Consider the following 117,219-nt stretch of genomic DNA (forward strand, 5'->3'; position numbering starts at 1 on the left):
GGGTTGCCATACGTCAGGATTTTCCCGGACATTTGACTGATTTCTGCCCAGACACTGCTGATGAATGCAGTATTCCGTATATGTCTGGCAAATTCTGGACGTAGTGGGCATAGTCCACCAGGATGTTGTCTTGGAAAGTTGAAATGAATAGTTGTTGTTTACGAGTGCAGTAGTGTTCTTGAGCATTGCCCATGCATTCAAAGTAGGCATGTGCATGAAACCTGTTGGATTCATGCACATGCACACTGTGGCATTTCTCTGTGCGCCTGCCTTAGGCACCCCCTGTGACCTCGCAAGTCATCATGGAAAGTCAGGGTGTCTTGGCTGAGGTCAGCCTTCTCTGGATTCCTGGAATCTGCTTTGGAAGTCTGTTGTCAACATGACAAGTCCAATTGAGCCTCAGTGTTCAGGGGAACTCTATCTCTGAGTGACATTTGCTGCGGGGGGGGGGAAGGTTTGTTCTGCAATACTCTCTTTGCTTTTCTATGATTCAGAAGGGGTGGTGTTAGAGCTCTGAATCTTTTCATAGCAAAGAACCGTGAAAAATATGGGGCACACTTTTTTTTTTTTAAAAAAAAGCCTGCCTAGGATGCTGGCCTAGAGGGACCTTTTGTGCAATCTAGAACGAAATTCTTTATGAAAGAGAAATAATGGTGTGTGTTTTTTTTAAAAAAAAATAGGAACGTGCTGTGAAGTTCCCAATACATGAATCTGCCTTACACCTAGACAGACAGTTGGTCCACCATGTTCAGTATTATCTACAGCAGGCAGGGACGTACCTAGAGGTTGGGAGCCAAGGGCGCAAGCCCAAATGGCATAAAAATTGCGCCTCTCCACTCTGGCTCAAGAGTAGCTAGGAGCCTGCCCACTGGTGCATTCCCCCGGCCGCTCTTTGCCAAGGGCGCAAGGAAATCCTCCAACACCAGGAGTTTGGATTTGGATTTGATATCCCGCTTTATCACTACCCGAAGGAGTCTCAAAGCAGCTAACAATCTCCTTTCCCTTCGTCCCCCACAACAAATGCTCTGTGAGGTGAGTGGGGCTGAGAGACTTCATAGAAGTGTGACTGGCCCAAGGTCACCCAGCAGCTGCATGTGGAGGAGCAGGGAAGCGAACCCAGTTCACCAGATTACGAGTCCACCACTCTTAACCACTACACCACACTGGAGTTTCCAGACTGTGGTCCATGACACGCCAGTGGTCCGTGAGCTTCATGCTGGGGGTCTGCAGGATACCAGCATTCAGTATAAGACCCCCTGCTTTTGAATGGCACCTTCTTGCTTCTTTCACTGCTCACGTTGTGCTTTCTTGTGCAACATTCGCAATAAACTAGATGCCATGGTTCCCAACATGGGGTGCACGTCCCACGGGGGGCAATTTGATTTTTAAGGGGGGCAATTCGAGAATGAGTTATTCACAGTTAATGGCCTTTCAGGCTTCCTCCACGTGAATAGGAGCCCACTTTTTAAATAATAAGAATTAAATGGCACAGGCAGAGGAGGAGCTAGCTGCTCCGGCACCCAGAGTGGCACACATGTACACCCGGGGGTGGGGTGAGTGTCCCACGGGGGCGGGTCTGCGAGCACGGGGGCAGTAGCGCCCACAGCGAGCGTCCCGGGGGGCAGGGGGCAATGGCACCCCCCAGGGATGACACTAGGGGCAGACCGCATCCCCCTTCCTCCGACAGTGGTCCGGGGGGGGGGGCACCAGGATTTTAGAGATGCTTAGGTGGTGCATGGCAAAAAAGATTGGAAACCACAGGACTAGACACATGGGTAGACAAACTAAGGCCCAGGGGGCCAGATCCAGCCCAAACGCCTTCTAAATCCGGCCTGCAGTGGCGTAGCGTGGGGGGTGCAGGGGGGGCCGGCCGCACCAGGCACAACATCTGGGGGTTAGGGTTAGGGGGCACAAATCCATGGGTTAGGGGGCGCAAATCCACGGGTTAGGGGGCGCTAATCCACAGGTTAGGGGTGCAAATCCACGGGTTAGGGGGCGCAAATTACTTGCCTTGCCCCGGGTGCTGACAACCCACGCTATGCCACTGCCAGCCTGTGGACGGTCCAAGAATCAGCGTGTTTTTACATAAGTAAAATGCGTCCTTTTATTTAAAATGCATCTCTGGGTTATTTGTGGGGCATAGGAATTCGTTCTTTTCTTCTTCTTCTTCTTCTTCTTCTTCTTCTTCTTCTTCTTCTTCTTCTTCGAAATATAGTCCGGCCCCCCCCCACAAGGTCGGAGGGACAGTGGACCCTGCTGAAAAAGTTTGCTGACCCCTGGACTAGAGGATGCAATAAAAACACAATGAAGTAGCACACAGCATCGGAAGGAAATCATTAAGCGGATGCTTTCCAAACCTTTAGAAATTGGTTTTGGGAGTCTTCCCACGCTGGCAGCGACCCTGCCTGGGATCGAACCCGCGGCTTTCTGTCACTGAGCCACGGCCCCACTTTGCCCAACTCCCACCGCCAGCAGCAGTCGAGGGGAGAGCGCGAGGTCCTTTCCGCTGCCCACATTAGCCGTTCCCATGCCCACACGGATGAAGCCTGAGGGGGGAAATTCAGCCCCCCAACACCCGCCGCGTCCCCGCGCCTGCCCGCCTGGCTCTCCCGGAGGAAAGAGCGGTCCCCGCTCGCGCGCTCTGCCCGGACGGACTCGGGCACGAGCCCCCCGCCGAAGGGGCTTCCTGGCGCCAATGGCTCCTTCAGCCCCGTCGAGGGAAAGCGCCTTTCTCCCCGAGGCGCCTCCCGGCCCCCTCAGTTTCTCGCGCGCACCTTTTGGGGCAGGCGCCTCCGAGCGTGCGCGCGCGGCAGTCCAAAACGGGGTTGAGGGGAGCTGGGGGGGGGAGGCCGCCTCGCGACCCCCGCCGCCCGAGCACCCGTCCCCATTGCACAGAGGCGCACGTCCCCATTCCACCCACCCCTCTCGCCAGCGAATGGTCGCTTCCAACCGGGTGGCCATGTTTGCCGCTTATAATCGCGAGCGCAGGCGAAGCCAGAGGCTGCTTTTCATGCGAGCGGGGAGGGCGCTCGGGAGGAGGGGCAGCGGCAGCAGCAGCAGCAGCCGCGTCAGGCGCCGGGGAAGAAGGCGAGCAGCAGCAGCGGCCGGAGCCTCGTCGTCGTCGCCCCCCTCAGCAGCAGCATGGCCGTGGCTGTGGGGAGACCCTCGGTGAGTGAGGAGGAGGGGAGAGGAGCCCTTCCCGCGGGGTGTGTGGAGCTCCCCGGTTGGGCGGGCGTGCAGCCCATGTGCGCAGCGCCCGGGCTCGGATAACGGGGATGGGGAAGAGCGCGCCCGAGCCTCCCTTCCCGGCGGCTGAGGCGGGAGAGCGAGCGAGCGAGGCGGCGGCCGCTTGTTGCTTCCCGGGAACGCGAGCCAGAGAGACCCCGCCTGGGGTCCGCGGCATTCCCCCCGCCTTCCCGCCCGCCCGCCTTTCTTCCATCTCTCTCCTTCCCCATTCATTGCAAAGGGGATCGCCGGAGGTGGGCGCCTGTGGGGCGAGAGGCTGAGGGTGGGTCGGGTTGGCGGGAGACGGGACGCGTTCAGACGTTACGTGCCAGGAGGAGGGCCCGGACCCCGGTTTCTTTTCCCGTGCACCAAGCTTCTAAAAAAAGAGCGGGGGGAGAGAATGAAAGAAAAGAAAGCAGGGAAAGGGGTGTGTTTGTTTGTGTGTGTGGTAGCAAAATATGGAGCTGGTTGTCTTCCTATCTAAAAATAGGGCACACCAGACGAAAATCGGAGGGAGTGGGTAGTGGAGAGGGAAACACGAATAGGCCGCCCTCCCTGGCGATTCTGAAAAGGTGCCCGGGATCAGCGTCAGTCAATGGAAGGAAGGTGTGTGGCTTCAGGCGAAAGAAATAAAGGAGAGGAAACGTGCCTGAGGTTGCGGGTGGGGAAGGAGGCAAAGTTGTCCTCTAGGGTAGAGGCACAGGCTTGTGTTGTGGGGAAGGCATGGGGAGCATAACGGGATGGCCGCCTCCCCAAACCATTGTGAGATTTTGTTAGCTGGCTGAGCATCCAGGTGATATACAGTTGCAACCCCACAACCTCTCGGAAGCGCCGTGTCTAGGCCAGCGCATCATTCATCTAAGACATGCAAGCATGCACCAGCCCTCGCCAACGTGGTGCCCGGCTCCAGATGTCCTGGACAACAACTCCCGTCAGCCCAAGTCAGCACAACTAGGCAAAGACTAGCATATGCAAATTTGTAAGATTGCAATTCTATACATGTCTGCTTGGGAGGAAATCCTCTTTCAGGGGACTTGGTCTGACGTGGCCGTGTAGGGTTTCAGCTCTGCTGTTGATCTCAGGGTCTTGAGTTTGAGCCCCACTTGGGGCAAAATATCCCTTGTGGTCTCTTCCAACTCTACAGTTCTATGATTCTAAGACTCTCTTTGCTTTTCCATGATGCAGAAGGGGGTGGTGTTAGAGCTGTCACTTTGAATCTTTTCATACGAAAGACCAGAAAAAAAATATGGGCCATCCTTCTCCTCCCCCCCCAAGCCTGCCTTTTTCCTTCTCTATCTTTCTGGCTTTTTGTCTTACCTTCTTTTGCATGTTCTCCCCCACCCCCTCTTTCATTGGGGACAACAGCAACACCCCAGAACAAAAGAGAGTGACACATGTGATTCTATGAAGTTGCAAGCCCTGAATTGGAATCTTACCTTTGCCACGGCAAACCTTTTGGCGTGCGGGGTGCAAGAGCATCTGTGGGGCATGCAGAAGGTCGCAGGACCATAGCTCAGTGCATCTGCATGCTGAAGATCCCGGGTTCAACCCCTGGCTGATCCCAAGTAGGGCTGATGAACACCCCTGTTGGAAACCCTACAGAGCTGCTGCCAACTAGTGTACGCAACACTGCGCTAGATGGAACAGTGGCTTGACTCAGTTTAAGGCAGCTTCCTAATGTTTCATCTTCTGTAAGGGGACAGTAGTCGTGATCTACCTTACAGGGTTGTTGTAAGTGTGCAGAACACCTCCAGCACTTTAAAAGTAAAGCCACAAGTGCGTACGTTGCTAGTATTTATATTAGTAGATTGGGGTGTGACTTTCCTTGCAGATCATGACCCAAGAATAGAAAATTAAAGTGCTATAAAGAATGCAGGCTTGCAACACCCGTGTGTGGTTTCCGATTTAGTGCTTTTTAGAGAACTTCGTCTTTTAGTCAACATTGGAAATGGAAAAAAGCTGTAGGTATATAGGGTTGTATATATTGCATCCTGGTGGCCCGTTAACCGCATTTCAAATGGGCTGCGTATAGTAGGATGTCTGTCTTTCAGGACTGCATTCTTGGGAGGTTTTCAAGCATCCTCTGTTCAGGCAGCAGCAATGGTAATGGGAGTACTGGATGGAGATGCCTTAACCCAGCCTTCTCCTTCCTTTCCCAACTCCCCCCACCCCCAGGAGAAAAAAAATCACTTGGGCGAAGAGTTGCAGTATTCTCTGGGATCAGAAGTAGAGCTGTGTGGAAAAGCAATAGAGGCAACTAGAAGTTTGGCATTCGTATAAACTTTAATTTTCTTAACATCCCCTCTGTCTTCTCTCTCTCTCTCTCTCTCTCTCTCTCTCTCTCTCTCTCTCTTTCCCCAAAGAATAGACACAGAAATGATGTTGGCGACTCAGTTTATTTGTTTGACTCTTAATGCCTTCTCAAGCAGTTTCCCACACGCTGAAGCATCCAGCTGCTGCCCCTCCACTGTACAATTCTGTTTTTTGTTAAGGTGGGGAGTTGAGAAATGTCAACTCGAGCGGACGCAGTCGTTTGCCACAAGAAACCTCTGCAAGGCCTGTAGCACCTTAAGGGTTTCTCATACATCCTGTGGCAAAAGCCCGAAGCAGATAAGAGAAGGTGTCAGTTTGTATACACCTATAGGTGTGCATTGGGGTTGTGGCCGAAAGATTTAAACAAATGGAGGCCAGAAAATATTAAGGGACATATCCTTTCAAGGTTGAAGATTCAGGCTTGAGGATCTTCTTAGCCATTAAAAATAGGAAGAATACCCTGGAGAGATGTTGGGATGAAATTAGATCTCTCATCCCTACTTTTTTGGCAGGGTTTCTTTCCTTTTTGATAAACCAGTAACGTCTGAGAAACTTTGTTTCACAGACTTGCCAGGCAGCTTCACATAAAGAGATCCTTACCGAAAGAGAGACACAGAGATCCTTTTTATTATGTCTATAACTTAGGGAGATGTTGGTGAAAGTAAATGCTGGCCATATGAAAGGGCTCTTATACATCTTGAGGAGGTGGGGAGGGGAGGAAGGTGGGGGGAGGGAGGGAGGGAGAAGGGGACTTGATTGACTTTTTCCTGTTCGCTGTTTTTTTTTTTTAAGTGCATGCCAGTAAAACAGATGTTGCGCGTGAGCAAATGACTTCAGTGTGGCTACTTTCAGAATGTGAAAAATGGTGTCTGCATTCAAGATGTGACCTGGCTCCTTTGCTTAGTTTCTGTTACCGTTTTATAATACAATTTGTGGCTCTAGTAGGGTAACAGACTGCATTGTGATTTGGCAATTGTATCATGCCCCGCCCCGCCCCACTTTATTTTTAAAAAAGCACATTGTTCATGTAAATGGTTTTTTTTTTCATTTATCATTTTAAATGAACAAAAATTACACTCTTCCCACCATTTCCTCAGTGCGACTGGTAACAATTATGTTTCAGTTTGGATTTGGATTTGTTGCTTTCTGAAAGGGTCCAGGGCAAAATGGGTCCAGCCACACGGGAGCCCAAATAAAAGATATTATAGTTGATTCAGTGGGCTACAGCATGAGGCAGTGAGATATATGAGCTGAGGGTAGCTTTGTGAAAAAGCCACTCTCCTATGGTGAGTTGAAATAGTCTCCAGGCAATTTTTCTGTAAGATGGAAGAGAATGATGGTGATTTCCCTTTCCTTTCAAGGTAACAAGAGTGACACATATGACTGACATGTATTTGTGGGCAGACGCATTAGTAAAATTTGTGTACTTGTTTGTGAAGCTGGTGTTGTGGACGGCAATGAGAGTTCTAGCACTAAAATTCCAGCTTCTACATCAAACAATGGTTTAAAGAATCTCAACTATCTTCCCCATAATGGCCCAGTTTGCATGTCATGTATAATGACTAGGATTATACCAAGACAGACCATTGGTCCATCTAGTCTAGTATGGTCTACACCAGGGGTAGTCAACCTTTTTATACCTACCGCCCACTAATGCATCTTTCTTGATGGTAAAATTTCCTTACCATCCACCAGTGCTCGATGGAAGGAGGATTCAACTCGTGCTGTAGAACCCCTTACCACCCACCTGGAATCCTGAAACGCCCACTAGTGGGCGGTAGGGACCAGGTTGACAAGCCCTGGTCTACACTGATGGGCAGAGGCTCTTTGCAGGGTTTCAGTCAGGGTCCTTTTCCGGCTCCACCTGGAGATGCCGAAGTCTGAAACTCTTCATTGATGATTACCTTCTCTCTTGAGTTTTTTTCTCCGTGCGTGCGGAATAGAAAGGGGGGTGGATATCCCTGAGCATGTACAGAGTATAATGTCATTAACTCATCCCAGCAAACCATCACATCTCTGGAAATGGGGACTATTCAAAAAGCACGTCAGACTTTTAAAACTCCTTTTAGCGCGCACATACACCCAAGTCGTACTTTGCCTCCTTGCCAACCTGTCCCAAATCCTTTTCTTGCAGCTGCTCTATTCTTCCCATGAAGAAGTGTGACATAGTTAATGGATGGTCTCTAGAGAGCATGGAGTCTTAGGCACAGAGGCCCCCCCTCCCCTTCTTGTTTTAGCATGACAGCAAACTGCATAGCTGTCAACTTTCCCCTTTTCTTGTGAGGAATCCTATTTGGGATAAGGGAATTTCCCTTTAAAAAAGGGAAACGTTGACAGCTAAGCAACTATGGCCTTGCATAGACTCTGGGGGGGGGGGTCCAGTTTCCTATTACCTAACACTTCCTTTCCATATCTTTGCAGGAATCTGCCTATTGTACTACTGCTCTGATGAGCAGGTTAATTGGGTTAATCATTAATAAAACTGTTGGGCATGGAGAGAGAGAGAGGGCACATTTGGCTTGTGTGTAGGATGTGGGGAGAGGAACTGAAAGAAGGATCAGTCTGGCTTGATTTAACAGAACCAAGATAGCATTATTGAGTCACGGAATTTGCCCACTGAGATGTACTGGGGAAATGACACTGCGCTGATTATAAAATAATGCACATAAAGTAACAAGGGCGAACGTTATCGTGCAAACCACTCTGTTTGGTGGTTTGCTCTAGCTACTTTTATGAGTAACATTATCTAAAGTATAAAGTATATCCACATTTGTAACAGAACAGCTACTGTCAGTCTCCAGCCTGCAGCAGGGATCTGTCTATGAAGACAAAAGTCTTCACTATTTTTAATTAAAGCTTTAGTCTTCTACCTTTACAGACCCAAGACCCGCCTTTAATCTTAGCCTGCAACAGGGCGCCCAGTTAATATTTTTGCCATATTGTCTATCTTTCTCCCTCACACCTGCTATCTGCTTCTTTCATTACTGTTCTCCTAATTTTATTTTTCCCCCTCCTTTCCCCCCTCCTAAGCATTCCTTGGCTTCACATTACTGACCTTGAGAGCTTCAACTTAGATGTTATAAACAAGTTTCTAGATCTCATGTATCTGTTAATTTTCTTGGGAATGCGAGTGCAAAAGGTCCGAACAGATTTCTGTCCCCAGAAGGCAAGTGAGGAGTTTCCCATTTTTATTATAGTTCAATTCATCATCATTTGAATAATTTGGAACTGGCATCAGGATCTTGCTTACCACTGCTGTTTATTCAGACTCCGGTTGTTTGTACCTGATTTGCCCGTTGCCAATAGTTCCTCCTTTAAAAGTGTGCCAGTTCCATGCAAGCTGCTAATTATGTAAAAATAGGCTATGCAAAGCAGCTGCTTCAGCAGTGAGGTGCTTTGCAGAAGCATAAGAGTATAAGAAAAGCTCTCACGCATCAGAGGGGAGGCTTCCATCCAATCCCACATGAAATTTAAACATGAAATTTATTATGGTCAGAGACCAGCTTGAGAAATGGAACTACAATCCCAATAGCAAAACAAACATTTAAAACAATATGCAACAAAGGATTTTAAGTTTAAGAGTGTGATAGGCATATAAACACATAAAAACTTTAAAATAGACTACCTTAGAGAAATGACCCAAAGTCGCCCATGGATCTGGGTTTCGGAATTTTCTTAAGCAAACTAGATTGAATCGGGGGATGGTCTGCGCCTACAGATCTATGCACAGAATCTGGTGACAATCCGGGTCTTCTTATGGTCTTTGCCTAACAGGAGAAGATTGAATTTTTGCTTTACCGGGAGGTCAGCAAGCCTCACCAGCAGGGGGTCAATGGTCTCTCTACGTGCCTCATCTAAAAAATATGTGTTCAGGGCTTCCTATATCCTCCAAAGGACAGGCGCAAATTCTCTGGTCATATGGGACTTTCTTAAAGGATCCTTCCAAGACCGGCGAGGGCAGAGCCGAGCTTCTGGCAAATGTAAAAGCCCTTCTTGCATTACTTATGCACACAGGAAGCTGCCTTATACTGAACCAGACCTTTGGCCCATCTGACTTAGTATTGTCTGCACTGACTGGCAGCAGCCCTCCAGGGTTTCAAGCAGGGAGCACCTCCCAGCCCTTCAGCATGCAAGGCATGTGTTCTGCTGCTGAGCTGTATGCATCAGAGTTATACCACCTGTGAACAAAGAACCATAGAATAGGGAGGCACTTCAGATGTCACGTAGTCCAGCCCTCTGCTGAGGAGGGAGACCCTGCTTGCTCTGTTTAGACGTCATTGCCAATTTTCTCCGGTGGCTCTTTCCTAAGACCCCTCTAATCCAGTGGCAGAGAGTCCCAATGGTTGTTGAAAATGGCACTTTTGCTCGTTGTGAACCGACAGCCTTCTTTGGATTGCAGCTGGTTTCCAGTGTTACATGAGAATGTCTGACCGCTTCTCTCTCTCTCTCTCTCTCTCTCTCTCTCTCTCTCTCTCTCTCTTTGTGTGTGTGTGTGCCATTTGTGGAATTGTTTTGTTGTGTATTTGAGTTAACGTATTTATTTTGTACTTATAAACCGCTTAAGAGCCATTAGTAACTCTGTAGGCTTCTGTTGAGTCCACTTAAAAAAGAAATCCACTAAAAAAGCCACAAGTGTTTTTGTCTTTCCCTGTAGATGCCACGAGTCCCATGGTGGCATCATACATGGTCTGATCCTGAGGAGGAATGGGAGGAACTCTCAACAAGTTGGAGCTGGCGACCCTTGGGAAGGCCCAAGTGAGATGGGGGAAGTTGGTGGGATCCAGGAGGTATCAGAGTCCAGTGGCGTAGCGTGGGTTGTCAGCACCCGGGGCAAGGCAAGTAATTTGCGCCCCCTAACCCGTGGATTTTAGCAGGGGGCAGAGAGCTGCGAGTGCGAGCGTGCCCCTCCCCAGATGTTGCGCCCGGTGCGGCCAGCCCCTCCTGCACCCCCCACGCTACGCCACTGTCAGAGTCCAGGGAAGGGGCTGAGAGCATGGAGGATGGACTACAGGAGGTCTTTGGTCTGCTTTGGATTTCACCATGCTGAATGTCAATGGGGGTTATGGGAAGAAATAGTTTCTGCCCAAGCATCCCTCTCCCATGGCAGCATCAAAACAAACTTATGGGGTAGGTGAGGCTGAGACAGAGCCTAAGGTTCTTCAGTGACCACTCTGGCTGAGTAAGGATTTGAACCTGGGTTTATCTTGGGTAAGAGTCCTCCATTATAATACTCTGCCTTTTTGTAGTTAAAAGGCACAGAAAGAGTCGGCAGCCCTATTCGTGGCAAATTAGCAGTGACAACAGTGTTGGTTCCATGCAGAGAAGGTCCTGATTTTAGTACAGTCATACATCAGCTGCATCAGGTTATGTTTTTTCGGGTTATGGACTGCTGAAACCTGGAAGTACCAGAACAGGTTACTTCCGGATTTCAGCGGCCGCGCATGTGCAGAAGAGCTAAATCGCAGCCCGCGCATGCGCAGACGTGGGTTGCAAATGCTGCGGGTTGTGAATGTGCATCCTGCATGGATCATGTTCACAACCCGAGCGTCCACTGTAGAGTCTCCATTGCCCTTGCTCAGAGCAATTCCACGGGCTGGTTCAGACGTGCATTACTTGGTGGCTTAGTGACTGACTTGGAAAGCTTTCGATGTGACCTGAAGTTCTGCCTTTTGAGGGCATGTTCATACATGCTAGCATTGCTGGATGGACATGCCTACGTGAACCAGTGATATAGGTGCACCCAGATAACCATATTCCCAAGAGCCTTGAGTTCAGTGCTTGTAAGAGGAAATGTCAATGTAGGAATCAAAACTGCACCACCTTTTAGGGAGTGGTGGTCTTGTGGACTCATTCTGAAACCACTGCCTTGCAGATTTTGCAGTCTGATTTTGCTCCCAGAATAGTTGCTCATGCTGGTCTTAGGTGAATTGGTGCAGGATGAGGGGAAGGTGACTGACAGCCTTCTGTCCCCTCTCCCCCAAAGACTAGGAAGCATTGCCATAAGTAAGGAATGCCCTGTGTCATAATCACAAACAGTGAGTATTGCCTTAAGAAACAAAGGGGGGGGCAGAGTTGAAAACTGTTGAACAGCTGCCCTCATGCCCTCCTCATTTGCTTCCCAAAATCATCTGGATGCTAAGGAAAACTGGGGATTTCTATTCTGACAGGTCTTCGTTCTTCATAGTACATCTTCACTAGCACTTTTCAGTAGGGCTGCAAATTGGTGAAATAAATGTTAGTTGACGAAAACTAGCTTAAACATTTATTTTTTTAATTCACATAGTGGTGAAAACAATGGTTTTGAAGCAAGAAGCTTACATGTTGTTGTCTTTAGGTGATGCACACGTGTGTTGTAGTGGTTGAAAGTTATTTTCAGTTCTCCATCAAACCTTGCAGCCTGGCTTTTTTAGATGGAGAATTTTAGTTGGTTCCTGAGTACACAAGTTGCTGCTTCTCCTTCTATCAGACGATATCTTTTTGTGTGGCTATTACCAAAGAGCACAGATTGGGAATATGATATGCTTTGTTCTTACATGCAAAAAAGAAAGGGGGGGGGGAAGACTCTTGCTCTGTAGCAGCTTTCTCCCAATATACACCGGACTTGCAATGTGTGCTGCCCTTTTAGAATAAAATGGCTGGTATCTGGTTTCTAGCAAGCCTGTGGCTTTGCTGATTTCTTTCAGTTGCTAACCCCAGAGAAGCTGTGTGAGTGTCAAGGAGCGTGGGAAGTTCTTGAACATCTTCCTTAGCACAAGCTGGGGGAAATGCCAGAAAGCCTGAATTACTAAGACCCTTTAAATGCTGAGAGTTTCTGAGCTGCTTGGCTCTTCGCAAACAAGCATACTTTTAATTTCAACAGCAATTTAGTCTCTTCCCTGGTTTGTGAACCTTTTCTTCTCCAGAGCAAGATTTTCCTGGCTCAGTGCCTGCACCTGAAGGAATGTGGTGGGTTTTGTTTTCCTGTTTTGTTTTGTTTTTCTTTGCCTCATTCACTGCAATTTCTTTTCCTTTCCTTTTTAGAAGTTGCAGGTTCAGGAGGGTCTCTTTCAGAAGTGGGTAGGCAAAGAACACACAGTCTGAGGACTGCAGGGAACCTGGAACCCTACACTGCCTCTTGTGAATCTGCAAATAATTTGGTAGTACTAGATGATGATGATGATGATGATGATTAGGAATGCTGCTGTTAGCTTTTACTGTTGGGCCAGGCCCTGGGCTCCAATAATTGAGCTCTCGCGCCTCTGACCTACAGAGGCCAGTGGTTCTCAAAGGGTGTGGCAGGAGAAGATGACAAATGTGGCAGGAAGATTCAAGGATAACCAAACGTTTAAACATTTCAGAGCAGTATAGTATAGCATAGTATCGAAATATATACAGCCAGAAAAACAATATCTTCGCCTCTCTTCAAGAACACTGGCTGCAGTTCTGCGCCACATATTGTTTTCAACCGGGATTTTCAATTCTGAGAAATAAGAAAGATCAGAAAAGAGAACGTCTTGTGAGGAAATGAGAATTTGTTTGTCTCAAATCAGACCTAATATAATTGAGATTACCCAGCAAAAGCAAGCTCACACCTCTCATTGAGTTTGTAGGCATACTTAAGGTGCATATGTAACCTTATGATCCCCATGATCATACTATAAAGTACCGTATTTTTTGCTCTATAAGACTCACTTTTCCCGTCCTAAAAAGGAAGGGGAAATGTGTGTGCGTCTTATGGAGCGAATGCAGGCTGTGCAGCTATCACAGAAGCCAGAACAGCAAGAGGGATTGCTGCTTTCACTGCGTAGCGATCCCTCTTGCTGTTCTGGCTTCTGAGATTCAGAATATTTTTTTTCTTGTTTTCCTCCTCCAAAAACTAGATGCATCTTGTGGTCTGGTGCGTCTTATAAAGCGAAAAATATGGTAGTTGTTTTCCGTGTTATGAATCAGGCACTGCTAGGAGTTCTTTCCTTTTGTTTTCCAATGTATTTCTTGTCAATAAAAAAATCGGTTTGGTGCAAGCAACTTTTTATTCTGAAACTGTGGCTCAGAGAAAAAAGTTTGAAGGCCACTGCCTTAGGCTTTCATATAGAGATTGAGTTGATCCTTATCCTTCAACCCACTGAAAGCTCTGCCCAACACATTTTACTAAACTCTTAGAATTTCTCCTAGCTGGTTTCTTTTTCCTCTGCTCTCTCCTAACATGCTTTAATTTTTTTAAAAAAAGCAGACATTTTGGGGACTTCATTTGCTGCACTGTGATTGTGGCAGGCCCCCTTTCACATCATTCTGGCCATTGTGGCTTGAGCTGCCTAGCGGGCTATGGGTTTAAACAATGACAGGGAAGAAGGGAAAATGAATGAAGCAGGAGTGCCTGCACATATTGGCTTGGCTGCTAACTAGCTAGCCATTCTTTGTGATTGCTGCAGGTCCACACCTCGCCTCTTGGGCCCTGTGGCATGTGCAGAGAGCTAGGTGGGATGGAGGGGCATTTTTTTGTCTGGCCTCGCAGAGCGCTTTTGCAGGCAGCGCAGTGGGTGTCTTGGCTTCTCTCACCTCCTGCAAACAAGCACCCAAGAGGAAGGGCGAGAAGCTAGGCTACTTCGCTCTCCCGAGTTCTGCAGACTTGGGGTGCTGTGGCTGTGCGCTCTCCTTTGCCTTCTCTTTCCCTTCCCATGAGTCCAGTGCAGGGCATGAACGCTCAGAAGAGAAGGGATCTTCTATTTATTTCCTCATTTATAAACATTCTCCTTACAGCCCTCTCCTAAACTTGTCAGTGAAGCGTACACCAATGTGTATTCAATAAAACAAGGCCCCATTAAAAACAACAACACACTATAAAACCATCATTAAAATGACTGGATAATCAAGAAAGTTTTGAACAGCCGCATCGGTCTGCCAGCACAAAAACGGGTCCTGGAAGTTGGAAGCGAGAAGGATGTCATGCTGAATCTCTGCTGGAAGAGTGTTCTGCAGCCTGGGACCAGCAGCACTAAATGCCTGACATCTAGCTGTAATATGGTGTGCAACTCACAGGGCTTCTCCGGATCTTTGTCTCCTGGGCAAGGCTGAACCAAGACATTTTGCTGCCTGAGGCAATGAACAAGATGCATCCTTACCCCCTATTCCATGCACAAGGCACCAACTAAACTGGCAATAGACTCTCACTTTGATACTAGCAACAGGATAGCACACATGGCAGAGGCAGCAGCCTTGTTTAGGGGGTCCAGGACAATTCGTGTGGCATACACAGCGATATCCACCAACAGAGGGCAAATGGCTTGGGGCTGAGGAGGATTAGTCAGGGGGCTGTTGCCACTGTCTTCCAGCATTCCACCACCTGAGGCAGTCACCTCACTCTGCCCCATGGTAGGGCCAGCCCCAGTCCTGGGTATGTGACATGAGGCACTCGCCAGCGGTACATGGATATTGGCCAGTGATGAGATTTATAGACTCCTGATCAGATTGCTTGGAAACTTCCCGCCAACTTCTGGTCTGCACACCATGGTCAAAATTCAAAGTTCAAAATTCAGCTGCTGGAAAAAGTGGGGCAGTGATTACTATTGCTGTTCCACTTGGAACACCCAGTGTATTGCCATGGAGTTCCCAGCAGTTGGAGTTATTACAGGGAGACACTATCTGCAAATCCAAATGGATGATGGGATGATTCTGTTTCTGATTCTGTTTTGACCAGCACTCGAGAGTAAACTTGGGAAGCTGCCTCATTCAGAACACTGAGCCATCTAACTGTGCTGTCTGCACTGACTGGCAGCAGCATCTCTCCAGGATTTTAGGCGGGCCTGGAGATACCAGGAGTTGAACCTGGAACTTTATGCATGCAGAGCAGATGCTGAGCATGAGTTTGCTGTGATGGTGCCAGAACACCCCACTGAACTTACCAGTATAATTGTTTTGTATGTGCCAACCACTAACTCCTCATCCTGCTTTCTGCGCTCATGTCCCTTGCTTGCTTAGGGCTGGTGAGAAGGGAAAAGCACCAGGGAGTTCAGCTGGGAGTGGATCCAAACCATTGACCTTTCGCTAAAGCAGTTACTGCAATCTTTCAACTGGGCGGAAGTTGTTTGGTCCTGAGATTTGCTGCGTCTGGTGAACTTGTTTTTAAAAATGAAATAAACCCAAGAGGTTCAGGCCACGATCCCAAAACTGCTGCTGCACCATCTTAAATTACATTCATGTAGTAGAATGCATTATTTAGCAGAATATTTAGGCAGATGTCTTGATTTCTTTTCTGTAGGTTTTCATATTCTGGGACTAGCTGCATGCAAACTTTTATTAATCAAACTTATGGAACTGTTTGCCACAGGAATTTGTGAGGGCCAGCAACCCAGTTGTCTTAAAATGTGGGTTAGAGGGGAATTCTGTTCAGGAGCTGTCAGCTAGGCTGGGTGGGACCTCTGTGTTCAAAGACTGGACGTAGCAGAGGCTGGGGAAAAAGCCAGAGACTTGTCTCCACCGTGCCTGGCTCATAACCTTCCTAGAGGCCTCTGGCTGGCCACTGTGAAGCCTTGGACTGGAGACAGAAATTTGTTCCCGTCCAGTATGGCAATTGCAATGTTTGATTTGATGGAAGAGTTCACTTCAGTTTGCTTTAAAAAAGAAAGAAAGAAAGCTTTTCTCAAGAACTGGAGGGTGAAGATTTAAGAGCTGTGTTTCCCCATTTGGTATCATCCATATGTTGTTGTCATACAAGTTCCACCACCTTGGACCATTGGCTGTGCTGCCTGGGACTGATGGGAGCTGGAGTCCAAACAAATCGGGAGGACACCATGTTTGGGAAGAAAGCTTTATTAGGCAGATCACTGACAGAAGGAACGGGGGTTGTTCTGGACTGAAGAACCTGACTCAGATGCCTCCTGGTTTCAAAGTGTTTAGAGAACTGCTCATGCTCCCAATATTATTATTACTTACTCTAGTGAGAGGAGGCCGTATTTCAAGGATACTTATTGCAGTGCCTTCCAGAGGTTATGGATCAGAACTCCCATTAGACTTAGCCAGCATGGCCAATGGTCAGGGATGATGGGAGCTGTAGTTCAGCAACATCTGAACTAGTGGAACTGTCTACCTTGGAAGGTGGTGAACTCTCCTTCCTTGGAGGTTTTTAAGCAGAGGTTGGACTCTGTCATGGATGCTTTAGCTGAGATTCCTGCATTGCAGGGGGTTGGACTAGATGACCATTGGGTCCCTTCCAACTCTACACTTCTATGATTCTATGGTTCTAAGATGCCATGTTGCCCTCTCACTGGTCCAGTGGGCTTTGTGGTTGTTATATTGAAGAATTGATGCTTTTGAATTATGGTGCTGGAGGAGACTCTTGAGCAACCTTTTTCAGCCATGGGCCGGTCCACCATCCCTCAGACCATGTGGTGGGCCGGACTATATTTTTTTGGGGGGGGAATTGAACGAATTTCTAAGCCCCACAAATAACCCAGAGATGCATTTTAAATGGACACATTCTACTCATACAAAAAACATGCTGATTCCTGGACTGTCCGCAGGCCGGATTGAGAAGGCAATTGGGATGGATCCATCCCCCGGGCCTTCGTTTACCTACCCCTGCTCTTGAGAGTCCCATGGACTGCAAGAAGATCAAACCTATCCATTCTGAAGGAAGTCAGCCCTGAGTGCTCACTGGAAGGACAGATCCTGAAGCTAAGGCTCCAATACTTTGGCCACCTCATGAGAAGAGAAGACTCCCTGGAAAAGACCCTGATGCTGGGAAAGATGGAGGGCACAAGGAGAAGGGGACGACAGAGGACAAGATGGTTGGACAGTGTTCTTGAAGCTACCAACATGAGGCAGTGGAAGATAGGAGTGCCTGGTGTGCTCTGGTCCATGGGGTCACGAAGAGTTGGACATGACTAAACGACAACAAAATACCTTCTTTGAATCATTGAATCATAGAAGAGTTGGAAGTATCTGAGGACGCAACAAAGCGAACTGGACTCCCTGGCAGGTTTTGAATAAACATTCACAAACCTTTTATTGATAATAATCAGCTAAATAGTTTGAGGATCTATACAGCTTTGTAACATGCAGAAAACAGCATTCTTAGAGAAACCAAAGACTGGAACTGAGGGGGGTGGGGGGATGGGAGGTTTGTGGGGGGGAGGGAGGAAAAATGGGGGGAACAAGGATGATATGTTTTTGGATAATATGTCTTGTTATAATTTTGAATATTTTTTTTTTTTTAAAAAGGAAGAGACCATGAGGGTCATTTAGTCCCAACCCCCAGGCAATGCTAGAATAATTCACCCAACCTGGGGCTTGAACCCATGACCATGAGATTAAGAGTCTCCTGCTCTACTGACTGAGCTTCACTGGATGCCTGCAAGTTTTAGTGTTCTGAGAGAGGGAGAAGAAGTTTTCTCTGTCCACTTTATCCATGCCATGTGTAATTTTATATAATTTTATTACCTCGCCTTTTCTCTAAAGTAAAAAGTCTCAAATGCTGCAGCCTTTGCTCCATCCCCTTGGTCACTTTGGTTGCCCTTTTCTGAACCTTCTCCAACTCTACAGTTTTGGAGGTTAGGCAACCAGAACTCTACAAAGTATTCACTTAGAGCAGGCATGGCCAAACTTGGTCATCCAGATGTTTTTGGGACTACAACTCCCATCACCCCTAGCTAACAGGACCAGTGGTCAGGGATGATGGGAATTGTAGTCCCAAAACATCTGGATGGCCAAGTTTGGCCATGCCTGACTTAGAGCACTGGGCGTCTCTCTACACTGGAGCCCAATGTTCCTCCCAACTTAGGGTTGCCAGTGCATATTTGTCCCGCTTCCCCCAATTGAGAATTGGGGTTTTATTTTCAGAATGTGTTAGAATTACACACCTTCAGAAGAGCTCAGCCCACTGCATTTCTATTGTGAGTCTCTTGTGAGTCACAGGTCCTCCAAGGACTGGGAGTTCTGCCTTGGAAGCCATGGAATCATCCCTTGAATCATTGCTGGAATAGCTCAGTCGGTAGAGCATGGGTCTGAGCCCCTCACGTTGGGCAAAAAGATTCCTGCATGACCCTGGTGGGTCGTTCCAACTCTACGATTCTGCGAGTCTACAATTTTAAGGCAGAAATGCCTACTTAACCCCAGCAGAGGCTGAATGAAAGACCAGAACAGGCACTCATGCACAGATGCTGCAAATAGCTTTCTTTTGCCACGCCCCCCCCCCTATATATTCAGCTCTTGGGGACTTTTGAAATACCTTTATTTCTTGTGGCATAGTAACAGTTCTTTCACCCTGGCCCACAATTTGGGCATTGCTGCTGTAGAGGAACTGAACTCCTGGAGGTTCCCAGCACCCTCCCTGCTCTCTCTCTATAAATATGGGCTACTGTGGTCACACCGCATCCCCTCTCTTGCTGCAAAGCGTTGTTATTGCAGCAGAAACAATAGTGTGAGTTTTGAAGCCGGGGTGTGTGTGTGGACGGACGTTGTTCATTCTTGAGCAATGAGCAAACCACATCCTGTGCTGATCTGCAGTGGTCAGTTGCTCTAACCTAGAGATTTCCTTGCTTTGCCTCCTTTACACCAAAAAAAAAAAAAAAAAGGTTGGGGCGTGTCTCCAAGGGCAACTCACTGATAGCAAAAGGAAAGACGAGACTGCTTTAGGCACCTAACAAGCTTCCTCATACTGAGTCAGGCCAATGACACATCCAGCTCAGTATTGTGTATGTCCCACGTCTCAAACTTGGATCCCCAGCTGTTGTTGGACGACTTCTTCTTTGGTGATCACTCGTAGCCGAGTAAGATTGTCTTCCATAAACACGGTTTTAACAATGAGTCCGAGAGTGACTGTGGAGGCCAATTCTGGATCCCCACGTCCTTCCACAGTGGGGACATTGGTTTCCAGGCAGGAGTTGATCACAGTGTGGATTTGACAAGTGTGCCTTCCTCTTAGCACGTTTCTCTCTTGCGTCCTGAGTTCGAGTGTCTTCAAAGCCCATGACACCTTTCGTAAAGGCTGTTCTCCAACTGGAGCGCTCACAGGCCAATGTTTCCCAGTTGTCAGTGTTTATACTACATTTTTTTACATTTGCCTTGAGCTAGTCTTTAATCCTCTTTTGTTGACTACAAAGCCCTGGTCACCCTGGTCACTGGTCCTTCTAGCTAGGGATGATGGGAGTTGTAGTTCAACAACAGCTGGGGACCCAAGTTTGGGAAATCCTATCTATCTACCTGGAGATTCCAGGGATTGAACCTGCGACCTTCTGAATGCAGAACAGATGCTCTACCACTGAGCTACAGCCCGACTCAGAGCAGTGTTATTTGAACTTGACCAATGGAACTTGGCATGAAAGGTCCTCCCTGGCTTAGAACTGATGGGCAATCTTGAGTCAGCAGTTCAACCTGCCCTTTCACAGGATTGCTGTGAGGGCACGATGAATGGAAAACAACCTATGCTGTCCTGAGATCCTTTGAGTCTCTCTCTTTTTTTTTTTTTTTATAAAATTTTTATTGGTTTTACAACATTTTTAAGAAAAACAAACAAACATTAAAAAAGACAAACATACACGTATAATTTCAAACATATTTTCATAAACCTCTTTTCTTGGACTTCCCCATACCCCCCCTCTCTGCATCCCAATGTCCATAATTGAACTAGCAACTCCCAATTGTTACTTTCCAATCTCTATCGTCTTAGTCCTCTTTTATAGTCTAACCTTATATCCCTGTACCCTTTTGCTTCTGGAAACCACAACATTTTAGCATTCATTAAGTTTATAGTAGTCCTTAAGGTAGCTTTTAAATTTTTTCCACTCCTCTTCCACCGTCTCTTTTCGTTGGTCACGGATTCTGCCTGTCATCTCGGCCAATGTCATATAGTCCATGACTTTCATCTGCCATTCTTCCACAGTGGGTAAATCTTGTGTCTTCCAATACTTTGCGATGAGTATTCTTGCTGCTGTTGTGGCATACATAAAAAAAGTTCTATCTTTCTTTGTCACCAATTGGCCGACAATGCCCAAGAGAAAGGCCTCTGGTTTTTTAGGAAAGGTACATTTAAGTACCTTTTTCATTTCATTGTAGATCATTTCCCAGAAGGCCTTAATCTTCGGGCATGTCCACCAAAGGTGATAAAAGGTACCTTCAGTCTCTTTACACTTCCAACATTTATTATCGGGCAAATGATAGATTTTTGCCAGCTTGACTGGGGTCATGTACCACCTGTATACCATTTTCATAATGTTTTCCTTTAAGGCATTACATGCCGTAAATTTAATACCGGTGTTCCATAACCATTCCCAGTCAGCTGACATGATGTTATGTCCAACATCCTGAGCCCACTTGATCATAGCCAATTTAACTGTTTCATCCTGTGTGTTCCATTTCAACAGCAAGTTGTACATTCTAGATAAATTCTTAGTATTGGGTTCTAACAGTTCGGTTTCTAATTTTGATTTTTCCACCTGGAAACCGATTTTCCTGTCCTGTTTAAAAAATTCCATTATTTGACGATATTGGAACCAATTTTCTACTTTATGCTTCAATTTCTCCTGACTTTGTAGTTTGAACTTATCTCCATCCTGTTCTAAGATTTCCCAATACTTCGGCCATCCGACCTCCATATTGAGTTTCTTCACTGCTTTAGCCTCCACTGGTGAGACCCATCTAGGGGTTTTGTTTTCCAATAGATCTTTATATCTTATCCAAACGTTAAACAATGCTTTTCTAACAATGTGATTTTTAAAGGCACTGTTAACCTTATCATACCAAAGATATGCATGCCAACCAAAAGCATTATTGAAACCTTCCAGATCCAAGATGTCCGTGTTCTCGAGGAGCATCCATTCTTTCAGCCAGCAAAAAGCTGCTGCCTCGTAGTACAATTTTAGGTCCGGCAGGGCAAAACCCCCTCTTTCTTTAGCATCTGTCAATATCTTAAATTTAATTCGGGGCTTTTTGCCCTGCCAGACAAATTTCGAAATGTCTTTGTGCCACCTCTTAAAACATTCCATCTTGTCAAGAATCTGCAAGGTCTGAAACAAAAATAGCATTCTAGGCAATACATTCATTTTGATTACTGCAATTCGGCCTATCATTGACAATTTCAAATTTGACCATATTTCTAGATCTTTTTTAATTTCTGACCAACATTTTTCATAGTTGTCCTTATACAAATTCACATTCTTAGATGTTAAGTAAACCCCTAGATATTTCACCTTCTTTACCACAGTCAAACCTGTTTCCTCTTGAAATTTCTCCTTTTCCATATCTGTTAAGTTTTTCCCTAAAACTTTGGTTTTTTGCTTGTTCAACTTAAATCCAGCTACCTGGCCAAACTGTTGTATTATTTCTAAAACCTTTTTCGTACTAGTGTTTGGCTCTTGCAAAGTCAATACTAAGTCATCTGCAAACGCTCTTAACTTATAATGTTTAGCTCCGACCTGCACACCTTTAACCTGCTGGTCATTTCTTATCATGTTCAGCAACACCTCCAGAACTGAAATAAAAAGTAACGGGGAAATCGGGCACCCCTGTCGTGTTCCTTTTTCTATCTTAAGTTCCTCAGTCACAACATTGTTTACAATCAGTTTAGCTTTTTGTTCGGAATATATTGCAGCCATACCATTCTCAAAACCCTGGCCTACCCCCATCCCATGAAGATTCTTCTTCATAAAACTCCAAGAAATATTGTCAAAGGCTTTCTCCGCGTCCACAAAAATCAATACTGCTTTAGTGTTTATATTCACCTCTAGCTTTTCCAGAATGTCTATTACATTCCTTACATTGTCTGCCAGGTGTCTTTTAGGGAGAAAACCTGCTTGGTCCTTATGAATCTTCTCCATCAAGACTCTTTTAAATCTTTTTGCCAAAATGTCTGCAAAAATTTTGTAATCCACATTAAGGAGTGATATTGGGCGGTAGTTCTTGAGTTGGGTCTTTTCAGTCTCTGACTTTGGTATGAGTGAAATATATGCCTCTTTCCACGATTCAGGTGCCCTTTTTCCCTCAAGGATCTCATTACAAACTTCTCTTAGTGGTTGAGTCAGCCATTCCTTCAGCGATTTGTAGTATCTGGAAGTCAGTCCATCTGGTCCCGGAGATTTGCCCAGTTGCATATTCTGAATGGCAGCCTCTATCTCTTGTTCTGAGATTCTCTGGTTCAAATCCATCTTACTTTGGTGAGAGATGTTTTGTAATCCATATTTTCCAAGGAATTTGTCTATATCTTCTTCATTTTGCGGGCCTTGAGTGTAAAGTTTTTTGAAATAACTTAGAAAGCAGTTTCTAATTTCATTGGGTTTAGATATATTCTTTCCGTCCACCTCTAGGCTTGTAACTGTATTTAATTTCTGCCTTTTCTTCAGTTGCCATGCCAAAAGTTTGCCACATTTATTTGCTGATTCAAAAGTCTTTTGCTTCATTTGCTTTATCTTCCATTCAATCTCTTGGTTCATCAATTCCATATATTGTGTTTGATATAACTTGATCTCTCTTAAAATGTCCTGAGATTTTGGTTTTGTTCTTAATTTTCTCTCTCCTTCCTTTATCATTTCCAAAATCCTCTCTTTTTTCTCATTTTGTTTTTTCCTCTTTATTGAATTTTGTTGAATCAAGAATCCTCTCATAACCGCTTTACTTGCGTCCCAGATCACTCTTTTCTCCACGTCGGTCCTCAAATTTATTTCAAAATAGTCTTTTAGGGTCTTTTGGGCCTTCGTGAGAATCTCCTTATCTCGAAAGAGGGTGTCATTCATTTTCCATCTAAATTGACCAGTTATTGTGAGTTTCATCTCCATCTTCACGGCGTTATGGTCGGAGCAAGTTTTTGGGCAGATTTCTACTTTCTTGATTTTTGGAGCCATTCCACTAGTAACCCAGATTTGATCGATTCTGGTCCAGGTCATCATTGCTTGGGAGAAGAAAGTTCCCTCTCTCTCCAGAGGGTTCCTTGTTCTCCATATGTCTATCAAGTCCATATTTTCTGTCATTTCGAAGAAAGTCTTAGGGAGTCTCCCTTCCTTGCTAACTGTTAGTCTTTGTGCCTTGTCCATGTTAGTGGAGACCACGCCATTCATGTCTCCCATGATTATCATATTGTAGTCCAGATAGTCGGTGAGGGTTTCATGAAGTCTCTTAAAGAAGTCAGATTTGCCTTCATTTGGTGCATAAATTCCAACCACTAGAAGTTTTTCTCCTTGTATTTGTATCTCCACTGCCAGATATCTCCCTTGTTCGTCCTTGAATATCATTTTTGGAGCCCATTTCTCCTTCACATATATTACAACTCCTCTCTTCTTAACTTTGTCTGATGAAATAAATTCTTGTCCTAGCCTTTTGTTTATGAGTAATCTCCTGTGGGCTCTGGTTATGTGGGTTTCTTGTAAGCATATCAAGTCCAATTGTTCTCTATTCAATATATGAAATACTTGTCTTCTCTTCAAAGGCCCATTGAGCCCATTGCAATTCCAGCTAAGAAATTGCAGAGCCATCTTGCTATTTTTCTAAGGCTCCTCCAACAGCTCCCAGTTGTTGCTCTTCTTCTGATGGTGGTGGTTTTTGTCCAATCGAGAGATTCAGGAGATCCAGTGCTCTCCTCTGTTCTGCAAGTACGTCCACAGTCCCCTTCTGTAGGTCCTCCTGGTATCTTGCCAAAAATTTGTCTTTGTCTTGAATTGTCTTTATTTTCACCTTGTTTGCCTTGTAGTCAAATGACAGTCCTTGTGGGAATTCCCACCTGAAGCGGATAGAATTTTTCTTTAGTAAAAGGGCTAAGTCCTTGTAGAAGTTTCTTAAATCCAGAATGTATTTTGGGATGTCTTTGAAGATCTGTACAGCTGAGTTTCCAATTTGCAAGGCCTTTTCAAAGTGTAGTCCTAGTATTTTGTCTCTTTCCTCCTTGGATCTGAGTGTGATCAAACAATCTCTCGGAGTCTTTCTGTGTTGCTTTTTACCCAATCTAAAGGCAGTCGTGATTTTGAATTCGTCTTCCTCAAGGTCCCAGCAGTCCACAAACTCCCGTGTCAAATATTCCACAAGATTGTCTCTTTCATTCTCCGGGATCAGTCTTATTTTTAAGTTTCTCTCTTTCCTCTGTAACTCCCACAAGGCCAGGGTTGCGTCATGCTCATAGACCTTCTTGGCAATCGGCTCTAATCTCTCCTGTGTCTCTCCCGCAGTAGCTTTGGCATCTTCCGCAATTTGGCGCGTAGTGGCGTTTTCCTCCACCAGTTTATTTATAGATTCTGTATTCTGGTTCAGTCTTGTTGAAATTTCTGTTAATTTTAGTGTATTCTCTGAAGTCTGTTTTGTCAGAGACTCCAAAGTTTGGTTTATCTTGAGCAGGGCGTCTGTCACAGCTTCCATAGAGACGGCTACTCCTTTGTCTTGTCCTGTTGTTCCTGCTGATCCGGCTGTTGCGCCTGAGATTGAGCCTCTTTTCTTTGCCTGTTGCTGCTGCAGCTGTTGTTGTTGTTGCTTGGTCTTGGCTCTTGTAACTATCTCTTCTTGTGCGCCACTCATGTCAAGGTCAATTCCCACGGGATTTGTTCTCCCTTGGAAAATTCCACTGTCTTAGGCCGTGCCGGACTTCACTTTGTCCTCTAGAGGGAGCAAATCAAAATGGCCATAGGGCAAAATTTCCAAGTACAAAAACAAAGGAGACTGTCCAAAATGTAAAAAAGGAGATTAACACAGTCAAATTCAATGTTCAATGTTGCTAAAAACTTGTAACTTCAAATTGCCACAGTTGCCCAATTTATGCTATTTCTTCTTGTATTATACAGTAGCCAGGCACTGTGGAAACTTTGTGTCAAAGTATCACTTCACAGGGAGAAGTCAGTTCAGTGTGCTAAAAAGGCAGACCGTTTCATGCTTTCAAATGGGTGAGACAGCAGAGGTTTTTTTCTTCGAATAGATCATGCAGTTATTCATCAAATTCACCTCCCCTCTGCCCTGCTAGCTAGGGGGGAGATCAAAGGTCTAAATGTCCGGTTTAGCTGATCAAAGAGCGGATTTAAACGGATGCAGGTTTAAAGCTCCGTTGCTTTCGCTTTCATGCAGTCGGGGGGAGGCAGACTTCCTTTGTTTAATTCTCCCCCGTTTTTAGCCCAATTTTAAGAATTTAAAGGGTCCCGATTATTTTTCAGCTCTTACTCACGGGGATTCAGTCCAAATTTTCTTTTCAGGAAGGAATCGGCGCTCTCCGCTTATGGCGACGCGGCTTCACTTCGCAGGCTGGGTAGCGACTCTCAGCACCGCGCTCACTCCCGATGTCGATCCGTAGCCTTTAAAAAGGCTCTTTCACGGTACCGGGGGGCGCAAAGGTGCCCACCGAGTCTCCTTGTTCTCAGGCTTCAGCGCCTGGGATTTTAGGGGTCCCCCGCTTGCCGTAGCGGGTAAGACCCGAACTTGCGAAGCAGTCCTCCTCCGGAGCTCGGAGCTAGGACCGCCATTAAGCGCTGGCACCGACCGGAAGTCCCTTTGAGTCTCTCTTTTTGACATGGATCCAATATATACACAGCAGTTGCTGACCAGTTTGCGTAGGAACAGGGAAGAGGAATCGTTGGCTCTTCACGTGTAGCTGGACTACATCTCCTATCAACTATTGGCTTGGGATGATGGGAGTTGGAGTGGAAGAACAAGCTTTCCTAGCCCTGGCATACAGGCTACGGCTTGGCCAACAAGACAAGAGTGCTGTATTCATGTATTGAGTGGGAGCCTCCCACATGATAGTGCTGAATTAGAACTTACTGAGAAATGTGATAGCTTTCCTTTAGCATTGCAGGTGTAAATTAACTTTAACGGTGTTAAAACCAATTGTTTTATCGGCAATTACTACAGTTTTGATGGCTCACAAATGCTTCTTCCCCAAGGCCTTTGAATGAGTTGAATCATAGAATCATAGAGTTGGAATAGACCACAAGGGCCATCGGGTCCAACCCCCTGCCAAGCAGGAAACACCATCAGAGCACTCCTGACTTATGGTTGTCAAGCCTCTGCTTAAAGACCTCCAAAGAAGGAGACTCCACCACACTCCTTGGCAGCAAATTCCACTGTCAAACAGCTCTTACTGTCAGGAGTTGAGTTGTCTTGGTTTTAACCAGTGTCAGGTTTTTAGTCTGGAGGTTCCATCTGCTCTTGTTTTCTGTTTGATATTATATTACCTCAACTTACTTTAAACTGTTAGTGTTTTGATGTATTGCAGTTCGCTTTTGTTACATGTTGGAAGCCACTCTGGAATTACAATGTAGTGAAAGGTGGTTTATAGAATCGGCAAATAAATAAAACAAATGCATTTAATTCATCTCTCACAGGCTATCCATTTCTCCACCATTTCATTCTTATTTGACCACACTGTCCTCATCCGTCCTGCCAACCAGTCTTGTCAACCATCCATGGGTAACACTTAACACATTTGATGAACTGGGCTTTAGCCCATAAAGACTTGTGCTATCAGAAAACTTGTTTGTCTGGTGCCACAAAACACTTTAGGCTGGCTAGCCTGTAACATTTAACTATAGTTAAGGAATAACTATGGTTTAATTAAAATGAGCAGCATACTAGTAGCTCAAAAGTCCCAATTTCGACTTGTCTCCGACTCTTGGCTTTGCTGCACCAGGGAGGAAAACAAACCAGAGACGGGCTTTGCAAACCAACCCCTTTTGCTTCTCTTCAAATACCATTCATATTTGAAGCAAAGGTTTGTTCTCTGCTTACCACTTGTGGTTTCTTTTGGGGGAAACTAACCGCTTTGCGCATAATGCAAAGCCAGACTCTGGCTTGCTCCCTCCATGGTGCAGCAAAGTCAGAGTGAGGAAACCGGAGCAATGTTGAACAGTGCACATCAGCACTGTTTGCGTTCTGTCATAGTTTAATTTTAATTTTTAATTTTTTTCAAAAGATATTTATTAAAGTTTTTAAAATGTAACAATGAAAAAAATAAAAAATAAAAAGAAACAAAATACAAAATACAACATAAAAACAGTTAAAAAACAAATCGTTTTCCATAACATATCTTCCTTACGCTTATTTCCCCAGACCTCCTCATACCTCCCTTCTTTGTATTCCACTTCAATTTGTTAGTTCAGCAAATCCTTACCATTAAGCTTTTACCCATTTATAAACCTTTTTTTTTCGTATCTCCTAAAGCATTACAGCTGGAAACCCCTTAGTTTCTATCCAACATCCTTCTAACATTCATTAATTTTACAATATTTCTGTAAATAGTCTTTAAATTTCTTCCAGTCTTCTTTCACCAACTCTTCTCTCTGGTCTCAGATTCTGCCAGTCCATAGTTTAATTTTTAAAATAGGGTTTGGTATTATGTGCGAACGGGGCCTTTGTGTTTCTCATCCTTTGTTTAGTATTTGAAATAGAGGTTCATCTGTATGTCAGGCAAAATGAATTACAGAATTGTAGAGTTGGAAAGGGACCACAAGGGCCATCTAGTCCAACCCCCTGCAATGCAGGGATTTTCTGCCCAATGTGCGGCTTGAACCCACGATCCTGAAATTAGTCCTGATCCTGAAATGGTAGTTGCATGCTCTACCAATTGACCTATCTCTTTTCTTCCCAGCCCAATGATGAGAAGCTTAGTTGTCACTTATTATGGGCTTCCTTACTCAACTTTTTTCTTTAAAACAAACCCAGTGGTGGTATTACTGTTATTATTATCCTATCCTGAGGTCCCAGGGTGGGTTGCAACAATTAAAACAATATTAAAAACAGTTTAAAACAACTCAGAATCACAGAAATAAGGTGGGTCCTAAAAGTACACATTGCAAGTTTCAAAAGCCAGGGCAAAAAAGGGGGGAAACCCCTGTAGACATACCTAGAGCTTTCTTAAGTCTGGATTTGGGCATGCTCATTTGCAAAATCGAAAAATAAGCTATTCAGCCACATAATATTGGAAATGGCTCTTAAAATGCCTTGAGTTAAGAACCATAAATTCCCTACCTACACCAACTCTTTAACAATCCAAAATACCATGGTGTCTTTGAAATTTAGCGTTCTTCACACAACCTTTCCTCTGTTTACGTTTACTTTCAAGATAATTTCCCAAATATTGTATGCAATGTGAAACCAAGAGAAGGCTGCCAACATGTTGTGCATGTTAAAGGATGTCGTGTTTTTGCCACAGAGTGACTTTCTGTATTTTTCCATGTATAAGACGAGGGGGGATTTTAAACCAAAAAATTAGGTTTTAAATTGGTGCTCGTCTTATACATGGGTAGTGCTGAGGGGGTGTTTTCTTAATTTGGAGTCCCCCAAAATAGGGGGCATCTTATATGTGGGGGCATCTTATACACGGAAAAATACGGTATATGATAAGATGCTGGCGAACCCTGCTGTTCTTCTTCAGCCTCATTAATATTAAATACATGTCACTTTCATATGGCAGTTGATGAAAAGCAGGAGTTTTCTGCAAATATCTTGACAACTGTGGGTGTAGAATTACCCGTCATTCTGGAGCAAGCAGGCACCATGTATAAAAATAATTGGCATTTTTTTCTTGCAAGTGACCTGATTTTCTTTTACCTTTCTTCAGCTGTGTGTTGCTATTGTTTTAATCGGAGTCTGGGTTATTAGGACAAACAATGCATGCAGATTTTATTGTCTGGTTTATCAAGATGTAGAAAACCAACACAATCCTAAATATGTTTTAATTGTTCATGGAATCACTGCATTGGTTGCCATTGGTTTTTTGAGCAGGTGTTGTGCACAGGTAAACATCTGCATAACGTTAACAAGCAATTGCACACTTACAATTAACTGGTTTCATTGTATGGTGGCCTGAGGACTGGCAGGAATGGTTTATACTTTCAGTAAATGTAACCTTGGTAACTTGGTATTTACGGTAACTGTATATTTATTTATTTAGCATGATTTATATGTAGCGCTTAAACCAAGAGAAACCTCCAAGCAGGTTACATAAAGCAATATAGAACGGTCAATTTAAAAATAACCGGTAAAATCAAACATTAAAAACAAAATAGATCAAACAAAAATAAATAAATGCAGCAGTTCTAAAATCAATATACACAATACAATTGCATGTCTGAATAGGCTTCAAAAAATGTTTTAGCAGTCTCTGAAAACAGCACAGCTCATGCTTAATATCAATGGGCAGGGAGTTCCAAAGACCAGGTACTGCCATACTGAAGGATTGCCTCCTTCTAAGTGCGTAACACGGAAATACTAGTTGTGCAGATCAAAATGAATGAGTTGGCACCTACAGGGAAAGGCCTGTATGTCTCATGCTGCTGAGGGCTTTATATGCTGATAGTAATACCTGAAATTTGGCTCAGCAGCAAATCAGCAGCTGGAGCAGATCTCTCAACACGAATGTGGATTGATGTGTAATTTTGTTACCTGGATGAAATCCCCTGCCTCCAGCAGTCGAGGTAGACCATGACTTACGGCATATTCTTGAATTTGTCTTATCCTCTTTTACAGCCATCCAGATTGGTGGTCCTCAGAACATCTTGAGGGAGCAAATCCCATAATTTTAACTGTGCGCCATGTGCAAAAGTACTTTATGTTTTTTCAGCCTGTTGTCCCTGATTCCAAGGGCTACACAACTGACTCCAAGGGAGCGTCGGACTTCAGTTTTGCACAGCAGTAGTCCTCTCTCCCACCTATGTCTGAAGCAGAACGTTTTGGAAATGCAGAGCAGTTCCAGAAGCAGTTTGTGATACAGTGTAGTGGCACATTCAAGTGGATAGAAAAACAAAAACAAGATAAGAATCCTACTTTGCATCCTTCAAGCTGTGTTTCAGAACTTGGTCTTTGGTGAATTCTTCTGCTTTTGATTCTAGGTCATTCCCGAAGTATGCGGAGGACCTTAGGGTCCATAAATAGCAACACCCTAGAGGTCCCGGACCCTAAAGAAGTCAGGTTAGCCTCAACCAGGGCCAGGGCCTTTTCAACATTGGCTCCGCACTGTCTCATGAGACCAGTGCCCTGCAGGATCTGATTTCTTTCCGCAGGGCCTGTAAGACAGAGATGTTCCGTCTGGCCTTTGGCTTGGAATCAACTTGATCCCCTCCCCCTCTTTCCTTTTTCCTTTCTCCTTCTGTGATGAAACTCCTATTTGGGGACTTCCCTGGCTTTTTTCTGACCCACGTAGGACCAGTCTAGATAGTTGGCCTTAGTGAAGATTTGACATTTTCATCCCCAAAAAGTTTTTGATTTGAGTTTCTAGTGAATTGAGACTGCATTTTAATGTTGTATTTTAATCTTGTTTTAAAGTTGTATTTTCATCAATTGTTTTATACTTGGTGTTAGCCGCCCTGAGCCTGGCCTTGGCTGGGGAGGGCAGGGTATAAATAAAAATTATTATTATTATTATTAAAGCTTTCAAATGCGGCTTGTATGTTTTCCCAAACTGCTTGCATGGTTCAAGGATTTGGGGACCCTGTTCCTCTCAACTGCTAAGTAACCTTCTATATCCTTTTTAACTGTTGTTCCAAAAGCTACTCTTGATTCCTCCCCAAACCTCTTCCACCCCTTCCCATCTGTTCTCATTGCGGGGAGAAGATGGCAGATCAGATGGTGTGGAGGCAGATCAGAGGTGGCTTTGAAAAACAGAGCTGTTTGTGAGCTGCAACTGCTCTAGAGCAGACAAAACTCCAGTTGCAAACTGAGTCCCAGGTCCCTTGGTTTCTCTCACTCCTACTAGATGTTGGAAATGTTAGCTGCTGGGAAACTTGCTTTTCTCCAGCAACAGTTATAGAATAGAATCATAGAGTTGGAAGATACCACAAGGGCCATCGAGTCCAACCCCCTGCCAAGCAGGAAACACCATCAGAGCACTCCTGACATATGGTTGTCAAGCCTCTGCTTAAAGACCTCCAAAGTAGGAGACTCCACCACACTCCTTGGCAGCAAATTCCACTGTCAAACAGCTCTTACTGTCAGGAAGTTCTTCCTAATGTTTAGGTGGAATCTTCTTTCTTGTAGTTTGGATCCATTGCTCCGTGTCCGCTTCTCTGGAGCAGCAGAAAACAACCTTTCTCCCTTCTCTATGTGACATCCTTTTATATATTTGAACATGGCTATCATATCACCCCTTAACCTCCTCTTCTCCAGGCTAAACATGCCCAGCTCCCTTAGCCGTTCCTCATAAGGCATCGTTTCCAGGCCTTTGACCATTTTGGTTGCCCTCCTCTGGACACGTTCCAGTTTGTCAGTGTCCTTCTTGAACTGTGGTGCCCAGAACCAGGTATCCTACCAAGTATTTTCACATTTTTGTCAACCCAGTCATAAGGTCTAGAAACTTGTTTCTGTTTACTTTTGAAGAGAAAAAATGTTCAGGCTCTTTGACTCTTTAATTCTGTGCCAATACCAATTTCACAGTTCAGTTGTGATGTGTGTACAGCCCTACCTTAGATGGATGCCACGATTAACGGTAACTTTGCAGCCGTTTTGGTATCTAGGCACAATCAGAAATTCCTGTTCTGAAAATGGGCCCTGCATACAGAACACAAATAAACCTTTTCAGTTTGATCCTATCCCAAGGATGAAGACCACTGTGGTTCCTGGGCTTGCTTCCCTGCGGAGCCTTGGGGCTGTTCCAGTAAAGGCTTGAATCTTTGGCTTCAAGTGTGCAGTAGCGATTCAATACCACAGCTGTTCTGAATTCAACAGGAAGCATGGATCGAGGGATGAAATAAAACCATTTCCCCTCAGATAATCAGATGCCTTCCAGGACACATGCTGCTGGCACACACAGGCTGGAGATGAGCGAGGGGCGTGCATACCTCAGCCAAAAAAAGGTACTGCCGCCCACCTCCAGGAATCCAGATATTGTTTTCCCCTTAGAACCTCATGTTCATCTCAGTTGAAGTAACTGCTTACTGAGAGAATGCATTATGGGAACATTTCTTTCTTTCTTTCTTTCCTTCCTTCCTTCCTTCCTTCCTTCCTTCCTTCCTTCCTTTCTTTCTTTCTTTCTTTCTTTCTTTCTTTCTTTCTTTCTCTCTCTCTCTCTCTCTCTGTGTGTGTGTGTTTGTGTATTACTAGACAACATTATTTATCCTTTTGTTGTATTGTACAAAAAAGGACTATTGGCTTAAGGAATAAGCGAACACTAGTTCTATGTATTGAGCCAATTAGAATTAAACTCTGATTTGGCCTTGCTTCTTGACCTGCTGTAAGCAAGTAGGAACAACAGGTTTCAAAGCACTGAAAGGAAGATTTAGGATAAATATTGGTGGTCTGACAGGTGGGGGTGCCATGCTCTACACAGGCTACAGAACATCTGTAGGGGGCACGAGGTTGGGGAAGACTGAACTGGAGGAACAATTCCTAAAAGCCTCGTTTAAATTACCGCAGGAGCGTTATTTGGAGGAAGTCAAACCTGCCAAACGAATTGTGTGGTTTGCTGTTAAACGAATTGTCAGCGTTTTTGGGATGACACTCACATGCCTGCCTATGTTTTGTGTTATGTAACTTTATTCCTAATCTAATTTAAAATAACAATTATTTGAGCACTGGCAAAACCACATGTTTTCTTCTAAACCAAGTCAGCCAGAAACCTGAAGGGTAAATTCAGGAGGACTAAATTTAATTCCCACTTTAAACACTGGCTTGTGCATAGTTCTTTGTCGCAGGAAAAAAAGGTCTCTTTCCTTGCATCATAGTAGAATGCTGCACCTAAACTGCATGGCTTTTTAAAATAGTCCATGAACTGAGAATGCAGTCCTCAGAAGTAGGCTGAACGGGGTTTACTCCAAGGTAATTGTGTAGGGCTGCAGTTGAAACTAAACACAATAGAAGGTGAATCATAGAATCATAGAATCATAGAGTTGGAAGAGACCACAAGGGCCATCGAGTCCAACCCCCTGCCAAGCAGGAAACACCATCAGAGCACTCCTGACATATGGTTGTCAAGCCTCTGCTTAAAGACCTCCAAAAGAGGAGACTCCACCACACTCCTTGGCAGCAAATTCCACTGTCGAACAGCTCTTATTGTCAGGAAGTTCTTCCTAATGTTTAGGTGGAATCTTCTTTCTTGTAGTTTGGCTCCATTTCAGGTGTAGCTTTAACAGGTGCAGTGCTGGCTGTCTTGCAGTCTGAGCCCAAACATTCTTACTCAAAAGTAAGGTGGTTAAGTACGGTAGGATTTGCTTTCCAGTAAGTCTTGGCTGTGCTCTACTTATTCTTTGTACTGTTGTTGTTGTTTAGTCGTTTAGTCGTGTCCGACTCTTCATGACCCCATGGACCAGAGCACGCCAGGCACTCCTGTCTTCCACTGCCTCCTGCAGTTTGGTCAAACTCATGCTGGGAGCTTCGAGAACACTGTCCAACCATCTCGTCCTCTGTCGTCCCCTTCTCCTTGTATTCTTTGTACTAGGCTAGGGCCAATTTAATATGTCGTGTGCATCTGACCTCAACAGAGACAGTTAACAGCATTTCTAATTGAGCAAGAATTACTAATTTACGGGTATTTTCTAGTGAAATGAGAAGGACAGGTTGGTTGTGACTTAAGGCCCATTCCACTGCTTTCAACACAAAGTTGGGACTCCCCCCCCCAACCCAGATTGCATATTTACTCTCCAGTAGATCCAAGGTGCTTTTTTTGGCATAAATTTTGCTATCAATAATAGTTCAGTGTAGTGTGTTTTTGGCACAGTTAAAGTTAACTCCATTAGTGTTACAAACCTGCTTTTGACTCTCCTTTTCAAATACCACCTAGGCAGGCCAAATCAAAGCAGGGAATAGCAGTCATTTGCATGGATGAGGGCTATAATTTAACCTGCACTGTGTAGCAGTAGGCTGTTGGCAGCTGACGGTGGAGGCTGCAGCAGACTTGGGTGGGCAGGAATGATTTGATTCTGGAAAGTTGCTGTTTGATAATGCCACGAATACCCGTGGTCTGTGAACCCTCAGCATATGATTTTTTAAATCTGGCAAACTGTTAACTTCGCAAATAAATTAGTAGGACTAGCAAAGCCTTCTGTGAAGTATTCCCCATGGTCCCAAGCAGTGAGGCATTCCAGGGTGGTTCTGCGGGGTGGAGCCCAGTGCTTCTCTCATATTTGTGTTGTTTCCAAATACACAGGCAGAACACACTTGCGGCAAAAATACGCAGCTTGCTAATCCAGGCATGTCCAAAGTCTGTTTTGGGGGCCTGTGGCAGCATATGTCCTGGGGGTAAAATCCTAAAAAAAGCTGAGCAACTTCAATCCTGAAAAAAGCTCAGCAGCTTTGGGGTTAAATCCTTCATCAGATCTGGTCCTCTTCGGAAAAAGTTTGGGCACCCCTGTGCTAACGCATCCCATATTGGACAAATAGGCCAAACCCTACGCTAAAGGATAGTAAAGGTAAAGGGACCCCTGACCATTAGGTCCAGTCGTGGCCGACTCTGGGGTTGCGGTGCTCATCTCGCTTTATTGGCCGAGGGAGCTGGCGTACAGCTCAGGTCATGTCGCCAGCATAACTAAGCCGCTTCTGGCGAACCAGAGCAGTGCACGGAAATGCCACTTACCTTACCTTACCTATTTATCTACTTGCACTTTGAGGTGCTTTTGAACTGAGAGATTGGCAGGAGCAGGTACCAAGCAATGGGAGCTCATCCCGTCAAGGGGATTCGAAGCGCCGACCTTCTGATCGGCAAGTCCTAGGCTCTGTGGTTTAACCCACAGCGCCACCCGCGTCCCTACGCCAAAGGATAAATGGACATAAATCTGATATCAGGAATCACAAGACAGAGAAACCAGTAGAAGAACACTTTAATCTCCCAGGACATTCTATACAAGATCTCAAAGTAGCTGTCGTATTACAAAAGAATTTCAGAAATAGACTGGAAAGAGAGGTCGCTGAATTGCAACTTATTATCAGACTTAAAACCATGGAGAGACCTGGTCTGAATAGAGACATTGGATTCTTATCTCATTATACATGATATAGCTATTTTTAGCCATCTCACCCTTTGCTTTTTCCTGTAAGACCAATTGCAGTACAGTCGTCAACAGGTTTACCACACCTATTAGCCAATCACCCATTCCCACCACCCTTCTGAGTAATGCCCCTCCCCACCCTCTTACTATATATATTATATTTCAGTGCATAGCTGTCAACTTTCCTCTCTTTTTAAGGGAAATTCCCTTATTCTGAATAGGATTTCCCTTAAAAAAAAGGGAAGTTGACAGCTATGTTTCAGTGTATCTGAAGAAGCGTGCATGCACACGAAAGCTCATGCCAATAACAAACTTAGCTGGTCTCTAAGGTGCTACTGGAAGGAATTTTTTTATTTTGCATCTCATTGGGTTGCCTACAGCTCAGCCAGCCCTATCAGTAGGCAGGGGCTGGCAGATCCTGGGTGGAAGAGCAGCACTGGGAATCCTCTGCCCATTCCCCTCTGCTGGAGATCAGGGCCACGTGTGACACACATTCTAAACTAGAGTGCAGTGGAGGAGACTATCCCACTGCTATTGCTGATGGGAGATGCAACTTCCAGTCAATTTCTGGTCAATTTCTGTAGGTGGATTTGAGGGAGTGCTTATTTGCTTTGGGCAGCAAAAAGTCTTGGGATAGCCCTGCTCATAACTTGTAATTCAAAGTTCTTCCAATTTAAAGTGCAAAAGGCCATCTTTTTCTGCCTTCCCAGCCCCCCACCCTTTGTATAGCACTGGCTTCAGTCCCTACCCCCTGCAGGTAGATTGCTCTGTTAAGGGGAGAAACATCCCCTAAAACCATTAGCCCCCACTATCAGCTTGTCCTTTCTGTCTATTAGCTAGTTAATCAGCATTACAAAGTCTGGCCCAGTGGCGTAGCGTGGGTTGTCAGCACCCGGGGCAAGGCAAGTAATTTGCGCCCCCTAACCCGTGGATTTGCGCCCCTAAACCTTAACCCCCAGATGTTGCGCCCGGTGCAGCCAGCCCCCCCTGCACCCCCCATGCTACGCCACTGGTCTGGCCTCTCCCCCACAGTGATCAAGGCCAAGCAGTGCTTTCCCCAAGGCTTAGAGCTGCTTCTTTGGAGTTGCACAGGGCACAAACGTGGGATGTTGACAACAGCAGGCCCCACTTCCCTTTCTGTTTCCTTGCAGCCTGAGGTGCTGGAGGTTCAGTCACAGAATCTTAGAACCTTAGATTTGGGGAAGGAACCCTTGTCCCTCCAAGGAACTTAACGTGCGGGATGAGAAATCTGCAATTTGAATGCACTTCCTCCTGATCAGTTCGACTTACTGAATGGATCCTGGGATATACCTTCACTAAGATTCCAACCCACCCGCTTGACATCGTTCTCCAGATTACATTTGGATATTCATTCCATGAACTTGTGCTATGAGCACCCTTAACCGCGTGATTTCACGTTGATTGGATTTTTGCATACTTCGAGGTTAAGCTATACAGTGGTGCCTCGCAAGATGAAAAGAATCCGTTCCGCGAGTCTCTTCGTCTTGCGGTTTTTTCGTCTTGCAAAGCAAGCCCATTAGCGGATTAGCGCTATTAGCGGCTTAGCGGGCTTAGCGGATCAGCTGATAAGCGGCTTAGCGGATCAGCTGTTAAGCGGCTTAGCAGATCAGCTGATAAGCGGATTAGCGGCTTGGGGAAAAGGGGGGGGGAGGAAAAAAAACCCGCAGGAACTCGCAAGACATTTTCGTCTTGCGAAGCAAGCCCATAGGAAATTCGTTTTACAAAGCACCTCCAAAACGGAAAACCCTTTCGTCTAGCAGGTTTTCTGTCCTGCGAGGCATTCATCTTGCGGGGCACCACTGTAACCGAGGTATGATTCTGTTTTGCTACATTTCATTGTATGCAGGCTGTGTGTGTGTGCGCATTTAAAAATAAAACCCAATCACACTGTCTTATCTGTAGGGGCACACCTGGCTCCAATTTGTTAAGTGTGGCTGCAGTCCTAGGATCAACCGTCTGAATGCATGGATAGATTTTTCCAAGCAGGGAAGAAATCCTGCTATCTTGTGCATGATGGGGGTCCCGATTCTTTGGCCCACTGGGTGATTGCCCAGTGATGCAGATGCCCAGCCCTCACCTTGCCAGATGAGAAAAAACTCTTAGATGTGTCAGGCAACATCTTCATCTCTGCCTCTTAGCTTTTTGGGCCTTTGTTTTCTTTTACTCGCGCCCCCCCCCCCAATATATCTGAAGCCTGCTATTTTTTGCTGATACTTAGCTACTGGGGCTTTTCACAACACAAGGGTAGTACATTACGTGCAGGATGCAGAATACATAGCACTTGGCTTTCTCTGCAATATATTGAAAAAATAAACATTGCAAACAATAGTAGTTTGGGCTTTTTGTTGCTGCTTGGGCCCTGTACAATGCCACATTAATTGCATAGCTGTCAGGCAAAAGCCTCTGCTAGCTTTCTGACATTTGCAAGGCAGTTCAGCGAGCAGCTGTTTCGAGGCCTCTCGTATTTATGTCACTTGAGGGCATCTGTAAGGTAGTGCTTCGTTGTGTAACGATTTAAAGCATAGTGCTTTGCGTCAACAAACGCCTTTTAGGATAACAGTTCCAGGGTGAGTGGTTGTTTCGGGATTACTGTGTGTGTTTTTAAAGTCTCAAGCCTACTATCTTTAAAGCCATTCATTCCAGATTGCTCCCGTTAAATTCAGGGTGGTGCTGTGGCTTAAACCACAGAGCCTAGGACTTGCCGATCAGAAGGTTGGCGCTTCGAATCCCCGCTACGGGATGAGCTCCCGTTGCTCGGTCTCTGCTCCTGCCAACCTAGCAGTTTGAAAACACGTCAAAGTGCAAGTAGATAAATAGGTACCGCTCTGGCGGAAAGGTAAACAGCGTTTCCATGCGCTGCTCTGGTTCATCAGAAGCGGCTTAGTCATGCTGGCCACATGACCCGGAAGCTGTATTCCGGCTCCTTCGACCAATGAAGCAAGATGAGCGCCGCAACCCCAGAGTCGGCCATGAGTGGACCTAATGGTCAGGAGTCCCTTTACCTTTACCTTTACTCCATAGTAATCACAGCTCCATGGACTCAAAACAACTCTTTTGAATTGCAAGAGGGGTGTCATCAAAACGAGAGGCTGCTGTGCAGGTATCAGGGCTGGAATCAGGCATAGCTCAGCAGCAAAAGCAATAAATCACTAGAGGCCAGTCAAGTTAAATTTTTATTCAAAGAAACAAACCACAGCTCAGGCCTAGTGCTTTCAACAATATTTCCAGGAGGAAAGTGAGGACTAAATTGCAATTAGCTGGCCTTGCCTGTCATTGACTCTGCAGATCATTGGCTCTGGGGCTTCTCTAGTCACCGACCTCTCTTTTTCCCGTCCTGACAGTCCCAAAAGGCACCAGCCCAGGTGGGTCACGTTCATTGGTTGGCAATGCAAGATAAAAGAGCCTTGTCTGTGGTGGCACCCTTTTGAGGCAGCTCCCAGTGCCTATTACAATGTGTCGGGATTCATCTGTAGTTCAGTTTTGTCATTTACTTAAGACATACCTGTTCACCTGGGTGTTCGGAACCTCCTGTGTAAACTTTTTGGGTGAGCAACCCGTGGCGTATACCAAATGTATATCCACTAACTGCTATATTGACCGCAGCTTGCATTGTTTGGGCTTTAATGGATCTGCTTTAAATCGTTTGGTCGTCGTCGTATTTCGCTCATTCGTTGTGTGAACCACTCTTTGATTGTTACTGAAGGACGCAAGACCAAGTATTCACAACTTTGAAATCTACCAAGCTTGTATTGGCATTTGTTCATTGCTCCCAATGATCTGGGTCAAACCGCAAATATTTAGAAACAGGCAATTTTCCATGGAATACAGAAAGCACTGGGATCTTCTCCCACCCCACCCCCCAAAGGAAAATGTTCTGCCCCACCTCACTGTTGCAGGTGTGGGGCAGGTGTTCCAAGATCCTTGAAGCCTGGATTTCACAGACAGTTACCCAGGTTTGAGAGAAGAGTGTTTGTTTATTTGAGGAGCAATGAAAACAAATTCACAGCAAACTGAAGTCTGGGATGAATAGGATTAGAACTAGTAATCCCCATCTAAACCATTCCCACCCAGCTAATCCCTTCCACTCTCAGCTCTCTTCCAACTGCACACAGACCAAATTTCTACCCCACCCCACGAGTGCCATTCCTTCAACCCCCTCCCTTTTACTTACCTGTGTTTTCCATACTCCCGACCTCCCCACATGAGGTCTGCATGATTGAATTCTGGGCTTAAACCAGAGTTTAAACTCCACATCAGCCATGAATTTACTACCTCTGCGTGGAAAAGGAGATAAGAATGCTCACATTTCCTTATGTTTGGCTTTCGTGTGTGTGTGTGTGTGTGTGTGTGAGAGAGAGAGAGAGAGAGAGAGAGAGAGAGAGAGAGAGAATCATAGAATCATAGACTTGGAAGAGACCACAAGGGCCATCGAGTCCAACCCCCTGCCAAGCAGGAAACACCATCAGAGCACTCCTGACATAATAGAGAGAATTGGGATGCACAAATGTATGATAATGAAGGGTAGAAATATCTTTGGATCCCTCCTTTTGTCAATAATAATAATAATAATAATAATAATAATAATAATAATTTGTATTTATACCCCACCCTCTCCAGCCAAGACCGGGCTCAGGGCAGCTAACACCAAGTATAAAAACAATTGATTAAAATACAACTTAAAAACAAGATTAAAATACAACATTAAAATGCAGCCTCATATCAGTAGAAACTCAAATCAAAAACTTTTTGGGGATGAAAACGTCAAATCTTTACAAGGCAAGAGTTTATTGACTTTGGCATGAAAAGTCCCAGTGCTTTTCAAATGCAGAAATTGTTAATGTAGTTTTTTTTTAAAAAAAATACATGTATACGTTTTTAAAAGGCCTAAGTAGCTTAGATGTACAAATTACCTTGTTACTTGGGAGCAGTGAAATTTGAAGCCACTTGTAAGTAGAAATGAGAAGAGGTGGGGGGGGTGAAGACAGTGTTGGGGAGGAGTGGAGGAAGTCTGTAAAACCCACGGACAAAGATGCTATTATTGGACTGCCCCCCCCCACATTAAAAGAAAAACTCCATGCAAGAAGAAAACTAGCATGTCAGGGGGGTAAGATTCAGGAACAGCCCATTCCCTGAGGTGCTCATTTTCTCCATCCAGGGTCTCTTAAAAAAAATGTAGAGGAGCATTAAAATCTGATGTTTCCGTCCTCTCCACCCTGCCTTGCTGCCTGCGCATGCCTTGTTTCTGTGGCATGTGTTGATAAGGCCAAAGGATTCAATTTTGCCTCTGCTGTAGCTGTTTAATTATCAGCCTCATTATAATTCCTTTATGAGCCTCTTAACACTCTGGGGTGTCTCATGAGCTTCTATACAGCTGATTTTGGAAAGTTGTTTATGACCTAAAATATTGATGTGGTACTTAAGAGTAGAATAATCAGATGCATGCATGTTCTAGTCCCCTGTGGGCACAGAATGCGAAGGAACTGTGAGAACATTCCTTTCTCTGTTCGCCTATGTAAAGAATGCTTGGGTTTTATGTTATTTGGTGTGGGGGTTTTCTACGTAGACTTACATTAATGCAGTGGCAAGGGGGAGAGGGGAGGAGTCCCCCCCCCCTCGCCACCACAGCTTAAGTATTTATTATGACTCTGCATCACACATGAGCGAGATCCACAGCTGGGAGAACTCTCTGAGGCACAGCTAATATATTTTTCTCCCTCTGTCTGCAAAAAAAGCAAAAAAAGCTGAGCGTTTTGGCTTCAAAACCTTAAACACAATTTGGTGCCCAATCAAAGATTTTAGCTAAGGCTGACAGATTGCTCCAGAACATAATAGCATTTTGCATATACATACATACATACATACATACATACATACATACATAAGATGTCACTGTGATTATGGCAGGAGTTTTTAAAATAGCCACTCGCCCAGGATGAATATGAAACGCCTGCAGGCGATCAAGCTTCCTTTGTAAGCTGGAAGACGGCTGGAGTTATTTTGTGTGTGTGTGTCTCCCAAGTCACTGAAATAACACAAGAGTCTTATCCGGCAGCCTTTCTCAACCTGTGGGTCCCCCGATGTTGTTGAACTACAACTCCCATCACCCCTAGCTAGCAAGGCCAGGGATCATGGGATTTGTAGTCCAACAACATCTGGGGACCCACAGGTTGAGAACCACTGGTTATGGCAACTTAAAAGATGGACAGGTATGCGTTTTTCATGTCGTCAGCCTAAAATCACTGGCATGGGCATGGTGCCTGCCACACCTGGGCAAAAGAGATTTACCTCCCTTGCACCTGTCCATACACAACCTTGATGTAGTGCAGGCATGCCAAACTCTCACATTTTTGCACTTCGCAGAGTCGCATTCTCTCTCTCTCTCTGCCTTCCTCCTCAGAGTGAAGGAAGCTGGCATGGACTCTGCAGCAGCCTCAAGCTCAAACCTCTCTTCCTGTCAAAGCACAGGTCATGCAGATCGCCTTGCGCCCTGTGGGTGGCGCATGCATGGCAACTGTGGGAAGGTCCATAGCTCAGTGACAGAGCATCTGTTTTGCGTGCCGAAGGTCCCAATTTCAGTCCCCAGCATCTCCAGGTAGGGCTGGGAGAGACTCACAGTGTAGTCCCTCAGTGCAGACAATACTGAACTAGATGGACCAGTGGTCTGTTTCAGTGTAAGGCAGACAGTGTTTGAAATTTGCCAGGTGCATTTTTGCACCTTGAAGAGAAGATTCCCTGGAAAAGACCCAGATGTTGGGAAAGATGGAGGGCAGAAGGAGAAGGGGACGACAGAGGACGAGGTGGTTGGATAGTGTTCTCGAAGCTACCAGCATGAGTTTGACCAAACTGTGGGAGGCAATGGAAGACAGGAGTGCCTGGCGTGCTCTGGTCCATGGGGTCACGAAGAGTCGGACACGACTAAACAACTAAAGAACAACAACAATTTTGCACCTGGCTTTTGACCACTTGCGACCAAGTGTGGATGCCAGGATGGCGCCTGACATTTCCACCACCTGGAGGTGGAATTCTGTTATATTTTATCTGCACAATCAGAACAAATTTCTGGAACCAAACTGCTTTTCCTGTGCAGCCTGAGCAGGAGCAGCCAACCTTAAGAAAAAGAGGTCGGAATAGGCCAATATATATGTGGACCGTCCCTGGATCAAGTGAATTTAATTCTTTTTAAGTTCTCAAGGCTCTTATCCCGGCTCAAGGTTGTCATCTGAACCAGCCAGGTGTTTAACTGAGAATCAATCACAGTCAGCCCATCCTTTGAAAAATAGGACTTGAGAGACATCTAGCCCCAAAATGACAACAGATTTTGACAACTGTAACTTTGATTTAAGGAGCAATTTGGTGACATATCTGAGTTTCTCACTGCCTTTACCCATTCAGCTACATCTGAACTCAATGGACTGTGGGTATGCTATCTGTGCTTTGATTTTTAAACCGGCTTCTAACTTGTTCAGCCAGGGCCCTTAACAGGGTTAACTGGAAGCCTGGGGAATATTTAATATTTCCAAGCACCCCCAGCTCTCTGCTTCCATTCATGCTTTTGAGAGCTTCCAAGGAGGTGGCAAGTGGGACAAGGGACAGGGACTTCTTGGTGGCTTCTCTCTTGTTACGAGACTCATTCCCTGGGGGAACCCACCAAACCCACAGGAGACTGGTTATGGGACCTGGCTTTTAAATGGGCAATTTCTGCTAGGTTGTGCAGCTGAGGAGGCGAAGGAGTGGGTTTCTGCTGTCTTCTTGTTTTGTTTTACTAGGATGGCTGCATGGATGTGATTTCTTTCTTTTTAATTGTCTCCTTCAACCTGTAAGCCGCTTTGGAGCCTTCGCATGATATTTATTATTTGTTTGTTGCATTCATGTCCCACCCTTTCCCCAAAGAAGCTCAAGGTCCATGGCTCCGCACCCTTTCACATTTAACCCTCACAACAACCCTGTGAGGTAGGTTAGGCTAGGAGGTGGTGAGTGGCCGAAGGTCACCCACTGAGCTTTGTGGCTGAGTGAGGATTCAAACCCAGGTCTCCTAGGTCCTAGTCCGACACTCTAACCACTGTGCCACACTGGCTGTCAGTGTGATAAAATGGAGTAGGTTTTAAATGTAGGTGCAGTTCTCGAACGTTTCTTTTTGGGGTTTTTTTAAAGGGGGAAATTATAGCAGTCAAATGACAACGTTTTGGAGGTCCCAAGTCACAAGGTGGTTAGATTGGTCTCAACTAGGGCCAGGGCCTTTTCAGTATTGGCCCTGACTTGGTGGAACACTCTGTCACAAGAGATTAGGGCCCTGCGGGACTTGACATCTTTCCGCAGGGCCTGCAAGACAGAGCTGTTCCGCCTGGCCTTTGGTTTGGACTCAGTCTGACCCTTATGTTTCCCTCCCCTTAGGGTTTTGATCTATGGGCTACTTTTAAAATGAGGCTGCATTTTAACCTGTATTTTAAATTGCCCCCCCCCCCGTGTTATGTTTTTACTGTAATTTTACTGGTGTTAGCCGCCTGGGGAGGGTGGGCTATAAATTAAAAATATTATTATTATTAATATTATTATTAAAATGGGCTTCTAAATAGCTTATAATTCAAGCCGTCCCAATACACATACAAATCAAGGCATCCTTTGCCCTGGAAAAAAAAACCCTTGGCTTTAATTTCCTTATTCCAAAGGGGGTGAAGAAAGCCGGATGTGAGCAGGCCCACAGGCCAAGAGGCACTCATCCAGTTGTGACTCAAGAGATTGTGCTCTGGGCGTCCTCTGGTTTCCTTTGGGAAAGCCACATTGGGTTGTCTCCAGTACCAGCCCTACTCAAGAGCAGACCCATTGAAGTTGATGGGCATGCATGTCTGTGGTTCTGCACCGAGCAGAACCTAGTTGGATGCAGCCCATTGCATTTGCCCTCAATCTTGCTCTCCTTTCTTAGCTGTGTAGTAATGGCAGTAATTGGCGTTTCTACCTAAAAGTCTTGGGAAACAACTGATATACACTCTGCCTTTCCCGGCTTAAATGCAGCAGTTCAGATTGGCAGTTCAAGACTAGGCATGTGGAGAAGCGGGAGGGAAAAGCATCTGTTTTTGATTGGACTTTGTCGTTGGAAATTCTTCATATTTGTTTGTCACATGGTGCTGTGTGTGTGTGTGTGTGTGTGTGTGTGTGTGTGTGTGTGTGTGTGTTTCTTTCTCCCTTTCCCTCCCGCTTCACAAGACTTGCAGGAATGTGCACACATGGTTCTTATCTTCCCCCCACCCCACCCCACCAGGAAAGGGGAAAGAAGGAAGAAAAAAACACCCTTCAGCTTTTTCTGCTGGTTAGTAATTTGTGACATGAGAACTGGTAGATGCATTAGTCACTTCTACTCCAAATAGAAATCTTAGCGGTTTGGAGGAAAAACCCTAAGGAAGGGAAATGGCCTTTTATGTCGTTTCTTGGCAGAAGTGGTGCTGTTACTGCTTGGAGTTTGAACTGACCTTTCTAGCCAAACAGTTCTGCCTCGGAGATCAGAGTTTGCTCTCCCTGCAGTGAGCGAGGTCGGATTGTCATGTTTGTGTCGGGGCTCTTTCGAAAAAACTGAGATATGGGGGCAGGGGGCGGGGAACACATCCACAAAGCTCCAGGCACCAAATGCTAAAGTGGAATCTCCTCTGTAGGATCTTTAAGTGGGAGAAGGGAATTTAAACACGTGGCCTTGTCTTTCTTTTCCCTCTGAAGCTCACCAAGGGTGTTCTGGTAGACTACAAAATAAAATAAAAAGATTCCTTCCAGTAGCACCTTAGAGACCAACTAAGTTTGTTACTGGTATGAGCTTTCGCGCGCATGCACACTTCTTCAGATAGACTAAATACCTCCTTTTTCTGCTGTATTTGGAGATCAAAACGCTTACTTATCTGAACGCAATCCCAGCAAGTTAAGTAAGCATCTTTTGAACCAGGGGGGTTGTTAACGCTGGATTGTAGCCGATGTTATCTCTACTCAGAGTAGACCGATCAAAATTTATGGGCATGGCTAACATAGGTCTATTTGTTTTATATGGGTTTCACGCTGAGCTGGACTTAATTAGGCACAACCCTCTGTTTCCCTTTTGCGGTATTTTCAGGCTGAGTCCTGCCCTCTGTTACAGTGCTTTCTGCCTCCCCACAAACTGGTGTTATGTGTTCAAGGCACTGATTTGGGGGGGGGAGCAGACATATGGTTTCCCCACCCCAACAATTTTTCTGCATTGCATGCGACCAGTATGGCACCTCTTGTTTCCCTTTCAAGATCACAGACAACGGCACAGGTGTGAGTCACTGGGGCACATTTCGTTCAAATAACAAGCTTACCTGTGCATCATGCCCCCCATATAAAAGCACACTCATCTATAGAAACAATTGCATATCTATTCTAAGATGTTCCTCATGCACAGGTTACACAACGTAAGCCTCCTCTGTTGGGGGAACAGCGTTGTCTGACGACGATACTCATAAACACTTACAGTGGTACCTCGGGTTAAGTACTTAATTTGTTCCGGAGGTCTGTTCTTAACCTGAAACTGTTCTTAACCTGAAGCACCACTTTAGCTAATGGGGCCTCCTGCTGCCGCCGCACCGGCGGAGCACGATTTCTGTTCTGATCCTGAAGCAAAGTTCTTAACCTGAAGCACTGTTTCTGGGTTAGCGGCGTATGTAACTTGAAGCGTATGTAACCCGAGGTACCACTGTATTCTGAATTTACTAGTCTACAATAGCCTCCCTAGTGAAAGCACAGCCGCTTTGCTGAAATGTTTTTCTTTTCTTTTTTTATAAGATATTTATTAAGATTTTCAAAGTATTACAAAATAAAAATGAAAAATAAAAAATAAAAAAATAAAAAATAAAAAAATGGTTAAAATCAACTCCATCTTTCCATTACTTATTTTTCATTAGCTTATTTCCCGGACCTCCTCACGCCTCCCTTTTTTGTATTCCAATTCGGTTTGTTGGTTCAGCAAATCCCTACCCTCTTTGTTTATCCTAGTCTTTAATTTTAAAATATTATGACATTAAGTTTTTACCTAAGTAATCCATTTTTCCTTATAATATTACAGCTGAAAACCGCTTAGTTTCTATCCAACATCATTCTAACATTCATCAATTTTACAATATTTCTGTAGATAGTCTTTAAATTTCTTCCAATCTTCTTCCACCGACTCTTCTCCCTGGTCTCGGATTCTGCCAGTCATTTCCGCCAGTTCCATGTAGTCCATCAGAAATGTTTTTCAAAAGCAAGCACACCTCTGAATTCAGATGCAAGAGTGGTTCTATCAGTTACAGATGGGAGGACATCCATACACTGTACAATCCCCACTTCGCTTCCCGCCAACAGCAGTTGGCTCACAACATTTGCCATAAGCGAGTAAATTGTTCTAGCAGGTTTTCTTCAAGCTGCATGTCTTAAAAGGAGAAGAATAAGCCTACAGCTTTCAAGATTTGTTTGGCAGGGGGGAAAGCTTTGGAGGGAGAGAAAAGGGTTCCTTGGAGAGGAGAACTTAAATCAAATCATGAGCTTGCCGTTTTGGTTGTTACTTATTGTGCTCCCTGGCTGGCTTGGTAAACTTTGTCTATGTGGCGTCTTTTAAAATTAGTACAAGCCAGAGAGGGATCCAGGAAAAGCAGCGTTGCTTGACAAGCAGACAAACCCAGCGTGGAGGTCTTTGGGGGTGGAAAAAGAGCCTTGAAAACTGACCAGCACATCTGCCATAAGAACGTAACAGGAGTTTGCAGGATCAGGCCAATGGCCTTTCAAGTTCAGCATCCTATTCTCGCAGTGGCCATGCCGATGCCCCAATGGGAAGCCTGAAAGCAAGATTTGAGTGTTGCAGCTGCCCTCTCCCCTGTCTTCAAGGGTCCACTGCCTCCGACAGATGGCGTAAAACATAACCATTGTGGGTAGTAGCCACTAGTAGCCACAACTGTCTTGCTGAGCCTCAGTGGAGCAAGGAATTCCTGAAGAAGACTGTTACTGAGGAAGCAAGGCTTCCCTGTACGGAAGCCATGCCAAACCTTCCTCAGCAAGGCTTGTTCTTCCGTTAAAGCCTCGAAATGCTTCCCACCTTGAGCAGAAGCAAATTCTCTTACAGTACTGTTTCTTGTTTGATGAAAGCCTGGGATTGGGAAATCCCCTGAGCTTCTTGGCTGTGAACCCAGTATCCTCAAACACATCCAAGATTGATATATTATTTCATCCTGTTTGAAATGCTGCCAGTGATATAAAGGTTTGCTGCAATCGTTCGAATAAGAAATAAAATCTCATTTCAATTCTGGGCCCTGGCTTTGACTAGTCCACAGGAGAATGGTATTTTTCCAAGGGAGGAGCAGTTGATAGGAACACCCATCTGCAAGCACTTGTTGTACTGATACAGTAAACTTGCTTGTAAATAGCCACTTGCCTAGTCATCTGTGATGAGCTGGAATTTCCTCCAGGGGAGTAGGCAAGGGCTAGTTGTGTAAATTGGAAGGCACATGAGTCTTTGGTTTCAAACTGTTTGGTTACTCCACAAATGACTTACGTGTAAATAGTAAAAAAGAAAGAAAGGGAAAAAACGGTTTCTGAGTTGGTAGCTTGTGTAGACATTTTTGGAAGGCAGACCAATAATGTCCTCCTAAGGCTCCATCGTGACCTTTAAGATTGACTTACGTGGAGCTGAGGCCAGAATTTTATTTGTTTATTTGGTTTGATTTCTGTACAACCCAAGGAGCCCCGGGCAATAAACACATCCATAAAATATTTCATTTCATTATTCCTTTCTAAATTCTAAATGTTAGACGTGAAGGGCAGCGTTAACATTTATGGCGGTCATTAACAAGACTAGAGTTTGCACAAGTTGCTCCGAATAATTGTATCTCGCCAGAGAGAAAAATGTGAGTCAAGCTAATGGGTTTCCCCCCTTTACTTTTTCCTGAGACTGGAAATAGTCTTCTGTGTTGCTTCCCTGCCATGGTTTGGATCTGAGCCTTGGGGCTGTGTGGGAAGGGGGGAGAGGAAAAGCCTCTTTTCTCTTTGAGCCAGAAGAATTCTGCGCTCTCCTCCTTCTCCTCCTCCAAGGCCTGCTGAAGGACAGCGGATGACTTAGGGCACAGTTTCGGCGCTTCAATTTTATTAGCTCTGGTTAGCAGAGCCCGGCTTGGTTTATAAATAGCAGCCCACAGTGGAGATGGCAATTCCAGAAGTGGCTGCCCGTCACATGGCAAACTTTCCTTCTGCACTTTTTGGGTGGTTGCGAGGGAAATGCTTATTCCCCTGGCCTCTCACTTTTATCCTCCTGGAATGACGTTCTTTCTGTTGTATTTCTACCCCATGCCCTGTTCATTCCTCTCTATATTTTCTTCTGTGAACCGCCCTGAGACCTCCGGGTATGGGGTGGTATATAAATCCAATTAATAATAATAATATATATGTGTGTGTAATAGATAGGTAGAAAATGCAGTGCCAGATTTAGGGTGTCGTGGAGGGTTTTCCTGTACAGTGGTACCTCTGGTTACGAACGGGATCCATTCCGGAGGCCCGTTCGCAATATGAAAAGAACGCAACCCGCAGGGGTGTGTCTGCGCATGCGCAGGTTGCAATACGCCTCTTCTGCACATGCGTGTGACATCATTTTGTGCGTCTGCACATGTGCGAACGGCAAAACCCGGAAGTAACCCTTTCCGGTACTTCCGGGTCGCCGCGGGACGTAACGTGAAAGAACATAACATGAAGGGGATGTAACATGAGGTATGACTGTACAGGGCACTTGAACCAAAGCGCCACAAAATTGAGAAGATCCATGATAGAGAAGATCCATTTGGGGGTGCCAGTTTTTCACCTCCCCCAGAGCACCATATTACCAAAGATTACCAAAGTCCGCCCCCAAACAAACATATATAGGCACACACACTGTGAATGGGAAAGGAATCCACGCATTGGACTGTAGTGTGCCCTCAATATCAATGGGGCTGCCCCAAATTTCAAAATGGATAGTACAGACCCCTGATAGTTTAGATCAACCTTCTTCAACCTGGGATTAAAGCTCCCTTCAGGCTCCAGGGCAGGGCAAAGTCTGGTTTAAACAGTGCAATGCAGCTAATTACAACTAGTTGTGCCCAAATGGCTACTAGCCATCCCTCCCCGCCCCCGGACAGTCTTTTGTCAAAAGAAGTTGGTATAACATAACATATTATGTGAAGAGTGCTGGAACTTAAGCTTTTACAAGCCCCATATGTGACATGTTCTGCATAAGTTTTATTGATTTTTTAATCTCTGTTTGATTGATTTTAAGCTGTGCTTTATGTGTAGTTGTGTTCTCAGTTTTACCTGTATCTTACTGATAATTTCAGAAATGCACACAGCTTGGAGAATTTGGAGATTTACACAGCTTGCACATCTTTCTAAATAAATAAAATTAAACGTGCCAATTTTGGCCAAACCAGTTGTTTGGAGACCCCTCTCTCATTCGCAGTGTTCCAATTCCCAGAGTGGTTTAACAGTCAATCCTTCCCAGGGAACTCTGGGAATTGTAGCTCTCTGAGGGGAATAGGTGTCTCCTAACAAGTCTCAGCACCCTTAACAAACTACACTTCCCAGAATTCATTGGAGTAAGCCATGGCTGTATAAAGTAGTATGATAGTTATTTAAATGCAAAGAGGAGATGGGGCCCTAGACAGGCCCGTCCATCTCTAGTCTGACTCTGTGTAAGGAAACTTTTTCTCTTTCCGTACAGCTTTATCTTTTTATTCCTGAGAAGCAGGGTGCTAATCAGTATTTTTAAAAGGTGATTATTATTTTTTTAAAAAGAAGATTTACTTATGTTTGAGAGACTTTAATATTGCCCTCTATGAAACAGAGTATTTGGGAACCTAGAAGCTGCCTGTTCTTGCTGTTTATTGCAAACAAATCTCATCTTTCTTCCAAAGAACTCTAGTTTCTGCATCTAAATGTATTTGAAAGAAATGTATTTGAAAGAAAGCTACATATGTTTATTTCAATGGAGGATGCATTTACGTGATGTGACATGATGGTGTGATATCGGTGGCCGTGGTTGCTTCTCATTGATAAGCAATGATAAAGCCAACTCTATAAAAACCTTGACATGTTTCTTCTTTGGCATTTCAGAACGATGATCTCCGAAACCTGTCCCTCTCGGGCCACGTCGGTTTTGACAGCCTCCCCGATCAGCTGGTCAACAAGTCAACCTCGCAGGGTTTCTGCTTCAACATCCTTTGTGTTGGTAAGTGATGATAATGGGCTTCTGAACAAAGAGATTATCTGCATGTCCTTCCCGGATGCAACATGCAGGGCGAACAATATAAAATCCCTCCTGCCTGGTGGTACCTAGCGTGTAAGACACGAAGCATCACAGGGAATCTTTTAAATGGAAATGCTCAGCTTTTTGTGCAGGTTTCTCCACACCCCCCACCAAAAAAAGTCTGAAAACCAGCAAAGCATTTGGAACCTCACGTGTTTAAAATTGAAACTAAACTGGGAAATGATGTTGGATGCTTAGCTGGTGTTTCCTGGATTTTTGGAAACCTGGGCAAAAGTTTGTTCTCCCTCAGTTAAAATTGCAAATGTACCAGATGTCAATGGGAAAATGATGCATAGACACTGGGGAGCTATAGCCTAGTTGCCACTGAGCATTGCACCCTGTACATAAGAACATCCAGTACTGGCATTTAGGTGTCTGCTTAAGCACCTGGTGTCAGGACACAAGAAGAACAGTGTCCTGTTCTTAATTGTTCGGCTGCCAGGTGCCTCTGGGAATTCTGCAAGCAGAACCTGAGTACAACAGCTCTCTCCCCACATCTGAATCCAAGTGACTGGTATACAGAGGCATAACACTTCGAACAGTGGTGGCAATTCATAGCCATCGTGGCTCGTAGCTACTTCTCCATGACAGACCTACACTTTCCCCGGTCATTCAGGGCTAAGGAATGGGGCCATGCCATTCACACGAGGTGTGTAAATGTGGAGCTCCCACACTCTGCCCTGTAAGGAGCAAACGATTGTTGACACGAATGCGAATACACCTTCTGAAGCATGGAGAATTATGTAGCTAGCACTGGGGGAGAATTCGAGTGGGAAGTACAAAATACTCTGCATTGACACAACCGTTTCAAACGCCCAGACTTTATAAGGGAACTCCACTGTATCCTTCCGTTTCCTTGCACTGAATTACGCCATTGCCCATATATTGGCAAAGAAAGTGCAGAAATTTTTTAAAAAATAAATAGTATTTTCTAGTACCTTAGGTAAATGGCTTAGAGATTTATTTATTTCTTTAATTATTAAGTGGTCTATAAATTTTGTAAGAAAAATAAACAAGCCAATGCTGCAAGGCAAGTTGATAGAACTGGAAATATACATATGTCAAATTGTGCTTCTTCCTCACCCCAGTGAATTCCTCACAAACTTTGTTGTTGTTTAGTCGTTTAGTCATGTCCGACTCTTCGTGACCCCATGGACCAGAGCACGCCAGGCACTCCTGTCTTCCACTGCCTCCCGCAGTTTGGTCAGACTCATGTTCGTAGCTTCGAGAACACTGTCCAACCATCTCGTCCTCTGTCGTCCCCTTCTCCTTGTGCCCTCCATCTTTCCCAACATCAGGGTCTTTATCAGGGAGTCTTCTCTTCCCATGAGGTGGCCAAAGTATTGGAGCCTCAGCTTCAGGATCTGTCCTTCCAGTGAGCACTCAGGGCTGATTTCCTTAAGAATGGATACGTTTGATCTTCTTGCAGTCCATGGGACTCTCAAGAGTCGCCTCCAGCACCATAACTCAAAAGCATAAATTCTTTGGCGATCAGCCTTCTTTATGGTCCAGCTCTCACTTCCATACATCACTACTGGGAAAACCATAGCTTTAACTATACGGACCTTTGTTGGTAAGGTGATGTCTCTGCTTTTTAAGATGCTGTCTAGGTTTGCCATTGCCTTTCTCCCAAGGAGCAGGCGTCTTTTAATTTTGTGACTGCTGTCACCAACTTACAAACTTACGTAGCACCAAATTGCAGCCCTAGAGAAACTCTCAAGCAAATGTCCCCAAAGACTGGAAGCCTTGCTCAGCCGCCCCTCTGGCTCCTGAGATTTCAGCAGGGAATTCAGTCACGCTCCCATATTTTTGTAAACATGAGGACTAGAAACTTGAGTTTCTTTTCATTTTTTTTAACAAAAAGGAAGCTCAGCAGGCTGATAGCTGCAGTTTGCATCCCTTCTCATTGCATTGCTTTGCTTTCTCCGCGATCTAGTGGGAATTGTGGCATCCACACATAGCCTCTCTTCTGAGCCTGCGTACAGGGTGAACTGTCCTCAAGGTTACAGCCAAAGTCATCCGGAGTCAAATTTTATCCGTGGAATGCAAAAGGCCGCTGCCTCTTCTTTGCTCTCCCATGAGGATTAGTGTTTTCATATCCATCAAATTAAAACAACGAGGAAAAGAGATGTCGTCAAAACCGCAGCAAGCTGTTGAACAAAGTGGTTTGAGCTTCTAGAGGCTGGAGCGATGTTGTTTCCCTGAGACCTTTCCTATTTGCATCCCCTGAAAGGCATTTCTGTGCGTCCTCAAAACGAAACCATTGATCTCTGCACTTCGCTTGGCAGGGCTGAGCTATTCCCGTTGCTGCCTGTTTATATGAAATCCGGTTTTGTTTTTACAATGAAACTTTAGCAGGCAGCTTCGCTGTTCCTTTTAAAAGAGAAAATATTGACTGGGGGTTTTATTGCACCGCTGTTGTTTTTTTTTAAAAAAGAAAAGGAACGTGACTTGCATCCACAGCTGGTTTAAGAACATAAGGAAAGCCTGCTGGGTCAGGGCAGCATCCTTCTCTCACAGTGGACGACCAGGTGCCTTATGGGAATATCTCAAGCAGCACCTGAATGGAACAGCCCTCCACAAGTGGAAGACGTCAGGCAGAAAAATACAAGAGAAGATGAAGAAATTAGAAAATAATGTACTACGGCACTGACAAAATAGGATTTGTATTTGTACATACTGGACTTGGTGATCACCTGAAAAGCTACTTTTTAATATATCATGTCACCAAGTTGATTTCGACATTATGAGAAGCTCTCCTCAATACCAGCAATTGGCAGTCAAAAGCCCTGGAGATAGTGTATGCTTGGCCGTGATGGCTGGGAGCCACTGGCAGCCTTCTCCTCTATGAGATGTGTGGTCTTACGCAGTTGAACTTTTTGTTTGTTTGTTTTTTAAAATTTTTTATTGATTTTACAATTTTTTATACACAATACAAACAAATAAAAAGACAAACAAACATGTATAATTTCGTAACCTTTTTTTCATAAACCTTGCTTCTCGGACTCCCCCAAACCTCCCCTTTCTGCATCCAAAATTTAAAAATTATTTCAGCAAATCCTAACTTTAATCTTCTCAAATATATTCCTTCATCGTTCTTTTCTTTAACTTAATCTTTTATCGCTGTAATCTCCTTATCTTTCTAAAGAACCTCAACATTTTAACATTCATCAATTTTATAATATTTCTTAAGATAGATTTTAAATTTCTTCCAATCTTCTTCCGCCGTCTCTTTCCCCTGGTCACGGATTCTGCCAGTCATTTCAGCCAATGTCATATAGTCCATCACCTTCATCTGCCATTCTTCCAGAGTGGGTAGATCTTGTGTCTTCCAATACTTTGCAATGAGAATTCTTGCTGCTGTTGTGGCATACAGAAAGAATGTCCTATCTTTCTTTGACACCAATGCAGTTAAACTTTTTGTGCCCTTGCCAAAACCTCTGTGCCGATGCCTTTTTTGCAGGAAATATGCGGCAGTTAATAATTTAACCAGTGGAAGGTCCCACTTGCCACAAAAAGGAAAGGCCAACCCCAGTTGTGTTGCTTCTCTTTGCTTCCTGTTAGAGTAACATACCCAAACCAAAATGACCTTAAAAAATATATGATTAAATGTGCCCATAAACTCCCAGCCCCGCCGATTTAAATTTAGCCTTTCTCTATTAAATTCTGGGCCCTCCCACCCATTTCCAGCTAAACCAATTAAGGTTGAAACCCAGTGCTAATTGGCAGGTGTATATTTTTCCTGCTAAATGAAAATAAGAAATAGCATGCTTCTGGGGTGAGCTTCTGTTGCTGGGTCCCTGCTCTTGCCAACCTAGCAGTTCGAAAGCATGTCAAAGTGCAAATAGATAAATACCGCTCCGGCAGGAAGGTAAACGGCGTTTCCGTGCACTGCTCTGGTTCGCCAGAAGCGGCTTAGTTATGCTGGCCACATGACCCGGAAGCTGTACGCTGGCTCCCTTGGCCAATAAAGTGAGATGAGCGCCGCAACCTCAGAGTTGGCCACAACTGGACCTAATGGTCAGGGGTCCCTTTACCTTTACCTATAATTGCATTAGCTGTTGGCGGGGGCTGTTGCATCACACTGTTGATTCATGTTAAGAATGTGTTCTACTAAGACCCCTAGATCCATTTTAACGTGCTGAGTTTTGTAAGTGCTACAAAAACAATGTTGGCATGTTGTTCTTAATAGATTTCCCAAAGTTCTCTCTCTCTCTCTCTCTCTCTCTCTCTCTCTCTCTCTCTCTCTCTGTGTGTGTGTGTGTGTGTGTCAGTGCTGGTCCAGGACTAGCTTCTAGTAGTTGTAGACTTCTGATCTGATGTAACTTTTGGCTGCAATTTTAATTGAGAACTGATGAAATAGGTCTTGCAGATTTTTGAAGCAATGCAAACCTGTGTATAGCTCACAAATAGCTCAGTCCCAAGGAATTCTGACTCTCACTTGCATTAACAATAGCAGCAATAAAATGCCAGGTCTAGTATTTGAAACAAGCTCCTGAGCTCAGAATCCCGTGAGTGTACATGCTGCCTTCAGTGTTAGCCCAACTCAGAGTAGACCCCAGTGAAGTTCAAAAACATGAATAGCTTCATGTCCATCAATTTCACTGGGTCTGCTCCAATTAGGACTCAAACCTACGACTTTTGCTCTTTACTCCCGTTGGTCAACGTAAGAGTCCTGGTAAAAAAATGAAGTAGCTTCTGCAAGCCTGAAGTTTGCCCAGCTTTGACCTCTTTGCAAAGTTAGGATTTGATCTATAAATTACTTAATCTAGCAGACCATGGAGTCTCATTCCTAAGCAATGCTTGCCTTGCCCCATTCCTGTAACTTTGGAATTCTAATGTCTCATTTAAGCAAAATATCCTTGATTTGGAGGCCAGGAAGAAAGTCATTGGTAGGCTAAAGGTAGTGGCTGTGGGCTTCTCAGACTCCTAACCTGAATGTGGTCCTTTTCAGGGGAAACGGGCATTGGCAAATCGACGCTCATGGACACCCTGTTCAACACAAAGTTTGAAAGTGACCCAGCCACTCACAACGAGCCTGGCGTGCGGTTGAAAGCAAGGAGTTACGAACTTCAGGAGAGCAACGTCCGCCTGAAGCTGACGATCGTTGACACGGTGGGATTTGGAGACCAGATCAACAAAGATGACAGGTTAGCATCAAGGCTGCTCCAGACTATTCTTTGAAGGGCCAAGCGCTTTGCAGAGTAGAGAGAAATCGCACGTGTAAGCTTTCCTCATGCTGGAAGGTTTTGGTGGAAAGTTTACATGTTCAATTTGCCTCTTGATCTGCAGGGTGAAATGTGGTATGCTTTTCAAACATGTGATTTCTCCCCAAGTGCCTTTTGAGGTGGGAAAAGCCCTCTGTGAGAAAGATACTATGACACAGACAACTTTTGACTCATCCATTTGGGGCAGCGGCAGACTCAGATTTAAGTGGAACAATGGATGTGATGTGTCTTACCTTTGCACATTAGTCTTTGAAACTCCCTCCGTAGAGAAGCTGGACTAGCAGGTGAAGCCTTTGTCGTCCAAGCAGGCTTTTGGCCATTGATTGCTTTTTAATTAAAAGGGTTGGTGCTGTGTTTCATTGTAACTGTTGGTATGTTTTAAAACACATCCTATATATGTATATAATTTTGATTCTATCCATTTTGGGTTTTTTGACTGTTGGTTTTTCTATGTTTCCAGCTGTTCTTATCTGTAAGCCAAAGAGTCCTGTCAGGGAAAATGGTGTGCTTTCAGTAAATATATAGTAATATCAGTGCCCCATTCACACTATACATTTAAAAGACAGGCATGACTTTCCCCAGAGAATTATGGGATGTGTAGTTTATTAAGACCACTCCGGCGGGAAGGTAAACGGCGTTTCCGTGCGCTGCTCTGGTTCGCCAGAAGCGGCTTAGTCATGCTGGCCACATGACCTGGAAGCTGCACGCCGGCTCCCTCGGCCAATAAAGCGAGATGAGCACCACAACCCCAGAGTCGGCCACGACTGGACCTAATGGTCAGGGGTCCCTTTACCTTCTACTAGTTTATGAAGGGTGTCGAGACTTATTAGCAGACCCCTCTTTGCCCACTACAACTCCCAGAGCAGTTTAACCAGTGCTATTTTTCTAGAAAAAGAGGGGCCGGAACTCACCACGAATTCCTCCCTTGATCTCCTATAACGGCAATGGTGTCTACCTGAGAGGTGCTGGAACTAAGTTCTGGCTTGGGGAGGGGGAAGCCCTGAGTTTAGCAATCCTCCTTCCCAGGGAACTCTGGGAATTGTAGTTCTCTGAGGGAGAATAAGGGTCCCCTAACAACTCTCTTGCATTTTTAGCAAACCACAGTTCCCAGGATTCTTTGGGAGGAAGCCATGTCTGCTTAAAGTGGTATGATACTGCTTTAAATGTGCAGATGGGGCTTTAGGTTTCAAACCTTGCTGGGAATCTCAGCCCTCCTTGCTGAACTCTCCTCTCCCTTCATCAAGCCTGGATGTGTGTGTAGTGTGTGTGTGTGTGTGTGTGTGTGTGTGTGTGTGTGTGTGTACGTACAGACACACTGAAACAGCTCTTGTTTTTTGAAGTGGCACATATGTGCACAAACCAAGGGGGAAAGGACTTCTAAAATGAAAAGCCCGCCCCCCCCCACCCTCCGAGGAGCAGGTGTTCCATATGGAAATGTGTTGCCACTTTGTCTCCTGAACCGCTTTGCATCTGATTTAATTCAGCCAGAGCCAGAAGCATTGTCTCCCCTCATCTGTCAAGACCTCCTTTGTTCAAGGGTGTACAGCAGGGCTCACGCTATGACCCGCAACGTGAATGGGAGAGCCGTTACCTCTCTGCGCCTTGTCACAATCGGGCGCTTGTCCCAAACGATCGCAAGTTAAGCATCGCGGCTGCAATTAGTCTCCTGCCCTGGCCTGGCTCGTTTTAGTGATTTACAAGGGGGTTCTTCTCTCTAAGCCCAGAGCAGGAAGAGCTCTAAGACGTCAACGCTGATTGCTTACAATGCGCACTGTTGACGGAGACCACTTGTGGAGCATATGCGTTGTCTCCGGTTTCTGAAGAAGGCAGGTCTGGGAGGAAAAGATCAGGATCACAAGACGCATCTCGTTTCAAGACTTTCCTTTGTCTTTTCCAGTTTTATGCATGCTGGTGGGTCTTCTCCGGCCATGCAGCTTGATTACCCAGGGCTGCGTTCGGTACCCGTGTTTGTCACAAGGTCAGCCATCGATGGGTTTCTCTTTCCGGCAGCACGAGACATTCCCATCAGTGATGTCAGGGCTAGCAATATTTTAGAGCGGAACTTTCCAAACTTGTGACACGCTTTTTAGACATGCATCATTTTGCGACACAGTCATTCAGTTTTACTAGCAAATTGGACCTTTAAAGCCCTAAACGGCCTCGGCCCAGTATACCCCACCCATCGTTCAGCCCAGACACTGAGGTCCAGCTCTGAGGGCCTTCTGGCAGTTCCCTCCCTGCGAGAAGTGAGGTTACAGGGAACCAAGCAGAGGGCCTTCTCGGTGGTGGCACCCGCCCTGTGGAACGCCCTCCCTTCAGATGTCAAGGAAATAAACAACTATCTAAGGCTGCATGTTTGGTATGAATCAGGGACTGGATAAAACTGGAAAAGGAAGAAGCATTGGACTTAGAAGGCCATGAAAATAGATTTGAATGGCATGGGAAAGGAAACGTGTTTGATTTTTTTATCGCTTATTATTACTATTATTATTATTATTATTATTATTATTATTATTATTATTATTATTATGTTGGGAGCTGCCCAGAGTGCCTGGGGAAACCCATCCCAATGGGTGGGGTATAAATAAATAAATTATTTATTATTATTTTAAGCTAACTCCTTTCCAGCCCCCGGGAGGAGCGCGGGAAACATTTGCGTGACACACCTACACACTGCAGCCAACACACTTAATGGGTCGTGACACACAGTTTGGAAAGCTCTCTTTTAGAGGATTTGTATTCCAGTTGGAGAATGCTTGAAATGTAAGGTGCTGAGGGGAATCTATGCATAACAAGCTTTCTTAACCTGCATAGATCATAATGCAGCGCTACTGGCCTCCTAATATGTGACCAATACATGATCAAGTATATGGAACCGGTGAAGAGAGGCAAAATAATCAGACTAAACACTGACTTTTGTTTTGTCTTTTGTTCATTTTTACAATTCTGGGGATTTCCCTCCTGGTGTTTGTTATTTATGATGTAGAATCATAGAATCATAGAGTTGGAATAGACCACAAGGGCCATCGAGTCCAACCCCCTGCCAAGCAGGAAACACCATCAGAGCACTCCTGACATATGGTTGTCAAGCCTCTGCTTAAAGACCTCCAAAGAAGGAGACTCCACCACACTCCTTGGCAGCAAATTCCACTGTCAAACAGCTCTCACTGTCAGGAAGTTCTTCCTAATGTTTCTAATGTGTAGCCTTACCTTCTACGAAATCAATATATACATTTTAAAATCATAATCAAGTAAACGAGCAAGGGGATTTTCAGTTGCATAGTAGTCACAAGTGACATGGGTGAGCCACTCCCACAGGTGGTGAGCCTCGCCAAAACATTTCTTGAAACAATTCATTTCAGTGTTTGCATGTTACCTGAAACCCGGAATATGTTGTTTGAATGGCTATGTCTCTTATTATCTCCTTTTAAAAACCAGTTTAGCTGGCAGTTTAGCTATTTCCACACAGGAAACCCAAGAATGCTTAAGTTCGTTTTAAACTAGTTTTGGGAACGCGTGTTGTAGCTGAACTTTAAAAGCCTTCAGTTTGCTGACTGCGCTTTATCTGGCGGCAAAGCTATTTTAATGACTTCATCTAAACTTTCCTAAATAGGAAATAAGCTTTAGCAAGGAATTCTTGGAATGTGTGGCTTGTGAGGAAGAATTTCAAGGATGCCTGCTTTTTAACCCATTCTGAAAGTGAGGCATCTTGGCTTCCATAAAGGCGGGTGAGATACCACAGCTGCCACAGCACATGGAAGGAGAGAAGGGTATAGTGCAGTCCCTGGCACCATTGCCATGGTTGCATATTGAGGCCTCCATTCACCCACACGGTTCCTTATCCTCACAACCATCCCGTGAGGTTGGTTATGCTGAAAACGCAGTGGCTGGCCCAGAGGTCACGCACCTCACCCCACTCGTAATCTGTGAGGAACCTCAGGCCCAAATGTGACCCTCCAGGACTCTGTATCTGGCCTTCAAGACTCGTCTCAGTCCAAAACTCTCCCCAGGCCTGCGCTGTCCCCTCCCTGGGGTTTTCTGCCTGGTTTAATTGCGTCCTTCAACTCCTCTCTTCCCGGGATGCAAGACAGAGTGTGTGTGCATAAAACGGGTCGGCAAAGTTTTTGGGCCGATTCACGGTCCCGCAGACGCCGCGGTGGGCCAGAACGCGCACACATGCGCAAATGCTCCTTCCGGCGCTGAGGAGGTGTGCACAACTTCCAGTTGGCTGCAGGAGCTTCCTGCAGCCAGTGGGAAGCCACCCAAGTTGCGGAAGGCAGTCCCCCGCTCCGCTCCATGCCAGTTTAGTGTGGTGCACGGGAGCCAACCAAGTGGGTGGCAAGGGTCCATGGGCAAGTTAAACGACCCTTGTGGGACACTTGTGGCCCATGGGTCTTCGGTTGCCGACCCCTGGCATAAAACTAGACAACTGTATAAAGGGGTGTGGGTGAGTGTATGTATGTATGTATGTATATATAGATACAGTGGTACCTCAGGTTAAGAACTTAATTCGTCCTGCAGGTCTGTTCTTAACCTGAAACTGTTCTTAACCTGAGGTACCACTTTAGCTAATGGGGCCTCCCACTGCTGCCGCACGATTTCTGTTCTCATCCTGAAGCAAAGTTCTTAACCCCAGGTACTATTTCTGGGTTAGTGGAGTCTGTAACCTGAAGCGTCTGTAACCCGAGGTACCACTGTATAAATATAGATGATGATGATGACGATGACGATGACAATGATAATTTATTTATTATTTATACCCCGCCCACCTGGCTGGGTTTCCCAGCCACTCTGGGCAGCTTCCAACAAAGCATTAAAATACAGTGGTCTGTCAAACATTAAAAGCTTCCCTAAACAGGGCTGCCTTCAGATGTCTTCTAAAAGTCTGGTAGTTGTTGTTCTCTTTGACATCTGGTGGGAGGGCGTTCCACAGGGCGGGTGCCACTACCAAGAAGGCCCTGTGCCTGGTTCCCTGTAACTTGGCTTCTCTCAGTGAGGGAACCGCCAGAAGGCCCTCGGCGCTGGACCTCAGTGTCTGGGCAGAATGATGGGGGTGGAGACGCTCCTTCAGATAGATAGATATTCATTGCTGCACCCATTTATGCCTCTGGCCCCACCACGGGCAAAGTCACCCAGAAGGGAATGTGTCACTTGTTCCGAAAAAGCTCCCCACCCACCCACTTGCTGCAATGACTGCACCATGCATGCTCCCTCTGGAAAGAATATCTGATTGCAGAGCTGGGGAAGAAACCCAGGAGAGTTGCAACGGGCAAACCTAGGCTATGTTCAAGTCTGAGGTGCTGGCGGTAAGAGCACCGACAAGGAGAGCAATTGTGCTCGTGGCTACAGGAACTTTGAAGCACCGCCTTTATGCCATAGAAACAAAGCAATACAGTTATCTCTAGAACATGTGGGCAAAGGGACAAAGAACTGGAGAGTCGGGGAACAAACCGCAGAGTTTCTGAGACGTCATGGCTTCAGCATACCAGTTGCTGCAATTCACAGGTGGGCAGAGGGTTGTTGCGCTCATGTTCAGCTTGCAAGCTTCCCACAGGCATCTGGTCGGCAGTGTCAGAAACTTAGATATGAAGGCTGGGAGCTAAAGGATGCCTTAAACCCAGGTTATGGGCGCAGCAACGGAATGTCTAGGCGTGCTTTTTCTGTAACAAGAATGCAAAGCTGAAAATGAATGGACTGCAGCTAAAATATTACGTTCGTTTTTCATATGGTCTAGTCCTTCCCCTGTCGACCCCCCTAATATTCTTAAAAGGGTCTCTTCTCCAGTCTTCAGAGAGTAGCTGGAAGTGGGGAGGCAGAAAAAGGTCCCACAGTTGTACCTCAGGTTACAGACGCTTCAGGTTGCGTTTTCTCGGGTTGCAGACTGCCGAAACCTGGAAGTACCGGAACGGGTTACTTCCGGGTTTCAGTGGTCGCACATGCGCAGAAGTGCTAATTGCACTTTGCGCATGCGCAGATGTGCCAAATCACAACCCACATGTGCGCAGGTGTGGGTTACGGATGCTTCGGGTTGCGAATGTGCATCCCGCACAGATCACGTTCGCAACCCGAGCGTCCACTGTACTTTCCTCCCACTTTGCAGTTTTAATCTGAAATATTAGGCGCAGTAATCTGAAATATTAGGTCCAGAGCTCAGAAACTGCTCAGAAATTCCCTGTTGCAAAATGCGCCTTAGAACAATGGGAGTTTTGAACACTGCTGGTCAGCCACTGTGAGAACTAGAGAACTGAGAACTAGATGGGATATTGGCAAGATCTAGCAGGCTCACCTTATATTTTACCTGTTATTTGCAGGCCACCTGTCTTCTGTAGGAGAGTGGCTTCCTTTGGCTGCTGTGATTTCTGCAGCAAGCCTTTGTCCGAAGTAGGAATCCTGATGTTGTGTAGAAGTATTTTCTTTTGTGTGTGAACTACTGTCTGTGCCCATGGCTCAGTTCTGTGGAAGTGCAGAAGGGGCGTGGAATGTTATATTCAGTGTTAGAAACTCGGGTATATAAGCTAGGCTCCAAATGACACCTTGAATCCAGGTTCCGATCGCCACAACAGCATGTCTGTTCACCTGGGGATTGGACTAAATAACCCTCTGGGTCCCTTGTAACACTGCAGTTTTATGATTCCATGATCTCAGCTACAATGCTTGACTGTAGCTTGCTCTTACAACAGTTCGCTTGTCCCAGTGCAGAAAAGAGAAACACACACAGCGGAAATGGAAATGGTATTAATGATGGACTAAGGCAGAGGCTTTTAAACTGCAGTCACCCAGAAATCTTCATGCAGTCCCAACTGGCCCTATGCCAGTAGAAAAATGCTCCTGGCGCCTGGCTAATTTCAAACACAGGTTATATTGCGCGCACAATTCAGTTTTTCTTGAGAATCTATTTTCATGTACTGAATTGAGCAAGTTCCTAGTCCCTAACATCTGTAGATAGAGGCTTGAAAGTGCATGTATGGGCAATGCATGCCTTAGGAGCCAGAAGTGTGGCTGAGGAACATCTCCAGTGATGGTGGTTGGGACCTGAGTGCCATACCTCCACAAAGCTCCTTAACCCCTTCTCATGACCAGCATAAATTATATTTAAAAATGCAGGTACATTATGAGTTGAGTTCATTTGCAGTATCAGCACTTCTTGATTCAGGTTTTGGATTGCCTGGCTGCAGAATCTTTAGTTATTAAAAGTGCAGAGGGCCCTCAACCTTCTCTGCCACATTGTGGGTGTTTGGACATAGTCTTGCTTTTCTCTGCCTGCCTCTTTTTATAGTCCTTCTGCTTCGCTCCCCTTTGCTTGCCTCCGGCTTCCCCCAGCCACCAGCTGCTCCTTCACTCTTCCCCCTTCTTTTCCCAGTTTCCCACTCCCCCTTCCATGCTTCTCCTTAGCTCAGTATTCACATTCCACAGCGATGCAAAAGGCCACAGACACAGGCGTTGCAGTCCTCTGCACCATGCCCTCATGCTATGAGGCCCTGTCAGAAATTTGCCTGTGGGTCTTCTGCACAACTGCCCAGCATGAAGTATGGAATCTGGAGCAGAGTTTGGCCTCCTGAGAATCTCCGTTTATGTGGCAGGAAAGGTCAAATTCCTACAACTGCATATCAAAGCCATCTTGGGGCTAACATTTGAAGGGAACCCTGTCCATTAACCCTCTTCACTTTCCCCTACTTTTTACATGTTCACAGCCCTCTGCCCTGTTAACACATTATGGGCTGTCAGCATACATGAGTGTCTTTGGTGCAGGAGAGCACTCTTTCATGTACTACGACTATTATTAATTCTTACTTACTAAATTAGTGTTCTGCCCTTCAACATGAAGGTTCCTACGGTGTTACCTAGCAGTACATTAAAAGGCACACCACAAAACCAACAATATAACACACAATACAAGAACTGTCAACCAACAATACGATACATAAATCAAAACAAAACATCAAAATACCAAGAAACCGGGATTCAAACAATCCAGCATCAAAGTTTATCTGCTCAAGCAATTAACAAGCCCAGACCTCTGACCCTGGAGCTGAAGAATATCTTGCTTTGGCTTACTTGGGGCCAATGGCTTCAGGTTGGTCGTTCATACAATCTTGTCAACCACAGTGTTATCCTACTTGACCTCAAATGTTTTTTGCACTTAATGCCTTAGGCACAAAACTGCAGCTCAGAGCCTTCTCCCCAGAAGGCATTTGGTTGTCTAACTGCCTCTCATTACACTCTAGCAAAAATAAATATATTTTGGCAATCCCAGTAGCACAAGTTTTCCGTTTTTAATCACTAAATCTCTCTTTTTCAGATTGAGATTTGCTGCAGGCTGTCGTTCTCCTTGTATAAAAACCTCCTCTCCCTTTTAAAACCGAGGAACAGGACCTTGGGAACAGCTGTGGGGGGAATTAGCAGGTTTTTAATTTAGCTCCCAGCGTACAAACGGGATGTCCTCCTGATAGCCGGACACTCAATCACAGCAGCTCCCAGCTCATTACGAACTGTTTTGATAAAGAAGGTTCATCTTCAGTTGAACAGCCAGCTGTGGGCAGTATCTCTGTAAAAGCACAGCATTCAGGACTCAAGTCAGCACGTAAGCAGGTTGCCTTGTCCTAAGTTGATCTACTATAAAAGGCTATTCAAAGGTTGTGGGGGGTACACACGTTGCCACATAATTTAGACCCCCCTTGGCTGTGGATGAATTAGGGTTCACCCAGACCTCATTTTGTGCCACATTTCTAGGGACAGATCCGTATTTCAAAGCTCTGTGTCTGAACACTTTCCCCCCTGCAAAACACCACAGAATCATATTTTTAATTGTATTATCTTGTATTTTTATGCTGCAAACCTCCCTGAGAACTTTGGATGAAGGACGGTCGTCTACTACTAGATCAATGGAGGACTGCACCTTAGGGGGATAAAGTCAAACTGTCGGCAGGTTGCAGCAGGCTGTAGAGACCGATATGGGGAAATCATGAGGAATGGGACTCTTTGGAACAAGGGACCCCAAGGGTCATTTAGTCCAACCCCTTGCAATGCAGGGAGAGACATGTTTTGTTGCAGCTGGGGCAGGTTAAGGTGTCTGGTTGTGCTGCTGTCGATGCACCATGGCGTTTCTTCCCTTTCTGCTCCTCCCAGCGGTCATTCCTCCTCTGGTCACTGCTATTGGCGCACGACGTGATTGTCTTGTCTCCAGACAGTCAATAAATAATAAAACAAACCAACAAATAAAATAATAATCAGACCCAACGGCAGTCTGCAGAAAACCCGAATTGCCATTTGTTCCGATTCAGCCGGGTTTTCCTGGGGAAAGCAGTGGCGCAAAAGGGAAGCACTTTGAAGCGTGGACCTAGAAAGCAAAGGGCAAAAGTGGTAAGGCTTGTATTCACAGTGTACCTTTGAAGTACACCATTTCCTTCAAAGAATCCTGGGTGCTGTAGTTTATCCATCAGAGAGTTATGATTCCCAGCAAGCTTTAGAATTCTTTGAAGGGGAAAATGTGCTTCGAAAGTGCTTTATAAAGTTATATATAGAAGAAGAAGAGTTTGGATTTGATATCCCACTTTATCACTACCCTAAGGAGTCTCAAAGCGGCTAACATTCTCCTTTCCCTTCCTCCCCCACAACAAACACCCTGTGAGGTGAGTGGGGCTGAGAGACTTCACAGAAGTGTGACTGGCCCAAGGTCACCCAGCAGCTGCATGTGGAGGAGAAGAGATGCGAACCCGGTTTACCAGATTACGAGTCCACTGCTCTTAACCACTACACCACACTGGCTTCCTATATAGCGTGAGTGCAGTCCAAGTGCGCAGGCTGGGTCACATTTTTCAAACATGGCAATACCTACCTGCCCTGTGTAGTGTGCCAGCCAGCAGCCTACTATGTGAAACTTGAGCAAACTCTTGCCAGCCTTCCCACCATCTTGGGATGTAAAGGTAAAGGGACCCCTGACCATTAGGTCCAGTCGCGGACAACTCTGGGGTTGCGGCGCTCATCTCGCTTTACTAGCCGAGGGAGCCGGTGTACAGCTTCCGGGTCATGTGGCCAGCATGACTAAGCCGCTTCTGGAGAACCAGAGCAGCGCATGGAAACGCGGTTTACCTTCCCGCCAGAGCGGTACCTATTTATCTACTTTCACTTTGACGTGCTTTCAAACTGCTAGGTTGGCAGGAGCGGGGACCGAGCAACGGGAGCTCATCCCGTTGTGGGGATTCGAACTGCTGACCTTCTGATCAGCACGTTCTAGGCTCTGTGGTTTAACCCGCGTCCCTCATCTTGACCTGTACTTGCCATGATTTACACAAGATGGCGGACAGGGGGTGGTTGAAGAACTTCGAAAGAAACCGAATTCTCTTCCTCTCCTGTTGATACCTTGGCTTTTGGTTTCTGTGTGTTTGAGGGGAAGACTGGTCTTATAGCTGCACTGGAAGTCACCTTGACGAAAACCGTATAATGGCAGTTGCATCCGGGTTTGTAATGTGATTCTTCTGTTTTCAGCTACAAGCCCATTGTGGAATACATAGATGCCCAGTTTGAAGCCTACCTGCAGGAGGAGCTGAAAATCAAGCGCTCCCTCTTTAACTACCACGACACCAGGATTCACGCTTGCTTATACTTCATCGCACCTACCGGCCACTCGCTGAAATCTCTTGATCTGGTCACCATGAAGAAGCTCGACAGTAAGGTACTCCACTTCTCACCTTGATGAGACCTTGCCTTGCTTAGTCGCACAGTTATAACAGTGAAGCAGATTTCTGTTGCGGAGAATTGGGGAGCGAAATTAAAATGCCATGCTAATTCACTTAATGGTAAGAAGCTTTGAGAGCGAGAGGTGGCGTTTTGATGGAGGGGCAGGATTCTGAAACTGTGGCTGATGCCACTTAATGTGTTGTTTCACCCTCAATGTGCTTCCTTCCCACCCTCACCCCCAAAATTGTGCTTATTCAAATTCAGGCAGATTTACTTAAAACCTACAGTTAATCAAGTGAAATGCTCCTTTAAAAAGTAATTTCAAAAATGATTCTGAATTCCGCCCCCTGCCAGAATAGACATTTGCTGAAAATAAGGCCTTTAATTTTGGCACAAGTTTGTTGGGTTTTTGTTTTTTTGCTTTTCTTCCAAATAAGGATTAGCGGCACCCACAGGAAGTGAGTTTATATAATATAAGAGGATTGTCAAGCACTGTCTGTAGTTAAAAAGCTCTTGATTTCTGGGTCAATATTAACATCATCTCTACCAGGGTTGGGTTTTTTTATTAAAAAAAATAAATCCTCTGGTTTTATGGAAGGAAATTGCACCGAAGCAGTCCTTAACCTTGTTGCTTATGTGTGGTTCCTTCTTTTCCCTTACAAACGATCGACCTCATAAAGCAAGAGAGAAACCTAGTTTGTGGCCCTGGAAGCCTATTGTGAATCACTTACATAGCACTAAAGAAAGTCCTCAAGTTGCTTTACCTTTTGCACAACCCTGTGTATTTATATAGAAGAAAGTCTCATAGGACCCAGTAGGACTTTCTGCTAAGTAAGTAGGTGTTGCAGCCACAGCCCTGATCTGCTCTTGTTTCCCAGCAACCCTGTGACTATAGTTCCCACTTTATGCATAGGAAACTAATCTGAAAAACAAGTGATATTTCCTAAGACTGTTTAGTGGTCTTGCTTGACTGTCATGGTAAACTGTGGTTTGTTGTGATGCAAACGAGCCTGTGCAAGCCTTCGACTTTCCCCTCCCTTCTTCCAGCACCCTTCTCTTCCATTTTTGGCTGTTCTCATTTTAGCATCATGCCTGAACGCAGAAGAAACTGTGGTTTGCCTTAACTGTGGCTTACTGAAGTGTGCCAACTTCAAACTTTGCTTTACCGAAGTAGGATTGTTTCAACAAACCGTTGTTGTGATAATGACAATGGTAATGATCATTACGATGTAATGATAAAGCTAATAAAGAATGAGTGAAATGCAAGATTCTGATCTCCTCCTTGCAGTTGTGTCTGTGGACCCGGGACCACATGAACTTGAGATGTGCACAGGTTTATTCACTTAAATTCTCTCAGAACGAGACCACTGAGCCTCTGGCAGATTTCAAACAGGTTTCCATATGCAGCCAAACTATCTTCTTTCCAGCTCACATTCAGAATATTCATGTGTGTGCACAGATAGCAGCACCCAAGGAGCTCAAAGGCTTTTAGAATTCAAATTCATGGTCGCGCTATCTCCTTTTGTTGGAAATGCGTTACTACAGTCTGGGTGACACACAGCATTTCCTGTTCACCACCTCTGTAGAAAGCAGAGAGGAAACAGCTACTTGTGTGTGACTTCTATTTATGGCCAACTCCTTTGCTCTGAAATGCAAATTGGTGGATCTTATCTGTTTCACTGCCGGTGTAGCTAATTAAGAAAAGAAAAAGAAGGAAATGAGAAGATAGGCTGCACAAAGGTTTGCAATTCACATTCAAGGGTATTTGATAAGGTCTTCATTCACCACAACTTCATAACCTGAATTCCATCACCTGGAAAGCTTGGCTTGGCTTTGCATTGAACAAAATAGACGGTACACGTGAAATGAAAGAAGCGTAGTTAGATGTGCCAGCCTGGCATTTTTATGGGTGATAGCTGTGTGAAGAGAATAGCTTGGGGCAGGTTTAAATGCTAAAGCCACCATCGAGGCCAGTGGCAATTGGCCTTGTGGGATGATAGTTCCTTTGCAAGCAGGGCTCCCTGATGGTGCCGATCAGCTGATTGGTGCTGACAGCAAGCCCCCCTGGAATTGCTTGTGTTGTAAACAAAAATCTGCCCCTTTTCCCCTTATGGGGTATCCAGGAGCCCATATAGAGTCCTTACATAGGTTCCCTAATGGTAGGAGAAAATAACAGAGGCCAACCAAAGAATATTGAGAAGCAAAGCAGCTAATAAGCCTGATCTTTATTGATCTGTTGCAACAGGGTCCTCACTCACCACATGCAGGAGGGAGGAGGAACCCAGAACCAAGGTGTGCCTGCCCTTATGTAGACATTTTAAATCCCCTGCCCTAGAGCTCAAGACCACCCCTCCATACACCATACATACATCACAGAAGGGGTGTAACCTAAGACCGCCCCCCAGATACATCATACCAACATCACAGAAAAGGCGTAGACAGCAGAAATCTGAGTGCTTTGTTTACCTCCTGTCTGCCAGGTTACCTGTTTAATGGTCACTTGATTGGATTGCCTGGGGAGCCTGGTCAGTCTTTTGTAATGATAAATAGTTCCTGAGCCAGGTCACAGGCTCACACCCTATTCATATCTTAAATGTGCCCTTAAGACAGGATTTGTGAAGGAAAAGACAATGGGGAGGCCTTTCCATTTTCCTTTGACCTTGCAGAGAAAACATTTGGTCAGTTTGGGAATCAGAAATGGTTTCAGGTCGGTCTTCCTGTGCTGATCTATATACGTGCTTGGTTGGTACATTTATGAACATTTAATTTATATCTAAGACCTCAAAATTCCTATCACACTTGCACTGAGGAGTTCCCCATATGTCAGTGAGCCCTGCTCCGTTCATTTCCAGGAATGGAATCTAAACGGCCCCTGCAAATGGGCTTCCAAAGGGCAGGCTTGCCTGTCGTCAGAGGACTGACAGGTATCTGCCAAACCTGGTCTGCAGGGTGTGGGGAATTAAGAAATTGTCCTGCCAGTTCCACACCCCTGTCGTAATTGGCAGGAAGCAGCTGCAGTTCTTCCTTGTCAAATAATCAGAGCTCAGGGTTCAAGTGCAAGGGGCCTCTCTGTGCTGGGAGCTTCTCTGTTCTAACTCAGTGGAGCTGGACTTGCTTTCATATTCAGTCAGTTATAGTGGGAGATATTCCAGCACATGTTGTTGTTGTTTAGTCATTTAGTCGTGTCCGACTCTTCGTGACCCCATGGACCAGAGCATGCCAGGCACTCCTGTCTTCCACTACCTCCCGCAGTTTGGTCAAACTCATGCTGGTAGCTTCCAGAACACTGTCCACCCATCTCGTCCTCTGTCGTCCCCTTCTCCCTGTGCCCTCCATCTTTCCCAACATCAGGGTCTTTTCCAGGGAGTCTTCTCTTCTCATGAAGTGGCCAAAGTCTTGGAGCCTCAGCTTCAGGATCTGTCCTTCCAGTGAGCACTCAGGGCTGATTTCCTTCAGAATGGAGAGGTTTGATCTTCTTGCAGTCCATGGGACTCTCAGGAGTCTCCTCCAGCACCATAATTCAAAAGCATCAATTCTTCGATGATCAGCCTTCTTTACGGTCCAGCACATAATAAGGGTTAATATTGTCCAGGCAAAAGAAAAAGGGAAAGGAAAACTGTGTATGAGTTTGGTTTCGTACAAAAGGGTTGGGCATCCTTTTGATTTGCTGCCATTCTTCTCCTCCTGCTTGCCATTGGAGAGTCCCTCACCAGCCACTGGTTCAGTATGACTGATTGCTCTCTGTTTGCATTGCAGGTGAACATCATCCCCATAATCGCCAAAGCTGACACCATTGCGAAAAACGAGCTGCATAAATTCAAGAGCAAAATCATGAGCGAGCTGGTGAGCAACGGAGTCCAGATCTATCAGTTCCCGACGGACGAAGAGACAGTGGCCGAGATTAATGCCACAATGAGTGTAAGCCTTGTTTTCCTTGGGTCCTCCATCCCTGCTCTTGAAAGACATGGGAATATAGGAAGTTGTCTTCTACAGAGTCAGGCCAGTGGCCCATCTAACTCAGTACACTGACTGGCAACATTTCTCCAGAGTTTCACATCAAGGTCTCTATCTCTATCTATCTGGAGATGCTGGGGATTGAACCTAGAACCTTCTGCATTCAAAGCAAATGCTCTAACCTCTGGGCTATGTCCAGGCTGTGTTGTGTCACTCTTTGGCTTTCTAAGCCAACTACACCTTGGATGCAGCCTAGAGCTTATCCACACTTAACCTTTCCTCCACTCTTTCCAGGAATGGTCCACAATTTAAAACTCTGCGTCCGAGCCCCATCCCACCCCTTTTTTTTTTGCTCCAGCGCTTTCTCCGTAAAAACTGCTCCTTAAAGCTCAATAGGTGCAAACATCACCCAGTTGGCATTTGTTCCAATTCAACTTTAAAGAGTGGTTTCCTCTGCGAAAGCTCAGAGCCAATAAAAACACCCAAAACCGCTTAGGCATGAGGCATTAAAGTCCTGGTCTCTACCTGGAAAGAGCAGAGCAAAAGGATGATGATAATAATAATAATAATAATAATAATAATAATAATAATAATAGATAGGTAGCCGTGTTGGTCTGCCATAGTCAAAATAAAAAAATTCCTTCCAGTAGCACCTTAAAGACCAACTAAGTTAGTTCTTGGTATGAGCTTTCGTGTGCATGCACGAAAAGTATCTGAAGAAGTGTGCATGCACACGAAAGCTCATACCAAGAACTAACTTAGTTGGTCTTTAAGGTGCTACTGGAAGGAATTTTTTTATTTTAATAATAATAATGATGATGATGCTAGAGTGGTACCTCAGTTCTCGTATGTAAACTTGCAAGGCGCGCTTGAAAATAGAAGCATTTACTTCTGGGTTTTCGGCATTCGGGTTCCCAAATGTTAGTCAGCGGAGACATTCAAGAACCGAAGTAAAACTGTAATAATAATAATAATAATAATAATAATAATAATAATAATAATAATAATAATAATTTATTATTTATACCCCGCCCATCTGGCTGGGTTTCCCCAGCCACTCTAGGCAGCTTCCAACAAAACACTAAAATACAATAACCTATTAAACATTAAAAGCTTCCCTAAACAGGGCTGCCTTCAGATGTCTTCTAAAAGTCTGGTAGTTATTTTTCTCTTTGACGTCTAGTGGGAGGGCGTTCCACAGGGCAGGTGCCACTACCGAGAAGGCCCTCTGCCTGGTTCCCTGTAACTTGGCTTCTCGCAGCGAGGGATCCACCAGAAGGCCCTTGGTGCTGGACCTATCTAGCAAAACAGGAATTGTTGGTTTGACTGCATTTTAAATATCGCACACCAGATGTTTCTGGTATGCCCAAAAGCAGGACCTGAGTGTGACATTGGCAGCTCCCAGCAACTGGCATGCAGAGGCACTCTGCCTCTGGCAATGTAGGTGGAGCAGAACCATTGTGGCTAGGAGCTACGGAGAGCCTTCTCCTCCATGAGTTAGACTCCTCATTTTGCCATTGCAATGCAAGTAAATGGGGAAGACTTCTTTTCTTGGCTCTTCGGCTATACTGAGAGAGACAGAGGAGCTCAAATGCATGAGGAGAAGTAGGTGGGGATGGAGGCTGCCCCATGGCGGTGCTGCTTGGCCATAGCCGCAGTGTGGAGTAGAAGCTGCCCCAGTGTGGGTGCTTGTGACAAGGCGACAGGGAGCAGGGAGGAGAGACAGTTATTTCAGCCACAGAAATGTCCAAGCGGCAGCTGTCCTGCACAGCATGTAAGCGAGAGCCTTTCTCCACCCATCTGCCCAGCTCTTGGCTCTTCTCCCGCCCCAGACTGGGCATGGCCCCTGGCCTTCCCCCAAAATGCAAGCCAGCCCTTCAGAATTGCACACAGCGTAATGAAAACACCACCTGGACGAGTCCCGAGAGACCGAAAACAGACCCAGCTTCCTCTTGGCTTTGGCTCCCATTTCTAAACACACAATATCCTGGACGGGGAAGAATCCCAAGTGCATCTTTTATGGCTAAGCGGGCTGGGCTAGGCGCGTCTTTTTTCGGCACAAGCTCAGCTGCTGTTTACTGGCAGATTCCAAGAGCTCCAGTGTGGTTTTGAGGTTTTTTGGTTTGGAGCTTAGGAAATGCTGGAGGAAATGAAGTGCGCCATTCTGGCCAGGCCAGGGGGCCGTGTGTCTTGTCTGTCTTAATGCATTACATGGTTAAGAAGCTCAGTGAAGAGTTGACCATATGCAAAAGTGCTCAGTAAGTAGTGGTGCATAGGCCAAATGCTTTGCGCTTTCTACCCTTCTGACTCCAGAGACAGAAGTGGGTAGGATGGGTGGATGAGCAGTAAAACAGTACTTTTCCAAGCACAATTCAGAGTGTTGGTGCTGACCTTTAAAGCCCTTAAATGGCCTCGGTCCAGTATATATGAAAGAGCGTCTCCACCCCCATCGTTCTGCCCGGACACTGAGGTCCAGTTCCGAGGGCCTTCTGGCGGTTCCCTCGCTGCGAGAAGCCAAGTTACAGGGAACCAGGCAGAGGGCCTTCTCGGTGGTGGCACCCGCCCTGTGGAATGCCCTCCCACCAGATGTCAAAGAGAACAACAACTACCAGACTTTTAGAAGACATCTGAAGGCAGCCCTGTTTAGGGAAGCTTTTAATGTTTGCTATATTACGGTATTTTAATATTTTGTTGGAAGCTGCCCAGAGTGGCTGGGGAAGCCCAGCCAGATGGATGGGGTATAAATAATAAATTATTATTATTTATTCCAACCATTCTTTAATCGCTGCTATGTTCACTGCTTTATAGTATCCTCACTTGCTGCTGCATTACCTCCAATAACTACTGCTGACCCTTTTGAAACAAGCATCTACGCATCCCTCTTCCACAGGCTGCCTTGGCTGGCTGGCTAGTTTAGGCGTCTTGGGCTAGAGCCAGGCTTCCTTTTTAAAGTCCCCTTTTCCTTCCTCCTTTAGTGAAAGCTAATAAAATGGGGTGGGGAGAATCTCGACTTCCTTCCATTCACCCTGCTCCCCACTCCCTAGGAAGCGCCAGCGCCAGCTTGTGCTATGGACCATCAGTATGTAAACTGCACGAGCGCATCTAAACAGAACGAGGAGGAAGCAGACAGTGAGTGCCTGAGTCACAATGCTCTCCCCGGACTACTCCTTTCCCAGGTCAATTTACGATTCCGTCAGCCCATTTATTGCTGTCATATCTGTTTGTCTTGCAACCCCCTCCCCCAAGGAGGAAAGCACATCATCCAGCTACTGTGTGTTTTGGGAGGTGCTGTGCATCTTAAGGGCCCATCCATTTTTAAAAAACAAAGTAAATAAAAAAATATATTTGCAAATAGGATGAAAAGAAAGAAAGGGTGGCTAAGTATTGGAAAGGGAATCAGTTACCCACTAGGGGAGAATGGTTATGTAAGCTTTCAGAATGCTTAGAATTAGCCAAACTGGCAGATATAATAAGACAGAAACCAAAAGGTGAAGTGAAAAAGGAATGGGAGTGTCTAAATGAATACCTTAAAAGTCAAGGTTCGAGGACAGAAATCTGGCTGAGTCTGGAATAACCTTGTGAAGTGAAAGGATAAGAAAGAGGGATTTATATCTAGATGCTAGTATAGAGATGATAAAGGAAACAGGAAGACAGGAAGACATAATGAGAGGTAAAGGAGGTGTTGTGGGATTGGTGGAAGTCAATGTTTGTTTTTCTTTTTAGTGTTTATATTATTAACTTGTAAGATATGGATTTGGGTTTTTTTGTATGTTGGGTTTTGTGTATTGTTATTTTTCGATATTTTTCATGTTGTTGTGTGGAAAATACTAATAAATTTTTTAAAAATTAAAAAAGAAAAGAAAGAAAGAAAAAAGAAAGAAAGATAGGGGGGAAATAATGCCCGCTGATACTGACAATAAAAACATTCCATCAAACCTAATTTGAAGGTATAAGCATTCAGGCCCCTTTCAGATGTTGTTTCTGCTGCTTTTGGGGGCGGGGGAAGGCAGGTATGAGATATGATTGATCCCTCTGCCTTACTCACACTGCTTGCATGTGACTCTCATCCAAAGTCAGACCCGCCTGCTCTTTGGCAATATTTATCATACGTGCATCAGGTTTAAATCCTTTAAATCAGAACCAGTGAAGGCGGTGAAGGTCCTGTGTGAGTGCCTGGAGGCGGTTGGAGGATGGATGGCGGCTAACAGATTGAGGTTGAATCCTGACAAGACAGAAGTACTGTTTTTGGGGGACAGGGGGCAGGCGGGTGTGGGGGATTCCCTGGTCCTGAATGGGGTACCTGTGCCCCTGAAGGACCAGGTGCGCAGCCTGGGAGTCATTTTGGACTCACAGCTGTCCATGGAGGCACAGGATAGCTCTGTGTCCAGGGCAGCTGTCTACCAGCTCCACCTGGTACGCAGGCTAAGACCCTACCTGCCCGCGAACTGTCTCGCCAGAGTGGTGCATGCTCTAGTTATCTCACGCTTGGACTACTGCAACGCGCTCTACGTGGGGCTACCTTTGAAGGTGACCCAGAAACTGCAATTAATCCAGAATGCGGCAGCTAGACTGGTGACTGGGAGTGGCCGCCGGGACCACATAACACCGGTTCTGAGAGATCTGCATTGGCTCCCAGTACATTTCCGAGCACGATTCAAAGTGTTGGTGCTGACCTTTAAAGCCCTAAACAGCCTCGGTCCTGTATACCTGAAGGAGCGTCTCCACCCCCATCATTCAGCCCGGACACTGAGATCCAGCGCCGAGGGCCTTCTGGCGGTTCCCTCATTGCGAGAAGTGAGGCTACAGGGAACCAGACAGAGGGCCTTCTCGGTAGTGGCACCCGCCCTGTGGAACGCCCTCCCATCAGATGTCAAAGAGATAAATAATTACCTGACATTCAGAAGACATCTTAAGGCAGCCCTATTCAGGGAAGTTTTTAATATGTAACACTGTATTGTTTTTAACACTGATTGGGAGCCACCCAGAGTGGCTGGGGAAACTCAGCCAGATGGGCGGGGTATAAATAATAAATTATTATTATTATTATTATTATTATGGAGTGATTTATGGGTCGAACTGCATGTGCTGATGTGAAGTTCAGGCGAGGTTCGTAACTCAGTGGTGGGGCATCTGTTCTGCATGCAGAAGGTTCTAGGTTCAATCCCCTGGCCTCTCCAGGTGGGGCTCGGAAGGACTCTCATTCTGAAACCTTGGAGAGCTGCTGCCAGTCAGTGTGGGCAGCACTGAGTTTGATGGACCCAAGGGGTGCACTCTTCTCTAGGAAGACTATGTACGTGGCTAGAATTCTGCAGGACCACAGAAGAAAGTGGTCCCAAGATTCAACATCCTGAGAATCCCTGCTTCCGTTTTAAAAAAGCGAGCAGTGATGTACATGAAAGTGTTGCCCATGCAGCCAACTAAACCTCAGAAGTGAGAGGAGAGGCTGAGTAAGGTTCCCAGTGATTAGGGACATGCTTTCAGTACTCCACCTAGTTGCTTAATGCTCTCCATGTCAGGCATGTGGGATACTGATGAGTACTGATTCATACGTTTCCGAGCACAATTCAAAGTGTTGGTGCTGACCTTTAAAGCCCTAAACAGACTCTGTCCAGTATACCTGAAGAAGCATCTCCACCACCATTGTTCAGCCTGGACACTGAGGTCCAGCTCCGAGGGCCTTCTGGTGGTTCCCTCACTGCGAGAAGCGAAGCTACAGGGAACCAGGCAGAGGGCCTTCTCAGTAGTGGCTTCCTGTGAAATGCCCTCTCATCAGATTTCAAGGAAATATACAACTATCTGACTTTTAGAAGACATCTGAAGGCAACCCTATTTAGGGAAGTTTTAAATGTTCGGTGTTTATCGTGTTTTTAATATTCTGTTGGGAGCCACCCAGGTTGGCTGGGGAAACCCAGCCAGATGGGCGGGATACAAATATTATTATTATTATTATTATTATTATTATTATTATTATTATTATTATCATCATCATCATTATCATTATTATTAACTGTATCTAAATACTGCCCAATGAAAATGCTAAGGTTGTGTTTAATTCCTAGGGAAGGAAGCTGTTTCTTTGGGTGTTTATTAAGACTGTTTATTAAGATCTTCTATGATCAAATGAAAGCCAGCAAAGAAACACTAAAAACTTGGGAGCATATACAGTGGATGCTCGGGTTGCGAACGTGTTGCATGTTTGCAACCCGCAGCGTTCGCAACCCACGTCTGCACATGCGCGGGTTGCAATTCGGCGTTTCTGTGCATGCGCGACCCGCCAGAACCCAGAAGTAACCCATTCCGCTACTTCCAGGTTTTGGCGGTCCGCAACCCCAAAAAAAGCACAACCTAAAGCGGCTGTAACCCGAGGTAGGACTGTACCCCTATACATTTGGTCTCAACAAACCTAAGAGCAAAACAAGCTGACAACAGAAAATCTCCCACCAGTATGCAATTCTAAACTAAGGTTACCAGATGTCCCTGTTGCCCGGGGACAGTCCCCGGATTTACAAATCAGTCCCCATACAAAATCCATTGAAGTTGAAAAGTGTCCTGAGATTCATTGAAAGAAATCCGGTAACCTTATTCTAAACACACAAACAAGTAAAAGGGAACCAGAGAATCAGGCCACCAAAGAAGAAGAAACCAGCTCACTCAGCCTATAATACCACTCAGATATTAGGAGACTGTTTTGATCTTCTGCTTGCTGTCCTTGATTCCCACCAAGCCCGTTCTTCAAAAAGTTAGGCTGTGTTCCAGAAACGCTTGGACAACTTCTAAATCGGTGAAAGCCAGCGCAGTTGTCTATTGAAGTGTTTTCTTCCCACTGCTTTTACTTCGCTTTTTGTTTTTCATTTAAGGAAAATATGTCTGGCAAAGCAACTGAAGGCTCCCATGGTCTTCCTCTGCCTCTTGCCTTGCAGGTCCACCTCCCGTTTGCTGTGGTTGGCAGCACCGAAGAAGTGAAAATTGGCAATAAGATGGCCAAAGCCAGGCAATACCCATGGGGAGTCGTGCAAGGTATGTCGGCTGCAGAGGTGGGGTCGGGTGGCAGATCTGCTTGCTCAGCTTCGGTTTAGTGAAATGCAAGGTGGGGCTATAAAACCTAATTTCTTTGAGCAACAGCAAAAGAGAGAAAGAGAGAAAATGTGAAGAGCATATTAAGATGGTAGCTGGGACCCCAAAAGCTGTGTCAGATGCAGAAACCTTCTTTTTCCGCAGAAGCATCTTTTACCAGCTGCACCTGATATGTTCCTGGACTGGGAGAGTTTTAACTACAGTATTTTAGACACTGGTAACTTCAGGATTTAGATTACTGCAGTGTGCTTTCTGTGGGGCTGCCCTTGTGCTTGGCCTGGAGATTGTGGTTTCTGGATCTGCTGGAGTTCTTGCACTGGGTATCAGGCTAGTGTTTCTGACTTGAAGGCCCGAGTTCAAATCCATACTCATGCATTTGCCTGGGTTAAGTTGTGCACTGTGTTATTTACAGGTTCACTGTACAGTGGTACCTCTGGTTACGAACTTAATTCGTTCCGGAGGTCCGTTCTTAACCTGAAACCGTATCACTTTAGCTAATGGGGCCTTCCGCTGCCACGCAATTTCTGTTCTCATCCTGAAGCAAAGTTCTTAACCCGAGGTACTACTTCCAGGTTAGCGGAGTCTGTAACCCAAAGTGTTTGTAACCTGAGGTGTTTGTAACCTGAGGTACCACTGTACTACACATTATCAGACGCTAAAATGTTTGCAACCTTATAACCATGGATAGGTATCCAGAAGAGGCCCATTGCTGAATCCTTTCTCTATAAGCTGTAACAGTCAACTGGCAAAAGGGCGCATTCACTGGGGGCTCAGAGTGAGACTTTAGAAACTGCCTTCTGGTTGGGACACATGGGAGACGGCAATACTATAAAAGTGAAGAGCAGAAATGACAGCTGGGAACAACTGCTGTTTGGAAAGCTATGGCTTGTTTAATGTATACACGCCGTTTCTTGTGTCTCTTGCAAAGAAATATAAGCTGGTGCCTTTCAGAGCAGCTGTAGCATAATGATTAAAGGGCCTGATTCACGAAAACTCAACTCCTCCATGAACTAACTGGAGCAAGCCATTAGCTCTCCAACTCAGCTTCCCGTCTGTAAAGAATGCTGGCCTATTTTACAGGGTTGTTGTAACTATTGCTGAAGTATTGCACGTCAAGTGCCTTAAGCTCATAGGAAAATCCTTTGGAGTGATGGAACTGGTCTGATGACTAGTTTCTTCCCGGGGGAAATCAGGGCTTTTGTGTGTAGAAAAGGAATTGGGGCGAGGGGAGGGTGAAGATGGGAGAACCTTGGTAAGTTTTAGATTGCTAAAGGAGCCCTTTTGTTTTGTAGTTGAAAATGAAAACCACTGTGACTTTGTGAAGCTGCGTGAAATGCTCATAAGAGTGAACATGGAGGACTTGAGGGAACAGACTCACAGCCGACATTACGAGCTCTATCGCCGCTGCAAGCTGGAAGAGATGGGGTTCAAAGACACAGACCCTGACAGCAAACCATTCAGGTAAGGCAGCTTGCAATGCCCAAAACGGAGTATATTTCTGGAGCAGTTGCCCAAGGCATTCTGCTGTAAGAATTTCAGACATGATGGGCATAGTGGCACAGCTTGTTTTGAACATTGCCATGTTCCCAAGCTTCCCTTTAGGCAAGCCAGTTACAATCTGCAGTTTTGGGATAATGTATTGACCTACCTTCCAGGGCTGTTGCGAGGATTACAGTGGTGCCCCGCAAGACGAATGCCTCGCAAGACGGAAAACCCGCTAGACAAAAGGGTTTTCCGTTTTTGAGCTGCTTCGCAAGACGATTTTCCCTATGGGCTTGCTTTGCAAGACGAAAACGTCTTGCGAGTGTTCCGATTTTCCCCCCTTTCCCCCCTTTTTCTAAGCCGCTAAGCTGCTAATAGCCTTTTAGCCGCTAAGCCGCTAAGCCTTTAATAGCCACTAATCCGCTAAACCGCTAATAGCGCTAAGCCGCTAATAGGGTTGCTTCGCAAGACGAAAAAACTGCTAGACGAAGAGACTCGCGGAATGGATTAATTATGTCTTGCGAGGCACCACTGTACAACAAACACACAAAGCACTTTGAATGCTTAAAAGCTCAATGATGATGATGAGTTCATACCTGCTTTCCAGGCAAGAATGGCTCCCATAGCAGCTCTTAATTAAATCCACACCAAGGTTCAATATAATTATGGAATTGTAGGTGTGTGTTTGTGTGTGTGTGTGTGTGTGTGAGAGAGAGAGAGAGAGAGAGAGAGAGAGAGAGAGAGAGAGTTGGGAAACTGTTTTTCCCTGGCAGTTAGTCATAACAGTTCAGGTTCCAGGTTATTCCTTAGGAGAGGGGGCAGTGGCGGCTAATGGTCATTGTGGCAGAAGGCAAGGAGACCAGAGTAAATGGCAAGCAATTCTCCCACCCCACCTGAACTGGTTGTAGGTAAGGAGGCTAACTGTAGACAGGCTGAAGTTGAGAAGGTACGGTGGTGCCTCGCAAGACGAAAAGAATCCGTTCTGTGATTCTCTTCGTCTAGCGTTTTTTTCGTCTTGCGAAGCAAGCCCATTGACGGATTAGCGGATTAGCACTATTAGCGGCTTTTAGCGGCTTATCTGCTGATCGGATCAGCTGATAAGCGGCTTAGCGGCTTAGAAAAAGGGGGGGGGAGGGAAAAAACCAGCAGGAACTCGCAAGACATTGTCGTCTTGCGAAGCAAGCCCATAGGAAATTTGTTTTGCGAAGCACCTCCAAAATGGAAAACTCTTTCGTCTAGCGAGTTTTCCGTCTTGCAAGGCATTCGTCTTGCGGGGCACCACTGTAATGCCCCATTTGCCCCTAATAAAAGGGGCTGGACTCATTGGCTGGTTGAATAGTAACTATGTTGACCCACAGAACCAGCCCTTCCACTGATCTGCTATGCAGACCAAAGACATTATCCTATGGCTGGCTTTATAGCTATTAAATAATGATTAACAACTTCCTGATAATGGTTCCCAGCCTCTTGTCGCTTCTGAGATGAGGCCATATCATAATCCTCCCCATATGCTTTCAAATTTTATCTCCTTGGCCGTAAAGGGAAAGACGGCTGAGATGTGCAAGATGGTGGACTCTGTACCAAAGGTCAAATTCTACGCTAGCTTGGCAATCCCCATAGATGCAAGGAATGCATAAAGCCCCGGATATATTTTATTAGTGATATTTGTGCATGTCAGCACGGCGAAGAAGTTTACAGAACTTACCAGGTGGCTAGTTTGCCTGTAAGCACATTCCTTGGTAATCCATCCATGGCCTAAAAGAGATAATTGATAAAAACTTCCCTTTCCTTTATGGGTAACCCTTACTCTTTGCTGGGCGACAGGATGAGTGGCTATTTGAGCCGGTATCTCTTTTGTCAGTGTATAAAATAGTTCAGATTTATAAAGCAGCCCTGGTTTATCTCTGAGCAACAACAAGCGTTCTGTTCAATTACGCAAGCGTAGGAGCAAAGCGTTGCGTCTCATCTTCCCACCCAGTTCACTGTTTTTCCCCTAACATGATGGTTTCTTGGTCTAATCTGCCAAAGGCAGGCTTGGCTCCCTCTGCCAGAGTTGTGCGCTAGCGACTGGCAGATGATGTCGGGTTTTCGTTCCCCACCTACCTTCTCCTGTTTTCCTCCCCGTCCATGTGGCTAAGCAGGTTCTCCTCACAGCCTGCCAAGCTTTTGCCTGGTCTGGATCCAGATTCTGCTTCCAGCTTATCTGCTACTGCATCAGTCTGCATCTTAAATCAGTTTCATACAGAAATAGTATATGAACACGGTTAAGTTATTTAATTGGGGGAAGAAGCATCCACACTCTTTCCTGGGAATGGTAATTGGATTCATTTGCTGGCACAGAGAGCTGGAGATGGGTGTGTAGCTATAATTGTGTGTACCTCGGTTTTCAAACGTTTCCGTTGACGAACATTTCGATTTTCGAACGCCGTAAACCCGGAAGTAAATACTTCCATTTTCGAACCTGCCTCAGAAGTCGAACGGCTTCTGCTGAGTGTATATATTATTTTTCTCAATTTTCCCTATTAAATTTGCAGACTGCCCTTTGCGCCTCAGTTTTCAAACGTTTCGGAACTCAGAGCAATCTACTGGAAAGGATTATGTTTGGAAACCAAGGTACCACAGTATATGTGTGTGCTGTGGAAACAGATGAACAACTGACCTGATCTATCAAGCTCTTTGTAGGTTCTTATGACTCACTGTCAGCATCACGGCTAAGAAGGGATTTTAATCCAGGTCTTCCTGTTGCAAAATCCAACACTATAGCTCAGCAGTCTCCAACATGGCGCCTGCGGATGCATTGATAACTCCAAAGCCTTCTTAAGTGTGTTTACCTTTGTATCCCTTGAAAATACATAGACATGAAGGAGAAGATAGTGAAGCTCTTCCTCTCTTCCTCGTTCTGTTCTACAGTGGACGCTCGGGTTGAGAACGTGATCCATGCAAGATGCACGTTCGCAACCTGCAACGTTCGCAATCCACGTCTGTGCACATGTGGGTTGCGATTTGGCGCTTCTACGCATGCGCAAAGCGCGATTTAGTGCATGCGCGACCGCCAAAACCCGGAAGTAACCCGTTCCGGTACTTCCAGGTTTCGGCGGTCCGTAACCCGAAAAAACGCAACCTGAAGCAACCTGTAACCCAAGGTATGACTGTGTTTGCATTTCATGGCTCAGATTATTTTTGCTGGATCTGACTCTTGCCCAGATCCCTTGGAAAAGTGAAGCCCACTTTATTTCTTTCATTCTTTTATGGGGCAGGGGGATGATCTGGTCTGGGAGGAGGAGAGAGACAAGACCAGAGAAGTTATCACCTACACCACTCCCCCCAAAATCCAAATGTGCCCACAGGCCTAAAAATGTTGGCAAGACCTGTAGATGCTGTCTTGTTAATGGCAGCAAAAGCCAAATGCTGTGGTTTTGTAACCAGGGTGTTGTGGCACCCTGGGGTGCCTTGAATGATGGTCAGGGTGCCGTGGGCAACACTGGCCTATCTCCTTCTTTCCTTCCCTCGCTCCCTCCTCTGATGCCCTCTTGTGTCTCTGCCTCCCGAAGGCTTGCACAGCTGTTTGTTGCAGCCGTGGCTATAAGCTCTGCAGGCGAATGATGCCTCTGGGGCTGGCCAGGGGGGGCTGGTTTCCAGGAGCTGAGGTGGTCTTGAGTGAGTAAGTGAGCAGGCAAGGAAGCCCAGCCAGTCAGTCCACCAGACCTTGCTGTTCGGAATGGACAGACAAGTCCCGGGCCCCTGGGGTGCTAGACTTATGTTCATCTTTGGCCAGTCTGTTGGGCCACTAAGCAGTGGCGTAGCGTGGGTTGTCAGCACCCGGGGCAAGGCAAGTAATTTGCGCCCCCTAATCCATGGATTTGCGCCCCTAACCCGTGGATTTGCGCCCCCTAACCCTAACCCCCAGATGTTGCGCCCGGGGCGGCCGGCCCCCCTGCACCCCCCACGCTACGCCACTGCCACTAAGGCTGGGGGCATCCTCTTCCCAGGTCCCTGTGGGGCAAACTTCACTTTGGGGCGGGGGGGGCAGCTCAGAGACTGGGGTGGCAGCAGCAGCTGCCCAGAAGACTCCCAAAGAGAGGGGAGAAGGAGCTGAGGGAATCCTCCACCAGAGAGGGTGTTTTTAAAAGGGTGAGAGATCGCCAGCTCTGCGGGCAAGCAAGGGGTGACCTAACTGGGCTCTTGAGCCCCACAGGGATGCTGCAGAAAGAATGTAGTTGGTCAAGGGAGCCGTGGGCTCAGAAAGGTTGAAAACCTCTGGCCAAACGGCTTCCACTTGGCGGTTGCAATGAGAAAATTGCAGGGGTAGGACAGAGCCAAAAGTAGCAATTTATTTATTTTCAAGTTCAGATAGCAAAGAGGAAGTGGAGAAAGAGAGGAGATAGAGGACCAGAGATAAGGGTACTTTCTTCTTGTCTCCTAGCGCAAGTCAGAGAATAGATGTGAAGTGCAGGCACTTTTAATCTTTTCAAACCAGCCTGGACTCTTCAGCAAGCCAGCCTTGCTTCCTGACAGGGAGCAGAAAGCATTCCAGGAACTCTTGAAACCAAGCTGGATAAAGAAGTGGTGACAAACCGTTTACTTCACGAATGACCCAGTGCATAAGGGGCGAGAGGAACTAGATGCTTTCCTGTTATCAGGCAAACTTCATCAAGCTCCTTGGCAAGTGATGCTTTGGTGTAGTTCTAAGAAAGGGCGAAGCTGAGGCAAGTTCTGCGCACAGCACAGCATGAGTGCCGTGTTTTGCTCTGCTGAGGGTGAAGCAAAAGAAGGGAAGAAGTGTTTTGCACCACACAGAAGAAGCATTGGTAATGGTGCCTTCTCCAGGTGCTTCATCCAAGGGAGGTGCAGAGAGTGGACTTTTCAGTCGTGGCCCCCATTGTTTGTGGAATGCTTTCCTCAGGAAAACATGCCTGGCACCATCAATGTTGGTTTTTAGGCACTAGGCCAAGATATTTTTTAATTCACTCAGGCTTTTAGGACTGTAGTAGTACTAGTAATAGTACTAGTAGTAGTAGTAGTAGTAGTAGTAGTAGTAGTACAGTGGTGCCCCGCAAGACGAATGCCTCGCAAGACGGAAAACTCGCTAGACGAAAGAGTTTTCCGTTTTGGAGGTGCTTCGCAAAACGAATCTCCTATGGGCTTGCTTCGCAAGACGACAATGTCTTGCGAGTTCCTGCTGGTTTTTCTCCCCCCCCCCTTTTCCTAAGCCGCTAAGCCGCTTATCAGCTGATCCGATCAGCAGATAAGCCGATAAAAGCAGCTAAAAGTGGCTAATAGCGCTAATCCGCTAATCCTTCAATGGGCTTGCTTCGCAAGACGGAAAAAACCGCTAGACGAAGAGAATCACAGAACGGATTCTTTTCGTCTTGCGAGGCACCACTGTAGTAGTAATATAGAAGTTACTCAGGCCTTCTTTGCTTTTCATCCAGTTTTGTGCTTCTTTTCAAAAACACTTTTCAGCTGAAGAGGTCTTGATGTTCCCACGCCAGAAAAATCCTGGCTGAAAGGAAATATTGTTGGGATGAAAAGTTATTTATTCAGTGTATCCCATTTTTGTCCTGGTCCTTCCTTCAAAGAGCTCTGAACTGCGTATAAGGTGGCAAGGCTTGTTTTTTTGTGGAGGGGGGAGGGTTGGTACATTATAATTTTATTATTTATATGCCCCCCATCTGACTGGGTTGCCCCAGCCACTCTGGGCAGCTTCTGGCAATATCTATATATATAAAACAATAAAACATTAAACATTGAAAACTTCCCCATACAGTGGTACCTCGTGTTGCGTAACCTCCAGGTTATAGAATCTTCGGGTTATGGCTGCGGCAAACCCGGAAGTGTATACTCGCATGTGTGCAGAAGCACTCTTATCGCCCCACGCGTGTGTGCAGAAACGGCGCCTCTAGTTACAGATTTTTGGGGGTGCGCACGGCACCCCGAAACAAATTAAATCCGTAACTAGAGGTACCACTGTACATTGCTGCCTTCAGATGTCTTCTGAAAACCATATAGTTGGTTATATTGGACATCTGATGGGAGGGTGCCATTGCCGAGAAGGCCCTCCACCTGGTTCTGTGTGTGTTCCAAGTTCAATCGCCAATTGTATCTCCCAGATCTCTGCAAATGGGCCTGGGAAGACATACACACTCACACTCACACAGCCCTGGGGAGTTGCTTCTTCCAATAACGCATTAGATGGACTCATGGGAGGGTTTGGTGTAAAAGCGACCTCCCATGCTCATACCACCTTTAATCCTCTCAATAACCCTGCAAGGTATGCAGTGGCGTAGCGTGGGTTCTCAGCACCCGGGGCAAGGCAAGTAATTTGCGCCCCCTAACCCGGGGCAAGGCAAGTAATTTGCGCCCCTAACCGTGGATTTTAGCACTCGAGTCTCTTCCGCGCCCCCCCAGATGTTGCGCCAGGTGCAGCAGGCCCCCCTGCACCCCCACGCTATGCCACTGCTCCCACCACAAGTCTTCAGGACAGCCATCCGAAGGCTGGCGCGGGGAGGAGGTCTCTCCGCCCCACCGCCAGCCTTCGGAGGAGGTCCGAGGACAGTGGGGTTCCTGCTTCCTTGAGGAGGGCCGGCCAAACGCACCCCCCCAAATGTTGCGCCCGGTGCGGCCAGCACCCCTGGCACCCCCCACGCTACGCCACTGAAGGTATGTTACAGGCTCATGTGCAACCTTACCTGATTTACCAGGAGCTGCTGATTGATTGATTGATTGACTGATTGATTTTGTTCTTCCTTTGATGTTACTCATCCGTGATACTAATGAGGTTTGGCTTTCTTTCTATCTGCCCACAACCACCACGTCCTCTCTCTTTTTTTAACGGGGTACTTCCATAACAAGTCTGCAAGAGACCTATGAAGCCAAGAGGAATGAGTTCCTGGGTGAGCTCCAGAAAAAGGAGGAGGAAATGAGGCAAATGTTCGTCATGCGGGTAAAGGAAAAAGAAGCCGAGTTGAAGGAAGCAGAAAAGGATGTAAGTGGACTCCTCCCCTCACTCTTAATACATGATCCCACCCCTGAATCTCTGAATGATACAGCTTGGAATCGTCAGGGGGTCCATATGGGAGCACTTGTGCGAAGCAGAAAACACAAACCAGAGTTATTTGGGGCTGGATCATGTATAGGGTCCCTCCAGACTGGTGTTTTTGTGTGTGTGGGTGCATTCAGCAACAAGTCATTGTCGCAGTAATAGCGCATTTGTGGTGGATTTATGCTGGACATCCTGCCACTATATTAGTTGAATGAATGGATTTTATGATTTCGGTCACAGACCAGTTCCAGCCCGCATACAGTATCAAGGAAGTCATAGAACACCATAGGGATACATTTGAAATTGCAATTAGGTATAACAGGGACAATACAGATATAGCAACAGTTAAAAAAATATATAAATTAAAACTTAGCCTATATTAGTTGTTCCACAATGCTTCTCAACAGTTACCACGTTACTGGATTTTTGTGCTGCATAGTGCAGCAGAAACAGGACAAAAAATAAAGCCCCAAATAAAACGCAGAACATAAAAAGAAAAACCAGGACATTTGTGGTATTAAAAAATTACAGAACTTCTGTCCTGCATGCCCCATAGCTTCTGAAGGAAGCTATGGGGCATGCGCCAACTGGAAGCAAAGCAGTATGTCAACCCTGAAAGTGTTGCAGGCATGAACCCTATTGAAAGTGGGAGCACATAGAACCCCCTCCAGTGTTTTTGTGAATGCACAATAATAATAATAAGATTTCTGGAGGGGCACATAGTCAATCCTGACCAGAGTCACCTAGGTCATTTGTGGGGCTAGAGAGGGAGATAGAAAAGGGCTGTTCCCAGTCTGGAGTTTAACGTTCATCAGGTAGAAGGCACCACTACTGTTATGTACTGAAGTTCTCACCCTGGGCCAGCAGGGGGATACTGTAGATAGTCTTCACTCAGGTCTACATATGCAAATAGGGGATTGGAAGTGACGTTCAGTGATTGGATAGTTACAGAAAATGGTTACAGTTGCGTTGTAGTGGAGCTCTATATAAGCAGGCTGACTGAACCCTTCAGTTCAGTTCTGTTCTGGCCTGTGAATAAACAAGAGCTGTTTGAAGAATCGCTGTGTCGTCTAATATGTTCACCCACAACTTAACAACTACCACTCAACCACAGCCCAACACCTGGTGTTTATGTCAGAGCGGATCAATCCACAGTCTTCAAACTAATTCCCAATCAAGGGGGCTGATGCTTCACACACCCTGTTCCCTTCTCTGCTTGAAGAGGGTGCTAAGACCTCTCTCAGTTGGTAGACCAGGAGACCCTTAATCTTAGGGACCCACATGGGGTGAAAGATTCCTACAGGGCTGGGCTAGATGGCCCTGGTGACCCATTCCAAGTCTACAATTCTGTGATGCTGTGATCTCTGGCCATAGTCTGCTTGTTCAAGCCCCTTCCATCCTTTGAACCTGTGCAGAAGGTTTGGACTATTACAATTTTTTCCAGCACTTAACGCTTCTTTTCTCTCTCTCTCTGCCTCTCTCTGTGTCCATGACCTCCCTCTTTCTTTCTGGTTGGGCAGCTTCACGAGAAGTTTGACCACCTAAAGCGGACTCACCAGGAAGAGAAGAAGAAAGTGGACGACAAGAAGAAGGAGCTCGAGGAGGAGCTGGGCAACTTCCAGAAGAAGAAAGCGGCAGCCCAGCTGCTCCAGTCACAAGGGCAGCAGGCTGGCTCTCAACAAACCAAGAAAGACAAGGACAAGAAAAAGTAAGCCATTGTCTCAGGTCGAGCTCTGTGGGCTTCTGTTCCAGTGTGCTGTCTTCCGTTGCATGTCTGTATTCGCTTCTTCCCATTATCAGACTGGAAACTGGGCTTCCCTCCCTCTCTCCCCGCCCCCACTTTAAAACAAAAAAAAAAAAAACCCCAGACTGAATTATTTTTTATATAAAAGAAAATACAGGTTTGTTTGCTTTTTCCTTAAAAGATGAGCGGGGAGGGAATATGACCGGCTTTATTTTTTTATACAGAGGGTACCTAAATAATATTTTGTAAAAGCTTGACTAGCTGGTTCAAAGAAGCAAAAGAGCAGTTGGAGAGCAGAGACCGAAAGCCAGCCCACCCAGCGATCGGCTGAACCGACTTTGCAATAAGTCTTGGATTTTCTGTTGTCGAAGCAAAACACATAGCGCTCCGTCTCTCACTGTCTTTCCCAGTGATGCTTCAAAAGGTCTGTGCTTAATTCACTGTGTAAAAGCCTTGCCACGATGGGCCAGTGTAGAGATGGCAGTTTTCCTGAGTGTTAGCCGCGTGGTTAAGTGATTGTGTTGGGCTGCAGGATCATGCCGCCAGGTTCCCTCGCCTCGCCTCTGGGTTTTGCGGGCAGCTGGGAGGATGTGATCCTGTGGCCCCAACCCTCTTAAATGTAGGCAACGACTTGGCTCATATTGCATTCCTAACCAGCCAGAGGTATATTCAGCTCAGAGTCGCTTAGTGCCAAAAGCGACTATTTTGCAAAAACGGCTGTTAGAGCGTGCAAGTAACTCTAGTTACAGTATAAACTATCTGGTGCCAGTTCTGCCCCTCTGCTAGCCAAACAAATTAACAGTGCTGGGTATGCTATGATTGCAGTACAATGCTTCTTATTGTAAAAGTAAAAAATAAAATAAAACCATCAGTCTGGCATCGTTGGAGCAAGTCAGACCCGCATATTTGCAGTCAGACCTTTAGCCGCTGCTTGGCTGTGGAAGCGAAGAGAAGTTTTGCAGGCATGTAAGGGTACTTAACTACACCAGCAATGGGAGTGTCGTGCATGGATGGGGCTCTGGAGCTATGCTCATGGGTCTCCCAGGTGCTTCTTGAAGGAACAGTAGCACATGCAAAGGCAGCATGTTTCCTCTTGATAAATACCTTTCAGGGGGAATTTCAAAGCATTGCTGCAGTGTCTCTTGAGAAAGAGAGAAGCATACTAGGCATGAACCTTAACAGGTGTCTGGTCTACAGCAGGACCGTTAAGCCCTTTCTCTTCTCCTGTCGTTGTTCTCCAGACCTTTCTCTTCTAATCCTGGTGGGTGCCAAGGCTGCAGCGGGTTTCCTTTTGGTTCCGCACCTGTGCATATGGCTCTGCAAGCATGGCACCCATAGGAGATTTGGGTGACGTTTGCCACTTACGTAACTTCCCTGGTTTCATTTTTGTAACACTGGAGTCCTCCTGCAGATCACTTACAAGGTCTCAAGGTACTGAAAAGGGCGAAGTGCAAAAGATGGAGCCGTTTACTGGCTTCAGGATAATGTACTTGCAATGTAGGTATACAGATTTGCCTTTTTCGTGTTGACCTTTTTATAAAGGCATTGTGACCACTGGAGAGGGTTACAGGAGCAATCTCGCTCCACAAGAATGTAACCAGGGATGTGCAACCCTAAAGGTCTTTCCTTACCTTCTTTGCAAGTTTAGAGCCACCATGGCCAGTTCTGTCTTCCAGGCTGATGCTGCAAGTCCCATCAGGGCGCAGGGCAGCCAGCACAGGGACCTGATCCCTTCCCTACACACGTCTGTTTGTGTGTGACCGGCGCTCTGCTTCAGAGTGCCAGTCACCCACAAAAACTTTGGTGTGGAAACTCCTTTTGGTTGCACTTCTGCCAGCAGAAGTTGACCCACCAAAGAGCTTCGTATCCATTCCGTCTTTCTCTCTTACTTGTCCTGAATACTGGCTAAGCTTAGTTTCTGCAGTAGCTAAAACAACAGACACCTTAAAGACATGATCCCTCTTTACAAACAGGATCTGCACCATACCGTTGCTCTTTGCAGCTCTTCAAAACTTCTAGTTACTCCATTCTTCCTTCCACCCAACATTTTGTGGCCATTGACCACACTCTGTCCTCGCTGAACTGCTTTTAAATTTCCCTCCCTTAGGATCCTTAGGGAAGGTTTATTGTTAACTTGTGCAAAATTTGGGGTCTGTCCCTCAATCTTGCTGATGATCTCCCCCTGCTTCTTTTGTGCGTGGATTGATGCCAATTTGGCTAGACAATCAACAATAGTCACATGACATAAGTGTCATGTAACGCAGGGGCCAAAATAATTTCCATACACGGTGTTGCCAAATGACATGGGTTGCAAAGGAGTTCGGTAGATCCGTTATATTTTTGTGCGGTATATATCCCTGCCACTTCCTACATATGATGAATTGGGCTCATGTTCATGACAGCTCACGCCACAAATTGAGTGCTGGTCTTTAAGGTGCTACAAAACTCTTGGTTGCTTTTGCTACGGCAGACTAACATGGCTACCTCTCTGCTATAACCGAAGTCCTATTCTGCAATTTGTAAAAATGAGCAGAGCGAGGTCCATTTTGACTGTTCTGGCTTCTGACTGTGCTTCCCTTGTGGGGGTGGGGAATCAATATGTAGGTTATATTTTTTTAAATGAAGGATTCTTTGAAAGAGTAATTATTTTTGAAGCTGTCTTTACATGGAAGAAACTCTATTTTTTGTATATCTTATAAGCATCTGTAATGGTGATTGCTTGACCTAGTCAAGGAGGTCTGTCTCTGGACTCGGTCGAATTTGCAAATTACAGGAGGACGTTCCATCTTTGGGAAATTGTACATTTTCAGCATGGGCTGGCTATCTCACCTCACCTTGTGCCCCTTTGGCCTTGTTCACAATGCACCTTTATTGTAGAGCAGTTAAGGAGACATTCTGCTGTGCAGAACCCACACTGGGGAGCTGTGAAGGAGTATTCTCCCATTGATTGCAGACAAACTTCAGGACGAGTTTAGACCAGGACTGGGAAGCATGTAGACATCTAGATATGGCTGGCTCACAGCTCCCATTGTCCTGAGCTCTGCCCATGCTGGTCAGGGCCTCAGGTTCCCCATCCATGCCTGGTTCATTTAGTCCCACGTTCAGTGTCCCAACCTCAGTTTCGAAAACAGGAGGAGGTGGAAATGAGCTTCACTTGGAGATAATTTTTCTCCACCCTTCTCCAACACCAGATATGTGTGGCTGGCTGCGGTTCTTCAGTGGTGAAGGAAAAGCACTCTGTGCGAGAGGGATTTCCCTAACGTTACTATAATATCACATCTTCCAGGGCTGAACCTGGCAATAGGAACATTCTGGTGCTGATCCCTAGCTCAGAGAAAGCTGTAGTTGCTCCATAGACCGTTGCTGTCTATATAAGCACAATCCCTTCTATAATAATATTTTATGAGGCAGCACCTTTCTGTTTCTCAAAACTAAAGCCGTCCACCTTCGACTATAAATTAGGTTGACATTTTTACTTCCTTGTTTTAGCGTGCGTCTGAGATGCGACAGTGAATTTTGTAAAAAAAAAAAAAAGGAGAGAGAAATGAAATAAACCGTAACATCTGACTTGGGTTTCAAACTTGCAAACAGACCCCTTGCCCCTCACTCACTATAAAGAGGGATCAGTTAGGGGAAGTGCAGATGTTACATTAAGGAAAATTTAGGAGGGATTGGGAGGGAGGGCAAGGCCTAGATGTGCCATTTTCTCAGAGGTGTAATGTTTAGAGCTAATGGAAGGGCGAAGCCTGAAAATGGCAACTCTGGCATCCCTGCAGAAACCAACCCTTTTTTGAGAAGCATCCCAAAAAGCTTTCTAGGAGATAAGACTGAGCCTGCTGAATGGAGGTTACAGGAACTTAATATTTTTTTATCAGGCTCTGTGGACACATTCCAGGTTTTGTTTTGTTTCGCCCTTTTTTGCTGCAACGATAAGGGCCTAAAGTATTAACTTTTGGAGAGAGAGAAAGAGAGGAGGAAAGATGGAATTCTCAAGGTTATTTTTGTAGCGGATCCATAAAACATTTGGTTGTTATTTCTTTTTACGTGTCTGGAGTTCCCCCACGTGGCGTCAGACTGTCACTGCAGTTGTCAAGCCAGAGGAGAAGTTGCTGGGTTTTCAGATAATACTGTTAAGGGCTGCTGCTGCTGCTGCTTCAAACATGGGGCCAGATTCTGGCTGGCTTAGACTGGCTGGTCACGGTTGTAATGTGTGTTTCACTGCATGTATACATGTGCTAGGAAGCTGTGGTTTGGCTCAGCTTTCCTGCGCACATGCGCTATTCATACATGCAGCAACACACGCATGCAGGACACGCACAGGGCTGCATATCTAAATCATGCCCTGTGATAGGTATTTCCCAACCCCGGTTCTCACTGTCATTTGCCAGAAGTGGAGCTGTGGTGCTGGAGCCTGAAATGCAGTGGGCAGAACACGATCCAGCCTCCCTATACTTAGGGAGGTCAACCCAGATGCTGCGTGCTGTCTGCCGTTATAGGGTCGGGTGCCCTCGGTGGTTTGAGAGGCCCCCCAGTTACAGCTGACAAGGTTTCAGCACAGATATAAACCCCTGACAGAGCGCGGCCACATTGACACAGAATGCTAAGCCAGGGGCCACACCGTGTGAGCACAATGCACACTTGGAAGCCACACACACTCTCATGCGCCGCGACTACACACAGACGTGCGCATTAACTCCATGCAGCCGCCAGCAGTTGGACTTGGGGAGGGAGGGGTTTCTACTTTCCCCCCTCAAAGCCGATGGGGTCATATTCTTGGTGGCTGCATCTGGCAAGAGAAATCTAACTGTGGCTTCTTTCAAGATGGGGCCCTCTGGCAAGCTGTGGTTTGTCAAGATGCAAGCACATGTGCTAAGCTACAGAGGGTGGTTTATTAATGCAGCCCAAGTGCTCCTACTTTCCCCCTTCCTTCTGCAAGCAGGTAAACAAACGATGAGCTGGTTAGCTTTGCATCTAAACCTTTGTTTTGCCCAAACCACAGTTACTTGTTTTTTACCTAAGCTATTGTGATTTGCCTGGGTGGAACAAACCGTGACCTCAGGCATCACTTAGCTTTACTGACATGCTCTGTATTGGGTATATTTGTATTCTGATGTCTTCTTAAATGTTTACTGTAAGGCACACTGGGCACAGCTTATTGTGGGAAAGCAGCATATAAGTAAACTCAACCCATCAGTCATAAACCTTTCACTGTTTGTGTACCTGCATGCAGAAGGGAGGCATCTCGCCTAAGGGCTTGAACTGCATGCACACTGTGCTTTAATAAACGACACTTCGTGACTTGGCACTGCATGCGAATGCTGCCTGTTTCTGATGGCCACATTTAACAATTCACAATGGGCTGCATGCTCTGCAAAGAGTTGGTCTAGATGACCCCCTAGATGTGCCTTCCAGCTCTACAGTTCTAGGATTCTAGGATTCTCTCCTGCAGAGAATCACTTTCTGTGCAGGTAGCTCTTTCCACTTTTAGAAACTGTTATGTGCTCAGATGTGCAGTTTAGTGCTTTCACTTGCTGTTGAATGCTTTAAATGGAAAAGTGAGAGTATGTCATCGTTATTACAATATATATGCATACATATTTATCATGCACACCCACAGATGTTGCAACCTAGCCTGGATTTCTCCTTTTTAAAGGTTTTTAAGTTTTCTCTTGCCCTTGAATTCAGGGCTCCACTTTGCCTAGGAAAGGCTTTGGACTTTTCTTGGTAACAGAACCCATAGTGGCACGACTGCGGTGTTGTTGACGTCCATTGACTGGTGGCAAATCAACCTGCTCACTGCTGCTGGCATGACTTCCCTCTGAAACCCAGCAAATTGGAATGCTCCCTTTTAATCCAGAGCAAGAACTGGGCAGTTGAGGTTTTATACCTTATGTTTGTGGCAAGGCAAAATATATAGTATCTAGCATTTTTATAACACTTCCGAGAGACAATGTGCTTTGCCTTTTTGAGAGGAGCAGAACTTCCGGATCAAGTTCTCCAGTTAAATGATTTCAGGAAGCAGGAGTGGGGTGGAAACCCTCGTCTTAAGACAGCCATTGCCAGCCTTCCTCAACCTGATGCCATAACTCCTATCAGCGCCATTGCGTGCTGACTTAGGCTCTTGTCTTGCATTGCTTTTTTGATGTGGAGAGAATTTGCTAGTGGGAGTCCCTCCATTCCCCCAGCATTCAAACAAGAATGGTGCAGTCCAGGAAATACTGTACCCTCTGACTCCTGCATGTAACATGCACTCTTGCAGCATGCATTCCTTTAGCTACAATTTTCAAACATGCTAGCTTGTTAATTCTGGAAGATGTACAGCTTTGTTTGCTTCATCAATATCTTTTCCAAGGCACGCACTTTGCCCAGTGTTTTGCAGTAGGTGTCTGTTCCTTTGCTCAGTTAAGGGTTGTTGGGGATGGGGATTTTTTTTTTTTTAGTGCAAAGTACAGTGTGCTACTCAAGGATAGTGATTTGCCAATTAACTGGTATATGCTTTCTAAATCTGCAATTAAATTGCTGTGTTCCAATCTGTCCCAAGGCATGCAAAGGCTCCCACTGCTTGCAGAAACTTTTGCATTCATTCCAGTGGAGGGAGCCCATCTGCACGTGCGTTTCTTTGCACACGAGGCACTGAGTCAATGGCGCATCCCATGCACATCTAAGGGGAGGGCATTGGAGGGAATGTGTGTGCTTGCATGAAGAAGGGACCCAGGTTCAAGTCCTGGCATGCCCAGTGGAAAGGCTCTCCAGTAGCAAAGCTGGGGAAAGGCCTTTGCCTGAGCACTTGGAGGTACGCAGAAAGCTGCCTTGTACGGATTAAAGGTCCATTTAGCTCAGTCCTGTCTACACTGATTGGCAGTAGCTCTCCAGGGTTTCAGGCAAGAGTCTTTCCCTGCCTAACCTGGAGACACAGAGGATTGAGCCTGGAAACCTCTTGCACACATCCTGCGGCTGAGCTATGCCCCTTTCCCAAACTACCCAAAGGACACTAGCCTTCTGCAAGCTGGAACTGCCCATATGTTGTTGGGCTCCAAGCTCCCATCAGCTACAGCTGGCATGGCCAGTGCTCAGGAACGGACATCCAAAACATGTGGAGAGTACCAGCTTTGGGAAGGCTGGAACAGACAGGTAGCTGGACCAGTGAAGCCGCCTAGTGGTGCAGCATTAAAACTGCTGGCACACTTGCAAAGATAAGCAGGGTCCGGTATGGTTCCAAGTTGGATGGGAGACCAAGTGTTGAGAATCCCGCATTGCGGGGGGGGTTGGAATAGATGACTCTCAGGGTCCCTTCCAACACTATAATTTTATGAGAGGCAGCTGCTTGTGTCTGTCGCTGGAACCGGAGCATTAACTGGGGAAATGGATAAATTAACCGACCAGACCATCCTGTTTTTGTCACACATGGCCCTAAATTTAAAAATGCTGTGTGGCTTTTGGGTCTGTGTTTTATGTCTTTGCTGCTAGGCTTCCACACAATAAGAACTTAGCATGGATTTTAAAGGTTAAGGGTTGGTTGGTTTTCATTCCTTCCCTTTCCATAATAATCCCTTTTGCAGAACCCTCTGCCATGAAGCAAGAAGCTGTCGCCAGCTTCCTTGTCATTTCCCACTGATTTTTTTTCCCAATTTAATTTTTTCCCTTTTTTGAGTTGCTATTATTTCTAACATTTCTGTTCTCGTGTTTGTTTTTTGATTTGCAGTTCAAGCTTCACATAAAGCCTGCCAAGTCAAAGGATGTTCCTGCATTCACCTGCTTTTGCAGTAATGAGTTTCAGCCATCTTTCTTTTTGTTTTTTCTCTCTTCCCTTTTAAACACAAATCCTTACTATATTAATAATACTGTGGTGGGTGGGTGTTGGAGCAAAGGCTACCTGGCCTTGCTTGGGCTTTATTGGGGATATTCCTTCTTCCTCTGAAGAACAGAAACTGTAAAATTGATTGGAACGGGAGCTGGAACCAGATTGTAACAATTTTAAACTTGGGCCTTGTTCATTGCACTTGGGTCCACCTTTCGGCCATGGTCCTCTTGAGATCCTCTTGAGGTGTCTGAAACTTGGGTTGCTTTCGTACAACGGGCTTATGCTTCTTTTTTTTCCATTTTGAATGGCAAACTCCTACCCTCCCACCTCCTGCACCAAAGCACCTCTTTGCGAGAACACCATCCAGCCACCATCAAACCCTTTAAAGTCCATGGGTTTCTTTTATGGAAGGTTTAAGTACACGTTTACATTTCCCTCCCATTGAAATCAATGGGACTTTTGTGAGTCTCAGGGCCGTGCCTTGATTTTCCTTCAGAAGAAGATTTAGTACAAAGGGGATACTGTTTAGGGTTTAAAAAAGAAGGAGAAAGAATTAAAGTCCCACTACACATGCAAATTGCTGTGTGGTCGTCTGCACCCAGGGCCATGATATTTTGAAAAACTGCATCACTTGTTGGAGCGAAGGAGGATTATAAGCCATGCTCAGGAATTTTGGCTATGTATAGCACATTCCATTTATACTGAACTGGCTCACTGTGGTTAGCTTTTCACACAAACCCTCCCCAACCCCCCAGATACAACCCATTTCTACAACTAGCAAAGCCAGTCAAGGACTGAACAAGATGGTGGGAGTCCAAAAACAGCTGAAACACTGTCTTAGAGCAGTAGCCTGAGGAGTCATGTGGGACTACCTCTGAAGCAAACTGCTGATGTAGAGTAAGGCCCCGCTTGCCCTATGCATTTAAAACATTCCACTTTGAACAGTCATGGCTTCCTCCCAAAGAATCCTGGGAAGTGGAGTTTGTTAAGGGTGGCGAGGCTGTTAGGAGAGGCCCCTGTTCCCTTCACAGAACTACATTTCCCAGAGTTCCCTGGGAAGAACAATTGATTATTAAACCACTCTAGGAATTGTAGGTCTGCAAGGGGAATCGCGACCTCCTAACAACTCTGGGCAATTTTAAACTACCATTCCCGGAATTATTTTTTTGGGGGGGAGCCATGGCTGTTTAAAGCGGTATGCTACTGCTTTAAATGTTGAGTGCAGATGGGTCCTAAGGCTCTTTCATCCTGATACAAAAGTGTTCTAAACCCACCGGTCCCACTCTGTCTAAGACTTCCTTTGGAAATAGCTTGCAAGTTTGCAGAAGAAGCCCCAGGCTCAGGATTTGTGACATGTCTCTTACTGACATTGCATGACTTCGCACACGCATGATGCCTTTTGTAACCTCTTGGATGCTTTCCACTTTTGGCGTGTCCTTTTTAACAGGCTCCCCCAGTAAGTTTTGATCTTGCTTTTAACCAAACCTCGCTGCAGACATGAGATAACTCACAAACGCAGCACGTGTGCAAACCAGAGCTGCACATTATTATTTTTAATTGATGGAGGATAACCTACTACAAATGTCTGGACGCAGAGGAGCCACAAGGGCATCAGATAGAACAGGGGAAACATCCCTGGAATGTTAATAATCTTTACAGCATCAAGGATTTACTGGAAGAATTAGTGGTCTGTTTTATTCTGAAATGAAGAAATTAAACCTACTCCCTTAGGGCTCAGTCTTATGGGTGATGGGTGTTGTTCTTGTCATCTGATTTTAAATGAATTTGTGTAAGTATATGAGCTCAATGTAAAAGATTCATCTTTCATTTCTCAGTTCTTAGAAGTGAATAGCAGTTCCAAATAGCCTGCGGGTCTTACCATCACAGTGCTCCCATGTGATCTCTCCTGTTTTTAACATTGTTGAAGTGTGGTATGGATGCAGCCGGTGCTATTTTTCTTTAAAAAAAAATGTTGAGGGGTACTCTCATTTTGACCCAAGAAAATCACCACTTTATAGTTCTAATTGGGAGAAATAAATACAGTAAATGGACAAAAAGTACAAAGATTCACAAAATATGTAGGGCTATGTGTACCCCTTATGTTTCCCCCAGGGAAAAAGCACTGGGTGCAGCCATGGGAGAGAGACAACCATGTTTATCCTACAACGTAAGAGCCATCCCTCAGGCTTCACGCCATTTGTTAAACCATGGTTAGCTGCTGGTTGTTGTCAAAGCTCTGCTTAGGCCAGGACTTCAGAATTGTTGCTGCAAGGACAAGGTAGGGTGAGCGAACAAGGCATTGCCAGACTACAGTCATAGGCACCTGCTCGAGGGCTTATTCGCACAAGTTTAGATGTGCACCCAAATCCCATTTGCTTCATTTCTGAGCGTGCACCCAAAGTTTTAAGTTGTGGTGTTGCAAATTGGTGTTTGGGAGCACAGGCATGCTCATTAGAGTGCCCGGAATGGGTGTTGATTGTGTGCATGAGTTAATGGTTAGCAGGATTCACACAACAAAAACTGGCAAGTAGGTAGAGAGTAAGAGTATTGTGGGAATGTGAGGGTTTTGGAATGTACAGAGCGTAGAGCAGCCTTAACCAACCTTCTGATGTTTTTGACTACTTCTCCCATAAGAGCCCAGCCAGAACATGATGGGGGCTGATGGGAGTTGTAGCCAGACATTTTGGAGGAGGCGGGAGACATGTTTGTCAAAGGCTGGGCCCACAGGAGACAGAAACAGCTACAGCACCCTGACTTTCTTCAGAGCAAATAGGCCACATGTATTTTTTAAAATAGGTTTCAGTAACACCTTGCCTGCAGCCAATGTACTTGTCCATCCGAAGTTGAGCCAAGCAGGGATAGAAGGAAAGCTCCTTTGAATTCCGGTGACTTTCAGATCAATTTCTATCTCATTAATGTCACATATTTATGAAGCTGGTCTAACCACCATGACTTCCCAGGGAACTGTGGAAGACGTAGCTTTTGGTTCTCAGCACCCTTGTTTAAAACCAGCATTTGCCAGGTTTCTTCAGCAGAACGTGAAGCCGTGTTGGCAGCCAAACTTGTTCGAACTCACAGTGTCAATGTTGAGCTGTGAGGGAAGACAAGCCTCTCCTGTCCAGATTACTTTTACCGTTTCCACTTTGAAATTGTAAGTGTCAGCCAAGGCAAATATTGGAATGTAATCTCACCCTGTACCCAACCTCCTCTTCCCCCTTTGCTTTCCCTCGCTCTCACTTTAACTGTTGTGAAGCTGACTCTGAAGTATTTAACTGTTTGTATTTTTCTGTGCTGGACAGAACATTTTCCTTTCTGACACTTTCCAAGAGATGGCGAGTCCCGTTTACCTTCCACTTCCCTCAACATTTTCTCTACTGCTGACGTGCAGCCAATTGTCCCTCTGCTTCCAGCTAGGTAGTCTCCTGTTTCTTACCTTTTTTTAAAAAAGCACTCTTTGAAATTACGCTCGTCACCAAAGTCACCACCTTCCCTTTGCTTTCCAACTTTGCTTGCTTTTCTGCCAAACCGCCACAGTGTCTTTTTTTCTCTTTTTCCTCTTCCCTTGCTCTTAAGCAGCAAAAAAGGCTAATCTGTTTGCTAAGAACATAGTTCTTAGCAAAAGCCAGAAGGCTGGTTCACACATCACACTAAACACAGGTTCAAGCTGCCTCTGCAGATGAAGAAGTCTTCGTGTGGCGGAGTGTAAATGTGCCGATTTGTGGAGCCCAGAGGTTGTGCAAACAGACTGCGCTTGTTGAAACATTACATCAACTGTTCAAGTCTCCATCCTGGCTATCTGCATGCACAGGTTGTACCTTTGTGGAATATGATGTGTGAACACCCTTAGCAGGATGGCTGAAAACCTGCCCAAAAGGAGGCAGATCAGCAAAAGATAGGACCAGTTTTGTGCTATACTATAATGCAGCATTTGCCAACCTGGTGCCCTCCAAATGCTTCAGAACTTGCAGTCCAAAACACCTGTAGGGCTCCAGGGTGGCTAAAGCTGCTTCAGTGCAAGCTTGGCGGCCGAAAGAAGGGCTCGCCAACTAAGCAAGCTGGATGAAAAGTAGCGATCCAAACAACTGCTTCTCTCTTGGCCTTGAACAGAAGGAGCCAGTTTCCTAACCATGCAATGCAGCAGCTTCGTTGTGCAACTCTATGTTCAAGTTTCCCGAAGCTTGAATGCTTGTGTGCTGTGTTTGCACCAGCCATGTCTGTGTGTGTCCTTATTCCTAATCGGCTTTTGTGCCTAATCAATTTGTTTAAAGTATTTTATTTGTTCCGCCTGCTTAGTTTAAGAGAACCCCTCTGAGAAATAAGGTGGGGTTTTTTTCCATCTATAGCAACCTACCAAGCAGTAAAGAGAACTTGACCAGAAGTTTCTTCCCAGAAATCAGAACAGGAGGGTAATAAAATTCTCTGCCCAGCTTGGTAAGGAGACCATACAGGCACATGACTTACCAGGCTCTTGACAGCCTTGCAGATAAGCCAGCCTGCCTATGCATGTGAGCGCCAGCCCTTGTGGCACCTAGGCCGCCTCCTGTTCCCTCCCCCCGCAGGCCCCTTTCGGTTTTCAAAAGCCTCCTTATCTGATCACCTGGAAGCAGGACTTCCAGGGGAGTAGGCAAGTGGCTAATGTGAAAGGTTAGAAGACCGATAGATGCATCCTTGCTAAAGCAAGCATTTTGTCTTGTCAATTTACAGCAGTCAGTATAGCTCAGAGGTCAGCAAACTTTTTCAGCAGGGGGCCGGTCCACTGTCCCTCAGACCTTGTGGGGGGCCGGACTATATAAGTGCAGGCACCCAGATCCTGGAGATTCTGCTATTTGCAGGCTAGGTCCAGATGCCTCTACAGATCTCCCGTTGCAAACCCCTTTGCCAAATGTATTCTGGCTTTTGTCCTCCTTTCTTTTTTAAACTCTGCGGGTTTCTTTCCTTCCTTCCTAGCCCACTAATCCAGAGAATGAAATTCATTCTTGGTGGAGGGGGATTTCTTTCCGATTGCTCTGATCTCCCTCCCCTTCAGAAACCCCCATACAGTGGTGCCTCGCAAGATGAAAAGAATCCGTTCTGTGATTCTCTTCGTCTAGCGGTTTTTTCGTCTTGCGAAGCAAGCCCATTGAAGGATTAGCGGATTAGCGCTATTAGCGTCTTATCTGCTGATTGGATCAGCTGATAAGCGGCTTAGCGGCTTAGAAAAGGGGGGGGGGGAAACCAGCAGGAACTCGCAAGACATTGTCGTCTTGCAAAGCAAGCCCATAGGAAATTCGTATTGCGAAGTACCTCCAAAACGGAAAAGTCTTTCATCTAGCGAGTTTTCCGTCTTGCGAGGCATTCGTCTTGCGGGGCACCACTATAACATAAAGTTATTTGTTGATGTATGCTCCAACCTGACTCTTCAACGCCCTTTTCGAAACCCACCTTTTAAATGTTTCAAAACATAGCGTCTTTATGGCCCCTTAGAGTGGACTGCAGTCCACCTCTTGTCAGTTGATTGCTCCTAACTAGGTGCACCAGAATTTTAATGCGTGTGCAGTCGAAAGCACCTCCGGGTATAGGGCAGCATATAAATTCAATTAATAATATAATATTAATCAGTTCAGTTCAGTACAGATAAGCAGCAGCCACACTCAGATGCAGATCCCAGCATATATTTGGAGACACACCAGATTTGTCTGCTCCTGATCCAATGAGAGACGCATGGAAGCTGGCTTACCTGCATGGGTCACCTTAGCTCAGAAAGATGAAGCACCTGTGGCCTTTTTGATATTGCTGGTCTCCCAACAGTCCCAACCATCATGGCCGGTGCTTAAAGAAGATGGCAGTTGTAGCCCTATAACATTTGGAGTGCCATAGTTTTCCTGGATGACTTCAGGGAGCTAATTAACTGCCAGATAGAGCCAGGGTCTTGCTCTACTTTAGCCTCTCCCCGGACCATGTTTAGCTTGCTAAATATTGCACTTGCTTCTCCTTTCTGTATCTATGCCTTTCTTCACAGCAGTCCTTGGCTCTGCACGGAATAATGTCTCTCCTCAAAAGCTTTTTGGATGTGCTTTCTCCTTTGCATGTAAGTATAGCTGCACAAGACCATTCTGCCCACCTTTAGGAACTACCCGAAAGGGCTGGGTTGTTGTTGTTTTTTTGCAAACGGGTGTGCTCGTGATCTGCAGGGGTGCAGAGATGTTCCAATATTACGTCGGCTAAATTGCTACTCGGTAGCACAGTCAGAAGGGGCGAACTAGCAGGTGGCCAAACACAGCGACTCCAGTCCAGCAACTGTTGGTAGAACTTGGCTTCCCTTTTGATCAGTGGCGCAGTTTGGTCACAAATGATGTTCAAAGGGCTTTGCTGCTGGAACCTGTGCATGTTGAACCAGAAATTATATTCAGTTAGGTTGAAGTTACTTCCAAGTAAGGGTGCTGTGCTGTACATATTGATTGCAGGGCGGTCTTCTAAGTAAAGACATTTAGGGTTGTTCTGTTGATCTGATGTCCAGAAAGTTTCATTGAGAGAACATTGGAACATACTGCCAAGTAAAAATGCTTAATATCCAAGTGGTGAACGTTTAGTTCACTTTCAGCAGTGGTGGTTATCCAGGAAGGAGTTACTCCTCCCCCACGATTTGGAGGTAGGGCTATGCAATTTGTATTTATTTTATTTCATTGCTTGGCCCTTCACTGACAGGAGCCGCCCGCAATTCCAGCCCTGTTTGCTTTGAGCAACAGCGCTTTCATGGTGCTCCCATTTTTATTTTTTGTGCTAGGAAAAAAGCCCACTTCACCATTTTGTGTGATCTCCCAGCTTAACCGCCCTAAATACCCAGGTTTTACTGGTAGTCCTAGAAAAAACACAGCTCAGAGACACAAGCTCCATTTTTAATATGCATGCTTACGTGTTTATTTTCTATTTTATACGTGTTTTAATGTATGGAGCAGCTGCCCATTCCTGCATTGCAGGGGGTTGGAATAGATGATCCTTAGGGTCCCTTCCAACTCTACAATTCTGTGATTCTATGAATACCTGCCATGAGACAGCCGAGTTTCTCTCCCCCCCCCCCCAATAACTTCCTGGAGCCAGCTTAGTATTCTGTCACTCAAACCAATAAGTAGAGAAATGATGACCGGCCCTTGAGTAAATCCTCACTCTTGTATTTGGCCAACTCCGGTAGTGTTTAGTCAGGAAGGTCAAGTGATCGAGAAGTTTACCATTCACTTATTTAATTTTTTTAAGAAGTGCTTGCTATAAAAAGGAACAGGAAAATAAGACCCAAACTTTTATCTAATTTGGGGGTTTTTTTGGTGTGTTTTGTTTTTTCGCTGAACACAAGAAATGTCCACGGTGTCTTATTCCAAGTGCCAAAGGCTATAACAGCTGCAGCTGTATATATATTTGCACTTGAATAAAACCCATACCCCTTTAATGGGCCCTGGGAGGCTTGGTGTTGGTGGTTTTGTTTCTTACCAAAATGTTTGGTGCAATGGCTTCACGTTGCTTCAAAGTAAGACCATCCCTGGAAGGTGTGATGGATATTAACACAGAGTAGTATTTTGGAAATCGCTCAGCGCTGGCCTGCCCACTTCTGTTGCAGCCGGCAGGGAAATCCCAATGGGAGAAAAGAGTGGCTCTGGAATCACGAATAGCATAGCAACAATGCACCCCACCCATTGTAAATTGAACTTCCTTTCTTCTTTCCCTTGTGTAATTTCATATCCTAAGCACCATACAATGGCTGCTTCCTAGAGCGTTGATTGGTTTTACCCACCACCACCAACACACACAGGGTTGATGGAGTTAGTTGAGATTCAATAAGGCTAGAGCTTTGCTATTGCCTGTCACAACCAGGGCCGTCTTAAGCATATCCGGCGCCGTGGTGCAAAGATCCCTCCAGCACCACCTTCCTTTCCCAGACTTGTCAACCTTCTTTTAGGGCTAGAGGAGCCGGGCAGCGGCTGGAGGGCGGCTCCTCCGGCAGGTAAAAGGCGGAGGCTGGACGCAGCGCCTCCTGGCTCACCTAGCTGCTTCGTGCCGTGGTGTCCATGGCAGCAGTACACTGAGCGAGCGGGCCTGCGCTGAGCAAGGGCACATGTGCCACTCCCACCGAGCGTCGGCTCGGTTTTTCCCCTTTTAGCTTGCAGGCACCCTGCAGAATTCGGCACCTGCAGGCTAAAAGGGAAAAAACCGAGCCGACACTTGGCAGGAGCGGCGCCCGCACCCTTGCTCACTCAGTGTTCCCCGGACTCTCGCCTGGCGCCCTCCAGAACTTGGTGGCCTGGCGCCCCGTGCCAGTAGCAACTATGGGTAAGATGGGCCTGGTCACAACAGCCAACTGGTTTCCTATTTGACAGTGAGATTATAGGTGTTTGCCACACGTGGTAGATGACTTGCTATCCGAAATTGCCCAGCAGTGGCGTAGCGTGGGGGGTGCAGGGGGGGCCGGCCGCACCGGGCGCAACATCTGGGGGTTAGGGGGCACAAATCCACGGGTTAGGGGGCGCAAATCCACGGGTTAGGGGGCGCAAATTACTTGCCTTGCCCCGGGTGCTGACAACCCACGCTACGCCACTGCTGCCCAGTGATTTCCATATTAAGAATGAGTATAAGCAAGTGATGGCCTTGGTTGCTTGAAGCTCTGCCAACGTGCAGCTTTCCTCCAAAATCCCTGTCTAAAAGGACATTAATGTGCCATCTCAGCCCCCGCCCCGCCCCCGGGTGCTAAAATGTCAAACGCTAATCACCAAACAGTGAGCTATCCAATGAGGGCAACCCCCCAAAATCACATCACCTTTCTGAGTGTGGCAGAAGTGGCTTGTCCACACACTGGAGGCATTCGCTTCTTGGTCATCGAATATGTGTCCAGGTCACTTCCATTACGCCCTCTGTCTCCCGTCTTCCCAGTTGGAACTATAGAGGGCCCAATTGAGGGAAAGGAGGGCTCTTAAAAATAATAACAAATGGGGAAAGGCTAGACTCCAAACATAAGAGAACAAAGTCTTGACAGAGCACCAAAATTCTAAAAAATATATATTGTGCGTTTAGTGTTGACGTTGAATGTGATGTTAGTGGCAACTGGTGAGCCAGTAACAGGAGCTATGAACTCCTAGACATTAACATATGAATGGGATCCCATGAACACCCAAGATGGGTGAGATGCAGCTGCTTCTGTGATATCAAAACGAGCAAATAAACACTTGGGGCAAGCTATACCAGAAGTCAGTGTCAAGCAAGAATGCCAGTGTTAATGGCGATAGTGCATTGTTATTTGGGACAGCTGCAACCACACTGGTTTACACATTAACCTTAACATAGGCTCTTCACTATCTGCGTACGCTCTTCCTGCTGCCTAGAGTGCTTGCACTGTTACCAGGTAGATGCATACACGATTTTTGTTTTCAAGTGATCCCCGTTTAATAGGCAGCAACACTCACAAACACAGCCAGAGTTTGCAGATTGAAGCCATTTAATCCCATTCACACCAAATCATGGGTTTTCTATGCAGCATGAACATGGGGCTCCCGGCTTCAAGAGCCGCCCTATTTGTTTTACTAGGGCTGATGCTTACAAATGTCTTGTTTTGCTATGTGACAAACTGAGACGCGTGTTGTGAACATTTATTATACCTTAAGAGGTTTGTATCTTTCTGACTTGCCATTCATGAACGCCAACCTGTAATCTTGCCATATCTTTGCACCGAAAGGGGGTGAAAAGCCACGGTTGCATTTACGGTAAAGTAGTCCTTACATCTGTGTAGCTGGAGCCTGGTAGTATAGCCTTGAAACATATATGAAGGGTTCTGTTTTATCTCCTCCTTTTCCCCAATTTTATTGATATTGAACTGTGAACAGCCGTAGGAATATGTCGTTTGTATACTTCTGTTTTGTGGGATTTTGTGTTGTTGTTTTTTAAGGGGGGGAGTTTGCTAACTGCCTTAAAACTTTTTAGGTGTAGTTTCTTCTATTCATTTCCTATTTTGAAAGTATCCTATGTTTTTACCAGAATGACTTTGTAACTGACTTACAGTGTTAATATAGCGCTATATATATATGTTATGTATCCGTCCATTAGACTTTTGTTAACACTTTTCAATGTCAAAAAATGGTTTTTCCAAGCACACCAACAATCGGTATCTTTGTGCATTTGACAGACACGGGGTTTGGGGTTTTCTTTTGGTTTTGTATATGTTCTTGGATGTTCACTCCTGAAGAGTCCGAACACACAAAAGCGGGAAGGAGAAAATACATTTTTAAAAAGCAAAACATGCATTATTCTTTTCTTTTTCTTTTTTTGCGGCCTTCATTTTCAAAATATTTTGGTTTGCCACTTAAAATTTCTGGGAGTCATGGGGAGGGAAGAATTGGGAACGGGAGCCATTGAGCCCAGCTGGTTTGCAGCCTTTAGGGGTCTCTTCTATCATTTGTACACACACTCCATCCCCTTTTTCTTTTGCTCTCCCCTTTTCGGTCACAGATCATTGGGCACAGTCACTGCCATTTAAATTCTCCATTCTGTGCTCTCTTGTTCCCCCTCACAGCATCTTGGCAAGGTCCAGACATCTTTGTGCTTCATTCTTGCATGTTCCAGCCTCTTTATACTCGGGTCTGTTTTTGGCATTCCTGCATTCATTTGCAAAAGGGCAGGAGGACTGGCAGTATCTGGCACGGACTCAACCCTCAGAATCCTTTGCTTCAGTTTAGAAAGGGATAAGTGTAGCAGCTGTAGGGCATTCGGTGGCACAGGGGGGGCAGGTGGCTTGCAAAATTTTGGCAGCTGGGGTCTTGACTCTGGCTGGGGTAGGACTGCAGGGCAGCATCCACTGCAGTACCGTACATTCCGGCGTATTAGGCGACTGGGCGTATAAGGACCCCTGACCATTAGGTCCAGTCGTGGCCGACTCTGGGGTTGCGGCGCTCATCTCGCTTTACTGGCCGAGGGATCCGGCGTACAGCTTCCGGTTCATGTGGCCAGCATGACTAAGCCATTTCTGGCGAACCACAGCAGTGCACGGAAACGCTGTTTACCTTCCTGCCGGAGCGGTACCTATTTATCTACTTGCACTTTGACGTGCTTTCGAACTGCTAGGTTGGCAGGAGCAGGGACCAAGCAACGGGAGCTCACCCCATTGCGGGAATTCGAACCGCTGACCTTCTGATCGGCAAGTCCTAGGCTCTGTGGTTTAACCCACAGCTGCCAATTTGGGGCGGGTCGACTTATATGCCCAGTCTTATACGCGGCAGCTTCGTGGGCAGCAGCAGTGGGCGGCGGGCTCCACTCCGCGCCGGGAGGAAGCCGTCCAGCGAAGCCGGCTTAGCATCGCTGGGCAGCTTCGCCAGGCGGCTTCCTCCCGGCGCGGAGCCCGCCGCCCACTGCCCCTGCCCAGCGAACCCATACCCGGTGTATAAGACAGCCCCCCGACTTTTTAGAGGATTTTCCGGGGTTAAAAAATCATCTTATACGCCGGAATCTACGGTATTTTGCAGATTTGCACAGATTTTGACTGTGCATCAGAACAGCTCCTCCTTTCCTCTCCCCGTACACCTCTTAAATCTGTTTGGAGTACTTCTTGAACTCTCTGGAGCAGAGTTGGGGCAAGGGGAGGCAAAGAAATCCTTGCCCTAATGTTGGAAGCCCCCCTTGAGGGTCGAGATTTGCCCCTCTCTCTCCCCACCATGTGGAACAGAACAAAATATTTACAAAACAGGCAGAATAAGCATCGTTAGATTGATTCAGATTGCCAAATTGTGCTTCTTTTTGGGAAGATGCCTGCCAGCTCCGACTATATGAATCCCACCCCAACCTTCCTTCTCACTTTCCCTTCACAGTTTCCTTTTTTTAACAAACAGCTGTTCTTGGGTTTTTTTGTTTTCCTTTTCGCTTTTATTTTTTGCTTCCCCCTTTTTGGATTCTGAACCTTTTCTTTCTTTCTCTCTCTCTCTCTTTTCCGTAGCTTCTTCTTTATGTAGCTGTCAGTCACCTTGCCAAGGTCCACTTCCCTCTCTCCTAATGGACAGTAGCGCAATAGAGGAACCAGCATGGCGTATTGCCAGACACGCCCATTGGGAGACAAGTTACCTCATTCTTCCACCACCTCTGCCTTTCTGTCTTTTTCGAAAACTGTGACTCACCGCGGTGTGTGTGTGCGTGTGTGTGTGTGTCTTTCCCGAGTTGTCCGTCCACTCGCCGCTGGCGACCGATCTTGACTTTTCACACTGCCCAGACTGACAGACACAAAAGGTGGCAGAGAAAACTTGGGTGGCACCCAAGACATTGCACTGGGAATTTTCTTCTTCCTTTCCTTTTGATACAACGGGCACCTGCCGCTCGACATGAGAACAAGGAAATTGTGGACTGCAAAAGTGTGTGTGTGTTTGCGTGAAAGAGGGAAAGGGTGTGTGTGTGTGTGTGTGTGTGTGTGTGTGTGTGTGTAAAAGCCAGAGATGGTTGCTCAAGCGTTAAAACTCTACGCAGCTCTAGCACTAAACTTAATTCTCTCTAAGAGACACTGCAAAAAATGGTTGCTCAGAAAGCCATATGAACTCTCAAAGGTTCCCAGTATTTGTCTTCATAACACTCCCTAAATTGAGGGTGGGGGAAGTAACGACGACAACAAACAACACCGGTTTGGACATATCCAAACTTAAGGAAGGAGCCATCCATGTTTCAGATTGCAACCTGCTTTTAATCATTTGTGTAGGTCGTCCCACAGAAACTCAGGCTTGGCCCTGCAGGTACACTTGGCAGGGCAGGATGCAGTCACCGATCCTGACTCTTTTTGCATGTGATTCTCATATTTATCTCGTTCACACATTGTATTCTCAGGTGTATGCTTGATTATTATTTCTCAAGAATATACTTAAAATGCAATGGGTGAAAGTGGTCTGAGAAGAAAAAATCCCGTTTTTTCTTTCCCTCATCTGGGGTGTAAGGGCTGATTTCTTGGATTTTCAAACTGGCCACGTTTAAGAAATGAAGACAATTGTCCTGGTTCAAGAGACCAGCAGCCTAGACACTTGTAGGTCTCAACGTCTCAGAGGAGCCCTGAAATTCCATTGAGTCTCATGGTCTGCTCTGTGAAGGCTGTTGCTGAACTGGAATGGGATGGGACGAAACTCTGGGCACTGTCCTCAGATCACCACGAAAGCCACATGAGACCAAGGGCATGAGCACACTAGGGTTGAAAGCATATGTAAAATCTCAAAAGACAGAGGGGTGTTAAGGAGAGTTTGCACTTCCCAGTGACTAGCAAAGAGGGAATAAGGTAACTTGCACCAATCGCAGGAGTTTTGATTTCTGCAGTGCAGCACATATTGAAGTCTACAGTACACAAAACTCTGCTTAAGTCGCATGTAGATTAGAGTAGGGTTTCCCAATATTGGGTCTCCATCTGTTTTGGGACTACAACTCCCATCATCCCTAGCTAGCAGGACCTGTGGTCGGAGGTGATGGGAATTGTAGTCCAAAAACAGATGGAGACCTAAGATTGGGAAACCCTGAATTAGAGCTTCAACGTTCAGTAGATAAATCAATTCCAGCGGGGTGTAGCAATTAAAAACGTGCCCCCTTGTTGAGTGGGCACTTTGTCCCTGAGTCATGTTTGAGAACGTTCAGTGGCATGCAGCAAAAAGCCCCACAAAATCAAAACGTGTAAGGTGATAGCAACATACAGAAACAATATAAGAGACTGTTCTTCTGCTTTGTACAACTGACAGGCGGCACTGCTGGGGTTGTCCCTCCAGGAAGGTATTATATACCAACACCAAAACCTTAAACTTGACCAGGTAGCATGTCATCCTGAGAAGGCCAGTTAGCAAACTAGCTGCCACATTTTTCACTAGCTTCTACTTCCAGGCCACCTTAAGGGCCGCCCCACAAAGAGTGCATTGCAGTAGTCAGATCTCCAGATTTAACAAGGCAGGTGCAACTGTGGTCAAGATAGCCCTGTCCAGGAAGAGCTGAAGCTGTCTTGCCAGTGGAATCTGGTAAAAGGCGGCCGTAGCCACTAAGGACACCTGGACTTCAATGGACGGAAGATGGATCCTGGAGTACCCCCAGACTACGTACCTGCTCCTTCAGAGGGAGAGCTACACTGCCTAGAACAGGTAATGGACGGGAACCACTCAAGTATAGCACCTCTGTCTTGTCAGGATTCACACTCAGTTCTTTGGCCAACATCCAGCCCACTACTGCAAGCCGGGAATTGCACGGCTACTCCCAGTTCAGATGTTACAGAGGAAGCGAGTTGGGTATGATCAGCAACATTTATAATCGACTAAAACTTGCATGGTTACTGAGTGGAGATTTCTTTTATCAGGTGACAGCCCTATAATTAAAAACAACGGAGCAGAAAAAACCACGTCTGAACATTATGCCAAACCATTGTTTAGTGTGACATGCATGAGAAGAACAACCCTGAGCAAATGCGGGCTTCTGGCCACGTGCTAAGGAGGAGTTTGGCACTGCTGGCTTTCCTTTAAACTTTGCTTCTTACATGGGAACCAGTGGCAGTGATCTACATTAACTATAGTTAGTTTAAATGAACCAACTTGATAAACCATGGTTTGAAGTTGGCTTGCTTTGAAACTGAGTTAGTTATATGAAACACAACCCTCGGTTCACACAATGGGAGCTGAGTTCCAGGTCAACTTAAGTAAACACTTCTCCCATGCTCGTGCAGGTATTGCTAAACCATTGTTTTACATGATGTATGAGCACAGCCAGAGTCCGTTAAACCTTTTAATCTCGTTGATTTCGTTGGGAGTTAAGTCCTTTAATTACAGTATCCAGTGGAAACATCAAGCTGAGAAACTTCCATCTTTCAGGAGACATATGAACATTATAAACTGTCTTGGGTGCTATTTTGGTGAAGCAGCTGTGTAGAAATGTAAGATTAACCACAGCCCAAAATCCCCACCTCCCAAAAAAAAAACCCTGCCAAGTTTGTAAGGATTCCTTGCAGATTATGTCACTGCTGCAACTTGGGGAAGTGTAAAGTCAGGGGAAGAACTCGGCAGAACAAAGTCAGGGCCTTCAGAACATCCCAGGCTCAAATCTCCAGTTAAAATAACCAGGAATCAGGTGTGTGTAGGGGGTGGGCATGTAACTTTTATTCCTTCAGACCCCAGAGAACCACTGCATGTCAAGAGTCAACTGCACTGGGCTATATGCACAGAGTTCCTGTTCCTTGTGCCAGTCCCAATGTAGAGATGCCCTTGGCACAAACATTTATCAAGCTACTTCTAGGGTATAATCCAGAGAAGCACAATAGCAACTCTTTATGGGGGTATGGGGTAGATAGCTCGGCAATAGACTGTCTTGCTGGGAGAGTCCCTGCCTGAAACCCTGGAGTGCTTCTGCCAGCCAGTGTAGACAGTATGGAGCTACATGGACTCATGATCTGTTTAAGGCACCTTCCCGAGTTCCACAGTCAGCTTCAACTCCCCCACCCACCAAAACAGCACCCTCACCTGCTCCGTTGCAAGAATGGCCCCTTTGATCTCACGCTTTGAAATGCTACATTTTAATGGGGGAGGGGTTAAAAGGTAGGTCCTGGGTTTTTTGGAAGGTAGCGGTTCAAATCCTCACAACGGGGTGAGCTTCCATTGCTCAGCCCAGCTCCTGCCAACCTAGCAGTTTGAAAGCAGGCCAGTGCAAGTAGATAAATAGGTACCACTCCGGCAGGAAGATAAACAGCGTTTGTGTGCACTGCTCTGGTTTCACCAAAAGAGGCTTAGTCATGCTGGCCAACTGCCTGCTCCCTCAGCCAGTAAGATGAGCGCCGCAACCCCAGAGTCAGTCATGACGGCGGCTCCCTCAGCCTGTAAAGTGAGATGAGCGCCGCAATCCCCGAGTGGTCTGCGACTGGACTTAACTGTCAGGGGTCCTTTACCTTTAGCAAAATGTTGCATTCACCGAGATCTCTTGCCAACCTCCACCGTTCGATACGATCTCATTCTGAGATGCCCCTTTCACACGTCAGCCTGTGGCAAAGAGGTTTGCCACTGTAAATATCCGTAAGGAAGCTGAAAACACAGCCAATCCCGATATCCTAAACAGCTAAGTGTTTGTGATGCACATATCTGTAGACACAAGTTGTTCCTGTTCGTTGTTCGTATTTTACAAACATCTTGGGTAACAATCCTCTTAAAAAAAGAAACCTTTGGTACAAGTCTTTTTAAAAAAAAAAACAAGCACCACATGTCCACATCTGCCCATGTTTCCCAAGTAGTCCTGCGAGAAGGTGGGTTCTACTTGCAAACTCTGATATTTTGCATTGCCATTGGAAGAGTACTTCCTACCCTCCTTTTTACTTTGTTTGTGGGGACGAAGCCTCCTATCCCTTCCATGTCTTTATTGTTTGCTTAATAGCTTACTATAGCCTCTGTATGGAACATATGCAAAAACAAACTAACTGTAAAAGTGACTGGAATGAAGCCTGGAACGTGCCAAAAATCTTGCTAGCAAGGTAAGCATGGAACGACGATGTATTAGCGTGGTTTTAGTGGGTCTGTTAAATGTGATCTGCTTCTTGTTTGTGTTAGAGGAGTTCTTTCGTCTGGGAAGATGTACATTCCTCCTCCCTACCCTATAGTGATCAACTTATCTCAAATCTTTGCCTAACTTAATATATAAAACACACTGCCATGTTCCTGCAACTGTAGTGCCCACTCCGTGGACAGTTCACACATTACATTTTTAGGGACACACATGCAAATACCAGGGACGCGGGTGGCGCTGTGGGTTAAACCACAGAGCCTAGGGCTTGCCGATCAGAAGGTCAGCGGTTCCTTGCAATGGGGTGAGCTCCTGTTGCTCGGTCCCAGCTCCTGCCAACCTAGCAGTTCGAAAGCACACCAAAAAAGTGCAAGTAGATAAATAGGTACCGCTCCAGTGGGAAGGTAAACGGCGTTTCCGTGCACTGCTCTGGTTTGCCAGAAGTGGCTTAGTCATGCTGGCCACATGACCCAGAAAAACTGTCTGCAGACAAACGTCAGCTCCCTCGGCCAGTAAAGCGAAATGAGCACTGCAACCCCAGTTGTTTGTGACTGGACTTAACTGTCAGGGGTCCTTTACCTTTAATGCAAATACCATTCCATCCTACAGGTGCATTTGTTGGGGAGCTATGATTGACTGCAGCTCCCTGCACAGTGTACACCTGCTATTAAACCCAGAGTCCTCTCTGCAATGTGTGAACCGGCCCCAAACCCCCTTCTCTCTCTCTGGAGCACAAGTTGACCCAACTACCTTTTGAGCCTACTCTAAAAACAGAATTTAGGGGCTCGGCAGTGCCCACGTCATCATTCAAGGATTCCTAAACTGATCTACTGAGTTTGTGCAAGTTTTTTTGTGTGTGCAAGTCGTATGCAAATAAAACACAAACTGGCCTTGCAAACTTGTGATGGAGTGGTCTCCGTGTTTGTCTCTGCGTTCAGCCGTCGCCGCCTGGCGTTTATACAGAAGCACGGACACAACCAGAATGGCACGAAGTCTTGCTCCAATGTAACCAAGATCTCACTAGTAGATAGGTAGCCGTGTTGGTCTGCCATAGTCAAAATAAAAAAATTCCTTCCAGTAGCACCTTAAAGACCAACTAAGTTAGTTCTTGGTATGAGCTTTCGTGTGCATGCACACTTCTTCAGATACACTGAAACAGAAGTTGCCAGATCCTTCTATATAGTGAGAAGGTGGGGAGGGGTATTACTCAGAAGGGTGGTGGGAATGGGAGATTGGCAGTCCTTAAGAGTCATCAACAGGCTCATCTCAGCCACCTGCCAATCTCCCATTCCCACCACCCTTCTGAGTAATACCCCTCCCCACCTTCTCACTATATAGAAGGGTCTGGCAACTTCTGTTTCAGTGTATCTGAAGAAGTGTGCATGCACACGAAAGCTCATACCAAGAACTAACTTAGTTGGTCTTTAAGGTGCTACTGGCAAGATCTCACTGCGAGACAAAACACCATCCCCTCTTCCAGCCATGGAAAGGTCTCTGGTGGTTGTGCTATGAACTGTGCTTCCGCTACAGTAAAGGAGAGTGCTATCCACACGGGCATTTTGAATGCCTGATAACAAAAGCCATGCTTAGCGAAAGGCAGGCTTGCTTATTGAAGGAGAATGGCTGGGTTTGCCCTCCTTGCATTCTTTCTTATGTTCTGACTTAGAAGAGTTTGGATTTGATATCCCGCCTTTCACTCCCCTTAAGGAGTCTCAAAGCGGCTAACATTCTCCTTTCCCTTCCTCCCTCACAACAAACACTCTGTGAGGTGAGTGAGGCTGAGAGACTTCAGAGAAGTGTGACTGGCCCAAGGTCACCCAGCAGCTGCATGTGGAGGAGCAGGGAAGCAAACCTGGTTCACCAGATTACGAGTCTACTGCTCTTAACCACTACACCACACTGGCTCTCTGCAAAGATCTCACACCTAACATGCTCAAGGCTTGTCCTGCCGAGTTAAAGGGGGGGATTGTTCGGACTGGGGGTCATGTTCCCTCCAATGACTGTGGTGGGCAGAGCACAGAGGCAACAGTGGGTGCAACAAGAAATGCAGATTTTAGCTGTATACAGGATAGTTTCTACACAGATCCACACACACCCGGGCAAGCAGGAGCTGTTGTCAGAGTGCAAGGACACTTTCCTGATGGGCATGAACCGTTGAGGGTGATGGAAAGCGGGATTGGTGAGAGGGGGTGCCCACAGACCAGGGAATACACCTGGCCCCACTAGAGATGAGTTTTCCCATCTCTGCCAAGCGATGACTTGCAGGTGAGACGTCGGCAACCACCACAGACCATCTTGCAGAAACCAAAAGTACTTCATGTGGAAGCTGGATGAGGAACTGAGCATGCAAACAGGTGCGGCAAGCAAGCACTAAGCCTACCCAATATGCCCTCTCAACCCATGGGCTGACAAGGGTTCCCACTCCAGGTTAAAAAATGAGTGAAGCCACAGGCAGGCAAACCCCACAACCAACATATCCTCCGGCCACATCTGGCTTCCTCTTGTGCATGGAGGTAAGACTCGAAGCGTGGTGGATAAGACCTTTTCCCTTTTTTAAGACTTCCAGTGGCAATCCTGGATTTCTAAACACTTGGTAGCTGCTTTGAGACGCAGAGTTCAGTGCATGTTTAATGCTAGGTTAAACTATTGTTTCAAACTTTTGTGAGGTTCCCCTCACCCCCCCTTGCCTTTTTCACTGTAAAAAAGCTGCCTTTTCTCACGTTGGGTAGTTGTTATGCGAGATACTATATACAACAGGTCTCCTGCAGCCGAGTTATTCTATGCATTAGCTTTCTTTAGGTGAATTGGGAGATGCAGCTGTCTTACAGATATCCACACACCACCACCCACAAAAGGGCCCGAGACGATACAGCAAGCTATTTTTTGCCTGTGCTAATTTTGCTGACGTGCAAATAGCTTCTCGTGCTCCCGTCTATTAGGCCTAAGATAATTGGGGGGGGGGGGAGGCTAGCAATTGCAAGACAGCAAGGCTGCAGTTCTAATTTGAGTTGGTGGTGCTTCAAAAAAAGAGCGCGAGAGCGAGTGCCGGGGGGGGGCAGTTGTTCAGGGATAATTTAATATGGTATACAACTGTCATGGATGGGCTAGATGCAGAGGAAGAAGAAGAAGAGTTTGGATTTGATATCCCACTTTATCACTACCCGAAGGAGTCTCAAAGCAGCTCACATTCTCTTTTCCCTTCCTCCCTCACAACAAACACTCTGTGAGGTGAGTGGGGCTGAGAGACCTCAAAGAAGTGTGACTGGCCCAAGATCACCCAGCAGCTGCATGTGGAGGAGCGGAGACGCGAACCCGGTTCCCCAGATTACGAGTCTACCGCTCTTAACCACTACACCACACTGGCACACTGTGAAGCACCAGCTGGTGACCCCCCCCCCCCCGGGAAGAAAGCTCAGTGCCAGGGGATTGGGAAGACAACGAGTGGGCAGACAGAAAACTCGAAGCCAGAGAGGTAAGAGCTTAGTGCAGGGGTCAGAAAACTTTTTCTGCAGGGGGCCGGTCCTCTGTCCCTCAGACCTTGTGGGGGGGCCGGATTATATGGGGGGGGGGGAATGAACGAATTCCTATGCCCCACAAATAACCCAGAGATGCATTTTAAATAAAAGGACACATTCTACTCATGTAAAAACACGCTGATTCCTAGACCGTCCGTGGCCCGGACTGAGAAGGCGATTGGGCCGGATCTTGCCCCCCAGGCCTTAGTTTGCCTACCCATGGACTAAGCCTACCCAATATGCCCTCTCACAACTGCATGCCATGGGCTGACAAGGGTTCCCACTCCAGGTTAAAAAATGAGTGAAGGCACAGGCAAGGTAAACCCATAACTGTCAACTTTCGGATTTGAAAATAAGGGATCAGCAGCCTCACCTGTCCTGGAGACAGTCCACGGGATATCTAACAATCTGGGATAGCAGCGGGGCGCAGCGGAAAACGTCGCTGAAATAAGGAAATTTCCCACAAAAAAAGGGAAGGTTGACCACTATGGGCAAACCCCACAACCAACATACCCTCCAGCCACATCTGGATTCCTCTTGTGCGTGGAAGTAAGACTTGAAGCGTGGTTGTTAAGGCCTTTTACCTTTTTTAAGACTTCCAATGGCAATCCTGGATTTCTTAACACTTGGTAGCTGCTTTGAGACGCAGAGCTAAGTGCTTGTTTAATGCTAGGTTAAATGGGAGACACCAGCTGGGGAAGCCCCACGGGAAGGGGGCTCAGTGCCAGGGGATTGGGAAGACCAAGAGTGGGCAGAGAGAAAACTCTGAGCTGGAGAGGTAACAGCTTAGTGAGCTTGGCAGAGAAGACTGGAATCAGAGGCAGAGATGAGGCAGGCTGGTGAAGAGGCACGGGTGTCTCCCTCTCCTGCTGCAATGGGCTCCCCTCCTCTCTGGTCTTCTAGAACCAGAAGAGGCAGGATCAGAGGCAGGCGTGGCTGCAGTCTCCGATTACAGTGGTGCCTCGCAAGACAAAATTAATTCGTTCCGCAAGTTTTTTCTTCTTGTGAGTTTTTCGTCTTGCGAAGCAGTTTCCCATAGGAATGCATTGAAAATCAATGCATTCCTGTGGAGACCGTCTGGGGACAGAGGGGAAGCGCCGCTCTGTCCCCTCTTTTGAAGCAAGGGGCGGAGAGGAGAAGATGGCTTCTCCCCCTTGCCGCCCCTTGGTTCAAAAGAGGTCCGGGGACAGCGGGGAAGACGCGCTGCGCTTCCCGCTGTCCCTGGAGCTTGCGGGGCAAGCTTTGTTTTGCGAAGCAAGCCCATAGGGAAATTCGTCTTGCAAAGCAACTCAAAAACGAAAAAAACTTTCGTTTTGCGAGTTTTTCATCTCGCGAGGCGTTCGTCTTGCGGAGCACCACTGTACTTGGGAAGGACCCAGGAAAGGAGGCTTAAGCAGCTACAGGAAGGCAGAAACCTTCAATCTCATAGGGGCAAAATCTACTAGGAAGAGTCACTGTGCTCATTAGGCCCGTCATACCAAGCAGCCTTGTTTCTTCTAATAAAGAGTTAACTTCAC

At 45.9% G+C, this 117,219-nt stretch overlaps 1 protein-coding gene across 11 annotated transcripts; it reads left to right on the forward strand.

Annotated features, from left to right (window-relative positions):
- Positions 1 to 2,801: 2,801 nt before the first annotated feature.
- SEPTIN11 (septin 11) lies at positions 2,802 to 113,085 on the forward strand. 11 transcript variants are annotated; one of them, XR_014515565.1, is made up of 12 exons: positions 2,926 to 3,168; positions 50,508 to 50,622; positions 55,655 to 55,850; positions 66,414 to 66,600; positions 70,362 to 70,523; positions 77,480 to 77,576; positions 78,926 to 79,094; positions 85,968 to 86,100; positions 87,678 to 87,865; positions 101,701 to 101,769; positions 107,644 to 108,938; positions 109,169 to 113,085. XR_014515565.1 is itself a non-coding variant. In XM_083458862.1 (11 exons), the coding sequence occupies exons 1-10, from the start codon at positions 3,142 to 3,144 to the stop codon at positions 101,723 to 101,725; spliced, it is 1,362 nt and encodes a 453-aa protein (XP_083314988.1). In that variant the 5' UTR covers positions 2,921 to 3,141; the 3' UTR covers positions 101,726 to 101,769; positions 107,644 to 113,085. The 11 variants fall into 11 exon arrangements, 8 of the variants coding, with proteins under 8 accessions (XP_083314993.1, XP_083314988.1, XP_083314989.1 ...); XR_014515564.1 differs by lacking the exon at positions 101,701 to 101,769 and having other exon boundaries at positions 2,921 to 3,168; positions 77,417 to 77,576; XM_083458862.1 differs by having other exon boundaries at positions 2,921 to 3,168; positions 77,417 to 77,576; positions 107,644 to 113,085.
- The last annotated feature ends 4,134 nt before the right edge of the window (positions 113,086 to 117,219 follow it).

The sequence above is a fragment of the Podarcis liolepis genome (genome assembly GCF_965112155.1).
Source record: "Podarcis liolepis genome assembly, chromosome: 9".
Lineage (NCBI taxonomy): Eukaryota > Metazoa > Chordata > Lepidosauria > Squamata > Lacertidae > Podarcis > Podarcis liolepis.

What these genes read in the sequence shown, in the direction of transcription:
- SEPTIN11 (XM_083458862.1), top strand. Translation starts at nt 3,142, where the DNA reads ATGGCCGTGGCTGTGGGGAGACCCTCG. An exon ending in CTTCAACATCCTTTGTGTTG is followed by an intron (nt 50,623 to 55,654) that starts GTAAGTGATGAT and finishes GGTCCTTTTCAG; the next exon opens with GGGAAACGGGCATTGGCAAA. An exon ending in CCTGACAGCAAACCATTCAG is followed by an intron (nt 79,095 to 85,967) that starts GTAAGGCAGCTT and finishes TTCCATAACAAG; the next exon opens with TCTGCAAGAGACCTATGAAG.